This window comes from Procambarus clarkii, chromosome 50, assembly GCF_040958095.1.
Source record: "Procambarus clarkii isolate CNS0578487 chromosome 50, FALCON_Pclarkii_2.0, whole genome shotgun sequence".
Lineage (NCBI taxonomy): Eukaryota > Metazoa > Arthropoda > Malacostraca > Decapoda > Cambaridae > Procambarus > Procambarus clarkii.
Window position 1 is genome coordinate 1,894,547 of NC_091199.1, and position 144,179 is coordinate 2,038,725.

Below are 144,179 nucleotides of genomic sequence, written 5' to 3' on the forward strand. Positions count from 1 at the left end.
CTTAACTATATAACCAACATCGTGTTATATTAGAGCACATAGCAGCACATAATGTAACAAGTTATACGAATCGTTACATTCAGACTGGATTAAAAATGTATACACAAGTGTAACTCGAACTTACATTTTTTGGATAAATTATATAGCATTTAGTTTACAGAAGGAAATGCGAAACAGTAATTACAACAGAGCAGAAAAAATAACAACTGTAGTAAGAGAAAAATTACTGTTTACAATTTACTGACATTAAGCGATACATTCTGAAATATATGACTCATGGCAGTTAACATAGTTTATTGCTATTTGGTTTACATACAAAACTAAAAGATAACTAAAATAAATTAAGTATATCAAAAAGTTAATGAAATATGCACATCCTTAACATTATACTTCGACATATTCTGGGTCTACCCCTGGGTAAAAAATCTCTCGGATCACAATACTAATGAAAAATGGACCTGATTTTAATTGGGGTAAAAAATGCTTGTCAAGCCATATCTATCTATCTATCTATCTATCTATCTATCTATCTATCTCTATCTCTATCTCTATCTCTATCTCTATCTCTATCTCTATCTCTCTCTCTCTCTCTCTCTCTCTCTCTCTCTCTCTCTCTCTCTCTCTCTCTGACAATAATGTATAAATAATACCAAATTTGACGCTGGGAATATCCCTGCTTCATATTTGGGCAAGGTTTGGGTGGCCAGTGATAAGGGAATGCCCGAGACAATAGCTTGTGAGTGTGTTGAAGGTGTGACTCACTTCACACAAAGGGATATCATTGGTTTACAAATTATTTCTTCAAGTGAAGATGTGGACTTAATGCGAGGCAGGAGAGTGTGATGAGTGCGAGGATTAATAGCTAAGACACGTCTTCAACATTTCCTCCATGCACAGTTTAGACTTACTGAAGACTCAATATACATAAATATCAATATATGTAAGCATCAATATACATAAGCATCAATATACATAAGCATCAGTACATACTAAAAAATAAAACTATTTACAGGCAAGTCGTGCAGAGTGACATCACAGAAATACTTTGAATTACTCTAAAATGAGGAGATTACAGGAAATTTACATCAGTCTATTGACATCCAGTCATCAATAGTTCTTTAAAATAATGCAATTGTTAATGATAAGTTTGGTTTGGAAATTCAAGTGAAATTGTTCTTAGATCCCAATGCAAAGTTCTACCAACAATTAGCGAAATACTTTGGGATTTAAGTCTTAGCAACTTATATGTCAAGCCAGAGGTCTCTGCCAATGAATCAATGAACAAGGTTTTGAAAAAAAAGGTATAACGGATCTGCTCATCATAAATTGGTCAGTAAAATGTTGCAGACTGACTCGTGATGAAGCACACCTTAGAGACTGACTCGTAATGAAGCACACCTTAGAGACTGACTCGTGATGAAGCACACCTTAGAGACTGACTCGTGATGAAACACACCTTAGAGACTGACTCGTGATGAAGCACACCTTAGAGACTGACTCGTGATGAAACACACCTAAGAGACTGATTCGTGATGAAGCACACCTTAGATACTGACTCGTGATGAAGCACACCTTAGAGACTGACTCGTGATGAAGCACACCTTAGAGACTGACTCGTGATGAAACACACCTTAGAGACTGACTCGTGATGAAGCACACCTTAGAGACTGACTCGTGATGAAACACACCTTAGAGACTGACTCGTGATGAAGCACACCTTAGAGACTGATTCGTGATGAAGCACACCTTAGATACTGACTCGTGATGAAGCACACCTTAGAGACTGACTCGTGATGAAGCACACCTTAGAGACTGATTCGTGATGAAGCACACCTTAGATACTGACTCGTGATGAAGCACACCTAAGAGACTGACTCGTGATGAAGCACACCTAAGAGACTGACTCGTGATGAAGCACACCTTAGAGACTGACTCGTGATGAAACACACCTTAGAGACTGACTCGTGATGAAGCACACCTAAGAGACTGACTCGTGATGAAGCACACCTTAGAGACTGACTTGTGATGAAGTACACCTAAGAGACTGACTCGTGATGAAACACACCTAAGAGACTGACTCGTGATGAAGCACACCTAAGAGACTGACTCGTGATGAAGCACACCTTAGAGACTGACTCGTAATGAAGCACACCTTAGAGACTGACTCGTGATGAAACACACCTAAGAGACTGACTCGTAATGAAGCACACCTTAGAGACTGACTCGTGATGAAGCACACCTAAGAGACTGACTCGTGATGATGCACACCTTAGAGACTGACTCGTGATGAAGCACACCTAAAATCTTTCAATGACGAGACATTTCGGGCAGTATGCCAGCTTCACTGTAAATTATGTCATGTGGGATTCCGTCCTCTGCCACTGGAGGGCGTGGACGTCGGGCTCTGGCTGCCAGTAGCTGTTTGTCGCTGCCTGGTGGTGGTTGCTCGTTGGTGTGGGGCGCCAGCTGACTGGGGCGGAGGTCAGCAATATTTTTTTATTTTTTTATTTTTATTTTTACATGCGAACATGCGAATAAATACAATACAATAAATATAATAAAATAAGAACCAATAACAAACAATCAGACAACAAAAAAAATACAAAAGCACAAAGCAAATTAACACAAAGTAACACAAATACACTAAATACCGGCCTGAAGGGCCGACAACAAAATCACAACAATGAACATAAACACAGGAAAAAGAAACAACAATACTGGACAGAAGGGTAACGGAAATACAATAAATACAACAAAACAACAGTCATGAAAAACACAACACCGGCCTGAAGGGCGCACAATAGGTACAATACATTGCAAATAAACCACAGGTCACAGCAAGCACACAGACTACTCAAATTGTTCATACTTATCTGGCCACTCCGCCGCCGGGAACTGAACACAATACGCCTCCCACAGCAACATGATGTCATTTGGAACAGGCACAGTATTAACAGTACGAGGATCAGGCATCAACTCGGGCACACCCACAACAAAACACCGAGCCCGCTGTACCCAGATGGAAGAAGGGCACCACGGAACAGGATGCACGCGGTCAATAATGTCAAACTGCAGAGGATGCTGCGCACCATGCGCCACTCCGGAGGCCAAGATGAGAGGGAGGGGCTCCTTCCCACGAGGCCGGGCAATGGGCAGCGCACTGGGAGCCTCCTCGGCCGCCTCACAGCGCTCCGCGTCAACCACCGGACGTTGTTCCTGCCGGGACCCCCACGCTTGGCATCCTTCTTCAGTACCAGCTTGATGCCTCGGCGCGCACCAGAACTCTCACCATCCACGTCAGTAGGAGCGACCACCCCCCACTGCGGAGAACCTTCTGCAGGAGAAAGAACAGGAGGTAAATCATAGGTACAAACATCGTCAACAGCAGACACATGGACGTCAGCCACCACCAGCGTCGTAGAGCGCGAAGCACCCGGAGGCGCCACATCATCTCCCGAAGCTCCACCTGCGTCGGAGTCCTCCGCATCAGCCCAAGCAGTAGAAGAACGCCTGGACCGCTTGGGCACTGGCCGCACATTCTCACAGCCGGAGGCGGACCCAGAACCACTGGCCTCACGAACCGGGCGAACCGACGCCCGTCGCAGAACGGCAGCAGCCTCTACCACAGGGGGAACCGGACCACACACAGCAGGAGGCACCGCAGCCACCCCAGTACCCAGCACAGGAGGAACCCAAGGGGAGGACGCAGGGCCAGGGTCCACAGCCGAAGACGAGGAAGTCGACGGCGACGCTCCACAGGAATCACCAGGAAGGTCCATGGGAACGGCAGGGCCAGAGACATGGTCAGGAGGAATATCCGACGGCACCGCAACACCCGGAGGAGGGTCTGCGACAACTGGGGGAACGTCGGGTGACACTGGGGGAGCCGCAGCAGCGAACGGGACGCTCACCTCTTCACCCCCGGAGTCCTCCTCCAGAGGGAGCGGCGGGAAATCCTCCTCACGGAACAAGTTCACAGGAGCGACCGGATCAGCAGTACACCCGGCAGCCTGATGCCCCAACAAGCCACACCGGAAGCAAGTATGGGGTTGCCGGGCATAAAACACACACACGTAGTACCCCTACAGCCGGACAGAGCACGGTATGTCCGACCTCAGTCGCATCCCGAGGGTCCGAATGTTGGTCTTCACACCCGAATACGTGCCAGACGACAGTGAGTTCATCCGCACACTGACGACGGAGCCGTACCTCTGGAAGAATCGCCGGAGGAGAGTCTCAGGAAACTCCATGGGGGCGCCATGAACACTGACATACGTCACAGCACCACTACGGTCTGAAATGGTCACAGACCCGGTGCCGTCCTGTAGCTGCAAAGTACGTCCCTCGTACCTCCGTAAGAAAGCACGGTACACCGCCTCACCCACAAACTTGACAACAACACGGTGAGCAGTTACCAGCTCAATGCCATATACGTCCCCAACCGGGACACGAAGCATGGCACTCAATACCACGTCCACCAGCGGGTATCCAGCACGGCCAGTAAACTCCAATCCGATGGAGTTTACCCTCACGACAGGGGGAAGATCGCCGCCCATCGTAAAAGCGCCACGTCCACACCACCAGGAACAGCAGGGAGGGTAGAGACACCCACACCCCCTGCCGGCAAAAACGGCAAACACCTCAAACTACCGGAGTGAGCAGGCGACACGTCCTCACTGCACGGTAGCTCTGGAGCAACCTTGATGAAGCACACCTAAAATCTTTAAATGACGAGACATTTCGGGCAGTATGCCAGCTTCACTATAAATTATGTCATGTGGGATTCCGTCCTCTGCCACTGGAGGGCGTGGACGTCGGGCTCTGGCTGCCAGTAGCTGTTTGTCGCTGCCTGGTGGTGGTTGCTCGTTGGTGTGGGGCACCAGCTGACTGGGGCGGAGGTCAGCAATATGGCGGCGGCTGGTGGTGGCCGCATCCGCCGTGTGAATACTGCTCGTCTGGAGTTCTCTGCGGCGGTGGATATGGAACTTGTGGCGGCTGCACTTCTGGATGCCCTGAACTGGATGTTAAGGATCTCATCGGTCTCGAGAAATTTTCTCCCACTCAAGTGGCGGTGACGTTTGCCACGTCACTTGGATACTAGCAGTTTGTGGGGCGTTGGAACGAGCGGACGACTCTCCTTCCTCATTCGGCTGTTTCAGTGACTGTCTGTGATCCGTGGGGTCCGCTGAGCTATGTGAGCGTGCACGGGGTACCGGTTACGTTTCCTGAGGCGGAGCTTTCCTCTGTGTTTGCGAGGTATGGTTCGGTGATGCGTCATCGATACAACTTGTTTAGTGCCGGGCGGCTGCGGGGCCTCCGTCTGGGTACTCGCACGCTGCATATGCGCCTCACGGAGTCCATCCCCTCTAAGGTTATGTGCTGTGGTCTTCCACTCCGTGTTTTCTATCCAGGGCAGGCCAGCACGTGCTTCTGCTGCGGGGAGGAGGGCCATGACGCTGCCCAGTGTGAGGTTCCTCGCAATGAGACTGCTTCTGTGCTCAGTGTGGGGGATTTTCCCCCCCTGCATGAGAATGGTATCTCCCTGGACGGTCCTCGGCATGGGGGTGTGCCTGGTGGTGCACCTGCGATTGTTGTATCTGGTGGTTCGTCTGTGCCTGTGGTGTCTCCTGTACCAGCTGTGGTGAAGGACTTGGCTGCACCTGCTTCCCGTCTTCTACTTCCGGTAGATGTGGTTTGCCCATTTGGTCGCCAGGTGGTGGGCGTCTCTGCCCTCCCAGTGTTGTTGCCTGCCTGGCTGCGTGCTGACGTGGCGGTTCTGCCATGGGGGGCCTTCAACCTCCTCCTGTTCTGCGTCAGAATTCCGTGGGACTGGAGTTCTCTTGTAAGGCTGATTATCCAGCCGTTGAGCTAGTGATGTGTGACATGCTTCGTGTCCCGGTGGAGGCTGTTTACGGAGTTGAACTTCTTACGGCCACCGGGTGATTGTCAAGTTCGTGAGGGAGTAGGAGTATCGGGACTTCCTCCATCGGTATGAAGGGCGTTCGTTGCCGTTGCCAGATGGCGCCGGCTCTGTTGCAGTCTGGGACCTCAGTGGTGCCCTGACTTATGTCAGTGTGCACGGTGCGCCCCTGGAGTTCCCTGAAGACCTTCTCCGGCGCTTCTTCGGGAGGTATGGTGCTGTCATCAGTGTGCGGGTGAACACGCTTTCCTTGGGGAAGTATGCTGGGAAGCGGACGAACATCCGTACCTTAGGTATGCGCCTCCGGTCGGATATCCCATCTTCAGTCCGGCTGCTGGGTTACTACGTTCGGGTGTATTATGCCCGGCAGCCCCGTACCTGTTTCCGATGTGGCCAGTTAGGGCACCAGGCTGCCGGGTGCTCTGAGGCCCCTGCTGCACCTGTCAACTTGTTTCGGGAAGAGGATTTCCCGCCGCTCCCTCAGGGCGTGGATTCCGGAGATGAGGAGGGGCAGGTCCCGTTCGCTGCTGACGCGGCCCCCCTGTGTCACCCGACATGCCCCCGGTGGTTGCTGTCCCTCCTCCGGGTGTTGCAGTGGCTCCTGTCGCTGGTCAATTCGCTGTGCCAGTTGTTCCCGAGGGTCTTCTGGATGGTCTCTGCGAGTCGTCTTCGTCTTCCTAGTCTCCTGCTGCAGCGCCTGGCCTGCGCCCTCGCCAGGTGTTCCGGCTGTGCTGGGTGTTGGGGGGCTGCGGAGTGTCCTGTTGTATGCGGCCCGGTTCCCCCTGTGGTTGAAGCTGCTGCCGTCCTGCGACGGACGTCGGTTCGCCCGGTTTGTGAGGCCCGTGGTTCTGGGTCCGCCTCTGGATGTGAGGATGTGCAGCCAGTGCCCAAGCGTTCCAGGCGTTCTTCTACTGTTTGGGCTGATGTGGAGGACTTCGACGCAGGTGGAGCTTCGGTCGATGATGTGGCGGTTCCGGGTGCTTTGCGCTCTACGTCGCTGGTGGTTGCTGACGTCCATGTGTCTGCTGTTGACGATGGTTGTGTGTATGATTTACCTCCTGTTCTTTCTCCTGCAGAAGGTTCTCTGCAGTGGGAGGTGGTCGCTCCTCCAGACGTGGGTGGTGAGGGTTCTGGTGTGAGTCAAGGCCTCAAGCTGGTGCTGAAGAAGGATGCCAAGTGTGGGGGGTCCTTGCAGGTACAACGTCCGGTGGTTGATGCGGAGCCCTATGAGGCAGCCGAGGAGGCTCCCAGTGGGCTGCCCATTGCCCAGCCTCGTGGAAAGGTGCCTCTCCCTCTCGTCTTGACCTCCGGCGTGGCGTATGATGATAAGAATTCTTTGCAGTTTGATATTGTTGACCGCGTGCATCCTGTTCCGTGGTGCCCTTTGTGGGATATTTGGGGCTTGAATCTGATTATTTAAATATTAATGTAGTAAATTAAATTACGAAGGACCACCCGCTTTTATAGTAAAGAGGGAAACTGAGAATTTCTGATCATTAGATAATTCCTAGATGAACCAGTAACTATGGACAAAATACTAGAGAATATGATCATAGAAATAATTAATGGGCTGTATTATTAAATGAATCAAACCCTCAAACACCTACATTGGGGGGTTATTACTGGAGGTAAGTACGTCCAGGAATTAGTGTGGTTCGTTCACTAATTCAAGTAATAATAATCTAATCCTATGAAAATTATATTGAAACTGATATCATTAACATAAATGAGAACATAGATTATGAGTATAGTAATGAGAGTTACAGTAAACCACATATTAATCCTGAGGGATTCTGCACATAAGAAATTGCAATAGAATCATGAAAGATATTAAAGTCTTAGCTTAATGACGATTCCTTTAGACCAGCCATGGAAGTTCCTCTTATTCTCTGGAATCAGTCGGCTGATGAATGGGACGGATTAACATGGGAGAAGGCGGCATGGAGAGTTCCTCTCTCGTGCTGCAAGACAAATATTTACAGTAGCAACTAATTTAACTACTGAATCTATATATTCAAGAAATTGAGAGTTACAGGTGACAAAATTTAATCACCTGTTATTAGATGTTATCGTGCATCATAACGGACAATCACCCAGCTACCAATAAACTCTTTACCCGATGCATCACATAAAGGAATATACTTAGCTGTGGGCACTGTATAATTATTAAGATTGCCGTGCTTCGCGTCACCAGGCTCCGGCAAGGCCTATCCTGGACCGTGGCGCGCTTCACTGGCCGGTCACGTGTAGTCCAGAACCAGGTTAAAAGGTTCCTTAAATGACACCAGCACCAGTAGAAGATATTATCTGCAAGGTTATTCACGCCTCACAGTGGCGACTTTCATCTGAGGATGGATAACGTCTGCCCTTGTGGCTGAGCAATGGCATCTCCTTGTGAGTACGGTATGCACAGGTCTGCCTCTGAGCGGCTCTGCACGTGTACTGGGGTGGCCTTCCTCTACCCACGCCATGTCCGCGTTCATAAAACAAATTATTGTCACGAACATTAATATTTCTCGCATTTACGCTTGAAACGTTGAAGACTGGACGTGTTTATTATTTAGAGGAGGAAAATATTTTTATTTACCAATTTAAGAATAGTTAATATATAAGGGAGAGGAATTAATGTCTCCCCATGGCATTCATTGGTGACGTTAACGTTATTACGAGATAGACGCTATGACTCCAACGCTCTATTCGGCTTTTAGTTGGAAGTCAATTCATCTGCAATTAGTTATCATACAGAATGCCTTAGGTATAGAGAATCGAATTTAATTCTCACATACATTGGATATAATGTGTTTACTGTAAGGAAATCTGACGCAATACTGGCGTCAGGTGACGTGAGAATTCTAGCCTACTGCACAGATGAATTTATTAGTACATGAGAATTCTACGTGTTGTTAATTTTACTTACTACAATAATTAGTATAGTTAGTAATAAGTAATGAGAATACAACAGTGTTGTATTCGGTGTTGGAAATATCCAACATAACTCCGGGGGGAGGATTCTAGGGTCGTAGTGTACTGTGTTGTACTGACCTATCCCGAAGTGATATTAAGATTAGTACATTAGTATGTTAATATGTTAGTATGTTAGTCCACACATAACGAACGTCCCGGATTCATCAAGGACTTACGAGAACTTGAGTCTTGCTATTTACATGTCAAATGAAACATGTTGCTTGTAGCCTACACAATATTTATAGAATTCAACTTTCCCAATTTAAACTAACAGAATCTACGGTGATGCGATATCCTGGGTCATAGTGACGGGTAATGTTTCATTACGTGATATCACATCGTAGTTTCATCATAGTTATCTCAGTGGGAAGTGAAGGAAATTACTCTTCTTCAGAGTTGTAATAGGCTTGCAAATTCCGCCTACATTGTTGAGCTGCAGCTCTAGTGGGGCGGTTGCTTGGAGGAACAAATTCATTGTCCTCTGAAATTACTGGGGAAACTGGATCTGGCTGATATTCTTGTTCAGTCAGTTCAAGGGGAACCAGCTTCTCTAAAGTTTTTAGAGTAGTGTTGCCTCTGCATAAGACTTTAACCACTCTTAGGACACCTTGTCGATCTGGATGAATGGTGATAATTTTACCTATAGGCCACTCGGACCTTGGTCCATCACTGTCGACTAGCACTAGGTCTCCTGGCTTTAATTGCACCTTATTGTAAGGACTCGAAGCTCCGTAGTGGTACTCTCGTAGAGCTGTGAGGTACTCTCGAGTCCACACCTCATTCCACCTGTTAATAACTCTAGAAAGATGCTGGTAGCTTTCCACCAAGTCTCCTCTGGTCACATGGGACGGGTCTACAGGGTCCTCTTCGGCTAAAGGGATGAGAGGGCTCAGTAGACCTCCATGGATCAAGTGAGAGGGGCTCAGTGGTTCTCTCTGGGTGTAATCATCAGACAGGTAGGTGATTGGGCGGTTATTGACTCGTGCCTCGATTTCCACAATAATAGTTTGGAGTTCTGAGTAACTGACCTTTTGTCGGTGTAAAGTTTTCCTTAGACACTTCTTGACTGTGCCTACCATTCGCTCATAGAACCCACCTTGCCAAGGGGCTCTTGGTGCTATGAATTTCCAGTGACATTGTCTTCTTTGTAAGACTGACTACTTCAGGGTAGTTCCAGACTTCTCGCAAACAACTTTCTCCTGCCACAAAATTAGATCCGTTGTCTGATATCATTAATCTAGGACATGATCGGCGGGCAGCAAATCTGTGGAAAGCTTGAATGAAAGCTTCAGCACTCATGTCTGGGGTGACCTCTAAATGCACGCCTCTGGTTGTAGCACATGTAAAGAGACAAATGTACGCCTTCACTGGTATATTATCTGGGTTACCAGTGAGGAGTAGGGCTCCTGTATAATCAACTCCAGTGGTTTCGAAAGGACGAAGATGAACCACTCGCTCTTCTGGGAGTGGGGGAGGTCCTGGGTAAGGACAGACTCTAGCGTCGTATCTCTTACAGATTACACAAGATTTAATAATGGTCTTAACAGTCTGACGACCTTGAGGAAGCCAGTACTTTTGTCTAAGGTCGGTGAGAGTATCTAAAACTCCACCATGCAGTGTACCATATTGATGGTGATGTAAGACAAGAAGTTTAGTTATGATGTGGTGACGAGGTAAAAGAATGGGATTCTTAGTGTCTAAGTCAATCTTTGCATGCAGCAAACGTCCTCCACATCGTAGTATGTTATGAGTGTTAACATCGTACCAGATGCCCAGAGACTTAGTGAGTTTATCCGGAAGATTCTCAAATTCGCTTCCGTAAGTCTCTTCCTGTGCACGCTTGATCCAATAGTGGACAGGATTGGGAAATTTATGTCGAATTCCTACTTTAGCAAGGAAATCAAACACGTGCGCAGTCACTTGTAACAATTTGCTTAAGTTAGAATAATGATGAGGATCAATGGCTAATATTCGCTGAGGCTCTGGTTCCTTCATGGGAGTGGTGATATTGGTCACTATGACTTGTGGCTTTTGTTTGGGCCACTGACCACCAACAAGCCATGAAGGTCCAATGAACCACAGCGAAGACTTGACAAGCTGTTTTAATGTCAATCCTCTTGATAAATAATCTGCAGGATTGTCCTTAGTAGGGACATGTCTAAACTTATATCCTGCGGATAAATCATGAATCTCCCTGACGCGATTACTAACGTAAGGAGTTTTGTTGTTATTGTTTCTTACCCATTGCAAGACTGCCTCGTTGTCTGACCAACCTACAATCTCACCAAAGTGGATATTACTGAGTGTCTTTGTCAGGCAATGAGCCAATCTTACTCCCACTAGTAATGCACTCAACTCCATCTGAGGTAAGGATCTCTTCTTGATGGGAGCAACTCTTGCCTTTGATGTGAGTAACATTGATTGCGCACTGTTAACTAAATAGGCTACTGCGCCATATGCTTTGCCAGAGGCATCGCAGAAAACGTGTAAATGGGTGGGTAAGTTTGGTCCTGAAGCATTACAAGGAAATTTCAAAACGCCTAACTGGTTAAAATCCGTCGAGAGTATTTGCCATTTAGCTTGTAACTCACTTGGTAACGGATCATCCCATCCCATATGTTTCTGCCAGCACTCCTGCATTAGAAGTTTGCCCCTTATTAATATAGGACTAAGCAAGCCTAAAGGGTCAAATGGTTGACTGACAAACGAGAGCAATGTTCTCATGGTAAGGGTTGAATTATCAGTTTGTACTGACTTGATGTTCATCTCGTCAGTACTGGTGTTCCATTCCACGCCTAGAACCTTTGATTGACTGGGTACCTGATAATCTGGAAATTCTTTCTCGATTAACTGGTTAAGCAGTTTATTATTTGAGGCCCACGACTGTAGTGGCATATTGGCTCCTAACAGTTCACGGTTAGCCTCATGGTAGATTTCTACCAGATCAGCTTGATCATTAGTTGTCCCCTGGAAATTGTCGACGTACAAGTTGTCACTAATGGTTGCTTTATAAGGGCTGTTTGATTTCCTCAAATGCGTGTCTAATGTTGCTTGGAGAAGAAACGGTGAGGACGTAGCTCCAAATAATACTGAGGCAAAACGATAGGTGATTACTTCACTGTTAGGATCTAGTGGATCCTTGAACCAGAGGAATTTGGTGTAGTCACGATCTTCCTCCTGTAATCCTACTCGAAGAAAGGCTTTGCTGATATCAGCTGTATAGGCAAAGATGCCTGTGCGAAATCGTAACAACACATCATGTAGCCTTTGTGTTAGGCTAGGTCCCGTTTGGAGACATTCATTTAAAGACACACTGCTCGGCTTTACTTTAGCACTGCAGTTAAAGACAATACGAATAGGTGTTGTCAATGAGTCTTTCACCACAGCATGGTGAGGTAAATAATGACCTGTTTTTCGGTCATCGTGTTCAATAATTTCAATGAACTTATTGTTAAGTTGTTGTTGGATAAGTTGGTGATACATGGTTAGTTTGTCTGGCTGCTTCTGCAGTCGTGTTAATTGAGACTGCAATTGTGAGGCTGCCATAAAATAATTCACTGGAAGTTGTGGATGATCCAACTTCCATGGGAGTCTTACCCAGTATTGTTTATTTGAGTAGACAACTGTATCCAGATATTGCTGGTAAGTCCACATATCATCAGGGCTTGGTTGTTCAGGGATGATGCCTAACGTGTCTAAATCCCACAAACGATGTATTGGTGGGTCAGACTCAATGGCCTCGGCTATTTCCCTGAAGCGTAGGGGTGACTGTTCCAAGCCTAGTCACGCCACAATTACATTATTGGATTGTTGGTTTGTGGACGCTGGACCTTGTCTGAAAAGCACGGGTCCTGTGAGCAATTTGCCCCCCGCGGACGAATTCATACCATGTTGTCTAGTGCATCCAGTTATAAACTTGTAATAATGATCCGCGCCTATTAGTATTCCAATATCTGTGAGGCAGTCAGAATTTATTTTATAATCTGCTAGCCTCATGCGGTTTCGCTTAAGGTGTCTCGCAGTGCGAGCTAATCCTGTGACCTGCAGGTCCGTAGGAATCTTATCCACTACCACCGCAAGGATTGGGCTAGTAGAGGATCCTAATCTAACTAGTAATTTAACTACCTTGTAGTCACGAGGTCCACTATTTGACAGGAAACCAGAAATGTTCAACCTCACACTTTTGGTAGGTTTTAAATTTAACTCATCTACCAACTGTTGTGTAATGAAAGTTTTCTGTGAACCTTGGTCAAAGAGACCCCTAGTGTTAATTCTAGATCTTCGGTTTTCTAGTTTAAGTTGAGCTGTAGGCAAAGTAGTATTATTACCTGACTCAGTAGCAAGTACATTTACTTCGTGATGTACTTTACAATATTGCACTGCAGTAGAATTAGTAGAATTCTCTCCAGTGGTCATGGTTGGTGTAGAAGATTTTCTTCATAAGGCGTAGTGGTGCACACCTTGGTTGCATCTGTTGCAGGGACGGAGCGGCACTACACATTTCTTGGGATCATGAGAGCCCATGCACCTGGTGCACTTGCGTATTTCCTGCAACCTTTTAATCCTAGCATTATAAGTAGGATAAACAGAGCATTGGTATGCGGTATGCCCTTGATTACAGAGCAGACACCTTCTCTCTTTGTTTGACTTGTTCTCTTTAGTAGACAAGTCATTGGTTATCTCAGAAGGAGACACCGAATATGTACCTACATTTCCACTTCTTTTCCCAGTGGATAGAGTAGTTTTTGATGTAAATTTATTAGACTTATTTAAAGTCTGTTTAGGTTTGACTGAAGTGTCAACTTGAGTTGAGTTACGATGAGAGTTGGTAGAGGAGTTTGTAACTTTCTCCCCATCTTGATTGGCTCTTTGTCTTTCGACTAAGGTATGTAGACCTTCTGTGATTTCTTTCAGAGTCAAAAAGGTCGTATTGTATATAGTACACAACTTATCTAAAGTTTCTCTTGGCAATTTTCGCTTAACAACTACTTTAGTCATCCATTCGGCTGACTGTATTTGGACTTTAAGGCTTAAGGCCTTGAGTAAAGACTCTAACTCTAGTCTGAAATTTTGGAGAGATTCTGCGGAACTATTAGCAGATTGTAAATCTAGCAATTTTTGAACTAAGACAGTAATAGTTCTCTCCGTGTTATCGTAGTTGGTTTTGAGCAATTGAACAGCTGATGTGTAACCATCACTGGTCAGTGTTATATTGGAGATTACTTTCAAGGCTTCATTTCTTAACAGGCCTTGTAAATAAGTGAATTTTGTGGTTTGAGGAATGTTAGCTTTAGAGTCTACTGCATCTACAAATTTACTCCAGAAATCATCCCAACTTTCGTTCTCATCACCAGAGAATGTGGGTATGTTGATTTGAGGTAATTTAACCTCAGGATCTGTACGTACAGTAGAAGTTACGGTCAGCTTGTTTTTAGCAATATTCTTCTTATAGGGTAGAAGCTTAACTCGGATATCTTCTTCATACTGAGCTAACTCATCTATAACCTCATCAAGTTCACTACTTTCTATAGAGGTTGATTGCAGTTCTGTCAAATACAAATTCATGTGTTGCTTAATATGAGCAAATTTACTTTCAGCAACTTGTAATAAATCTTCTAATTCAAAGTAATCAACCGTTGACTGTTGTGACAGATTTTGACATTTATTAATCTGTCGGGTCAAATGACCTTTCAGACCGACAAGGGTCCTTTTCATTTTGGTAGCCGTATCCATCTTGTTGGGTAAAGGCTGATTGGTCAGTAAATACTTATTACTGAGGTAACTGGGATATTGACTCATTCAGTGGAGTGCAATATCAATGAGGATAGCCTAATATACTTTAATAGACTATGGGTTTACCTACCTAACACGAAATAGCTAGATATTTTGTGCACTGTCTGAACTTCACCATTAGTTCTCGTCCGGTTAGCTCATCTATATCACCATCAGAGTTAATGGGGATTATCCAGCAATACACAAAATAGATACCCAAAATAATGCATACAAGAGAAATATTCTGGAGATGCTCTAATCAGAGTTATCTCAAAAATTAATCCCACCCTGTATAGGGTCAGCACAAATAATATAATACATACAACACTGACTAGTTTAGATCTAGTCGTAATAATTCCTAACTAAGAACTATAAAATTATTTAGTCTGGGCTTGTACCAAATTCAGCACAATCTCAGCCTAAATTCTACCTAATAACATGGGTAAAGATTATTGTGGTGCAATAAAGTGAATATAGTTGTGCTGTATTTTTGGGGTTTTTTGTTTTATAAGAGTGCACTTGTACACACAGGTGAAAACATATAAAGGTTATGAGCTGATGCTCCTGGTGACCTAAAGATTCATACTTCTGTATGAGGTGTAGGTCTAAGTGTTGTGGGTAATTGGTTATGACACACTAAAGCTATGTATAAGGTACCTGTTAGTGTGATCCAGACTAACTGATGTGTTACCCTGTTAGTTGACACAATTAATTAAATAGTTAGTCTAGCTTCTATCACACAAGGATTAGTTATTAATGATTAATATTTTAATTATAAATTTAATGCCTATCCGGTTCGATAAGGACCATAATGTGGGATATTTGGGGCTTGAATCTGATTATTTAAATATTAATGTAGTAAATTAAATTACGAAGGACCACCCGCTTTTATAGTAAAGAGGGAAACTGAGAATTTCTGATCATTTATTTTTTTTTTTTTTTTTTTTTTTTTTTGAGATATATACAAGAGTTGTTACATTCTTGTACAGCCACTAGTACGCGTAGCGTTTCGGGCAGGTCCCTGGAATACGATTCCCGCCGCGAAGAATCGTTTTTTCATCCAAGTACACATTTTACTGTTGCGTTAAACAGAGGCTACAGTTAAGGAATTGCGCCCAGTAAATCCTCCCCGGCCAGGATACGAACCCATGGCATAGCGCTCGCGGAACGCCAGGCGAGTGTCTTACCACTACACCACGGAGACATTAGATAATTCCTAGATGAACCAGTAACTATGGACAAAATACTAGAGAATATGATCATAGAAATAATTAATGGGCTGTATTATTAAATGAATCAAACCCTCAAACACCTACATTGGGGGGTTATTACTGGAGGTAAGTACATCCAGGAATTAGTGTGGTTCGTTCACTAATTCAAGTAATAATAATCTAATCCTATGAAAATTATATTGAAACTGATATCATTAACATAAATGAGAACATAGATTATGAGTATAGTAATGAGAGTTACAGTAAACCACATATTAATCCTGAGGGATTCTGCACATAAGAAATTGCAATAGAATCATGAAAGATATTAAAGTCTTAGCTTAATGACGATTCCTTTAGACCAGCCATGGAAGTTCCTCTTATTCTCTGGACTCGGTCGGCTGATGAATGGGACGGATTAACATGGGAGAAGGCGGCATGGAGAGTTCCTCTCTCGTGCTGCAAGACAAATATTTACAGTAGCAACTAATTTAACTACTGAATCTATATATTCAAGAAATTGAGAGTTACAGGTGACAAAATTTAATCACCTGTTATTAGATGTTATCGTGCGTCATAACGGACAATCACCCAGCTACCAATAAACTCTTTACCCGATGCATCACATAAAGGAATATACTTAGCTGTGGGCACTGTATAAGTATAAAGATTGCCGTGCTTCGCGTCACCAGGCTCCGGCAAGGCCTATCCTGGACCGTGGCGCGCTTCACTGGCCGGTCACGTGTAGTCCAGAACCAGGTTAAAAGGTTCCTTAAATGACACCAGCACCAGTAGAAGATATTATCTGCAAGGTTATTCACGCCTCACAGTGGCGACTTTCATCTGAGGATGGATAACGTCTGCCCTTGTGGCTGAGCAATGGCGTCTCCTTGTGAGTACGGTATGCACAGGTCTGCCTCTGAGCGGCTCTGCACGTGTACTGGGGTGGCCTTCCTCTACCCACGCCGCGTCCGCGTTCATAAAACAAATTATTGTCACGAACATTAATATTTCTCGCATTTACGCTTGAAACGTTGAAGACTGGACGGGTTTATTATTTAGAGGAGGAAAATATTTTTATTTACCAATTTAAGAATAGTAAATATATAAGGGAGAGGAATTAATGTCTCCCCATGGCATTCATTGGTGACGTTAACGTTATTACGAGATAGACGCTATGACTCCAACGCTCTATTCGGCTTTTAGTTGGAAGTCAATTCATCTGCAATTAGTTATCATACAGAATGCCTTAGGTATAGAGAATCGAATTTAATTCTCACATACATTGGATATAATGTGTTAACTGTAAGGAAATCTGACGCAATACTGGCGTCAGGTGACGTGAGAATTCTAGCCTACTGCACAGATGAATTTATTAGTACATGAGAATTCTACGTGTTGTTAATTTTACTTACTACAATAATTAGTATAGTTAGTAATAAGTAATGAGAATACAACAGTGTTGTATTCGGTGTTGGAAATATCCAACACCCTTCTTCCATCTGGGTTCAGCGGGCTCGGTGTTTTATTGTGGGTGTGCCGTAGTTGATGCCTGATCCTCGTACGGTGCATAATGAGCCTGTTCCGGAGGACATCATGTTACTTTGGGAGGCGTATTGTGTTCGATTCCTGGCGGCAGAGTGGCCGGATAAGTATGAGAAATTTGAGTAGTCTGTGTGCTTGCTGTGTGTTTGGTGTGTGCTTGGCCCTGTGGTTTGTTTGCAATGTGTTGTACCTATTGTGCGCCCTTCAGGCCGGTGTTATGTTTGTTCTCATGACCGTTGTTTTGTTGTCTTTCTTGTATTTCCGGTATTGTTGTTTCTTTTTCCTGTGTTTCAATATGTTTCTGCTCATTATTGTTTTTTTGTTGTCGGCCTTTCAGGCCGGTATTTAGTGTCTTTGTATAAATTTGTATTCATTTGTTTTGTGCTGAAGTGTCTTGTTATGTTTCTTGATATACTTTCTGTTGTTTTATTCTCGGTCCTTCAGGCCAGTGTATGTATGTTGTTGTGTTTGTACCTGTTTTGTTTTCGGGTGTGCGTGTTTTGTTTGTTTATTTTTATTGTTTATTTTGGCCTCGCCCTTTATTTGTTATGGGGCGGATGGCTTGGTGTGTGTGTGTTTTTATTTCTGTATTGTTTTTGTGCTGTACGTTTGACTTGGTGTTTTCATATTGCTTTACCTGTTGTACGTGTTTGTTCCTTATGTTTTGTTTGGGATGTATTGTGTTTGTCATGTTATGTTTCCTGTTATGCTTCTTGATGTATGTTTTGTTTTATGAAGGTTTTGTTTTGTGATGTTACTGTGATGGCTAGTTTGCCATTGTCTTATGTTTTGTACCTTGATGTATGCTGTATTTTTCTATGCATTTATCGTGTTTGTGTTTGTTGTGCTATGCTGTCGGCCCTTCTGGCCGGTGGTCTATTGTTTTATTTTGTTCTGTCCTGTATTTTGTATTGTTTTTTATTGTATTTAAATTTCATGTTTTGCATGTAAAAAAAAAAAAAAAAAAAAATCCGGTGGATGTGGAGGTGCATCCTGTTCCTGGTGCTTCGATGGTGGATGGGTATGGTGATGGGAGTGTCGTATCGGTGCCTCCCACTGTGGGCGGTGCGTTCGCTGAGGGTGATGGAAGCGTCGTCGATGGTGCCAGCATTCCTGTTGCCTGCATTGCGCATCCGCTTTCTGCTCCCCCTAAGGGTGTGATCCATGAGGGGGTGTTATCCTCCCCTGCTCCTCGCCGGAAGCGCGATGCGGGGGGGGGGGGGCGCGCGCAGTGGAGAGCCCCCTGGCAAAAGGGTTGAGGCTTCGCAGAGTTGTGCCTTGCGTGGTCCCCCCCCCCCTCCTCCTCCTAATTCTCCTGTGTCTGATGTGGATTCCGGAGGTGATGCAATGCCGGATGGCAGCAAGATTTCCTCGTCGATGGTGGACGTCGGTGATACCTGGTCAGTGGCGGCGGGGTCTCGGCGTGCTTTGCTGGGTGATGCCGGCACTGTCCGCTTCCTGAGGGATCAGAGGCCCGGCGTTCTGGTGGATTCCTCGGTGGTGGGACGGCGGCAGGTTGAGCCTCTGGATGCTGACGACGCCTCTGCAGTGGGTGGCACTGTGCCCCCTGGTGAGCCTGGAGGGGCTGGGGGTATTTGATGGGTTCGATGGCGCCTGCTATTGTTTGTGCATCTTTGAATGTTCGTGGTCTGAATGCTCTGGCGGTCCAATTGGGCCTTGTGGATGTGCTTAGGGAGCAGCGTGTGGATGTGGCTCTGATCCAGGAGCACAATGTTCGGGATGTGTCTGTTTTCCAAGGGTTGTGTGCTGAGTATCATGTTGTGTTGAACCCGCCGAGGACGTCCTTTGGAGGGACGCTGATGTTGTTTTCGCGGAGGGCGTCTATTTCCGTGCTTCACACGGAAATGGATGATGAGGGGCGGGTCTTGTTTGTTCGGGCTGAGTATTTAGGAGGTTGTGATTCCGTTCTTGACGGTGTACGCCCCTTCTGGGGTGGCGCATCTTCAAGACCGGGAGCTGTTTTTTCGGGAGGGGCTTCTGCCATACCTGCGGCATGATACGCGGGATTTTATCTTTGGGGGGGATTTTAATTGTGTGTGCGGGATTGCTCTAGTGCTCACCCTCGAAATGTTTCGGCCACTTTAATTGAGGTTTTGCGTGCGTGCGGGTTTCGTGATGCGGCTGTTTTATGTGGTGGCTCGTTGGAATATACCTTCGCTGCACGTGGGGCGAGTTCTAGGTTGGATAGGTTCTATGTTTCCGGTGGGGAGTGTTCGGTTTTTTATTTTTGCACGGTCCAGGTGGCCTTCTCGGATCATTGTTTGGTGGTTGTCCGGGTTGGTGTCTGGAGTCAGGTGCGGGTGGGGCCTGGGTGGTGGAAACTAAATTGTCGGTTATTGCGTTGTCCACGTATTTGTGCGCAGTTTCTGAGTGTAAGGAGCGTATTTGTGATTTGCGTGCGGTGTTGGCTGACTGTGATCGCGTGCGTGCTCGTGTGGCTGAGCGTGTGGATGGAGAGAGGCTCTCTCCCTTTCTTTTAGGGAGGGAGAAGGCTGCTCGGGGTTCCATTCTTCTCAAGGGCCTTTGGCAGCCTGATGGGTCTGTGCTTTCTAGCACGGAGGGTGTTCTGATTTTCGTGTGGCAGGAGCTGGAGGCTCTCTGTGGGGAGGTGCGTGGGAATAGTGTGCTCGCAGGTTCCTTTTTGGACAGGTGCTTCCCCGGTTTGTCACAAGAAGAGTGTGCCCGGTTGGTGCAGGATGTTTCCACGGTGGAGCTCCTGGAGGTGGTTCGGTCGTTTCGTCCAGGAAGAGTGCTGGATGCGGATGACCTGCCCGTTGAGTTCTACCTTACGTTTTGGGATGTGTTGGGGAGGTGCTTTTGGAAGTGGTGCAGGCGTGTTTGCGTTTGGGTGCTCTGCCTGATTCCTTTTGTGACGGGATCGTGCGGCTGCTCCTAAAGCCGGGCGATTTGCTATTGTTTTCAAATTGGAGGCCTATTACGCTCTTGAATGTGGACTATAAAATTGTGTCTAAGGTTTTAGTGCGTCGCTGTCGCGGTGTCGTTGCGTCGGTGGTCTCTATGGAGCAGTTTTGTGGTGTGCCTGGCCGTGCCCTAATGCATTGCGATGCTTTATTTCGTGACGTGCTTCTCTATGCGTCCGAGTATCGGCTTTCGGTGGCTATGATCAGCTTGGACTGGTCAAAGGCCTTCGATTGGGTGTCTTTGGAGTTTGTTTTTTGTGCTATGGAGCGGCTTGGGTTTCCATCGGTGTTTGTGGGTTGGGTCCGTTTGTTGTATGTCCGGAGTCGCAGTCGCATTTGTGTCAATGGATTTTTTAGTTCCTTTTTTCCTATTTGCCGTTCCGTTCGTCAGGGGTGTCCCATGTCAATGATTTTGTATGTGATTTTTCAGAAACCTCTCTTTCGGGCGGTGAAAGCGTGTTCCTTGATTGTGCCTCCTTGTCTGCCGTCCAGTCTTCGGCTACCCATTTGCGGGTATGCTGACGACACCGTTCTGTTTGTAGCTTCGGAGGGTTCTGTTGGAGCTGTCCAGGACGTTCTTCTGCGGTTTGAGTCCGCCACGGGGGCCGTTCTTAATCAGGCGAAGTCGGGGTTGATGGGGGATCGGTGTGTGGGTCTCCCGCCTGGTGTGGGATAGGTCGTGGTTTCAGGTGGTCTCCTCGATTCGGTTTCTGGGGATTACTTGGTTTGCCTCCTATGACCGCTCCTTGGAGTGGAATTGGGGTGCTGTCTCTCGATCGGTTGGCCTCTTGTCGCATCGGCCTTTGACGATTTATCAGCGGGGACTGCTTGTTGCGTGTAAGGTCTTGTCGCGTGTCTGGTTTGTGGCTTGGTGTTTCCCGTTGGATCGTCGGAAGGCCTTGGATTTGGAGTGTATGGTGTACAGATATGTATGGTGTGGGTGTTATCAACCGGTGCGCCATTCGACGTTGGTGTTACGGGTGAGAGAGAGGGGTGTTGGCATTCCTGACGTCTTCACGAAGGCCAAGGCCCTCTTCTGGGTCTCGTTGCGTCAGGGGCTGGTTCTCGGTGGAGGGTTGAATTCGCTGGGTGTTTTTTTCTGCTCGCTTTACTTCAGTTATTTGGTTGATTTGGGGGTTTGTCGGGAGGTGGCCTTTTTTACCCCCCCTGTTTATTCTTGAGCCGTGGGGATTCTTCGGGAGCTCTGCCGCCATCCTGGGTTTCTGTCATTCTCGTGCAAGGCTGTGTATGGGGTGTTGTTGCCCCGGGTGCGGCCTCGAGTGGAGGGCTTATTTCCGTGTTGGGATTGGGGTGGTATCTGATCGTGTTTGGGGGAACGGTTCTTGGCGCCTCAGCAGCGTGAATTGCTGTTTCGGTTTCTGCACTTGTCGCTGGCGACGAATGAGCAGTTGTGTATGCTTAGCTTGTATGATTCTGAGACGTGTGTTCATTGTGGTTTAAGTGAATCGCAGGTGCATGTATTTTATTTTTGTGTCCGGTTGCAGGGGTTGGTGGACTGGTTTCGGGATGTCCTGGACGTGTTTTGTGGTCCGGGTTGTCGGGGTGATGTTTTGCGGTTTTTGTTTTTGTATTTCCCGGGTTATTCGCGGTGGGTGCGTTATGCGTTATGTGTTTTGGTTGCAGATTATGTGTTTTGTGTGTGGGTTGGGAGGAGGGAGGGTTTTGGGGTTACCCGAATTTTAGGCTTTTTGTGGGGGCGCATGCGGTTTACCTGGTGGTGGTTGCAGCGCTCTTTTCCGGAAGAGTTTGGTCGGTGGTTCACGGTTGCCTATGTTCGTGGGGTTGCCTTTGGGTCGGTGGGTGCCTTGGTGGGCAGGTGATGTTCTCGTCTTGGGTGGGGTTTGAGTGATGGTGTGGGTTTGGAGGGGTTGGGTGGTCTCGGGGTTTGCTTTGCGCTCCCTTCCCGGTTCTTTGGGCCTCCTTGGCGGGGGATGCGTGTGATTGTGTGTCCCCCCCCCCCTTGTGATGCTGCTGCTCCTGTGTGTGTGTGATGTTGCTGCTCCTGTGTGTGTGTGGTGTGTTTCAGTGCCTCCGGGTGCCGGTTGTGTCCGTATGCGTGTGGGTGTGCAGGTTTGAGGGAGGTTTTGGCTCCTGGGCCTGGGTTTTCTGCTGTACTGTTTTCTACTGTTCTATTTGTGGCCGTGTTTCGCTTTGGCCTGTGACCCATTCTTTTGCGTGCTTGGGTGCTGTGTGGTGTGGGTGGGTATGTGTGTGTTTGTCTTGTTGTTTAGGGTGTGTTTTGTGTGTGTGTACATAATTTCTTCTCATTTTGTGTATGTCGTATACCTTGGTAGCGAGTGTATGGTCCTATGCTCCTTTGTTCCTCTGTGTGTGTGTGGTAGGTGTGGTTTTGTGCACGTGGTTCTATATCCACGTCTGTGTCTGTTTTATGTATTTGGTTCCAGGTGTGTTTTATGTTATTTATATACTTTATGGGTTTCTTTATTTTTCATGTATTTTTCTTTGCTGTGTTCTGTGTTGCTATGTAGATATGTACTGTTTAGCCTATTGTTTCCATGTACTTTTTTGCTCTTATTTCCATGTACTGTTTAGCCTATTGATTCATTGCAGTTTTCTTTACTCACCGCTTGTGTTTGTTTTGCGGTTACTGTCACTGTGTTTAGTGTACAGAATTTTTGTTTCTGTGTACTGTTCTTGCTTTGATATACTTGATATGTACAGGTTTTCGTTGTTTTGTGCGTTCATGTATTTGTTTATTTATATAAATAAAAAAAAACTTAGAGACTGACTCGTGATGAAGCACACCTAAAATCTTTAAATGACGAGACATTTCGGGCAGTATGGTAGCTTCACTACAAATTATGTCCTGCACTACACATTGAAATACTGCTGAACCAATCATTCAGTCAAATTCTTGACTTTTTCTTGGCTTACTTTAATGGTGTGAGGCACGAGTGAGTCAACCAAGTGAGTCACAAAGTGAGTCAACTCTCAGATGATATACACGCAATCGTCAGATCTTTGTGTGAACGGCTGTGTGCTGACAGACTGGATGACCGACGCCTTCATGAATCTACTCGAGAAATATCCTTGGTACAGCACACAACCATCCTTCAGACTGCTAACTGGCAGAAGCGTTTGGCCTTAATGACCTTGGTCATCAGCACACGGCCAAATAGCAGTTATGGGCTATTCATACCCGTGCCACCTCTAGGGTGTCTTAATCTTCATCAATTAATCTTCTTAGTGTTTAAGGGACAATGATAAGGCCTGTTCTAAACCTAACCTGTCTAAACATAACCTATCTAAACCTAACCTAACCACACATAACCTAACCTAAACCTAGCCTTGATCTATTGACGGGCGGTGAGTGAAGGCGGATCAATGACGAAGCTTTCTAGTATTAAGGAAGTCTACAGGTTTTCACGGTAGAAGGTCAATAGAAAAGGACTGTAGACGAGTCAACACTGCACCACGACATTCTTTCAGAGATTGAAATGTGTCGGCCTTTTGAAGCTTAGAAAATGGAGCTGTATATGCCCTCTGTTACCTGACATACTATTGCTTTGTCAAGACTATCAGCACAACCAGCAGGTTTATAACAGGTCGCATTTTGACGCGTACTTTACTTAAGGCTAAACACGTGTTTACTAGAGAATGGTATACCGACTCATGAAATTGACATAATTTCCTGAGTTTTGTTCGTGAGTCCTCTGGCTGGATAGGGTAGGGCACTTTAGTACGACAGTTTTTTGGAAACGCTCGCGAGAACAAGCTGCATCGCTATTTTGTTACATATTTTGTTCTCTGTGCAGAGCCATATGAATTGTTGTTGTTGTTTTAGATTCAGCTACTCGGAACAAAAAGTTCCAATCAGCACGGGCTATGGTGAGCCCGTAACATGTGAACTTTTTGGTCTTCTTTAACTTCAAGAGAAAGGTGAGGAGGATAATCCTACCTGTCACCTCTCTTATACTTGTACGAACATTTTACAAAACGGTTCAAAGACTGCTAAAATCTCTTGTGAAGAAACGAAACTGGGTGAGGAAGGGGATGAGTAGTCGCAGAAACGCGTCTTGGCAATTTCCTAGAACCGAACGATTTTAGCCATCATTCCTTATGATGGCTAAACAATTACATCCAATGTTTCATCAAGTTTATGCAATATTCTCAAACACGAGTAGTGAAGGGTAGGGAAGGGCCTGAACAAGCTAGAGTACCGAGGAGCTTAAGATCGCCCTACATCAACGAGGCTTGGAGGCCCCAAAAGACCTAGATATCTTCACAGATATCTAGGTCTTTTGTCTAAATATCTAGAGAGGTTTGTCTCTCTGAGACTGCGAGACAAACCTCAACATGTGGACATGGATGCCAGTGACGAGATAACCAAGGGAGCTGCTACGGATGTGGATAGTAGTAGTAGGCATCCATCAGTCTCAGGAGACTATGGAGTTACACTCTGGTTGTAGGTCTGGAGTGGTCTCTCCAGGACACAAAGCCAGGGTAGGTTGATACAGGACGAGGGGAGGTTGATAAGGGTTGAAAGGACTGCCCAGTTAGTCCAGGACTGCCCCTCCCCTCATCCTCCTTCCTTCCGGCCCCGTGACGATGCCGACGCCAACTGTTGAGTGCACCCGACCCCAGTACTTTTAGAAGGGGAGGTGTGACGATGTCTATGTCATCCGTTGAGCACACCCAAACCTCAATTATTTTAGAAGGAGGGGGGGGGCCTGACGATGTCCACACCATCTGTTGAGAGCATCCGACCTCATTTCCTGTTCCCTGGTGGATGGCTGTGATCTTATTGACCCCTGTGGATAGTGGGCAACATTTCCAACTGGACACACGAGGTCCCGAACCAGGCAGACTTCATGAACAGCAGGGCAGCATAACTACAGCCGTCTAGGTTAACGGGGATTTATTGGGAAGCCAATAGACTTAGCACTCACCCTAAGGTAAGAGAGTTATCATAACCAATAACAGTGCATGCTGCGCTATACTTATCTAAGTTTTACCATTAGATGCTGAGATATATTTTATTCGGTAGGTCAATGAAGGCAGCATCATCCCTGTCCTGTCTACTCATACAGTAGACAGTCTACTCATACAGTAGACAGTCTACTCATACAGTAGACAGTCTACTCATACAGTAGACAGTCTACTCATACAGTAGACAGTCTACTCATGCAGTTGACAGTCTACTCATGCAGTAGACAGTCTACTCATACAGTAGACAGTCTACTCATGCAGTAGACAGTCTACTCATGCAGTAGACAGCCTACTCATACAGTAGACAGTCTACTCATGCAGTAGCCAGTCTACTTATGCAGTAGAGAGTCTACTCATACACTAGACAGTCTACTCATGCAGTAGACAGCCTACTCATACAGTAGACAGTCTACTAATACAGTAGACAGTCTACTTATACAGTAGACAGTCTACTCATACAGTAGACAGTCTACTCATACAGTAGACAGTCTACTCATACATTAGATACCAGTGTTTTCGTCTCTCTCCCTCCGCACTCTATGCATCAGTGACCCTCAGATTCTTGATTCTGAAATTTCTTGTATTAACAAATCTTTCTCTCGCCTTGGACTCCCCATACATCTTATCAACTGTGCCTATTCTCAAGCTAAACGTAATTTCTTTCATCCCAAACCTGTTTCCAACACTACTACCACTATGTTTTGCTTTCCTTTAGTTTCTGAACTCAAAACTCTCACTAATACCCTTCATCCCCTTGACATAAAGCTCGCCTTCCGACAAACTAACACTTCGTAATAATCTGGTTCACACTGCTCCTCCTGCTGCTAATGCTGCTGGTGTCTACTCTATTTCCTGTTCGTCTTGTCCTTACCAATACTTTGACGAAACTGGCCGTACACATAATGACAGACTTAAGGAACAAAAATGAAGTGTTAAATCTACAGACACAAACAATGCTCTCTTTTGTCATGTTAGGGATGTGGGGAATTGACTTGTGAGATTTATATGTTGCAATTTATATTAATGAATTCTTATTTATATTAATTTATAGGGTAATTTATGCATTGATTTTTTATGCTAATTTATTTCGACAGTGGACTGTGTTACTAAATTCCCACAAATCGCTTCCTTACACATTCTCGGGGGGGAGGGGGGGGGGGTGTTATATGTATAGTCAATCAATCAAAATTATTGATTAGTAAACATTCACTACAGTATTAGACTACATATATTGTTAACTAAAATTAAATAAAGGCTATCTGTATTACAGTGGGCCTGGTCCACCATTTATGGTCATGGATGAGGGACATTTGGGGCTTGACTCTATTTATTTAAATGTAAATGTAATGAAATTCTACTACGAAGGACCACCCGCTTTTAGAGTAAAGAGGGAAACTAATAGAACATGATCATTAGAAAATTCCTAGATGAACCAGTAACTATGGATAAATACTAGAGAATATGATCACTTATATAAATTAATGGGCTGTATAATTTAACTGAATCAAAGCCTCAAACACCTACATTGGGGGGTTATTACTGGAACTTCATATATGTCCAGGAACTAGTGTGGTTCGTGCACCAGTCCATTATGCAATAATCTAATCCTATGACCAATTATAGAATCATTATATTTATCACCAATAAGAACATAGATTATAAAATGAGAAGTTAATAATTATAATAAACACATGTCAATCCAAAGAAACAGTGCTCTGCATGAATAATACTACAGATAATGGAATTTAAGGAATACGGAAAGAGTCTTAGCTTGAAGACGATTTCCAAGAAGTCGGTTACGACTCATCCTCGGAATCTCCTGGACTCATCATGGAACACTGGGAGATGATTAACACGGGAAATGACAGCTCGGAGAATTCTTCACACACGCTGTAAATCAAAGTATATTCAGTAGTAACAGATTAAGCTGCTCGACATCTATGTTCAAGAAAATTAAATTAAATAATGAAGGTAAATAATAACCTGTGGTTTTTTATAGTCGCTCTGCGTAATGACAAGCTACCCAGCTATAACCCCCTCCTAGATGATGCATCAAATGGGAATAAAGGTACTTAGCTAATAGGGCACTGTGTAAGTTAAGGCTTGTCGAAGTTCGCGTCCTAGGTTCAGGCGTCGTTGTAACGAACACGTGGTGGCGAGCCTAGCCTAGATATTGACGCGCTTCACTGGCCGGTCACGTTGGGCTACACGGAACAAATTTAACAGGTTCCTGGCTGAATGTCAAATTAAATCTCTTGACAATTCAACACGATGTGTAAAGTGACACTGACACCAGCTAAGTTGTTGTCTGCAAAGGTTCTTCACACCTCACAGTGGCGACTTTCCTCTGGAGCTCTTGGTGGCGTCTACCCTGGTGGCTTGGGTAATGGCGTCTCTCTCTGAGCGCGTCGCCTCGTGTACTCGCGTCTCCTCTGCCCCGCTCCGCGTCCCGCGTTTGATACACAAATTATTTACTACGGATATTATCATTTCTCGCAGTTGTGATTGAAATGCTCGGATAAGGACGGGTTTATTATTCAGAGGAGTTAAATATTATTATTTACCCGTTTTACGATGGTAAACGAGCAATGGAGATGAATTAAAGTCTCTCCAGGGCATTCACGCGTGACGTTAAATTTATTACCAGATAACAGTTATAACTATAAACGCTCTATTTGGCATTAGTTGTGTATCAGTTTATCTGTAAATAATTATCACACAGAACACCGTTGTTTTATAGAGAATCAAATTCAATTCTCAGACACACTGGATATAGTTGTGTTTATTATAATGGAATCTGACGCAATACTGGCGTCTGGTGACGTAAGAATTCTAGCCTTATTGTACAGATGTAATTATTAGTACATGTGAACTCTACGTTTGGTTAATTTTAATCACTACAATGATTAGTAGATTCAGTAATAATTAATGATAATACAACAGTGTTGTATTTAGTGTTGGAAATTTCCAACAATGGATGATCACACCAAATAATCCTCGAGGGTGAGGCAAGTATAACCATATGTTACTGGGGTGCCAGATAGATGTAATTCTGCTTCTTCTTCAATTACACCTGTCAGAGGGCACACCATAATAGTAGTAACCTATATGACAGCTATATCAGGGAAATATATAATTTGTTAGATGAGGTTTATGTAAAAATTACCTCGTTTTGTGCCTCATTTTGTATCCTAACCAGCTTACCCTTAGCTACCTAAAGCATTTCTGGCCAGGAATGAAACAGCTATAATGGGTCTCTGAATTTAACACTTCACTTATTTGTAGACGACGTTTGTGTTGATGACGGGATGTTGTTGGTCCGGTAACACTGTGTCGAAGGGTTGTAATTGTGGAACTTGTTCTGTTCCATGCTAGACCTGTTGTTATAAAATTTACAATGGCGACTCCTGTTGGCTCTTCTCCCACTGACGCATCTCTTGTTCTCCAGATGCATATTATCAAGAAGTGTAAAGAGAACCCATATTTAATCTATTTTAGTACTGATAATTAAGTTGTTATGACCCCATGTAGCCTGAAGAACGAGTCTATCTACTGAGAGTTTTTTTGCTTACGTGACCTAATTGAGAGGTCAGGGGAAAGACATATATATACAATACAATACAATACAGTACAATACAATTTTATTTAGGTAAGGTACATACATACAATAAATATTTACAAGGATTGTTTGACTTATAGGTAGAGCTAGTACATACAATGCCTAAAGCCACTATTACGCAAAGCGTTTCGGGCATGATAAACTTAAATGACAAGCTTAATACTAATTGAGCATAATGAGTAGAATGAAAACAAGAAATGAAAACATAGATGAAAAAGCAGCACAAATACAATTATGTCGACAAACAGCGCTCTTTAAATAAAAAAAACAGACATTGGTTGACAATAGAAGGGTAAGGTAGGTTACTGGGAATTTATTATGTATAGCTTTGCTTTTAACTTAAACTGGTTGAGAGAGGTACAGTCTTTAACATGGTTGGGAAGGTCATTCCACATTCTGGGCCCCTTGATTTGTAGAGCATTTCTAGTTTGATTAAGTCGTACTCTAGGGATATCAAAACTGTATTTATTTCTGGTGTGATGCTCATGGGTTCTGATACAACCTTCTATGAAGCTTTTGAGATCAGGATTGGCATTATAGTTTAGCGTTTTATATATGTATAATACACATGAGAGAATGTGCAGTGACTTAATGTCTAACATATTCAGAGATTTAAGTAGGGGTACCGAGTGATGTCTGGGGCCAGAATTGGATATTGTCCTAATAGCAGCTTTGTGTTGAGTAATTAGAGGACGTAAGTGATTTTGGGTAGTAGAGCCCCAAGCACAAATACCATAGTTGAGATATGGATAGATAAGGGAGTAATAGAGAGTCACCAGGGCAGGGCGTGGTACATAATATCTGATCTTAGAAAGAATGCCCACAGTTTTTGAAACTTTTTTTGATATGTTTAGAATGTGTCCCTGGAAATTAAGCTTGTGGTCAATGAGAATGCCAAGGAATTTGCCATCTAATTTGTTACAAATTTGGGTATTGTTTATTTTGAGATTTATTTGATTAGAGGATTTATTGCCAAACAGAATATAGAAGGTTTTGTCAATGTTAAGGGTGAGTTTGTTGGCAGTTAGCCACAGATGGACTTTATTTAGCTCAGTATTTACTGTGGCATTTAGGGCAAGGGGATCAGGACTGGAGTAAATGAAGGTTGTGTCGTCAGCAAATAGAATTGGTTTGAGGTGTTGGGAGGCATTTGGAAGGTCATTAATGTAGATGAGAAAGAGGAGAGGGCCAAGTATGCTGCCCTGGGGAACACCAATGTTGATGGGTAGGGTGGGAGAAATTGTATTATTCACAGAAACATATTGGAGCCTGTCAGTAAGGTAGGATTTGAGGTATTGTAGGGAGTGTCCTCTGACTCCATAATGATGTAATTTAAGAAGAAGGTTTTGGTGGTTGACAGTGTCAAAAGCTTTACGCAGGTCCACAAACAACCCAACAGGGAACTCATTTTTATCAAGAGCTGTATGAATCGAGTTAAGCATACTAATAAGTGCATCGTTAGTGCTTTTTTTTGGGTCTGAAGCCATATTGGCAAGGGCTAAGTATATTGAGTTTGGCTAGATATGAGTAAAGCTGCTTATAGATTAGTTTTTCAAAAATTGTTGACAAGTTTGGCAGGATAGATATAGGTCTGTAGTTGTTAACATCTGTGAGATTACCACATTTGTGGACAGGCGTTACTCTCGCTTTTTTTAGAATATCTGGGAAGGTTTGGAGTTCAAGTGACTTGTTGAAGAGCAAAGCAATAGCAGGGGCTAAAGATCTGGAGGCTTTTTTGTAAATTAAAGTTGGTATCTCCTCAAGGGCACCAGACTTGGTTTTAAGGGAAAGGATTATCTCATTGACGTCAGTGGAATTAATAGGCTTTAGGTACAGAGACTGTGGATAGTTACCTGAAAGATAGTCATTAATGTCTGTACTGGAAGATGGAATATCATTTGCAAGGGATGAACCAATGGAAGAGAAGAACCTATTGAACTCAATAGCAGAATCAGAGGCTGAAAGCTGACCATCGTTATTAGACAGGAGAGTCGGTTTGTTATTTAAAGACTTCTTTGATCCCAATATTTGAGAAATTGTTCTCCAAGTTTGTTTAATGTTGCTCTTTATTTGGGTAAATTTATCTTCGTAGTATTTAGTTTTGGTTCATCTAATTATCTTAGACAGCAATAATGAGTAATTCTTTGAGAATTCTTTGGAGACAATTCCTAACCTATACTTCTTCTCAAGGTCATGTTTTTTATTAATAGATTTAAGTATTCCCTTTGTAAGCCAGGGATTGTTAAGCCTTTTGGTTGTGACTTGTTTTGTAAGCATAGGACAGTGGGTATTATAAAGGCTAAGAGTTTTTTGAAGAAAAGATTGCACTGCTAGGTTGATGTCCACTATGTTACCTAACTCGGACTCCCAGTTGACATTATCAGCAGCAGTTATAAAATTGTCTATAGCAGTTTCATTGTGTAGTCTAAAACGTATCACTCTTGACTCAAGAGGTGGTTTGCTAATGTTAGTTAAGAGAAATGTGGGGTAATGATCTGTAGTGCTATCGGTGATTATACCTGAAGTAAGCGGAGAGGTTATGTTTGTCCAGATGTGATCGAGCGTCGTGGCAGTGCTATCAGTGATTCTAGTAGGTCTAGTGATTAAAGGTATGAGGAAGCAGGAATTCATACAGTTGAGGAAGCTAACAGCAGTGGGGTGTTCAGGCTCGCAGAGGTCAATATTAAAGTCCCCTGCGATAATTAGGTGGTTTTTGTTCAGTCTGTTATCAAGTATTAGATTTCTAAGGTTTGAGTTGAATTCGGACACATCAGTGTTAGGAATTCTATAAACTGCACCCACAGTCAGGACAGACTCGGCACCCTTGACTCTGAAGCTGGCGAAGATATACTCCCCATAGCAGTCTCTGGTTCTAATTTCTTTTAAGCATGTTAGTTCTTGGTGGTAGTAAAGAGCAGTGCCACCACCTCTCTGAAGTTGACGACAGTTGTGAATTGCTGAGTAGTTAGGCATGTTAAAGAGCTGAGTAGTATCCTCTTTCAACCATGTTTCAGTAAGTATAATAAAAGAGAATTTGTTGTCAATAGCTTCAATCAAGGCACTAACATCATCGAAGTGTTTACCTAGGGATCTAACGTTCAAATTGATTACAGAGATATTGTGATTATGAGTTAATACATTGTTTACATCATGTGCTGCAAAATATCTGCAATTTAGATCATTAAAGTGATAATTGTCATAGATAGTGGATAAGAGGTTAAGTTCAGGGTCTATACTTGTCTGCATAAAAAAAGCTGATTGCAGGAAAAACAAGGGAAGAAAGGTAAATAACAAGGTAGAAATAAGCTATAAAATAGGGAAAAAGATGTACACAATACAGAACAAAGCAAACTCAAAAGGGGCTTACAGGGGTACAATGGAGTAAGGGAGTATGGCTAGGCTAGGCAACCTAGGTAATAAATGAGATTAACGAAAAAACATGGACTATACAAAACACAAGATATAGAAATACAAAACAAAAATATAAACAAGACTAAGCAATACAAAAACAAATTGAGCAAAAATGAAAAATGAGGTAGATTGCTTACAAGTACTCTCAGGTACACTGTAAGTAACAATTTGCAATTTGAGATGCAGGCAAAGCCAGGGGTACAATTATTATATATTAAATATATTATAAACGTCAGTGAATAATTTTAAAATATGAGCAGAGGAAGAGCATGTAAATAAACAACGTGAAATGAGATGTCGATACTTTGGTGACATGACCTTACTTGAGTTACAGAAGTCGTGAGAGAGGGTTGTGTTTGTTGAGATCCTGGTAGAGGAGAAACTCCTAACTAGGTGTGTGAGATTATTTAAATTTCCTACTGATGTTAACTTAATGTAACTACCTTGTTAGGGAGGCAAACCTCAAAGAGAAAGAACTGTTTATTGGCAAATTTTTACTTTAAGCCTGAGACCATAGGAAAAAGCAGAAGCAAACAGCCTGGCTTCCATCACTAGAGTGAAATCCTGTCCACTTGAGCCGCTGGCTTCTTCTAGTTGATAAAAACCAATTAAGGGTAACCGACGGATTCTCACTTCATAAATTTCTATTCAAGTGTGGAGCTATGAATCGAACTCGAGCTCCAGGGCAGACTCAATTTAAACATAAGCATGAAAGGCGTTGCAGAACATGATAAGTGGGTTAATATTATTGGCGGGATAGATCAGATGACCGTTTCAAGGAACAACAACAGTTTATTCAATAAAATCTAGAACTACTACAACAACAACGAGTTTACGTTACTTTACTGTCTTCCAATAGCACGATAGCAACATCTAATTCAACAGCTTAATGGAACCCCGGACTCCTTTCCGTCGTAGCTCGCTCAATAATGACACTAACTGAACAAAGTGGTGTCCACCAGTGACACAAGCCTGCAATCAATATATCTCACATCCCTCCCGGTGAGCAATATGCTATAATCACAATCTTATTGACTAATACAGCCCTCTCAGCGAGGTACCAAAGTAACTAGGTGGGTAAACCAACACTGATAACCCCCTATCAAAATCTTATATTAACACATATCTCTCAAGACACAAACAACAATAATAAAAGTACACTAATTGAATTTAATAATTACTTTAATAGACTGTCCACAGACAGATTGCAACAATCGTATCTTTCAGGTCTTATGACAAAATTACATTACCGAGTGTTCCAGTACTCTACTTCACAAGGTTACTCTACATTCTGCATAAACAACAACATCAACACTGTGAATTTACCAAGTGACAGGTGCTAATCCTCTTGAATCAGCTGCTAGTGCTTAATCCTTTGCCTGCAAACAGATACAATAAGTCCAACGAATTATGACAGCTCAAAAACTTCACTCATGACAGGTAGTCAACCCTTTACGTTAATTAATCGCTTAATTACCGACAGCTCATTAATTCGTTAACACTACTTTAGTTGCCCTTCCGACAATTCCTCACCACTGCGTGAACTCACTGTGACTGCTGCTAATTACACAAATTAGCAAGGGTGCTCAACTAACTGTCACACGGACAGGTAACTGCATCCACAGATTACGTTACTCACAACGCTGTTCAACAACACAACACTATCCTCATCATGCAGTGATGTCTCCCAGTGAGGTTAATGACTTTAAATTCTCACAGAATCCTTCACAGTTCATCACGCATTACACCTAGGACACTGTCGTAAAGTTTTCACAACACGGTACAACTTTGCTGCCCATGGCAACTTGAAAGTAACACTCTCACAGTAGATTACGTCACTAATAATTCACAGTTGTAACCACACACCACACAGCATTATTAAAAGCATTGACCAGTATATAGTAGTAGGCATCCTTCAGTCGCGGGAGACCATGGAGTTACGCTCTGGTTGCTCTCCAGGGTGCAAAGCCTGAGTAGGTCAGTATGGAGGAAAAGCTGTTACCCATGCAGCAGGTCACCCCTCTCCACGTTGCTGAAATTATCCAATGGGAAGGCAAACGCCAATATACATGGTTCCAGCACCTTCACAGGAGCTGCCAGACCGAGGTCGAAGTCAACAACGAACTGCCTTAGGAGCTCCAACTCTGGATTGGTCCTCGAGTTATACTCCAGAAGCCTTTCCCAAAAGAGGGGTATGGCCACAAGGCCATGCAGATTTAGAATCAGGGTTTTCCTTTCCCTAGATGAGCTGCCTTCCCAGGCTAACGAGTCCCATCTACCCAGAATGGCATCTGGCCAAATTAAATAAATAAATAAATAAATAAATATATATATATATATATTATATATATATATATATATATTATATATATATATATATATATATATATATATAATATATATATATATATATATATATATATATATATATATATATATATATATATATATATATATATATATATTTTATATAGGGAAGGGAGTACCATCTCTAGCTTTGAGTACCACCTCTACCACCTCGAAACTGTGAACTCCAAGAAATCCGGACTCCACCTGCCAAAGATTATTGGGGAATACAAACTTGGATACGCGTATGGAAATGTCAGGACACATAAGCCTGGAAACCCACTTCGGCCAATCATCAGCCAGATACCCACACCCACGTGCAGACTGGCGAAGCGACTCAAAGGCTTGCTGACTCCTTATGTCCCTTGCACCTTCAGCCTGAAGTCTCCAAAGGAATTTGTTGACTTACTGCGGGGAACACGGGCCACAGGGATAAGAGCCTCATTGGACATAGAATCACTGTTTACCAACGTACCTGTGGATGAAACAATTGGGATGATAGCAGACAGAGTGTATCGTGATCCGGCCTGTACTCCTCTTGACATACCAGAAAACATTCTAAGGAAACTACTCCAAGCTTGTACTAAAGAGGCACCCTTCTTGAGCCCGAATGGGCACATGTATAAGCAAGTTGATGGGGTTGCCATGGGTTCTCCCCTGGGTGTCCTGTTTGCGAACTTCTACATAGGTACCATTGAACAAAAGGTCTTAGTCGACATGAACTTGAAACTGGCCATATACTGCAGGTATTTTGACGACATTTTTACACAGGTACCTGATGTCAGACATCTGCAGGAGCTGAAGGAGGCATTTGAGCGGAATTCTGTGTTGCGTTTCACTTACGAGATGGAGAAGGATGGGAAGCTGCCCTTTCTAGATGTAACAGTCATGGAAAGGAGCAGAGGTTTCCACACTGCAGTCTACACTAAGGAAACAAACATAGGAATGTGCCTAGCCTAGATGTTGACGCGCTTCACTGGCCGGTCACGTTGGGCTACACGAAACAAATTTAACAGGTTCCTGGCTGAATGTCAAATTAAATCTCTTGACAATTCAACACGATGTGTAAAGTGTCACTGACACCAGCTAAGTTGTTGTCTGCAAAGGTTCTTCACACCTCACAGTGGCGACTTTCCTCTGGAGCTCTTGGTGGTGTCTACCCTGGTGGCTTGGGTAATGGCGTCTCTCTCTGAGCGCGTCGCCTCGTGTACTCGCGTCTCCTCTGCCCCGCTCCGCGTCCCGCGTTTGATACACAAATTATTTACTACGGATATTATCATTTCTCGCAGTTGTGATTGAAATGCTCGGATAAGGACGGGTTTATTATTCAGAGGAGTTAAATATTATTATTTACCCGTTTTACGATGGTAAACGAGCAATGGAGATGAATTAAAGTCTCTCCAGGGCATTAACGCGTGACGTTAAATTTATTACCAGATAGCAGTTATAACTATAAACACTCTATTTGGCATTAGTTGGGGATCAGTTTATCTGTAAATAATTATCACACAGAACACCGTTGTTTTATAGAGAATCAAATTCAATTCTCAGACACACTGGATATAGTTGTGTTTATTATAATGGAATCTGACGCAATACTGGCGTCTGGTGACGTAAGAATTCTAGCCTTATTGTACAGATGTAATTATTAGTACATGTGAACTCTACGTTTGGTTAATTTTAATCACTACAATGATTAGTAGATTTAGTAATAATTAATGATAATACAACATTGTTGTATTTAGTGTTGGAAATTTCCAACATAACTCCGGGGGGAGAGTTTTAGGGTCGCAGTGTAATGTGGAGTACTGACACACCTATCCCGAAGTTGGTATTAATATTAGTATGCTAGTATGTTAGTACACACATAACGAATGTCCCGTATTTGTCAAGGACATACAAGAAACTTAAGTCTTGCTGATTTCATGTTAAATGGAACATGTTATTATGAATTACCTAAAGTTGATAATTTAGAAAGCTTACAATAAACTCTGAGACTGGTGTCGCTATGCCATGTAATGTGTATGTTACAAAATCTCCAAATCTGCAAACTCTCAGATACTCTAGATAAATAATATTATTTATAGCCAATACAACAATTAAAGATTTAAATCACACAATTCAAACAACAGAATTGACCCAGGACATTCTCATCAACTACGGTGATCCAGGACATGACCCAGGACATTCTCATCAACTACGGTGATGAGAATGTCCTGGGTCATAGTGACTTGTAATGGTTTGTTACTTGACATCACACCACAGTATCATCATAGTTATCTAAATTGGATGTAAAAGGAATTACTCTTGGTCAGAGCTGTAATAGGCTTGCAGTTTCCGCTTATATTGTTGAGCAGCAGCTCTAGTGGGGCGGTGGCTCGGAGGATCAGAATTACTGTCCTCGGAAACTACTGGGGAAGCTAATTCTGGTTGATACTCTCGTTCAGCCAATTCGAGAGGAACCAGCTTCTCTAAAGTTTTTAGAGTAGTGTTGCCTCGGCATAAAACTGTCACTACTCTCAGGACACCTTGATGATCTGGATGAATGGCAACAATTTTGCCTATGGGCCACTCTGACCTTGGTCCATCACTGTCGACTAGTACTAGGTCCCCTGGTTTAAGCTGTACTTTATTGTAAGGACTCGAAGCTCCGTAGTGGTACTCTCGTAGAGCAGTGAGGTACTCTCGAGTCAACACCTCATTCCACCTGTTAATAACCCTTGAAAGATGCTGGTAGCTTTCCACCAAGTCACCTCTGGTCACATGTGACGGGTCTACGGGGTCCTCTTCGGCTAAAGGGATGAGAGGGCTCAGTAGACCTCGAATGTATCAAGTGTGAGGGACTCAGAGGCTCTCTCTGGGAGAAATCATCAGACAGGTATGTTAATGGGCGGTTATTGACTCGCGCCTCGATTTCCACAACAATAGTTTGGAGTTCGGAGTAACTGACCTTTTGTCTGTGTAAGGTTTTTCTTAAACACTTCTTGACTGTGCCTATCATTCGCTCATAGAACCCACCTTGCCAAGGGGCTCTTGGTGCTATAAATTTCCAGTGACATTGTCGTCTCTGCAGGACTGACTGTACTTCTGGGTGATTCCAGACTTCTCGTAGACAAGCTTCTCCTGCCACAAAATTGGAACCATTGTCCGATATCATTAATTTGGGACAGGATCTGCGAGCAGCAAATCTGCGGAAGGCCTGGAGGAAGGCTTCAGCACTCATATCTGAAGTCACTTCTAAATGTACGCCTCTGGTTGTAGCACACGTAAAGAGACAAATGTATGCTTTCACTGGTATCTTGTCTGGGTTGCCAGTGAGAAGTAAGGCTCCTGTGTAATCAACACCAGTGGTTTCAAAAGGACGAAGATGAACCACTCTTTCTTCAGGGAGTGGTGGAGGTCCTGGGTAAGGACATACTCTAGCATCGTATCTTTTACAGATTACACAGAATTTAATTATTGACTTAACTGTCTGACGACCTTGAGGCAGCCAGTACTTTTGTCTAAGGTCGGTGAGAGTATCTAACACTCCACCATGTAAAGTACCATATTGATGGTGATGCAAAACAAGAAGTTTAGTGATGATGTGGTGACGAGGTAGAAGAATTGGATTCTTCGTGTCCAGATCAATTTTTGCATGAAGCAAACGTCCTCCACATCTTAGTATATTATGAGTGTTGGCATCATACCAGATACCTAGAGACTTAGTTAATTTATCTGGAAGATTTTCATATTCGCTTCCATATGTCTCTTGTTGTGCACGTTTGATCCAGTAGAGGATAGGATTGGGAAACTTATGCCGAATTCCTACCTTAGCAAGAAAGTCAAACACATGTGCAGTCACTCTTAATAACTTACTTAAGTTAGAATAATTGTGAGGATCAATGGCTAAGATTCGTTGAGGTTCTGGTTCTTTCATGGGAGTGGTGATATTGGTCACTATGACTTGTGGCTTTTGTTTGGGCCACTGACCACCAACAAGCCATGAAGGTCCATTGAACCACAGCGAAGACTTCATAAGTTGTTTTATCGTTAACCCTCGAGATAAATAATCTGCAGGATTGTCCTTAGTAGGAACATGTCTGAATTTATATCCAGCAGATAACTCATGAATTTCGCTAACACGATCACTGACGTAGGGAGTCTTGTTGTTGTTGTTTCTTACCCATTGTAAGACTGCCTCGTTGTCTGACCACACGACAATCTCACCAAAGTGGATATTATTGAGTGTCTTTGTCAGGCAATGAGCCAATCTTACTCCCACCAGCAATGCAGTCAACTCCATTTGAGGTAAAGATCTCTTCTTAATGGGAGCAACTCTTGCTTTAGATGTGAGCAAAATTGATTGTGCACTATTAACTAAGTAGGCTACTGCGCCGTATGCTTTGCCAGAGGCATCGCAGAAAACGTGCAAATTGGTGGGTAAGTTTGGTCCTGAAGCATTACGAGGAAATTTCAAAACACCTAACTGATTAAAATCCGTTGAGAGTATCTGCCATTTAGCTTGTAACTCACTTGGTAACGGATCATCCCATCCCATATGTTTCTGCCAGCACTCCTGCATTAGGAGTTTGCCCCTTATTAATATAGGACTAAGTAAGCCTAAAGGGTCAAATGGTTGACTGACAAACGAGAGCAGTGTTCTCATGGTAAGGGTTGAGTTATCAGTTTGTACTGACTTGACATTCATCTCGTCAGTACTGGTGTTCCATTCCACGCCTAGAACCTTTAATTGATTGGGTACCTGATAACCTGGAAATTCTTTCTCGATTACCTGGTTTAGTAATTCATTATTTGAGGCCCATGACTGTAGTGGCATATTGCCTCCCAATAGCTCACGGTTAGCCTCATGGTAGATTTCTACGAAATTAGTTTGATCATTAGTTGTTCCCTGGAAATTGTCGACATACAAGTTGTCGCTAATGTCTGCCTTATAAGGGCTATTTGATTTCCTCAAATGTGTGTCTAATGTTGCTTGCAAAAGAAACGGTGAGGACGTAGCTCCGAATAATACTGAGGCAAATCGATATGTGATGATATCACTGTTAGGATCCAGTGGGTCCTTAATCCAGAGAAATTTTGTGTAGTTACGATCTTCCTCCTGCAAACCTACTCAGAGGAAGGCTTTGCTGATATCAGCAGTATAGGCGAAAATACCAGTGCAAAATCGTAACATCACATCATGTAGCCTTTGGGTTAGGCTAGGTCCCGTTTGGAGACATTCATATAAAAGACACACTGCTTGGCTTTACTTTAGCACTACAGTTAAAGACAATACGAATAGGTGTTGTCAATGAGTCTTTCACCACAGCGTGATGAGGTAAATAATGACCTAATTTTCGGTCATCGTTATCAACAACTTCAATAAATTTACTGTTAAGTTGTTGTTGGATGAGTTGATGATACATGTTCAGTTTGTCTGGCTGCTTCTGTAGTCGTGCTAATTGAGACTGCAATTGTGAGGCTGCCATTAAATATTTAACTGGAAGTTGTGGATGATTCAACTTCCATGGGAGTCTTACCCAGTATTGTTTATTTTCATAGACAACTGTATCCAGATATTGCTGGTAAGTCCACATATCATCAGGGCTTGGTTGTTCAGGGATAATACCTAAAGTGTCTAAATCCCACAAACGATATACAGGTGGATCAGACTCAATATCTTCAGATATCTCTCTGAAACGTAGGGGTGACTGTTCCAAGCCTAGTCACGCCACTATTATGTTACTAGACTGTTGGTTTGTTGACGCTGGATTTTGTCGGAAAAGCACCGGTCCAGTAAGCAATTTGCCTCCAGCAGATGACAACAAATTCATTCCGTGTTGTCTGGTGCATCCAGTTATAAATTTGTAATAATGATCCGCGCCTATAAGTATTCCAACATCAGTGAGGCAGTCAGAATTTATTTTATAATCTGCTTGCCTCATGCGGTTTCGTTTAAGATGTTTCGCAGTGCGAGCTAACCCTGTGACCTGTAGGTCTGTAGGAAGTTTATCTACTACTACCGCTTGTATTGGACTAGTGGAAGATCCGAGTCTCACTAATACCTTAACTACTTGGTATTCACGAGGTCCACTATTCGTCAAGAAACCAGAAATATTTAACCTCACACTTTTGGCAGGTTTTAAATTTAACTTATCTACTAACTGTTGTGTAATGAAGGTTTTCTGTGATCCTTGATCAAAAAGACCTCTAGTGTTAACTCTAGATCTCCGGTTTATTAGTCTAAGTTGAGCTGTAGGCAGAGTGGTATTATTGCCTGACTCAGTAGCAAGTACATTTATTTCTTGATGCACTTTGCAATATTGCACTGTGGTAGAATTCGTGGAATTCTCCCCAGTGGTCATGGTTGGTGTAGAAGATTTTCTACATAAGGCGTAGTGATGTACACCTTGGTTGCATCTGTTGCAGGAACGTAGTTGCACTACACATTTTTTGGGATCATGAGAGCCCATGCACTTGGTGCACTTGTGTATTTCTTGCAACCTTTTAATCCTAGTATTATAAGTAGGATAAACAGAGCATTGGTAGGTGGCATGTCCTTGATTACAAAACAGACACCTTCTCTGGTTAATTGACTAGGTCTCTTTAGTAGACAAGCCATTGGTTATCTCAGAAGGAGACACCGAATAAGTACCTACATTTCCACTTCTTTTCCCAGTGGATGGAGTAGTCTTGGGTTTATATTTATTAGACTTATTCAAAGTCTGTTTAGGTTTGTCAACTTGAGCTAAGTTACGATGGGAGTTAGTAGAGGAGTTTGAAACTTTCTCCCCATCTTGGTTGGCTCTTTGTCTTTCGACTAAGGTATGCAGACCTTCTGTGATCTCTTTCAAAGTCAAAAAGGTCTTATTGTACATAGTACACAACTTATCTAAAGTTTCTCCTGGCAACTTTCGCCTAACAACTACTTTAGTCATCCATTCAGCTGACTGAATCTGGACTTTAAGGCTTAAGGCCTTGAGTAAAGACTCTAACTCTAGTCTGAAATTTTGGAGAGAATCTGCCGAATTATTAGCAGAGGATAAATCTAGCAATTTTTGAACTAAGACAGTAATAGTTCTCTCCGTGTTATCGTAGTTGGTTTTGAGCAATTGAACAGCTAATGTGTAACCATCACTGGTCAGTGTGATATTAGAGATTACTTTCAAGGCTTCATTTCGTAACAAGCCTTGTAAATAAGTGAATTTGGTGGTTTGAGGAACGTTAGCTTTAGAGTCTACTGCATCTACGAATTTACTCCAAAAATCGTCCCAACTTTCTGTATCTAATCCTGAAAATGTAGGTAAGTCTAAAGTAGGTAAACGAACCTCTGGTAGTTGGTTACTGAATTGAGACCCGGTGTTACTGGTATTGGATTTAGATTGTTTTGCTAGTTTAGATAGCATGTAAAGTTTATCTTGAGTCTCATCTTCATACTGGGAGATATCGTCTACAATTTGACTTACTTCATCAGGATCAGTCTCTGTGGTATTCAGTAGAGTAAGATAAGACTGACTTGTAGACTTAACTTGATCAAATTTCAGATCAGCTACTCTTACTGATGTCTCTAAGTGATAAGAGTCAATGGGAGTATCTTTAGATAAGCCCTCAGCCTTGTTAATTAGTCTGGTCAAATGACCTTTAAGGCCAATATAGGTTCTCCTTAATTGTTCAGGAGTAGCCATGTTGGGCTTGGGTCCAAACTTCATGGAATTAGTATATGTATTACTAATGAAGCTTGGGTACTTGCTCATTAGTAGACAAGTAACATTAAATGTAGCCTAATTTATGGTGGCTAATTTATACTCTACCTCACTTGAGGTTAAATGTACCTACCTAACAACAAGTAGCTAGATATTTTGTACACTGTCTGAACTTCACCATTAGTTCTCGTCCGGTTAGCTCTTCTATATCACCATCAGAGGTAATGGGGATCATCCAGCAATACACAAAATAGATACATACAAATAATGAGTACAAGAGAAATATTATGGAGACACTCCAATCAGAGTTATCTCAAAGTTTAATCCCACCCTGGATAGGGTCAGCACAAATAGTATAATACATACACTACTGACTAGCTTAAGTCTAGTCGTGATAATTCCTAAGAACTATAAATTTCTTTAGTCTGGGCTTGTACCAAATTCAGCACAATCTCAGCCTAAATTCTACCTAATAAGATTGGTAAAGATTATTGTAAGGTGAATATAATTGTGCTGTATTTTTGAGTTTTTTGTTTTTATTAGGGTGCACTTGCACACACAAGTGAAAACATATAAAGGTTATGAGCTGATGCTCCTGGTGACCTAAAGATTCTTACTTCAGTATGAAGTGTAGGCCTAAGTGTTGTGGGCAATTAACTGTGTCCCACTAGTGCTACCTTGTACATGAGGTGAAAGTAGCAATGAATTGGTGTGACTTAGACTAACTTATGTGTTACACTGTTGGCAGACACAATTAATTAAATGGTTAGTCTAGATTACATCACACAAGGATAAGTTATTAATAATTAGTATTTATAATTATAATTTATGTTTATCTGGTTCGATAAGGACCATAATGTGGGACATTTGGGGCTTGACTCTATTTATTTAAATGTTAATGTAATGAAATTCTATTACGAAGGACCACCCGCTTTTAGAGTAAAGAGGGAAACTAATAAAACATGATCATTAGAAAATTCCTAGATGAACCAGTAACTATGGATAAATACTAGAGAAAATGATCACTTATATATATTAATGGGCTGTATAATTTAACTGAATCAAAGCCTCAAGCACCTACATTTGGGGGTTATTACTGGAACTTCATATATGTCCAGGAACTTGTGTGGTTCGTGCACCAGTCCATTATGCAATAATGTAATCCTATGACCAATTATAGAATCATTATATTTATCACCAATAAGAACATAGATTATAACATGAGAAGTTGATAATTATAATAAACACATGTCAATCCAAAGAAACAGTGCTCTGCATGAATAATACTACAGATAATGGAATTTAAGGAATACGGAAAGAGTCTTAGCTTGAAGACGATTTCCAAGAAGTCGGTTACGACTCATCCTCGGAATCTCCTGGACTCATCATGGAACACTGGGAGATGATTAACACGGGAAATGACAGCTCGGAGAATTCTTCACACACGCTGTAAATCAAAGTATATTCAGTAGCAACAGATTAAGCTGCTAGACATCTATGTTCAAGAAAATTAAATTAAATAATGAAGGTAAATAATAACCTGTGGTTTTTTATAGTCGCTCTGCGTAACGACAAGCTACCCAGCTATAACCCCCTCCTAGATGATGCATCAAATGGGAATAAAGGTACTTAGCTAATAGGGCACTGTGTAAGTTAAGGCTTGCCGAAGTTCGCGTCCTAGGTTCAGGCGTCGTTGTAACGAACACGTGGTGGCGAGCCTAGCCTAGATGTTGACGCCCTTCACTGGCCGATCACGTTGGGCTACACGGAACAAATTTAACAGGTTCCTGGCTGAATGTCAACTTAAATCTCTTGACAATTCAACACGATGTGTAAAGTGACACTGACACCAGCTAAGTTTTTGTCTGCAAAGGTTCTTCACACCTCACAGTGGCGACTTTCCTCTGGAGCTCTTGGTGGCGTCTACCCTGGTGGCTTGGGTAATGGCGTCTCTCTCTGAGCGCGTCGCCTCGTGTACTCGCGTCTCCTCTGCCCCGCTCCGCGTCCCGCGTTTGATACACAAATTATTTACTACGGATATTATCATTTCTCACAGTTGTGATTGAAATGCTCGGATAAGGACGGGTTTATTATTCAGAGGAGTTAAATATTATTATTTACCCGTTTTACGATGGTAAACGAGCAATGGAGATGAATTAAAGTTTCTCCAGGGCATTCACGCGTGACGTTAAATTTATTACCAGATAACAGTTATAACTATAAACGCTCTATTTGGCATTAGTTGGGTATCAGTTTATCTGTAAATAATTATCACACAGAACACCGTTGTTTTATAGAGAATCAAATTCAATTCTTAGACACACTGGATATAGTTTTGTTTATTATAATGGAATCTGACGCAATACTGGCGTCTGGTGACGTAAGAATTCTAGCCTTATTGTACAGATGTAATTATTAGTACATGTGAACTCTACGTTTGGTTAATTTTATTCACTACAATGATTAGTAGATTTAGTAATAATTAATGATAATACAACAGTGTTGTATTTAGTGTTGGAAATTTCCAACAATGGATGATCACACCAAATAATCCTCGAGGGTGAGGCAAGTATAACCATATGTTACTGGGGTGCCAGATAGATGTAATTCTGCTTCTTCTTCAATTACACCTGTCAGAGGGCACACCATAATAGTAGTAATCTATATGACAGCTATATCAGGGAAATATATAATTTGTTAGATGAGGTTTATGTAAAAATTACCTCGTTTTGTGCCTCATTTTGTATCCTAACCAGCTTACCCTTAGCTACCTAAAGCATTTCTGGCCAGGAATGAAACAGCTATAATGGGTCTCTGAATTTAACACTTCACTTATTTGTAGACGACGTTTGTGTTGATGACGGGATGTTGTTGGTCCGGTAACACTGTGTCGAAGGGTTGTAATTGTGGAACTTGTTCTGTTCTATGCGAGACCTGTTGTTATAAAATTTACAATGGCGACTCCTGTTGGCTCTTCTCCCACTGACGCATCTCTTGTTCTCCAGATGCATATTATCAAGAAGTGTAAAGAGAACCCATATTTAATCTATTTTAGTACTGATAATTAAGTTGTTATGACCCCATGTAGCCTGACGAACGAGTCTATCTACTGAGTTTTTTTGCTTACGTGACCTAATTGAGAGGCCAGGGGAAAGACATATATATATTAAATATATTATAAACGTCAGTGAATAATTTTAAAATATGAGCAGAGGAAGAGCATGTAAATAAACAACGTGAAATGAGATGTCGATACTTTGGTGACATGACCTTACTTGAGTCACAGAAGTCGTGAGAGAGGGTTGTGTTTGTTGAGATCCTGGTAGAGGAGAAACCCCTAACTGGGTGTGTGAGATTATTTAAATTTCCTACTGATGTTACCTTAATGTAACTACCTTGTTAGGGAGGCAAACCTCAAACAGAAAGAACTGTTTATTTGCAAATTTTTACTTTAAGCCTGAGACCATAGGAAAAAGCAGAAGCAAACAGCCAGGCTTCCATCACTAGGGTGAAATCCTGTCCACTTGAGCCGCTGGCTTCTTCTAGTTAATAAAAACTAATTAAGGGTAACCGACGGATTCTCACTTCATAAATTTCTATTCAAGTGTGGAGCTATAAATCGAACTCGAGCTCCAGGGCAGACTCAATTTAAACATAAGCATGAAAGGCGTTGCAGAACATGATTAGTGGGTCAATATTATTGGCGGGATAGATCAAATGACCGTTTCAAGGAACAACAACAGTTTATTCAATAAAATCTAGAACTACTACAACAACAACGAGTTTACGTTACTTTACTGTCTTCCAATAGCAACATCTAATTCAACAGCTTAATGGAACCCCGGACTCCTTTCCGTCGTAGCTCGCTCAATAATGACACTAACTGAACAAAGTGGTGTCCACCAATGACACAAGCCTGCAATCAATATATCTCACATCCCTCCCGGTGAGCAATATGCTATAATCACAATCTTATTGACTAATACAGCCCTCTCAGCGAGGTACCAAAGTAACTAGGTGGGTAAACCAACACTGATAACCCCCTATCAAAATCTTATATTAACACATATCTCTCAAGACACAAACAACAATAATAAAAGTACACTAATTGAATTTAATAATTATTTTAATAGACTGTCCACAGACAGATTGCAACAATCGTATCTTTCAGGTCTTATGACAAAATTACATTAACGAGTGTTCTATTACTCTACTTCACAAGGTTACTCTACATTCTGCATAAATAACAACATCAACACTGTGAATTCACCAAGTGACAGGTGCTAATCCTCTTGAATCAGCTGCTAGTGCTTAATCCTTAGCCCGCAAACAGATACAATAAGTCCAACGAATTATGACAGCTCAAAAACTTCACTCATGACAGGTAGTCAACCCTTTACGTTAATTAATCGCTTAATTACCGACAGCTCATTAATTCGTTAACACTACTTTAGTTGCCCTTCAGACAATTCCTCACCACTGCGTGAACTCACTGTGACTGCTGCTAATTACACAAATTAGCAAGGGTGCTCAACTAACTGTCACACAGACAGGTAACTGCATCCACAGATTACGTTACTCACAACGCTGTTCAACAACACAACACTATCCTCATCATGCAGTGATGTCTCCCAGTGAGGTTAATGACTTTAAATTCTCACAGAATCCTTCACAGTTCATCACGCATTACACCTAGGACACTGTCGTAAAGTTTTCAATACACGGTACAACTTTGCTGCCCATGGCAACTTGAAAGTAACACTCTCACAGTAGATTACGTCACTAATAATTCACAGTTGTAACCACACACCACACAGCATTATTAAAAGCATTGACCAGTATATAGTAGTAGGCATCCTTCAGTCGCGGGAGACCATGGAGTTACGCTCTGGTTGCTCTCCAGGGTGCAAAGCCTGAGTAGGTCAGTATGGAGGAAAAGCTGTTACCCATGCAGCAGGTCACCCCTCTCCACGTTGCTGAAATTATCCAATGGGAAGGCAAACACCAATATACATGGTTCCAGCACCTTCACAGGAGCTGCCAGAACGAGGTCGAAGTCAACAACGAACTGCCTTAGGAGCTCCAACTCTGGATTTGGTCCTCGAGTTTTACTCCAGAAGCCTTTCCCAAAAGAGGGGTATGGCCACAAGGCCAAACAGATTTAGAATCAGGGTTTTCCTTCCCCTAGATGAGCTGCCTTCCCAGGCTAACGAGTCCCATCTACCCGGAATGACATCTGGCCAAATTAAATAAATAAATATATATATATATATATATATATATATATATATATATATATATATATATATATATATATATATATATATATATATATATATATATACATATATATATATATATATATATAAATATATATATATATATATATATATATATATATATATATATATATATATATATATATGCGAACAAGCCTGAATGGTCCCCAGGACTATATGCGAATGAAAACTCGCACCCTGTCGGGGAAGTGGCTCAAATAGCCTTGGCTATCAGTTCCTTTTGACGGCCGTGATGGTCAAGTGGATTAAGGCGCCCTGTAGTTACCAGTTGCGTTGCTCCTGGGAGTATGGGTTCGAGTCACTTCTGGGGTGTGAGTTTTCATTTTCATATATATATATATATATATATATATATATATATATATATATATATATATATATATATATATATATTTTATATAGGGAAGGGAGTACCATCTCTAGCTGTGAGTACCACCTCTACCACCTCGAAACTGTGAACGCCAAGAAATCCGGACTCCACCTGCCAAAGATTATTGGGGAATACAAACTTGGATACGCGTATGGAAATGTCAGGACACATAAGCCTGGAAACCCACTTCGTCCAATCATCAGCCAGATACCCACACCCACGTACAGACTGGCGAAGCGACTCAAAGGCTTGCTGACTCCTTATGTCCCTTGCACCTTCAGCCTGAAGTCTCCAAAGGAATTTGTTGACTTACTGCGGGGAACACAGGCCACAGGGATAAGAGCCTCATTGGACATAGAATCACTGTTTACCAACGTACCTGTGGATGAAACAATTGGGATGATAGCAGACAGAGTGTATCGTGATCCGGCCTGTACTCCTCTTGACATACCAGAAAACATTCTAAGGAAACTACTCCAAGCTTGTTCTAAAGAGGCACCCTTCTTGAGCCCGAATGGGCACATGTATAAGCAAGTAGATGGGGTCGCCATGGGTTCTCCCCTAGGTGTCCTGTTTGCGAACTTCTACATAGGTACCATTGAACAAAAGGTCTTAGTCGACATGAACTTGAAACCGGCCATATACTGCAGGTATGTTGACGACATTTTTACACAGGTACCTGATGTCAGACATCTGCAGGAGCTGAAGGAGGCATTTGAGCGGAATTCTGTGTTGCGTTTCACTTACAAGATGGAGAAGGATGGAAAGCTGCCCTTTCTAGATGTAACAGTCATGGAAAGGAGCAGAGGTTTCCACACTGCAGTCTACACTAAGGAAACAAACATAGGAATGTTCCTCAATGCCAACAGTGACTGCCCAGACAGGTACAAGAGGAGTGTCGTTAATGCTTATGTCGACCGTGCTCTCAGCCACAGCTCAGGATGGAAGCAATTCGATGAAGAACTCTGTAGGGTAAGGCAGGTCCTAGTCAACAACGGCTTCTCCAATGGTTTCGTTGAAGACATTATAAGAAGGAAGGTGAAACGCCATGCAACCTCTGAAGAGACTAACACAACACCTGTTCCCCCTATTAGACTATTTTACAGGAACTTCTTTTCCACAGCTCATAAAACGGAGGAAAGGGTCCTGAAAGATATTATTCATAGGAACGTTATATCTACAGACAAAAATCGGAAAATACAATTGACAATTTACTACAAAAATTAAAAAAAACGGCCAACCTACTCATGAAAAACTCCCTCAGACACCAAACAGAACGCCCTGAAGGAAACCAACATTGGAGACTCGCTGCCAGTGTCATATCTAGCTGGCCGCACACGAATTTGTTCCCGGAAAAACTCACGATTCTGAGCACCCATCAACTCAATTCATCGCGGTTTTGTGAGGAAGAATACATCAGTACTCCAAGACCCAGGCAATATCTTGTTTTGAAGGAAACAATTCCGATTTCGTCTACAATTGACGGAGAAACAACGTTGTTGATTACCTGCTGTCCAGCTGACTGGTATTCTGCGCAACCCAGTACGCAGCCGACCCAAACTCTCGTACCGCATTTTTTTTTTTTTGAGGACCGTATCACTGACCAGGTCACTTAGAGTCCTACCCTGAAGGGCGAGGTGATATCCCGTGGACATTCTCGTGAGCATTGCACCTTAGAAGGTGTATTGAGCCTGAGAGGGAAAGGTAGACCAAACAGCTCATTTAGGTGTTAGCTATCCCTGATTCCACCTGGGGAATCATTCTACGACCTCCGTTGGAGGGGAATGAATTTCTCCAGGCCTAGGAGTGTCTCAGGCATTAGGTAGGGCAGTGATTCGGTCCTCACTACTTGGAGAGAGTCATGGGGAAGGCTAAGAGAAAGAGGAAATGGAGGCAGCTTTAAGACGAGGAGGGACGGCAGACCGATGTGCAGCAGGCACCGAAGAAAACTGCTATCAAGGCTTCACCACTTGCTTCTACCAGTAAGACAGCGGATATAATGGACCTAGAGAGGACAGCATCAGCCTCACACCAGCCAGTGTCAGACAATGTACCTCTCTCCACAGCCCAGCCACAGGACAACAGTATGAGACAGGAGAGGACACCACCAGTCTCACACCAAACATCGCCAGACTCTGCACATCTTCCAAAATTCAAGATAATGCAGACAGACCACTTTTCTTCAGCATATGGAGTAGTAACGGCAATGGAAAAAGAACAACAAGAGCTCAAACTTTCCATTACAGTCAACCTGAAAGGAGAAATAATAATGACACCACAAGACCAACAGACTGCAAATTACTTAGAAAAAGTAAGAGTCCTGCAAGGGAAACCTGTATTCTTGGAAAAGCTGGACCCTTCAAAAAGACGCACACGAGTCGTGCTTTTGGGACACCCAATCGACTTTCCTCTGGATCCAGTACTAGAACACAAGCAAATTCTGAATGCGGAACGATGCCGCACAAAAGTAGACAAGGCAGCGACACGTCAGGTTCTGGTGACCGTCATGGGGACATGTGCCAGAAACATTCAGTCCTGGAAATTGGGGAACATACCGCCAGAGACCATACGTCCCGGAACCCCTGCGTTGCTTCAGGTGTCAGAAATACGGTCACCATCAATCACGCTTCACCAGACAGGAGAGATGCGGAGTGTGCAGCCTGAGACATCCAACCAAAGACTGTATAGCCAAGCACAAGCCAAACCAGACCACAACGGCCAAATGTCCGAATTATGGAGGCAAACATCATGCCTGGAGCACAACCTGCTCTGCACGGAAAGAAAAAGTGCAGACAGGTCAGGCCAGGATAAACACACAGACCAGCACTACATACACCAACACCAACGTCTGGAACACTCGTGCACAGCCACAACAGACACACACTCTCACAGAGCAAAATTTCCCGAATCTATTAATTTTAAATTAGAAAAGACACAAAAGTGCTGCAGAAATACAGCAAATGCAAAAGAGCAAAAAACAATTACTTTCGGAATCAACACAACAGATGTACAGTTGTACCGAAGTCCAGCTGAAAAAACATCGAGAAGATCATAACAGAGGCCATTATCAATTGCCTACAGATGACGCAGAACGCCTCACAGCAACACTCAAGAAATTTCTTGTGTGATAATGGACAAGATCGTGCAGCAGACCACAGTTACACAAGAAACAGACAGTCTGAGACAAGACGGAGCACAAGAGGACAAACAACGCAACATGGACATACAGACTACCAACAACAGTCGGGTAGTCAAGACACCAAAACATCAACATTTACAAAAGCAACTGCAAGAAGCAGTGACCACCCAAGATCAACAGAATCTTACAACACAAGAGACAGACAACAACAGCCAATGCAATCTGATATGCAACAACACCAACAAAGACGTATTGAACAGCAGAGATGCACAGGCTCCAACAACACAAGAAACAGCCACGAGCAATCAATGCAGTCCGACATGCAGCAATACCAACAACGAAGTGATGGACCACAGTTATGCACAGATTCCAACAATGCCGGGGATGACCACGAGCAAACAATGCATTCCGATTTGCAGCAACACGACTTGCGAGGTGGAGAATATAGAGGTCGATTCCGAAGAGGAGTTCTACTAGAACAGGCAACACCAACCGAAACCGTCGTCTGGCCATTACGAATACTGCAGTGGAACATACAAGGTCTTGGAAATAAAAACCACCCACTTCAAGAGGCTGCAATCAGCACGAAAGCAGATATAATCGTTTCGGAAGAAACTCTTTTCCCAGCCCCGAAATCCTTCAGATTAGGTGGATATCAGCACTATGTTATACCGTATGAGCAGGGAAGACAAAGAGGGTTAATGACCCTAGTCAGGAACACCATACCCAGCAAGAAAATAGACCCAGTTTCATGTGGGGATGGAGTAGAGGTATTAGCAGTAACAGTGAATATGGCTAATATTGAGCTCTTCATATACAACGTCTACAAGCCCCCTAGACGTAAACTAGAAGCAGAGGCAGTGAAGGCCTTGGCCACGCAGGAAAATGTAATTATTGCTGGGGATTTTAATGCTCATCATCAAGAGTTAGGTGCGACTGGGCCAGCCAATGCAGATGGGCGCCATTTAGCTGCAGCTCTGCGAGAAGTACCCGAAATTACACTTCTCAACACTTGGGAACCCACTCACTTTCTTGGAGGTTCCCTTAATCTTACATTAATCTCAACAGCACTCAAGCATCAGGCGAAGTGGGAAGTAGACCCGGTGATCACCAGTGACCACTATGCTACTGTCACAACACGAAACATAGAACGTCCTCCTACACCACCTGCACAACCAAGGTGGAATTTAAGAAAGGCTAATTGGAATATATACCATGAGGAACTTGAAAAATGTTATGCAACACACACGCCACCTGAGTATTTGAACATACACGAGACCAATCTGCAGGAAGCCATTGCAGCTGCTGCAAACAAAGCTATTCCAATCATTATCACAGGAAACACAAAACGAAAGAACTATTGGTTCTATAGTAATGAAGTTAAAGAACAGAACCACAGAGTCAACATCTTCAGAAAACTTCTAAAGAGAAGCCCCACACCAGAAGGAAGAACTCTGCTAAGAGCGGTGATATCTGAAGCAAGACGAGTTTCTAGAGAAGTAAAGGAGGCAAGATGGTTTGAGTGGTGTCAAACTCTAAATGAACATAGAAGTCTTGACAAGATATGGGGTCAGATTAAAACTATATCAGGTCGACCAGCCCGACCGCAGGCATGTATTCACAACCTGTCCTCTTAAAAAGAACGTCAACAGTTGCCGTTTGACTCTACGGCTGTTTTTGGACGTTATTTTGTCTTAAACAACGTCTATTTTCGCTTCCATGGACTATCTCTTGTTATACAATGAAATACCACACTCTTATTATTCTATAACTCACTGACTATGGAAGCTATGGAAGACAAACAAAACGCTGATGAAATTTACACAGATTTCGCAAAAGCTTTTGATAAATGTGACCATGGCGTTATTGCACATAAAATGCGTTCAAAAGGAATTACCGGAAAAATAGGCAGATGGATCTACAATTTCCTGACCAACAGAACCCAATGTGTAATAGTCAACAAAATAAAATCCAGCCCATCAACCGTGAAGAGCTCAGTTCCCCAGGGTACTGTGCTTGCTCCAGTACTTTTTCTCATCCTCATATCGGACATAGACAAGAACACAACCTATAGCACTGTATCATCCTTTGCAGATGACACTAGGATAATCATGAGAGTAGGCAACATAGAGGACACGGCAAACCTCCAGTCAGATGTAGATCAGGTCTTTCTATGGGCTACAGAAAATAATATGGTGTTTAACGAAGATAAGTTCCAGCTCATGCGCTATGGAAAAAATGAAAATATAAAAACGGAAACCACGTACAAAACTCAGGCAAATCATAACATAGAACGTAAAGGCAATGTAAAGGATCTGGGTGTACTCATGTCGGAAGACCTTACCTTTAAAGAACACAATAAAGTAGCCGTCACAACTGCAAGAAAAATGACAGGTTGGATAACAAGAACTTTTCACACTAGATATGCTATACCGATGATGACACTTTTCAAAACGCTTGTGCTCTCTAGAGTGGAGTACTGCTGCACAATGACAGCCCCTTTCAAAGCTGGAGAAATTGCTGACCTGGAGAGCGTGCAGAGATCCTTTACTGCTAGAATCCACTCAGTAAAACACCTAAACTATTGGGACTGACTAAAGAGCCTAAATCTGTACTCCCTTGAGCGCAGGCGGGAAAGATACATAATAATTTACACGTGGAAAATATTAGAGGGGCTGGTCCCAAACCTGCACACAGAAATAACATCCCATGAGACCAGAAGACATGGCAGGATGTGCAGAATACCCCCGTTAAAAAGCGGAGGTGCATCAGGTACTCTGAGAGAGAATTCTATCAACATCAGAGGCCCGAGACTGTTCAACTCACTTCCGCTACACATACGGGGCATAACTGGCAATCCCCTCACAGTGTTCAAGAGAGAACTGGATAAGCACCTCCAAAGGATACCTGATCAACTAGGCTGTGACTCATATGTCAGGCTGCGAGCAGCCGCGTCCAACAGCCTGGTTGATCAGTCCAGCAACCAGGAGGCCTGGTCGACGACCGGGCCGCGGGGACGCTAAGCCCCGGAAGCACCTCAAGGTAACCTCAAGGTAAGGTAAGGTGACTATGCTCTGATATATGTTCTTCAAGTAAAAATACATATATTTTTGCCTTAATTAGGCCATAATCCAGAAAATTCCAGCCCATCGACCTTTATATTTAGGAAAACATCTAATAAATTTGGAAATGAATTTTTCGTTCACCGACAGTTTCCTGTTACTATTTAGTCTTTTATGCTTTAATGTCGCTGGTCATTGTGACTTTCCCAGGATTTATATATGTTTTGTAGTAGCATTTAGTCACACTACAGTAATTTAACTAATGGGAAACCTTTATAGTCGTCGTAAATTAGTAATAATCATTTATCAAATAATAAATTAGCAAACATGTACAACTTCTTATGTTACGACTTTTCGGGTAGCCCGTTCTGTTTGTTTACAACCCCAATGTTTCAAAAAACACAATACTTTTAATATATAAGTGACTAAGTATGCTCTAATACATGGTCCTCAATGAAAATTATGTTTTTTTTTGTTAATTTGTCCATAATGAATAAGATTCGTTACTGTTGATCTGTATATTAAGAAAAATATCTAAGAAATTTGGTATTGAATTTTCGTTCAAATAAAGTTTCCAGTTACTATTTCCTAGTTATCCTTAAATATAGGTGGTCATTATTTTACTGTTATGTATATAGAAATTTAGCATTATGCATTTATAATACAGAACAATTTGGTCGTTCCACTGCCTCATAATTATATAAAATACATTGTGACAAATACTTGATAATTAAAATCAGAGTTTTTTGACAACTATAAAAAATCCTGTTGAAATCATGCCGTTTTGAGTTGTCATACGCTTCTTAGTAAATAATATTGTGTAATGTTTGGCACAATTTATCACTGTATTTACAAACTGTTTAGGTATTAATGTATTCATTTTTTTTTAATGTGTAATATGTTACTTAATCCTAAACTTCTTTTGCAACATTTATATCAGTTATAAATAATTGTCGCGAAACGGCGTATGAAAAAATAAATTTCCCCAAATGAAATTAGTGTATCGGCGATCGAGCGGCCATATTTAAAAGTGTATACTCTTGTCACTGTTCTGACATTAGTTTTCGATGTACGTATTTCATTTTTGTACCAATGTGTTCGCAATAGAACGTTCTAGAAGAACATAAGTATAAAATGTCACATAAGGATGTGTTCGACCGGCAACATATATAAAAACTACGTCGATTATACTCGTCGTGTCAATAATACAATTGTTTTACCACGCTGATTCAATGCCATACTGTTTTCTCAAATATGCTCTTCGGCTGTTAGAGAAAACGTAAATTTCATGGCGAACATTTGTAAACTATCCCCAAGTAGATCGGATCGAAATTGGAATTTATACAAATATTTATTCTCGTGTTGCCCGCCAGTGTCACCCTTGAGTAACCAGAAACGGATATAAAAACTAGGCTATTTCATCCTAATCCTTGCACAAGCCCTCCAGAATTTCTTTATTGAAGATCAGCAAAAAATTATTGCGCAGCTCATTTTAAGAATGGGTTACAGTTTAAGAATGAGATTTCCTTGTTCTAAAGGAATGAAAATGACACTGCCTTAATCTCAGTCGATTAAGGCAGTGTCTGGGATGCTCCCGGTGCCCGTGCCTGGTGCTCGTGCACCAGGCACGGGCGATAGTGTACGTTTAATTGTTCTTTTAGTGTAAATAACGGAATAAAATATAAGACATAGTCTGCAGATCTTTTTCCAGATGTCTTCAGTTGTATCCAGACCACGGTTGTGTGCGGTCGCTAGGTTGGCGCTCTTGGCGTCCGCTGATTGGTGGGAGGTGGAGGAGTGCCCCACACTCTTCGTTTTTGCACGTGGTGATACAGGATATTGTGCATTTGTTCTCGATTATTGACAGCGTCGAAGAAATGGCTGAGGCGGTATGCCTAAGTGGTAGTGAGGAGGACAGACAAGATGATAATCGACCGTTTGAATTAGTAGTGAACAAAAAGAAACGGAGAAATAATAACAGACAGTGAGAGTGACGATGAGATTGCAAAGAGACCAAAGAATGAGACCCTACTCAGCAAGACTCAAGACAAGCAAGACAAGACAAGAAGGAAGAGGCTGTTGTTCCCTACAACATGCCAATTGAATTTCCACCAAAAGCTAGAGTGGACGGTACGTCTGGCTAAACAATGTTTGGAATACGAACCACTTTTCAAGGAGGGTCTTCACCGGACCTACATAACAGTTGGGACTGAACAGGCCGTGGAACGCCTCACGACAGTTGGTTTTGAGAATGTTGTGATGGTTCCTCCAGAAGAAGGTATGTTGCACACAAAGATCATAGTTTTCAAGTTTCCAACTTATTTGGATCCTGACTGTCTTCTTCTTAACCCTCAAACCGCGCATATCATATATAAATGATATCAGTGACAAAACCGAAACTGCGCACATCATTTATATATGATTTCGTGTCTAGCGCTATAATTTAAACTCCCCGCCTGGGATAGGGGCAGCTATAGTACCTGTTTCATATGAAAACTCGACGCTGCATACAAAAAGCAAATCCCAAATTGTTTTTCTTATAATATTGCTAAAATGCATTCCCTGATCATGGGGAAAATTAAAAATAAAATTATGTAGCTTACTTTGGCTGTGGTGGAGAGAGGATATCTCACGATGACATCATCGTTTAACCCTCAAACCGCGCATATCATATATAAATGATATCAGTGACAAAACCGAAACCGCGCACATCATTTATATATGATTTTGTGTCTAGCGCTATAATTTAAACTCCCCGCCTGGGATAGGGGCAGCTATAGTACAGCCACGACCGATAGTTGCCAGATGCCACCTAGAAAAAAAATCCAGGCCAACATTCTTGGGTGTTACAGCGTCAGTATTGAGCAAGCCACCAAGGCTGGCGCACGCAGCACGAGCTCACAGCACCGCTGTTCAGCTTGTGACCACAGCATCGCCTACAAATACCATAATATATATAATACTGCTATTATTTAGCAGTGATAGTATTACTGAAGCCCCCTGACTGTGATAAAACTGACCAGGATTCTGATAATAACGGGATTGTGGTGATATTTAGCGCTGTGCTCCATGGAGGGAGGAGTAAGGTTGTGGGAGGGAGGGTTGTGGCGTCATCTTCTGACTGTGTGTGGCCACTATTTATTGACTGCACTCACCATACCAGCTTAGTGGTTCGATATGGTGAACACAAATGTAGATACTTATATATAACGTGTGTATAGTGTTAGATAACAGCGAGAGGAGTAGGTTGGGAGCCGCCATTTTGGTGAGGGAAGAGCGTCGTCTGCACGTCTTGGCATGGTGTTTACTGATGGCCACTATGGTCTTTGGGCACCATACCAGCTTATTTGTACAGGTATAGTGAATAAAACAGGTAGATACTTATATATAATATGTGTATATAGCGTAATAACACCACAAACAATATTGTTGGAGGACAAATCTGGCGTCTGGCCTTGAGGGCGGCCGCCGATCAGCTGACTGTGTGAGTAGCTATGTCTTTGTGGCCTTTACTCACCATACAAGCTTAGATGTACAGTTATGGTGAACAAAACATGTAAATACGTATATATAACGTCTGTGTAAAGTGAATAAATACAGAAAGAGTATTGTGGGGGGTGAATGAGGGTGAGTGAGGTGGTGTTGAGGGAGTGAGTGGCTCGCTGGTGTGTGGCGGTCACTCCTCGTTGCTTTTTGACTCACAAGACCAACTTAGTAGTTCGTTATGGTGTACAAAACATGCAAATACCTATATATAACCTGTGTATATAGCGTAACAACAGCAAAACTATTTGTTTATTGTTTTATGAACATAATAATTGAATCACTAATATGCACACCATAATTTTGAGTACAGCGATGGTTCACACATTTTATAATATAAATATACCACAATTCACTGTATGGAATAATATTACTGCAAAAAAACTAAGAAAAAATCAATCAGAGACATTGAAATAATTAGGTAATAATATATTTGTGGCAACTGCCGTCTGACAGCTCGGGCGGAGTAGACCTCATCTGGCGAAGGCTCTGCCAACGCCCCTTTTTTGCCACACTTCCCTGCCCTATTGCGGCTAAAATATGCCACCTACGATTTTTTTGTTATTTTTTCCGTGATCAGGGAACAAAAATGAACACTTCTATAAGACGAAAGAATTGTTTGGATTTTTTTTTTTGTTGCGCCTGTGGGTGTGAATTCCATTTGGGCCCCTAGCGGTTTGAGGGTTAACAATGATAATGTTGTCTGGGCAAAGAGGAACAGTGTTCGTGGTGACAAACGAAGCCAGGTTGTTGCCTTGGTAAAGGGTGAGGCGCCAGAGAAAATTTTTGTGCAAGGACTAGGCTATAGGAACGTTGCAAAATACGTTGAGGAGCCCATACTGTGCATGAAGTGTTCACGTTGGGGACATATGGCATGGAAATGCCAGTTTGACCCCAGGTGTCGGTATTGTGGGAAAAATCACGACTCGCGAGAGTGTAGAGTCAAGATTGAAAGAAGTGAAAAAATCATCCCATTTTGTTGCAACTGTCGAGGCAGCCACAATGCTGGTTCCTCTCTATGCCCCATGAAGCCTCATCTGAAAGAGACTAGAACGGGTCCTACAAGCAGGATAGATGTATCCTCGCAGCAAGGAAAAATTGTGCATGAGGAACATGGAGGAAACAGTTGGAAGCCAACGGCAGCCCCTATGATCAATGTGTGGGAAAAAGGGACGGAGAAAGTAAAGGCGAGCTTTGGGAAAGTACATCATGCAGTGGAAAAACTGAAACCTTGTGACGACAAGGTTCAGGACAATATGGTCACCTCTGAGGTTGGTAATCAAATTTTGGAGTATCTAAAAAAACTAGATAAGAGGATTGAGGCATTGGAAAAATTGGCTATGGAAGGTGGACAGGGTGAAGATGGTGGTGAAACAGGACGTGTAATTGAAAGTAAAACGAGACGTGAAATGGAAAGTGAAACGTGCGTAGAAGAAAGTAATGATGTGCATGAGGTAACGATGATAGAGGATAGTCAGGAGAATACACTTTCTAGTAGTGTTAGCGGTGTTCAACCTCCTGTTGTGACAAATGGTGAAAGAACGGTTAAAGTAAAACGGGTTACAGAAATAACAAAGAAAATAGATATGAAAAATATTACCTTCGATGTTAGTAGTAGTTGTGAAGGTGAGGAGAAAGAAAAAATGTTACGGTGTTGGAAGGAAGTTTCTAAGGTACTCTTGTATCTCATGGAATGTGACGGACAGGGCAAAGGTAGTTTTATTATTAATCATGGATGAAAGTAAATTGAGAATATTATCTTGGAACATTAATGGATTAAAAACTAGAGCGGTGGATGTACACAATTATACTCTTAGAGAGGATATTGACATAGTAGCACTCCAGGAAACTGGGGATAAGGATGGTAGCATACTGAGGCTAAATGGCTATAGAGGCTTTCACTTATATGCTGATGGAGGAACTAGGGGGATCTCATGTTATGTCAAAAGTACCATACCTGCCGAGATAACTGGAATCCCTCAGAGATATAGAGGTATTGAAAGTATTAGCTTGCGGATACAATTAAAGGACCGAGAGTTAAATTTCATTAATCTATACATCTCTGATAGCTCCCTTGATTTACGATATTTGCCAGATTCCTTCTTTTCTGAAGATACACTTGTGGTAGGGGATTTTAATGCCAGACATCCAGCTTCAGGATCAAGGGGTAAAGCAAATAGGAATGGTTGCAGATGGTACCAGTTTTTGCAGGAACATGAAGATGTTCAACTGCTGGGCGAGCCCTCTCCTACTCATTTGAGGGGAGGGAGATTAGATTATGCTTGTTTAATAAATGCTGAGGGCATAGAGGGGAATTGTCTTACTGTGGATGAAATGCTAAGTGATCATTTTGCATTACAAATACAGCTTAAACTAGATAAAAAGCATGCCTGCCTTCAGAGGAAAAGGTTAAAGTTTAATGAGGGAGAATTAAGGGGTCTTGTTGGCCATATTAAGTCTTGGTATGATACTTATAAGCCGGTTTCGGCAGAAGCATTTTATGAAGATTTAATTAAGGAGGTAGATGTATTTAATGCAACATTGAACCGGAAACCATCTAGTATAAAAAGGCATCCCCCCAGAAAAGAAAATTATACACATGACAAGATGCTTAAGGGGTGGACATTAACAATGAGGAGAGCTCACAGGGATTGGAATAGGAATGGTAGGACTGAGGAAGGGAAGAATGCTTTACTGGCAGTTGCTAGGCTGTGTGGGGAGAAGAGAAAGGAAATTAGGAGCAAGTATTGGCAGGAATTTGCAGAGAAAGTTGGGAGTAACAGAAACTTGAAGGAAATCTGGCAAGACGTAAATAAAATAAGGGGTAAAAAGGACAATTTTGTTGCACATCCAGACCCGCAAGGAATTGCAAATGGGCTCGTAAATAAATGGGCGGAAGCTGCCAAACTTAGTTCATTACCCGCTGTAACGAGAGAGTCATTAGATTCTTGGAAAGATCTAAGAAAGGATTTTATACTTATAGCAGGTAACAGTGGTGATGTCACTTGCACAGGTATTACCAGAGAAGAACTAATAACGGTGATTAAAGTTGGGAAATCTACTGCACCTGGGGAGGATGGAGTAACTTATGAAATACTTAATGAACTTGCCACTATGACGAAAAGCCCACTTTTAGACCTCTTTAATATTAGTTATAAAGAGGGCAGTATTCCCAGTAAATGGAAAAAAAGCTATGATCATCCCTATCCCTAAAGCCAATGGAGAGTATAGACCTGTGTCTTTAACCTCGTGTTTTTGTAAAATGATGGAGAGGATCATTTTAAATAGACTTTTATATATAATAGGTGATCAGCTGTCTAGTAATTTGTTCGGGTTCCTCAAAGGAAAAAGTACCTCTGATTGTATTATTAAATGTCTAGCAAATGAAAATGATTATTATAGAATTTTCATTGATTTACAAGGAGCTTTTGATAAAGCCAACAAAGAGGTTATTTTATATGAATTAGCTGGTCTTGGTGTTAAAGGGAAATTATTGCGCTGGATAGGAGATTATCTTTACGAAAGGAAGGCTCAGGTGTGGTATCAAGGTTGTATGTCAGGTGTGAGGTCTTTTGAACTCGGCACACCTCAGGGAGGAGTGTTGAGTCCCACCCTGTTTAATGTACTAATGAATAAGATAGCATCTGAGAGATACTCAAATGGGGTAACTCCGATCATATATGCCGATGATATTTTGTTTCAGGGCAAAAATATTTCAAAGGTTCAAACAGTGTTGGACAATTTCGGAAACCTGTGTCACCATATGGGATTGGTGGTTAATGAAAACAAAACTTAGTTTGAATGTAGAAGTCGGAGCCCCATTGTTTTGAAAATAAACGATAAAAATATAGAGAGAGTTAATATATATAAATATTTAGGCATATATGTTGGATATACCCATGAGAGTTTGGAAGCTGAGATGAACAGATTGTTGGGTCAATGTCGAAAGAGATTACAACCTCTGAAGGCTTTGGCATGCTGAGGAAAGGGAGTGGGAGTCCCTGTGCTACGAATGTTATACTTGAGTACTGTAAGATCTCTTATTGATTATGCTGCACCTGTCAATTCTTGTTTTGGTAAAGGTAGGATGGGCAAGTTGGAGAAGGTACAAAATGAAGCAATGAGAATTATCTTAGGATGCCCAAGAAATGCTATGATTGAAATAATGAGGATGGAGTTGAATCTGCAGAGTATTGGGGATAGAATTTCAGAGATAAATGTAGCCTCTGCCATTAGATTAATGAGAGGTGGGGGAGCTAATGAATTAATCCTCTCGGTTCAAAAGGTGGGAAGTAGTGAACAGTGTATGATGAAGAAGAGAGTATATATGAATAAATTATGTTATAATGTTATAAAGTATGATGTTATTACAGAGTGTATTGCTGTGCCCAAGAGAAAATTTACACCACCATGGGAGGATTGTAATGTAGATGTAGTAATTACTCCCTTGCATAAGAAAAAAAGTATGTATGAAATAGGAGAGCTGAGGGCAACATATGATTGTATAATTAGAAAACTGCCTACGGAAAACACTCTACATGTATATTGTGATGGGTCAGTAGCTAGGGATGGGAAGGCAGGATGTGGAGTCTTGATCAGGGAGTACACTGACATCGGCACTGTAGATACTGTTATTGGACGCCGCTTAACTGACAATGTCTCTTCAACGCAGGCTGAACTCCAAGGAGTATTAGCAGGATTACAGGAAGTAGTCAAATGTGGTAAAAATGCTTACTTCTTTATTGACAGCAGAGGAGCGTTAGAGTCTTTAAATAGCAGACGCCCAGTATATCAGAATATTGTGATAGAGTGTAGAGAGAATGTTAAGAGACTAGAAAAAACTGGGTATAAAGTAAGATTCATGTGGATCCCTTCACATGTGGGGATACTGTTGAATGAGGTAGTTGATGACATAGCGAAGAGAGCCACTGAAAAAACTCTTGTTGATGTTGTATGTCAGTTAACCTTGAAACAAATAAAAACAAGACTCAAGGTGATTCAGGAGGGTGAAGAAATGATAAAGAGAATGGCAATGGTGGACAGTAGTAACACACTTAAGAATTATTCAATAATAAATACAAATTCGTCCTTCACTTATGGTAAAGGAAAGTCTACTTGGAAGGATTCAATTTACATGAGATTACGATTAGGATATAAATATATCTGGCAATACGGTGTTGATATCAGTGAAAAAGATAAGGAATGTAAATTATGTAGTATGCCGTACGCCCACACCTTAGAACATTATGTATTAGTGTCACCTAATTGAAAAATATAGAAATAAGGAAATAAATAGTGTACCGCTTCAAATTGTTTGGATGTGTGATAATGGTATAATAGACAGTATACTTAGGAGCTACAAGAATTTTGCCCCAAGAATGTAACAATTATATGCTGTATGCAATGTTAAATGGGATTCTTGTACTGTTATATGTCTATTTTTACTCACTGAATTTGTGCGCCACTTGAGGGACTTGAAGTAGAGGGGGGTAGAAATAGCCTAAGCTACTCTATTTCTTTGAGATGTATTTATTGCTTATCTCAATAAACATACTTGAACTTGAATCCAGATGTCTTTTATTTTTTTTCGTAAAGAAAACTAAGATATTGCGAATTTTGCTTAACAAGTACATTAATTATTAACTTTTTGTCGTTATTATTGTTATAATTAAAAGAATTACACCTTGTTTTTTGCTTATGTACAAAACATAGTCTAATAACCACAGTTCGTTGCCCCTAAATCAACACAACATAACCAGTTTACTCATGTCATCGCCTCTAAATCAACAAAAACAACCAGTGTATTATTGTAAATAATTATATCTTAGGATTTTTTAGCAATGGAAAGACATTTTTAAGACTGGTTTTCGGTTAGATTAACCTTCGTATGCTGTATACAAACTGAACAACCGGGCTTCACAACAAAAATATGGCCACATGAGTTGGATTATTCCGGTAATATTGAACTACTGTTCATTGTTATTAGTTTAACAATACTGTTAGGGAATGTCATAAGAGTTAGGGAATGTCATAAGAGTAGTCACAGGGCAACAAAAGATACCCAGCTTCTGGGTACGGGATCTTTGCCCGAAACGCTATGCGTGCTAGTGGCTTTACAATAATAATAATAATTTATTTAGGAAAAATATATACATAGATGCAGAGTTACAGTACAAACATTCTGTTTGATTTATAGATAAAGGTAGTACATACAATACCTAAAGCCACTAGTACGCATAGCGTTTCGGGCAAGATTGTAAAATCTTCATTATTCCCATTTTCTCTCTTAACACCCAGTGTACCTTCTCATATATTAATAAATAAATAACCAGGTTTTTTTATGCGGCTGTGCTGAAAGCCTGACGTAAAATAAATCATTGTTTCGGAGAACAGGAAGCTACAAATTAGGCTTATATTGAGGTTCCCCCCTCCCCCCTTTCCCCCCAATTACGGGTCTGTCTAATTACCACAAGCTACCACAAGCTACACAAGCTTCACAAAGCTTCCTGGCACTACGTTAGTAATGAATAAATATGATATGTTAGGCTGACCTAACCTAACCTAACCTAATCAAACCTAACCAAATCTAACCTAACCAAATCTAACCTAACCAAATCTAACCTAACCAAATCTAACCTAACCAAATCTAACCTAACTTAACTTAACCAAACCAAACCAAACCTAACCTAACCTAACCTAACCTAACCTAACCTAACCTAACCTAACCTAACCGATGCTTGGATCGTCGACTTGATTTGGTGTCACCATTTCTTTATTTTCGTCTAATTTCTTTATAAAAAGATACTTTTTCAGATTAAAATTATGTTTTTTCGTGTTGTACATTCAGTACCAACATTATAATGAGTAAATATATCTTATTTATTCATTACTAACATATTGCCAGGAAGCTATGTGAAGCTTGTGTAGCTTGTGGTAGCTTGTAATTAGACAGACCGCCAATTACTGGTGGAGTAAATCACCCTAGCCTACTTCTTCCTAGCATAACCTAGCCAACACTAGCCAAGCCTACTCTACCCTTGCCTAGCCTAGCAAACAGCCCTTGAACCCCCTACTGTTAAGACTCTGCTCTCTGATTGTACCTATGACACCTAATTTTAATTTCCTTCTGTATCTTTAGCTCCAGTATGTTGTTATATTATGCTGTGCAAATTTGGGACCTGGCCCTCTAGTATCTTACATATATGTATTATTTGATACCATTCTTGTCTCCTGTCCAGAGAGTACATTTTGAGAGCTTTGAGACGGTCTCAATTATTTAGATGTTTTATCATTTATATGTTTGCTGTTTATGGTCTCTTTATTTCCTCTAATTCAGAGATTTCTCCTGTTCAGAAAGGGGGAGTCAGTACCGAGCAATACTCAAGATGGGACAGCACCAGTTATTTGAATAGTATTAGCATTACTGTGGGTGGGGTCTTTGAATTTTAACATTCTCATAAACCATCCCATTATTTTTCTGGCCGCCACTATATTTCCTCGGTTATGTTCACAAAGTGTGAGGTCGTCAGACGTCGTAATTATCAGATCTCTTGCATGTTTATTCCTTCTTAGAGTAGGTCTGATTGTGTCCTGTGTTTCTTGTTTCATTTAATTTCCTCGTTTCTACCATACTTCAGCACCTGTAACTTATCACTGTTATTTCTGTTTTTTCAATGTATCCTACAGTGCCAATTTACTTGTGTCTTCTGTATCATCTGTAAAGTTTCATTGTTCAAATGTGTTATAAAATACATGCACCACCATCTTAGTGGTGCATATATGCATTCTACCTTGCATTTATATGCAAGGTAGAAAAATATGCATGAAAAAATATATATGAAAAATATGCATTTTTGTTTTTTTTATAATTAATCTAAACTGATGCTATTGTATATCTGTTAATAATTTATTTTTGTTTTTTTTAGGTAAAATTTAAATCAGACAACATTATCAATTGCAACATTACAACATTGTCAACAATTCTATCTGAGAGAACATTACAGCAATGGCTTCCAGTAATTCAAGTAAGTTACATTATAATTGTGATTTGTTTATAATATATACTTTAAATTTTATTTTTGTATGTTATTAATTTTATTTGGGTGTAAGTTCATATTATCATTAGATATCGAGTGTAAAATCTTAATTTTGTTTTGTCAATTTTGTCTGTTAGAATTGCATATCTATTTCAAACTTTATTAATACCACAAAATGTTAGTTAAGTTGAATATTAATTAATTATTATTGGAAGATCAAAAAACTTAGTCAAATAAGTATTTGAGTCCCAATTCAATTACTTGCAGTTCACAAATTGCAATTTTGATTTACATTGAAAATTCCAGATTATTCTTCTCTTATTTAAACATATTAAATTTGGTTTACTTGTGTAATTAATAAAATCTGGTACTGTACAGGTTCTCAATAATACAATCACAATTCTCTGCTCAGTCTTCTGTAGCACTGTACTGCTTTGTGGTCTTTCATTATGCTGCTACGGTGTTTTTTGTACCACTGTATTACATTTTAAACATTTTGCTCTTTTTTATGATTGCCCAGATTATCTTTATTTACAGGCCAGAAGAAACCTTTCCAGCGGTGTTGTCCCATCTGCAGTAATGTCATTAGTGTTCGTCGACATTTCTGCAACTGTGGACACAGCTTTATAGATGAAAAGCGTAAGGGTGATGTAGAGCGGGAGGAGAAATATAAGGAAATGGGTCGAAGAGCTGCTAAGCATCAAAACCTTTGCAGATCATTTAAAGCCATGAAAAAATCTGTAAGTATTTCATGCATTCTGTTATTTCTTCAATTAGAATTGTATCATATTGTATTAATATCCATTCTGTTAGGTTTTAAATTTTCCCACAAATAAACAGATTTTAAGCCATTTGATAATTAATTAGTATTAACATTTTCAATTTTGGTGGATACTGTACTTATTGATGTTAATAATAAAGTAATGTGCATTATATAAGTATTTTTGTGTTATTTTATATTTTTTTAATTTCCATTAGTTATGTAATTATACTTTAATGATATAACTATCAGTAGGTCTCTTAAACTAGGTAAGAAAAGTACATCTTAAGCTACTTCGGTACTTCTGCGCTTTTGCAGATGTACCCAATGCTGTATGAGGGAGGGATGCTGTCTGTTTCAGGTGCTTATGGTTATCCCATCTTATATTCTGTAATCATAAAGTTAATCTCTTTTTTTTTATAATTGAAGCCATATCTCTTGAACACTGTTCAAATTAACACTAAAAATATTTTAGTTATATTTGTAACTATTTTGTTGTATTGCAGGTCTCCAAACTACAAGGTGGTGGTTATCAAGTTGCTGTCATCTATTTTAAGGTCGGCAATAGAAATACCACAAAGGGCATGCTACCAGGAAGTGGTCTGTCAAGCAAAAATGTTAATAATCTCACCGAATTGTTTTATCTTGGTAATTATTATTATTATTATTTTGCATAAGCTAACAATGAAAATCATAAAACCTGCATGTTCCTTTGTGTTGGCAATAATGAAAAGCATTTACATAGTACAGTAGTTTAGTTCATATATTATGCATCCCATATCCATGTTGTTAGCGGTAGTGGAAATGGTTGCAGAGGCACATAATTAATTGGCTCCGGGACTGAATCAAGCAATTCATTTTAGCTAAGCAAGTTTCAATCTTGATGACCTAATTACATAATTCCATGCACATCACCACATTGACAAGGGGCTCGAGACCGACCATGAGTACAGTTTTTAAATTAAGCAACTGACATGTGTGGAGAGCTAGTGTCACAATTGATATGTTTATCGTGCACACTACCTCCATCCAGTGGACAGCGGTGGATAGGTTACAATCACTTAGTTACTACATACAGTTAGCAAACTGGTGATATTTGACCAAGATTTCTGGCAGCAGATCATTTTGAATGAAATATTTCCTCATATCTTGAACATTTGTTATAGAATTATCCGAATTCACATATCTTTTTTCACTCCATCACATAGTGGAGGAGGGTGTGCAAATAATTTTGACACACTTTACTTTGCATCAGGTCTATATCATCAGATAATGAGACTTCCTTTACATATGGGTACCAAAATTCCCATAATGACATAGTTCCTCATTGCTGCCAAATTTCACATTTCAGTGTTTCTTTCAATTAAAGTTTTTTGGAGGACATATTTTGTAATAATGATACCATATTAAATTTACGCATGTTTCTTAATTTTCAGCATACATGAAGGACACTGGATCAAGTGTCAACAAGATACCAACAAATAATATAGGTGCCCAAGAAGATATCAACATCAGTGAGGCAAAAGAAAAGAATGGGGAGCAAGAGCTTAAGTTAAAGAAAATGAAGAAAAAACGAAGACTCTCTGAAGATTCAACTATTAAAGGTAATCAAAACTCATTCTTCGTTTTTTAAATTCAAAGCAAAACTTGTATATATTTTAGACAAGTTTTTAGGTTCCACAATTACATTACTGATTTGTTGTATAAAGTAGATGTATTTTATACAGCTGATGAGTCACAATAATGTTGCTGAAGAATGTTGTCCTAACCACACACAAAAAGATGAAAATACAAAGACGTTTCGGTCCGTTCTGGACCACTATTAATTCAATTGTTAGTTGTATTATACTTGACTGCTGATATAGTTTATTTCATGTATTCCAGTTCACAGTAATATTAAAATTAACATCAGGGCCTGACGGCTCAGTGGACAGTGCTCTGTGTTTGTAATCCTAAGGGTCAAGGTTCTATTTTTATTAGATGCTGAAACAAATGGGCAGTTTCTTTTGCCCTGATGCACCTATTCACCTAACAGTAAATAGGTACTTGGGAGTTAGACAGCTGATATGGGCTGCTTACTGGGAATGTGAGTGTTAAAATTAGGATTAAGGACTTGCCCAAAAAGCTATGCATGCTAGTGTCTGTTCAAGAATGTAAGAAATCTTTTATATATATATATAGCTGGAAGAAGGGGGACCCATAGCCTCGGAGGAAACCACGCATAACGCATTAGAGGGAATGTTTAGATCCCCTCCAATACAGTTTCTGTGTGCTTTTCTCCTACCACCCCCTTCCTTGAATATTTTTTTTTTTTTTTTTTTTTATCTATATATATATATATATATATATATATATATATATATATATATATATATATATATATATATATATATATTTACATACACATATATATATGTCGTACCTAGTAGCCAGAACTCACTTCTTGCCCTACTATGCAATCCCCGATTTGGCTAATAGGCCGATTGATTTACTTTATTTTCAATAAATTGTTTCCAATTAGTTTATTTGAATTATTATTATTGTATTATATTAGTAACATAAATTATTGACTTAGTTGTGTGAGTATAGGTTACGTTTAGATAGGTTAGGTTCGGTCATATATCTACGTTAGTTTTAACTCAAATTTAAAAAAATTAACTTATAAATAATGAAATGGAATGATTCATCATTTCATAAGAAAAAAATGAGAAAAATACATAAATTCAGGAAAACTTGGCTTATTAGGCAAATCGGGCCTTGCATAGTAGGCCGAGTATGACGTTCTGGCTACTAGGTACAACATATATATATATATATATATATATATATATATATATATATATATATATATATGTCGTACCTAGTAGCCAGAACTCACTTCTCAGCCTACTATTCAAGGCCCGATTTGCCTAATAAGCCAAGTTTTCCTGAATTAATATATTTACTATAATTTTTTTCTTATGAAATGATAAAGCAACCCTTTTCTCTATGTATGAGGTCAATTTTTTTTTATTGGAGTTAAAATTAACGTAGATATATGAACGAACCTAACCAACCCTACCTAACCTAACCTAACCTATATTTATATGTAAGGTTAGGTTAGGTAGCCAAAAAAAGCTAGGTTAGGTTAGGTTAGGTAGGTTAGGTAGACGAAAAAACATTAATTCATGAAAACTTGGCTTATTAGGCAAATCGGGCCTTGAATAGTAGGCTGAAAAGTGCGTTCTGGCTATTAGGTACGACATATATATATATATATATATATATATATATATATATATATATATATATATATATATATATATGTCGTACCTAGTAGCCAGAACGCACTTCTCAGCCTACTATGCAAGGCCCAATTTGCTTAATAAGCCAAGTTTTCATGAATTAATTGTTTTTCGACTACCTAACCTAACCTAACTTTTTCGGCTACCTAACCTAACCTAACATATAAAGATAGGTTAGGTTAGGTTAGGTAGGGTTGGTTAGGTTCGGTCATATATCTACGTTAATTTTAACTCCAATAAAAAAAAATTGACCTCATACATAATGAAATGGGTAGCTCGATCATTTCATTAGAAAAAAATTAGTGAAAATATATTAATTCAGGAAAACTTGGCTTATTAGGCAAATCAGGCCTTGCATAGTAGGCTGAGAAGTGCGTTCTGGCTACTAGGTACGACATATATATATATATATATATATATATATATATATATATATATATATATATATATATATATATATATATATATTATTAAATATGACCGAAAAAGTAAGATTAATAATTCTAACACGAATTTTCTCAATCTTTCGTACATTACGCTTCACTGTTGGAGGTAAATCAAAAATTAATTCTCCAAAATTCATTTTTTTATTTCTAGTCTGACGCGACACGGGCGCGTTTCGTAAAACTTATTACATTTTCAAAGACTTTAGTTCACAAATACACAACTGAATAGAACTTACGTATCTCCGAGTTTATATCTACATTTGAGTGAGGTGGGAGGGGTGATGTGGCATTAACACAAGACAGAACAAGAGGGGATATTAATAGGGTATTAAAAGTATCAACACAAGACAGAACACAAACAATGGGTATTGAATAGAAGTGTTTGTAGAAAGCCTATTGGTCCATATTTCTTGATGCTTCTATATTGGAGCGGAGTCTTGAGGTGGGTAGAATATAGTTGTGCAATAATTGGCTGTTGATTGCTGGTGTTGACTTCTTGATGTGTAGTGCCTCGCAAACGTCAAGCCGCCTGCTATCGCTGTATCTATCGATGATTTCTGTGTTGTTTACTAGGATTTCTCTGGCGATGGTTTGGTTGTGGGAAGAGATTATATGTTCCTTAATGGAGCCCTGTTGCTTATGCATCGTTAAACGCCTAGAAAGAGATGTTGTTGTCTTGCCTATATACTGGGTTTTTTGGAGCTTACAGTCCCCAAGTGGGCATTTGAAGGCATAGACGACGTTAGTCTCTTTTAAAGCGTTCTGTTTTGTGTCTGGAGAGTTTCTCATGAGTAGGCTGGCCGTTTTTCTGGTTTTATAGTAAATCGTCAGTTGTATCCTCTGATTTTTGTCTGTAGGGATAACGTTTCTATTAACAATATCTTTCAGGACCCTTTCCTCCGTTTTATGAGCTGTGGAAAAGAAGTTCCTGTAAAATAGTCTAATAGGGGGTATAGGTGTTGTGTTAGTTGTCTCTTCAGAGGTTGCATGGCTTTTCACTTTCCTTCTTATGATGTCTTCGACGAAACCATTGGAGAAGCCGTTATTGACTAGGACCTGCCTTACCCTACAGAGTTCTTCATCGACTTGCTTCCATTCTGAGCTGTGGCTGAGAGCACGGTCGACATATGCGTTAACAACACTCCTCTTGTACCTGTCGGGGCAGTCGCTGTTGGCATTTAGGCACATTCCTATGTTTGTTTCCTTAGTGTAGACTGCAGTGTGGAAACCTCCACCCTTTTCCATGACTGTTACATCTAGAAAGGGCAGCTTCCCATCCTTTTCCATCTCGTAAGTGAAACGCAGCACGGAACTCTGCTCAAATGCCTCCTTCAGCTCCTGCAGATGTCTGACATCAGGTACCTGTGTAAAAATGTCGTCAACATACCTGCAGTATATGGCCGGTTTCAAGTTCATGTCGACTAAGACTTTTTGCTCGATGGTACCCATATAGAAGTTTGCAAACAGGACACCTAGGGGAGAACCCATGGCGACCCCATCTACTTGCTTATACATGTGCCCATCCGGGCTCAAGAAGGGTGCCTCTTTAGTACAAGCTTGGAGTAGTTTCCTCAGAATATTTTCTGGTATGTCAAGAGGAGTACAGGCTGGAAAGAAATAAAACGGAGGAAAGGGTCCTGAAAGATATTGTTAATAGAAACGTTATCCCTACAGACAAAAATCAGAGGATACAACTGACGATTTACTATAAAACCAGAAAAACGGCCAGCCTACTCATGAGAAACTCTCCAGACACAAAACAGAACGCTTTAAAAGAGACTAACGTCGTCTATGCCTTCAAATGCCCACTTGGGGACTGTAAGCTCCAAAAAACCCAGTATATAGGCAAGACAACATCTCTTTCTAGGCGTTTAACGATGCATAAGCAACAGGGCTCCATTAAGGAACATATAATCTCTTCCCACAACCAAACCATCGCCAGAGAAATCCTAGTAAACAACACAGAAATCATCGATAGATACAGCGATAGCAGGCGGCTTGACGTTTGCGAGGCACTACACATCAAGAAGTCAACACCAGCAATCAACAGCCAATTATTGCACAACTATATTCTACCCACCTCAAGACTCCGCTCCAATATAGAAGCATCAAGAAATATGGACCAATAGGCTTTCTACAAACACTTCTATTCAATACCCATTGTTTGTGTTCTGTCTTGTGTTGATACTTTTAATACCCTATTAATATCCCCTCTTGTTCTGTCTTGTGTTAATGCCACATCACCCCTCCCACCTCACTCAAATGTAGATATAAACTCGGAGATACGTAAGTTCTATTCAGTTGTGTATTTGTGAACTAAAGTCTTTGAAAATGTAATAAGTTTTACGAAACGCGCCCGTGTCGCGTCAGACTAGAAATAAAAAAATGAATTTTGGAGAATTAATTTTTGATTTACCTCCAACAGTGAAGCGTAATGTACGAAAGATTGAGAAAATTCGTGTTAGAATTATTAATCTTACTTTTTCGGTCATATTTAATAATATATGTCTACAGGAAAGACTGCTACCAAAATATACTAATATATATATATATATATATATATATATATATATATATATATATATATATATATATATATATATATGTCGTACCTAGTAGCCAGAACGCACTTCTCAGCCTACTATGCAAGGCCCAATTTGCCTAATAAGCCAAGTTTTCATGAATTAATTGTTTTTCGACTACCTAACCTACCTAACCTAACCTAACCTAACTTTTTCGACTACCTAACCAAACCTAACCTATAAACATAGGTTAGGTTAGGTTAGGTAGGGTTGGTTAGGTTCGGTCATATATCTAGGTTACTTTTAACTCCAATAAAAAAAAATTGACCTCATACATAATGAAATGGGTATCTTTATCATTTCATAAGAAAAAAATTAGAGAAAATATATTAATTCAGGAAAATTTGGCTTATTAGGCAAATTTGGCCTTGCATAGTAGGCCAAAAAGTACGTTCTGGCTACTTTGTACGACATATATATATATATATATATATATATATATATATATATATATATATATATATATATATATATATATATATATATATATCCCACCGCCACCCCCGGCGGTGGGGTGGTTCAAATAGCCTCGGCTATCACCTCATTTTGTCCGGTCGTGTTGGTCAAGTGGATTAAGGCGTCTTGTACATACCAGTTGCGTTGCTTCTGGGAGTATGGGTTCGAGTCACTTCTGGGGTGTGAGTTTTCAGTTGCATATTGTCCTGGGGACCATTCAGGCTTGTTCGCAATTGTGTTCCTCACGTGTGCCCCAAAGAATGAGGTGATTTGGTAAAATGCTATGCCCAAGATTACTATCCAAGTGCCGCCGGTGGGGTGGTTCAAATAGCCTCGGCTATCACCTCATTTTGTCCGGTCGTGTTGGTCAAGTGGATTAAGGCGTCTTGTACATACCAGTTGCGTTGCTTCTGGGAGTATGGGTTCGAGTCACTTCTGGGGTGTGAGTTTTCAGTTGCATATTGTCCTGGGGACCATTCAGGCTTGTTCGCATTTGTGTTCCTCACGTGTGCCCCAAAGAATGAGGTGATTTGGTAAAATGCTATGCCCAAGATTACTATCCGAGTGCCGGCGGTGGGGTGGTTCAAATAGCCTCGGCTATCACCTCATTTTGTCCGGTCGTGTTGGTCAAGTGGATTAAGGCGTCTTGTACATACCAGTTGCGTTGCTTCTGGGAGTATGGGTTCGAGTCACTTCTGGGGTGTGAGTTTTCAGTTGCATATTGTCCTGGGGACCATTCAGGCTTGTTCGCAATTGTGTTCCTCACGTGTGCCCCAAAGAATGAGGTGATTTGGTAAAATGCTATGCCCAAGATTACTATCCGAGTGCCGGCGGTGGGGTGGTTCAAATAGCCTCGGCTATCACCTCATTTTGTCCGGTCGTGTTGGTCAAGTGGATTAAGGCGTCTTGTACATACCAGTTGCGTTGCTTCTGGGAGTATGGGTTCGAGTCACTTCTGGGGTGTGAGTTTTCAGTTGCATATTGTCCTGGGGACCATTCAGGCTTGTTCGCATTTGTGTTCCTCACGTGTGCCCCAAAGAATGAGGTGATTTGGTAAAATGCTATGCCCAAGATTACTATCCGAGTGCCGGCGGTGGGGTGGTTCAAATAGCCTCGGCTATCACCTCATTTTGTCCGGTCGTGTTGGTCAAGTGGATTAAGGCGTCTTGTACATACCAGTTGCGTTGCTTCTGGGAGTATGGGTTCGAGTCACTTCTGGGGTGTGAGTTTTCAGTTGCATATTGTCCTGGGGACCATTCAGGCTTGTTCGCATTTGTGTTCCTCACGTGTGCCCCAAAGAATGAGGTGATTTGGTAAAATGCTATGCCCAAGATTACTATCCGAGTGCCGGCGGTGGGGTGGTTCAAATAGCCTCGGCTATCACCTCATTTTGTCCGGTCGTGTTGGTCAAGTGGATTAAGGCGTCTTGTACATACCAGTTGCGTTGCTTCTGGGAGTATGGGTTCGAGTCACTTCTGGGGTGTGAGTTTTCAGTTGCATATTGTCCTGGGGACCATTCAGGCTTGTTCGCAATTGTGTTCCTCACGTGTGCCCCAAAGAATGAGGTGATTTGGTAAAATGCTATGCCCAAGATTACTATCCGAGTGCCGGCGGTGGGGTGGTTCAAATAGCCTCGGCTATCACCTCATTTTGTCCGGTCGTGTTGGTCAAGTGGATTAAGGCGTCTTGTACATACCAGTTGCGTTGCTTCTGGGAGTATGGGTTCGAGTCACTTCTGGGGTGTGAGTTTTCAGTTGCATATTGTCCTGGGGACCATTCAGGCTTGTTCGCATTTGTGTTCCTCACGTGTGCCCCAAAGAATGAGGTGATTTGGTAAAATGCTATGCCCAAGATTACTATCCGAGTGCCGGCGGTGGGGTGGTTCAAATAGCCTCGGCTATCACCTCATTTTGTCCGGTCGTGTTGGTCAAGTGGATTAAGGCGTCTTGTACATACCAGTTGCGTTGCTTCTGGGAGTATGGGTTCGAGTCACTTCTGGGGTGTGAGTTTTCAGTTGCATATTGTCCTGGGGACCATTGAGGCTTGTTCGCATATATATATATATATATATATATATATATATATATATATATATATATATATATATATATATATATATATATATATATATATATATATATATATAAAAAAAATCCAACCTGAAGTTCATGCCTTCTTTACCCAACAAAGTCTCATCCGTTTATCAAAGAATTTTTAAATTTATTTTCATATATTGATTTATTGGGATTCTATTACATGGCCAGGAAGAATTTCAGATCCGGATTAACATTAAGAAATATTTGTTTGTACATTTATATAGAACAATTTCTTTAGTATTTTACCATCCATGTATTTAAAAGCAATTATGAAGTTAGAAAGTGTAGCATAGGCTCCTCGCACAACATTCTTTATGTGGTCCTCCGGTGATACTTTTCTATCTAGAACCATCCCTAGATCTCTTTTTTTTTTATCAGAATTTTTTAAGGATTTCTCACATAATTTATAGGTTGTGTGGGGTCTATGTTCTCCTATTCCACATTCCATAACATGACATTTATTCACATTAAATTCCATTTGCCAAGTGGTGCTCCATACACTTATTTTGTCCAGGTCATCTTGAAGGGCATGCCAATCAACAACCTCTTTATGTGGAACTCTATCAAAAGCGTTTTTTAGGTCCAGATAGATGCAGTCAACCCAACCATCTCTTTCCTGTAAAATCTCTGTTGCTCGATCATAGAAACTGAGTAAATTCGATACACCGGATCTTCTAGATCAAAAACCATACTGTCTGTCTGATATTATATCATTTCTCCCCCAGTGTTCTACCCATTTAGTTTTTGTTATTTTTTCCAATATTTTGACTATTACACTTGTCAATGATACAGGTCTATAATTGAGTGGGTCTTCTCTGCTGTCACTTTTGTAGATTTGAAGTATTGTGTTTGTGTGTGTAGCATGTGCATTAATTCAAGTAGAGTGGCTGTGTGTTATCTGTAGCTGCAGCTGTAGAGAAACACAATTTTTGTTTAATGAGGATATATATTTTATTCAGGTTTTCCTTATTTTCAGTTCATATTCAGGAAAATCAAAATAGGAAGATCAGGGAAGCGAAAGACAAGAATGTAGAGCAAGAGGATAAGTCCTTGAAAAAAATGAAGAAACACCGACTTTCTCAAGATACAACTGTGACAGGTAATCAAAACTCATTCTTCGATTTCTAAGCAAAACTTGTACTCACCTAGTTGTGTTTGCAGGGGTTGAGGATTGGCTCTATGGTCCCGTGTCTCAACTGTCAATCAACTGGTGTATATATTCTTGGGCCATTCCTCCAGTTTGTCCAGTTTTAGTTATAAATTTTAAAGATTTAAAAATTGTAAAGTAATATAAACTTAATGGTAATTTAAGTAATGAAAACTTATGGGAACTTAAAGTAAAAATGAACTAGAATAATTAATAACAATGGATGACCAATAAAAGTCAAAAAGCAATTATGAAATCTATAAAATGAATAGCTTACTTACTATAATATAATAAGTACACTATAGTTTAATATTAAAGTTACACTAAAACACTAAAACAAAATGTGGTAGATTAAATTGAGATACACTCAGGTACACTGGATGATAAAGTTTATACTAGAGGACACAGGCAAAGCCAGTGTACTATGGAACAAGGAAGTAAAAAAAAGAAAAAAAAGACAATAATAAAGAAGACCCATTTTTTTTTTTAAGTTAAAACCTTTTGGAAGGAAAGGCACAGCTAAAGTACACAGTGGTAGTTAAATGAGGTTATAATTTGAACTCTGGTTATTCAGCAGCTATCCCACAGTCATTCAGGAGAATTGAGGTGAGCTTCAGTTGTTATAAAATCGGGTTTTCCAGTGTCAGTCCCCCTAGCTATAATTGTATTGTCTCCCACAAAACAATGTTTAATTACAGGGGAATTTTTCCAGAAACCCCGCAGTTTAAATAAGAGATTTTGTCTGAACCTGGTCAGACATTTATTCACATAAACATTTGATTTACTAGAGACTGCAGATTTGAAAAGGTCTGACTTGCGGAAGCAGCTATCTAGTTTAACTCAAATTCTCCTGTTATTTATACCCTCCTCTTGATTTGATACCCACTCTATAAGCTGATTTGATGTCACTAGTTTTGATTGAATATTTTGATCATATCTTGGATATTTTGATCTTTGGGGAATATATTTCAATATTTGAATCATACCTTGGATCATTTGGTCTTGGGAGAAGTTTGTGAATGAATGAATGGAGGTTTTGGGGAGGCTTCAAGTGTGCTTTTTGGACCTGGCGAGTCTTTGGTTCCTGTCCCATCTCAAGAATATCTGATCATATATTCAAAGCTCTTTTTGTTATTTGGCAGTCTACCAGCTGTCAACTATTTGTTGTGATGTGTTTTGTTAATATATATTTTGTTTAGAATACACTGTATGGAAACCAGGGATACAAATATTGTATAGCTACAAATATAAAAAAAAAAAAATATAAAGTACTTGTTATATATTCTCAAATAATTATTATATAAGTGTGCAATGAATTGATGCGTGCTGTATTTGCAGAGCATCAAATCATGTAGATGGTAGGGCAAGTACCTTGAGGTGCTTCTGGGGCTTAGCGTCCCCGCGGCTCGGTCGTCGACCAGGCCTCCTGGTTGCTGGACTGATCAATCAGGCTGTTGGATGCGGCTGCGAGCAGCCTGATGTATGAGTCACAGCCTGGTTGATCAGGTATCCTTTGGAGGTGCTCATCCAGTTCTCTTGAACACTCTGAGGGGTTTGCCAGTTATGCCCCTTATGTGTAGCGGAAGCGTGTTGAACAGTCTCAGGCCTTTGATGTTGATAGAGTTCTCTCTCAGAGTACCTGTTGCACTTCTGCTTTTCAATGGGGGTATTCTGCACATCCTGCCATGTCTTCTGGTCTCATGTGATGTTATTTCTGTGTGCAGGTTTGGGACCAGCCCCTCTAATATTTTCCACGTGTAAATTATTATGTATCTCTCCCGCCTGCGCTCAAGGGAGTACAGATTTAGGCTCTTTAGTCGGTCCCAATAGTTTAGATGTTTTACTTTTTTTACTGAGTAATAATTTTTACTGATGGTTTACTGAGTGGATTCTAGCAGTAAAGGTTCTCTGCATGCTCTTCAGGTCAGCATTTTCTCCAGCTTTGAAAGGGGCTGTCATTGTGCAGCAGTACTCCACTCTAGAGAGCACAAGCATTTTGAAAAGTATCATCATCGGTATAGGATCTCTAGTGTGAAAAGTTCTTGTTATCCAACCTGTCATTTTTCTTGCAGTTGTGACGGCTACTTTATTATGTTCTTTAAAGGTAAAGTCTTCAGACATGAGTACACCCAGATCATTGACATTGCCTTTTCGTTCTATGTTATAATTTGCCCGAGTTTTTTACGTGGTTTCCGTTTTTATATTTTCATTTTGTCCATAGCGCATGAGCTGGAACTAATCTTCGTTAAACACCATATTATTTTCTGTAGCCCATAGAAAGACCTGATCTACATCTGATTGGAGGTTTTCTGTGTCCTCTATGTTGCCTACTCTCATGAAGATCCTAGTGTCATCTGCAAAGGATGATACAGTGCTATAGGTTGTGTTCTTGTCTATGTCCGATATGAGGATGAAAAAAAGTACTGGAGCAAACACAGTACCCTGGGGGACTGAGCTCTTCACGGTTGATGGGCTGGATTTTATTTTGTTGACTATTACACATTGTGTTCTGTTAGTCAGGAAATTGTAGATCCATCTACCTATTTTTCCGGTAATTCCTTTTGAACGCATTTTATGTGCAATAACACCATGGTCATTTATCAAAAGCTTTTACGAAATCTTTGTAAATTACATCAGCATTTTGTTTGTCTTCCATAGCATCTAATGCCATATCATAGTGGTCCAGCAACTGCGACAGGCAAGAGCGCCCTGTTCTGAAACCATGTTGTCCGGGGTTATGCAGATGCTGTGATTCCATGTATTTTGTGATCTTACTTCTTAGCACTATCTCAAAATTTTTTATGATGTGCGATGTTAGTGCTATCGGTCTAATTTTTTGCCTCTGCCTTATTTCCTCCTTTATAAAGTGGTGCTATCTCTGCTGGTTTTAGTATATCAGGGATAACGCCAGTATCTAGGCTTTGTCTCCACATAATGTGGATGGCCTGTGATAGTGTTTTTTTACAGTTCTTGATGAATATGGAGTTCCAAGAATCCGGGCCTGGTGCAGAGTGCATAGGCATACTGTTTATGGCTTCTTCAAAATCCAGTGGGGATAGGGTGACGTCTGATATATGATTTGATGTTGGTATCATATCCATGAAAAACTCATTTTGGTTAGAAATCTTTAGTGCGTTTAATGGCTCGCAGAAAACAGTCGTATTGCTTCCTCAGTAGCTCGCTCATTTCTTTGTTGTCATCGGTGAAAGTTCCATCTCCCTTTCGCAGGGGCCCGATACTAGATGTGGTTTTTGATCTTGATTTTGCATAGGAGAAAAAATATTTCGGATTCCTCTCTATTTCACTGATGGCCTTTTGCTCTCTTTGCCTCTCCTGGGTTTTGTATGATTCTTGTAGCTTGAGTTCAATATTTTCTATTTCTCTACATAACCTTCTTCGCCGTTCTTGAGATAGGGTGCGACTCTCAAGTTGTTCCGCGATTCGCTTTCTTTGCCTATATAGGGAACGACGTTCTCGTTCCAATCTGCATCTCTTCCTCTTTTTTCATAGGGGTATGCGGTTTAAACATATTTTTAGTGCTACTGAGCTTATTTTTTCCAGGCACTAGTTCAGATATGCATTTTCTAGCTGTTCTTCCCAGTTTATTTCTGTGCAGTCCTTGTTTATTTGCTCCCAGTTTATCTGTTTATTATTGAAGTTGAATTTGACCGAGTTGGTGGTAGAGTCTGGTCATTTTTAGCCATTCTTCTCCTCCTCCTCTTGCTAAAAAATTATCCCGGTCGATGGAGTAGTGGGTGTTTTCATAGTGGCAGCGTTGCTACCACGTGTCGCACTCTTAATTTGTTTTGTTCACTTGTTAGATTGCATTACTTGCATTTTCCCACTAGTTATCTTACAGTAGAGGTAATTACACTTAGGTAATTACCTAAGTGTAGTTACAGGATGAGAGCTACGCTCGTGGTGTCCCGTCTTCCCAGCACTCTTTGTCATATAACGCTTTGAAACAACTGACGGTCTTGGCCTCCACCACCTTCTCCCCTAACTTGTTCCAACCGTCTACCACTCTGTTTGCGAAAGTGAATTTTCTTATATTTCTCGGCATCTGTGTTTAGCTAGTTTGTATCTATGACCTCTTGTTCTTAACGTTCCAGGTCTCAAGAAATCTTCCATATCGATTTTATCAATTCTTGTTACTATTTTGTATGTAGTGATCATATCACCTCTTTTTCTTCTGTCTTCTAGTTTTGGCATATTTAATGCCTCTAACCTCTCCTCGTAGCTCTTGCCCTTTAGTTCTGGGAGCCACTTAGTAGCATGTCTTTGCACCTTTTCCAGTTTGTTGATGTGCTTCTTAAGATATGGGCACCACACAACTGCTGCATATTCTAGCTTTGGCCTAACAAAGGTCGTGAACAATTTCTTTAGTATATCGCCATCCATGTATTTAAAAGCAATTCTGAAGTTAGAAAGCGTGGCATAGGCTCCTCGCACAATATTCTTTATGTGGTCCTCAGGTGATAGTTTTCTATCTAGAACCACCCCTAGATCTCTTTCTTTATCAGAATTCTTTAAAGATTTCTCACATAAAATATAGGTTGTGTGGGGTCTATGTTCTCCTATTCCACATTCCATAACATGGCATTTATTAACATTAAATTCCATTTGCCAAGTGGCGCTCAATGTACTTATTTTGTCCAGGTCTTCTTGAAGGGCATGACAATCATCTAAGTTTCTTATCCTTCCTATTATCTTAGCATCATCAGCAAACATGTTCATATAATTCTGTATACCAACTGGTAGATCATTTATGTAGACAATAAACATCACTGGTGCAAGAACTGAACCCTGTGGTACTCCACTTGTGACATTTCTCCAGTCCGATACATTGCCTCTGATCACAGCCCTCATTTTTCTATCAGTCAGAAAATTTTTCATCCATGTTAGAAGCGTGCCTGTCACTCCTCCAATATTTTCCAGTTTCCAGAACAACCTCTTATGTGGAACTCTGTCTAGTGTCTGTGTCTAGTTTGGTGTCTAGAGGTGTCTAGTTTCTGTGTCTGGGCACTAGTTACCTGAGTACATTACACCTGCTTGATGGGGTTCTGGGAGTTCTTCTACTTCCCAAGCCCGGCCCAAGGCCAGACTTGACTTGTGAGTGTTTTGTCCACCAGGCTGTTGCTTGGAGCGGCCCGCAGGGCCACATACCCACCACAGCTCGGCTGATCTGGAACTTCTCTTAGAAAACAGTCCAGTTTTCTCTTGAAGATGTCCACGGTTGTTCCGGCAATATTTCTTATAGTCGCTGGGAGGACGTTGAACAACCGCGGACCTCTGATGTTTATACAGTGCTCTGATTGTGCCTATGGCACCTCTACACTATTTGGAAGAATACACACACAGTGGGTACTGGGGTGGGCCTACCTCCAAATGACCCCTTGGTAAAAGTAAACCAATTTTAACTCAAATAATCTATGCTAGGATTCTTGGAAACCATTGTGGCACCACAATTGCCCTTCTTGGTCTCTGTCTACCGATTGTTGTAATGCCTGGTGGCCTCTGTCTACAGACTACTATGGTTCCAAATTTCTGTGATTTTGGTGTTTTGTTTTTTGCAAGAAATATATATTTATTATATATGATATGTTTTCCACATTTTCAGCACATCAGTGTCTACTTACTGCTGAAGCAAATACCTTCATCAGGGTTCCCAAAGATCATATCTTAGAAGGGTCGAAGACGTCCATTATTTTGAAGCCATCAAATAGAAAAGAAGAAAGAAATAATTTGAAGATAGTCAAGAAGGAAGATGAAGCTGTTGGAAAAGGGTAAGTCATGATGGTTCAGAAGAAAATAACGCACAATTTGTCTGATAGCAGATAATAAACTATTTTTTGATAATGTAATTGAGTCAGAGGTGACTCCCATCAATCTTACTTCCTTTACAGAACAATATAATTTCTATGAAAAAATTCCTAAGTATTTATGTAACATATATGATATATTTTTTTAATAAAATCAATAAACTTGTGTTTAAAGTCAGTAGTCCATATATTAATTTATCAATCCATCCTTGTGCAGTATGTGCAGTACCAAAGCCTGGGTGTGGTACTGCACATGTATGCTTCTCTCAGAAGTTCCTGATGCACCTCTGCTTTTCAACGGGGGTATTCTGCACATCCTGTCATACCTTCTTGTTTCATGTGATGTTATTTACGTGTGCAGGTTATTTCTGTGTGATGGTTGTAATTTCAGATTTTTGTTGATTAATTTGGAGTAGGGGTAATTAAGGGTGGTGGGTCCCCAAGCACAGTTATATATATATATATATATATATATATATATATATATATATATATATATATATATATATATATATATATATATATATATATTAGTATACTTTGGTAGCAGTCTTTCCTTTAGACATATTATTAAATATGACTGGAAAAGAAAGAATAATAATTCTAACACGAATTTTCTCAATATTTCTTATGTTTCTTTTCACTGTTGATGGTAACTGAAAAATCAATTCTCCAAAATTCATTTTTATTTCTAGTCTGACGCGATACTTGAACGCGTTTTGTAATAACTTATTACATTTTCAAAGAATTTTAGTTTACACACACACAACTATAACCTGCAAACACTAAACAGAATTCTTACTTATGCTATGATTTAAACAGCTTTCAATTTATACCTGCATATCACCTCACCCAAAATGACGAGGTCGTGCGATGACGATGACGACGAGGTCGTGCGATGTGTGGGAGGAGGAAAGGAAGGCTGGTAGAGCAATTTGGGAGGCTGTGCGGACACTAAGGCCGCTGAGTCTTACAGGAAGGGTTGCTTGCTCCCACTGAGAGTCGTCCAATGGCAGGTTCAGGACTTTCACCAGCATGGACCTCAGAAGGGTGTCATACACATTTAACTTAGGGCTGCTGTAGGATGGAGAACATCTCAGAAAGTAGGTCAACTTAGGGAGAGACAGGCATCTTGTGAGGAGAAAGAAAGCATCATGGGCATCAGTCTTGTCAATCCTGTCCAGCATTCTCTTTTGATCAGTGATTTTTGCATCCAGGACCTCCTCGATTGCTCGTTGGCCAATGGGGGCACCCAAGAGAGTGCAGTCCGGTGGCTCGACAACGAGAATTTCTGGAAGAACATTTTGTATTTGCCCAGTGATGTCTGGGTTGCGGGAGATTATTTCACATTTGGACGCATTGAGAATGAGGCCTAAGGCTGCTTCCTGCTCCTTGATTTTCCTTATATCCTCCAAAATGGTTTCCGGGGTTCCAGCGAGAGTGCCATCATCCAGGTACCAGATGTTTAGCTCGCTTGTCAGCCTATCAGTGACCTCTTTGATAGCTAAATAGAAAAGGAGGGGGGCTAAGGGGTCACCTTGTTGGACACCTTCACAGGAGTTTATTTCATGCTCCTATCTATCTATCTATCTATCTATCTCTATATATATATATATATATATATATATATATATATATATATATATATATATATATATATATATATATATATATATATATATATATATATATAATATATACAACTTTAGAACACTTTCCCACCAGGAGACTCGAACCCTAGCCAGCACAGAAGCCTTCCAGCAACTGGCATAACAGGTACGCCTTAACCCGCTCCACCACCCGCTCAGACCCTTAAAAGATATGGTAATTTCGGAGTATTTAAATACCCCAAAGATCAACACCTCCCAAGAGCACCAGAGCAAGTGAGGGGTCATTTATACGTTAATTTCATCAAGGGTCAAGGTTATCATTGACCATTGGTGATGCCTGTGCATGGGTCACTAGGGTAACGAAAAACACACGACTCATAGACCGTGCGTCAATGTCTCACTGGGGTAACGAAAAATGCACGACACGTAGACAGTGCGCGGGAAAAAAAAAAACGCACGGTCTATGTGTCGTTTCCCACTACTCTGGTGCTCTTGGGAGGTGCTCTTGGTATCACCAAGGTTAATTTCATCAAGGTTAATTTCATCAAGGGTTAATTTCATCAATTTTTTAAGGGTCTGAGCGGGTGGTGGAGCGGGTTAAGGCGTACCTGTTATGCCAGTTGCTGGAAGGCTTCTGTGCTGGCTAGGGTTCGAGTCTCCTGGTGGGAAAGTGTTCTAAAGTTGTATACTTAACTCTCGTGTTTAGGAGAGTTGTGCCTTAGGCATATATATATGCCTTAGGCATATATATATATATATATATATATATATATATATATATATTATTTATATATGTCGTACCTAGTAGCCAGAACGCACTTCTCAGCCTACCATGCAAGGCCCGATTTGCCTAATAAGCCAAGTTTTCATGAATTAATTGTTTTTCGACAACCTAACCTACCTAACCTAACCTAACCTAACATTTTCGGCTACCTAACCTAACCTATAAAGATAGGTTAGGTTAGGTAGGGTTGGTTAGGTTCGGTCATATATCTGCGTTAATTTTAACTCCAATAAAAAAAATTTACCTCATACATAATGAAATGGGTAGCTTTATCATTTCATAAGAAAAAAATTAGAGAAAATATATTAATTCAGGAAAACTTGGCTTATTAGGCAAATCGGGCCTTGCATAGTAGGCTGAGAAGTGCATTCTGGCTACTAGGTACGACATATATATATATATATATATATATATATATATATATATATATATATAATATATATATATATATATATATATACATGCGAACAAGCCTGAATGGTCCCCAGGACAATATGCAACTGAAAACTCACACCCCAGAAGTGACTCGAACCCATACTCCCAGGAGCAAACGCAACTGGTATGTACAAGACGCCTTAATCCACTTGACCATCACGACCGGACAAAATGAGGTGATAGCCGAGGCTATTTGAACCACCCCACCGCCGGCACTCGGATAGTAATCTTGGGCATAGCATTTTACCAAATCACCTCATTCTTTGGGGCACACGTGAGGAACACAAATGCGAACAAGCCTGAATGGTCCCCAGGACAATATGCAACTGAAAACTCACACCCCAGAAGTGACTCGAACCCATACTCCCAGGAGCAAACGCAACTGGTATGTACAAGACGCCTTAATCCACTTGACCATCACGACCGGACAAAATGAGGTGATAGCCGAGGCTATTTGAACCACCCCACCGCCAGCACTCGGATAGTAATCTTGGGCATAGCATTTTACCAAATCACCTCATTCTTTGGGGCACACGTGAGTATGCACACTGGGAGTATGGGTTCGAGTCACTTCTGGGGTGTGAGTTTTCAGTTGCATATTGTCCTGGGGACCATTCAGGCTTGTTCGCATTTGTGTTCCTCACGTGTGCCCCAAAGAATGAGGTGATTTGGTAAAATGCTATGCCCAAGATTACTATCCGAGTGCCGGCGGTGGGGTGGTTCAAATAGCCTCGGCTATCACCTCATTTTGTCCGGTCGTGATGGTCAAGTGGATTAAGGCATCTTGTACATACCAGTTGCGTTTGCTCCTGGGAGTATGGGTTCGAGTCACTTCTGGGGTGTGAGTTTTCAGTTGCATTTTGTCCTGGGGACCATTCAGGCTTGTTCGCATTTGTGTTCCTCACGTGTGCCCCAAAGAATGAGGTGATTTGGTAAAATGCTATGACCCAAGATTACTATCCGAGTGCCGGCGGTGGGGTGGTTCAAATAGCCTCGGCTATCACCTCATTTTGTCCGGTCGTGATGGTCAAGTGGATTAAGGCGTCTTGTACATACCAGTTGCGTTTGCTCCTGGGAGTATGGGTTCGAGTCACTTCTGGGGTGTGAGTTTTCAGTTGCATATTGTCCTGGGGACCATTCAGGCTTGTTCGCATTTGTGTTCCTCACGTGTGCCCCAAAGAATGAGGTGATTTGGTAAAATGCTATGCCCAAGATTACTATCCGAGTGCCGGCGGTGGGGTGGTTCAAATAACCTCGGCTATCACCTCATTTTGTCCGGTCGTGATGGTCAAGTGGATTAAGGCGTCTTGTACATACCAGTTGCGTTTGCTCCTGGGAGTATGGGTTCGAGTCACTTCTGGGGTGTGAGTTTTCAGTTGCATATTGTCCTGGGGACCATTCAGGCTTGTTCGCATTTGTGTTCCTCACGTGTGCCCCAAAGAATGAGGTGATTTGGTAAAATGCTATGCCCAAGATTACTATCCGAGTGCCGGCGGTGGGGTGGTTCAAATAGCCTCGGCTATCACCTCATTTTGTCCGGTCGTGATGGTCAAGTGGATTAAGGCGTCTTGTACATACCAGTTGCGTTTGCTCCTGGGAGTATGGGTTCGAGTCACTTCTGGGGTGTGAGTTTTCAGTTGCATATTGTCCTGGGGACCATTCAGGCTTGTTCGCATTTGTGTTCCTCACGTGTGCCCCAAAGAATGAGGTGATTTGGTAAAATGCTATGCCCAAGATTACTATCCGAGTGCCGGCGGTGGGGTGGTTCAAATAGCCTCGGCTATCACCTCATTTTGTCCGGTCGTGATGGTCAAGTGGATTAAGGCGTCTTGTACATACCAGTTGCGTTTGCTCCTGGGAGTATGGGTTCGAGTCACTTCTGGGGTGTGAGTTTTCAGTTGCATATTGTCCTGGGGACCATTCAGGCTTGTTCGCATTTGTGTTCCTCATGTGTGCCCCAAAGAATGAGGTGATTTGGTAAAATGCTATGCCCAAGATTACTATCCGAGTGCCGGCGGTGGGGTGGTTCAAATAGCCTCGGCTATCACCTCATTTTGTCCGGTCGTGATGGTCAAGTGGATTAAGGCGTCTTGTACATACCAGTTGCCTTTGCTCCTGGGAGTATGGGTTCGAGTCACTTCTGGGGTGTGAGTTTTCAGTTGCATATTGTCCTGGGGACCATTCAGGCTTGTTCGCATTTGTGTTCCTCACGTGTGCCCCAAAGAATGAGGTGATTTGGTAAAATGCTATGCCCAAGATTACTATCCGAGTGCCGGCGGTGGGGTAGTTCAAATAGCCTTGGCTATCACCTCATTTTGTCCGGTCGTGATGGTCAAGTGGATTAAGGCGTCTTGTACATACCAGTTGCGTTTGCTCCTGGGAGTATGGGTTCGAGTCACTTCTGGGGTGTGAGTTTTCAGTTATATATATACATATATATATATATATATATATATATATATATATATATATATATATATATATATATATATAATATATATATACACATGGTTACATGCTTTGTACAAGGCTGCTCATCACAGGTTCTAGAGTTCCTCCAGCTCCTCAGATGGCAGGCTGGAGCCATGGATGCAGTGAGCATTTCCTCTCTGGATCGCCACACTAAGGCGCTGAAAGTGGAGCAATGGGTCAAAATAGTGGTGATCAAGATCTCTAGATTAAGAGCCCAATACTGTCACCATGGTGACACTGTTGGGCAGCGCCACTCATCCTGTGACTGGACACACCAATACTGTCCATCCCAATACTGTCACTATGAATAAAGTGACAGTATTGGGCAGTGCCACTCATCATGTGAGTGGACACACCACCATAGGAGCTTGCCAATAGGAAGCAAACCCTTCATCTTTCATCCTGTCACTTGTACCCAGACACACCTGGGACTTTCTTAACTGTCTCAAGTGAACAGCTTTGCAAACAAAAAAATTAACATTCGTCAACCTTTAAAATTGTACGTTATCTTGCGGGTGCAAAGGGGGAAATATTTTAAGAACAGTATGTATATGTGACAACCACATTTGTCCTGATAATTTTTTTCAAGCTGGAGTTTAAATGTTCTTGAGAATTTTAGCATTTACGATTTCGTTGGGTAGGCGGTTTCAATGGGGTTCTTAACCCTATGTATTCAAAAGCATCTGTTGTTACTCCTACATTGTGGCTTGCTGAGCTTGAAACCTTTGCTCTTTGTTCGTGTTACATCTGACCTTTTGAAGAAATTGAATGAATCAATATCCTCCAAATTGTTCAGTATTTTAAAGGTTTCACTCTATTACTCTCGCATTTGCATATCTCTAAGCATATAGATTAGATTTAGATTTAGATTAGATTTTCAATTCAGGTAAAGGTACATACATTGCAGATGAGTTACAAAGGGAAAGACAAGGGCTAGCGTTCACTAGCTCTATTGGAATAGAAACATTTGCAAGACAAGTGTGGGCAAAAATTCAGATAGCTAAGGGGACAGAGCCCGGCCTGCGGCTCACAAAGACCCCCAGGGTAAGGCTGAAGAACTAATACACAAGTTGAGTGATGCAGCATCATCCTCCTCCCTCCCTGCATAAGTAAGCAGGGAACAGCTCCTCCGACAAAATGACAGAAGGATTAGGATAACAAGAGCACAATCTAGTGATGACGAGTATGAGGAACCAATCACAGCCCAGGAAGTAAAGGGGGCTATGAAAAGGATAAAATTACAGCACCTGGTGAGGATGGCGTCACCTACGACATACTCAATGCACTGGTGAAGTGTCTGGGAACCCAATACTCCACCTGTTTAACAAGTCATTCCTAAGTGGAGTGTTGCCCACACAATGGAAACATGCAATAATTGTTCCCATACCGAAACCCAATGTCCCTGGCAATTACAGACCTATCAGTCTCATGGCATGCACTTGCAACATGTTCGAAAGGATCATCCGAAACCGACTATTGCACAAAATACGCAGGTTAGGGGATGTGGGTCAATGGATTTGTTAAAGGACGGAGCACAGCAAATTGTATAGTTAATTATCTGCCTAATGACACAGCTAAGTACTCCCAATAAACTCTCTCCTTGGGGCAAATATTTTAAATTTAAAATTCAATACCTAAAGCCACTAATACGCTTAGCGTTTCGGCCAAATATATACGAAGTAAAACCCAAACAAAAACCCATTACAGCAGAGTAGGACCCATAAAAGATGAGACTAACAAAAGCAGCCCATCCTCGACTCTAGTCCATTACATTCAGCGGTCGACCCCACAGACGCATTCATAAATTTTAACATGCTGTTCATTCAAAACGGGAATTTTCTCATGTATAAATTAATATTATAATATATTGGCATTTTGTGTATATATAGGCATAGGATAGGTTAGGTCAGGTGTTTAGGTTCTGTTGGCGTTTATTTGTATTTGTAGTACGTGGGTGAAGCATTGATAGTGTTGTGATTTGAACAAACTTCGTCAGTGAAGCACTTGTTCCGGATATGTTCGAACGTCAGCAGTTGAGTCGTGTGTAAACCGCTTTTCATTCATAAACAGGGGGTTTGGCGGGTGCATGGAATCACTTTTGGATCTTTGTTTGGAGGACGGGCTGAACAATGTTAATTTTAAGTTGCACGATAAAAGGGCAGCAAACACACTGATCGAATACTTTACATCACTGTTCACACTAGAAAGCTTGAATGACATCCCATCACCCACACAAATGTTTGTCGGAGGTAAAGAGAATGAATTAAGGGAAATACCAGTTACACGCTACACAATCAGGTAGAGCATTGACAAACTAAAAGACTCAAAAGCCCAAAGTGTGAATGTATTTCAGTCCCAAGTCGTAAAGGAACTGAACTGGCAAATTCACTATGTTTGTCAGTGAAACTCCTTTTCAGAAAATCCCTGGACCATGGAATAGTTGAAGGTGATAATGAGACCTTACTAAGTGATCTAAATGAACTTCAAAAATGGTCAGATGACTGACAAATGCTTTTTAATGTCGATAAATGCTAGCCCTTACATGTGGGCCACAACAATCCACTTCAGAACTACCAAATTGACAGCACTACCTCACAACAGATAGATGAAGGAAAGGGCGTTTGAGTCAGAATGCATCATTTCGCCTTCTCGCCATGCCCTGTGGCTGGGGGGATTGGTGCCCTGAAGCTACATCAACACCCTATACCCCCCCGAAGTGGCAAGGGGAGTTAGGGGACAATAATATTGCTCAACAAGTGGAAGAGGTAATTAAAAAAAATCATACCAGAGCTTCATCTCTCGTATCAGGAATGGATGAGGGCCACTAGGGTAACAACACTGCAGACCAGGCATGACAGGGCGGATCTCATAGAAACCCATAAAATACTAAATTTGGAGGATGTCAATCCGGACAGATTTTTCAAAAGGTCAGACGTAACACGAACGAGGAGCAACGGGTTCAAGCTCAAGAAACCACAATGTAGGACAGAAAACCAAAGATGCTTTCACCCATTGGGTTGTAAACCTGTGGAATCGCCTACCCGCACATGGCATAACTCTGCTTGGTATTAAAATGCTGTAGCGAGTAATCCTTATACTCCCTCCATTATCTCATTATCTTAATAGCATAACTAATTAGCACTAATTACAGAAGCTACAATCCTTTCCCCAATTACAGGTAATACTCTTCTCAGCTTGTTGGAGGGAGCTGAGGTGTAATCGCCATATAAGCAAGCGATATGAGGAATGGAGAACAGTACAATTTCCCCATTCAACAATGTAGCACTCGGCGTGTACAGTTCTAATCGACCCAAGACGCTACAGCTTCGACACAGAGCAGACAGCAGACTACGACCGCATCGAGCCGCCACGCTCTCGCTCCCCGAGTTCAGACACTCAAAATTTGCCATTTGCCATTATCTTAATTTTATTGTACATGTGCTTGGGGTTCTACTACCCAAAATCATGCATGTCCCCTAATTATGCCATACAAATCTGCTATTAGAACTTTTACCTGAATATCTTTACCTGAATATTTACCTGAATATTTACCTGAATTTATCCTCAGTCTCCGTGTTGTAGTGGTAAGACACTCGCCTGGCGTTCCGCGAGCGCTATGTCATGGGTTCGTATCCTGGCCGGGGAGGATTTACTGGGCGCAATTCCTTAACTGTAGCCTCTGTTTACCGCAACAGTAAAATGTGTACTTGGATGAAAAAACGATTCTTCGCGGCAGGGGATCGTATTCCAGGGACCTGCCCGAAACGCTACGCGTACTAGTGGCTGTACAAGAATGTAACAACTCTTGTATATATCTCAAAAAAAAAAAAAAAAAAAAATAAACATTTTATATTCTTTATGTAAAGTAGTACTGTTAATTTAGTACTTGTGACGTGGATTGTTATGGCCCATATACAAGATCTTGCATTTAATTATAATTTACATTATAATTTGATGATGTGGTTTGTAATATTTTCATCTATGTTATTGGTATATATGACAAAACCTCATGTAAATCAGGTAGGTAGGTAGGTGTGTGGCAGTCCGTCTAATTACCCAAAGCTTCTTAGTACAGTATACGTAAGTAATGAAACACTACGATATATTTACTCACTATATTGTTGGTGCTGAATGTAGAACATCATGAAAAAAAAACTTATTTTTACTCTAAACTAACATAATTTTATAGCAAAATTGGAATCATCTAATTACCCAAAGCCACAACATTCTCTCTTTAGCGCATTTATTATGCACCCTATACCCATTTTGTGAGCCGAAGTGGAAAGAGATACAGAGGCTTATTTATTGTCATGTTCCTGCATGCCAATGTGAGAAGGAATCCACAACATTTTTATATTTACCCTCTTGCTAAGTATTCTTATATATCTATGTCTAGCTTCCAAGACAAGCACGTTATTACATGATTGCAAACTGTTTATTGCTCGTAGTGAAGAAAGGGAGTCAGAAATAATTAAGCTGTCTACTTGGGTGTTGTCAATAATTTCGAGAGCTACCAGGCTTAGAATGTAGACTTCCTGTGTTGAACTGCGAGTTAAGTTTCGTATAATTTCGTTATAAAATATGATTATTTCAGAGTAAAAATGTGTATTTCCATGTTCTACATTCAGTACCAACATTATAGTGATTAAATATATCATATTTCTTCATTACTTACGTATTGCTAGGAAGCATCATCTCAAATTAAGTAGTTTCCTGAACCTACTGGGCCGTCATATCTACACTTGAAACTTTGTACGGAGTCTGCCTCCACAAAATCACTTCCTGATGCATTCCATTTGTCAACTACTGATACTAAAAAAGTTTTCTGTATCTCATTTGGGCACTCATTTTTCATGTTTACCTTTTTTTGTGTGTGTGTGTTTTTTGAAGGAAAGCAAAGAAATTGCACATAACTACAACTACAATTTATTTAATAAGCATTTCTAAACTAAACAAAACTTTGAGGGTAATTAATAAAAATAAAAACTATTTTGAAAACAAATCTTTCTTGAGCAACATAGGGATGCAAAATTAACATGACGATGATTTGGACAAAGAACATTTGCCAACCCAGGGGTAGAGAATACTTGTTATTTTCTCTTTGCTTTGCTACTTAAAGCTACTCAAATCAAAGGGAAGAGTGTTTCTTCCATTTCTTCGTTGTCAGTCTGACTCAATACTGACTACACTGTTGTCACTGTCGGTCTCGGAATCCTCGGAATCTTGACTGTCTGTTTGAAATTTGTTGTATTCTACTTCCCTGTCTTCAGAAAACAGGTTAGTTGCCTCAAATAGTTTAATTTGATACAATTTTTTCATATTTGCAAGAGGGCCGTAAGTCCACTGGTTACATGCTGGAATGATGACTTCTTTATTGAGTATTTACCCTGTTCCTGTAAAACAAACACACATTATTATTTCAGGTATTTTTTAAATTAAATGTTTGTTTTCCTAACAAGTGTTTCATTTAAACTTTAACCAGTAAAAGTGATAATGAAAATATATTACAATTTGTGTCTACAAAATGCTTTTACTAATTTTACTTAGCTTAGACACAAACAACAATGATTAAGCTACCTGTTAAAATAATTACCAAGTAGCTATAATGCAATAACATTTATTTTAGTGGAGTAATTAAGTTAATATTGATACCTGATACTAACTTCAATTATCCAAGAGGGTGGAGCACTTTTGTTTTGTACATCATCTAGTCTTTGTGTTATCCCAAGCTTTTTTCTGTAGAAATCCAAGTAACTTTTCATTTCCAGTTGAATGACATTTTGTTCTTCCATAGTCCTGTTGTACATATGCAGCTTTTCTGCAGCATTTCTCTTTTCTTGAAGAGTAACTTAAAATATTCAAAAATAAAATATAAAGTTAATTATTTAATAAGGAAAATGAACAAATCTGTCATTGTAGGATGCATGTATTATGCAACAACAATGCAATCATATGTAATCATTTTTAAGGTATCTTGTTAATATTATTATCTTAAAAATATAAATTAGGCATGGACTTTCATTTGTCCATTACCAAAATGAGTAAGTTTGAGTTAACATGTTAGTAGCTAACAATATTTATCCTCATTGACAAGGCCAATATGCACAGAAATATAACCAAATATACTTACCCTTATCAGTTGGTTGAGGAGTGTCATTATACCATGGAAAGTTGCCCTCTTTAGCAATGTCCACACTAAGTTTTTCTGTATTGTCTTCATTGTAGACTGCTTTCAGTTCCCTCAACTTTTTCTTGTCTGCTTCAATCTTTGCACGGTATCGTGATCTTATTTTGCTTGAAACTGAAAGAAACACTTTGTTACTAGTAAATAAGATTATAGTTGATAAATTTGTTTTGTATATACTTAGTAGTGATTACCTACACAAAAGTAGCAGAACACACTACATAAATATTTGCCAAGCACTTTTTTTTTAACAAGCTTAGGTATACACAGCAATGTGCTGCTATCCTATTATGTATGAAAGACCACAGTGTAGATCAAAAACCTCACAGGACAGCCAGTCATACATGGAATCTGGAGAGAATATGAAATGTAAGGCTGATCTATTAGCCTCCACTAACAAAATCGGGGTACAGCACAAGAATATCTTCCAATATTCCTGAGTGTATGAAGTAATAACAAAACTCAAAGTACATCATACCATTTGTTCTGAAGTCATTGATAACAGGGCAATCACATATATAGTGATAGACAGTATGTCCTAGCTTTTGTTCACATAGTTTACAAATGGAATGATTTCCATTGGCAGATACATTACCTGCAGGCACCTGCCATAGATATTGATATCTCAACTTAATGTTGACAATTACCTATAATTACATAGGACAACACCTAAGTGAGATGGTATCCATACAAATCTACCTGAGAAATAAATGACATTAGATGTGTTGAGATAAAAAAAAAGTCATTGTTTTCTTGAAGTATTTTACAAACACTAAAAGATTTCTGTTTGTTTTATCAGTCCCTAACTTATACATAAGCTTTAACATACCTGCTACACTGGATATGTGGGATTTCTTGGTTCTAATTGAGTCACATACTAACTCTATCCCCTTTTGAACATCATTTTGAGAAACGGATCTGTTGAGAATAGAGGATACTGTTTACTATAATGTTTAATAAATTCAAACATGTAAAGACCCTGATTAATTAAAAAAAAATTAACTTAAATTTTTAGGCAATGGTCACAATGGCATTTTATGATGGCTGACAATTACTGTACAAGAACTAAACAATTAAAATAATAAAGAAATGTTTTGGCAATTTTATGATTTATGGTATTGCATTGATTTTACAGTACAAAAACCATGTTAAAATATATAAGAGTATTTCAAAACAGTGTTTCTTACTATATATTTTACAAGCAAACCTTTTATTTAAACTCTGGGCTAAGTTGGTTAACTCTGCAATCCAGATGAGAAGTTGTTTTTCATCAAGAGATAAGTCAGCTAACTCCTTTCTTATTAACTCTGCAGCTTCTTTTGCCTATCAACAGGATGAAAAACTGCCCTGTTAGTATAATAAATGTTCAATTTTTATTTAATATTTGATATTACAAAAAAAAAAACAATCCTTACGAGCCTAACTGCTGATGAAGGCTGTTTAATGGCAGTAAATGTTATTTTTATTTTTATTTTTGAATGTTTTTTTTTCCTGTGCACTTATATTAGTGATTCATGATCATTGTTGCATATATTCAATGAATAAAGCAAATTACTTGCCTTACAAAATCTTGAAGCTAGAACACGAGCTAAAGAGTCATGTTTACGTTGGTTCCAAAAAAATGAAGATTCACTAAGTTCTTCTTCACGCACTGAAAAAAGGGACAAAAAATAACTCCCTTCAATGAATACGTAAAATGAAAATAATTTACTTTTATGCAGGCGATGAGTCACAATAACGTGGCTAAAGTATGTAGACCAGACCACTCACTAGAAGGTGTAGGGACGACGACGTTTCGGTCCATCCTGGACCATTATCAAGTCAATTGTAATGAGGAAGTAGAGACAGGCAATAAATAGGCTAGAGAGAGCTGAGGAGCAAAGTAAGGTGTATTTTAGGGGATAGTAATAATAATAGGGGCTGCAGAGGGCCTATTGCGAGGCAGCTCCTATTATAACCACCAAATGAGAAGGAGATAGGAATAAGACGATAGCAAGGGAGCGTAAGAGAAGACAATGAACAGAAAAAAGGGAGAAGAGAGAAAGAAAAGGAAAGAGAAAGAAAATATAGATAAATGGAAGGGGTAGGCTTATGTTAGGTCACGTTTGTTAGAAAGATTACAGCATTTGAGTATATACTGTGAAAGGGAAGAGTCCACAGCAACAAAGCCAGGACTCAAGTTCATGTTAGGTACATTGTGTATTAGAGCCGATTCAACAAGACGGCGTCTGTGGAGAGTAGAGGCAGGAAAGATTATTTTGGAGGAAGACCAATCTATGGGATCATTAGAATCCCTCACATGGCAGAAGGGAGCATTGTTAGTGTCTGCAGACTTGACACTTCTCTTGTGTGCTTTAAATCTGCCATTCAGTGTACAGCCAGTTTCGCCAAAGTATTGTACAAGATGAACAGGAAATAGAGTAGACACCAGCAGCAGGAGGAGCATTTTTTTTTTTTGTTTTTTTTGAGGAGCACTGTGAACTAGATTGCTACGAAGTGTGTTAGTTTGTTGGTGTGTTAGTTAGTTCTTATTCCTATCTCCTTCTCATTCAGTGGTTATAATAGCAGCTGCCTCGTATGGGCCAATAGGCCATCTGCAGCTCTTATTATTATTACTATCCCCTAAAATACACCTTACTTTGCTCCTCAGCTCTCTCTAGCCTATTTATTGCCTGTCTCTACTTCCTCATCACAATTGACTTGAGAATGGTCCAGGACTGTCGGAAAATCCGACACCATTTAATAATCATACAGATAATAGCTGTATTGTATAAACAAGTTACCCATAGAAAACGTAACTTGTAGTGGAATTACCGTCTATAGAAAACGGGATATCATCACCACATACTATTATAATTCACCAGCTATTCTGCTGGGAATTGTTCTTAAATACATTAGTCTTTGGACTTTACCATCATAAAAACATCTTATATAAATTAACTTAATTATCAATATTAAAGTAGAGTAAATGTGACCCTTCTATCACGTTCTGAAATCTGGACAATGTAAGCCAGGCGTCAGAGTGGGGAAGGAGGGCAGCCATTGTTGTGTCACCTCCGAGACGTGTGGAGCAAATTTAGCTCCTATCATATCTGGACAATGTCGGCCAGTAACGTCAATAGTATGGAGTGTTAAACAGCCATTGTTTATAATGAGACCAGAGGCTCACACGGGAGCAAATTCGGCTCCTGTTAATTTTACTTGGACGTAGTGTTATGGAAACCAAAGGTACCATCTCCAACACGATGTCTACAATTCAAGTTAAGTGTTCTTTCCGAAACCCGTTTATCATTCATTTATGGCCATTAATGTCAGGATATAGGGTGTCCCGGTTAGATCACGTGGAAGCCTCAAACTAAAGGTAATTAAGCCAGGTCTTCATGTTCCATGTACAGTTTTCTCTGAAATACTTGTCATATATAGGTTTCTGGCTTCACAGCTAGCGCACTTTTGACAGGTCAAGACGAGGATGCAAGATTTGTGCACCAGTTACTGGGTGATATGGAAGCTACCTCAAAGAGGATAATTTGGTGTCTACACCCTAGTTATACCTGGTGGACTAACCTGCTGTACTATAAGATAAGGAACCTTTTCAATGTATGTAGTTAATACTGTAGTTTGATTGGCTGCATATATATAAACTAATAAACCCCCCCTAATGTGTAGAGGATCGATTTGTGAGATTATGAGATTATTGCAGAAATACAGTCCACTTATCATTATACAAATTGCTATCGAAGTATATAAATTAACGTAAATATAAATTCTATATATATATTCATATAAATTAAATAAATATAAATCTCACAGGTCGGTTCCCACATTATTTGGTCCTTCGAACCGGATGACGGATTATTTGGTCCTTTGAACCCACATTTGGTCATCTTAGTACCGGATGAACCAGTTAACCAGTGGATTCATTAAATATACTAGTGCAGTGTTATTTAAACAAAGCCAGTCAAGACGGCAGCGTAGCCTCGAGGGAGCTCAGGAGCCTCCCTCAGTTCAGTTCAGCTTCGTCAGCGGTTTCATGCACACCCACAGATTTGGTGGAGTGTTATTCTGTGAAATGACAGCGCTAATATAGAAGCCAGCCAAATTAGTGACTGTGTCTTCGCGTGATTGTTCACGGATTTCGTGGTGTTACATTTCGCGAGAGATTATCTACGAATTTTGTGGACTTTATTTCGCGAGGTCACTAATAATACTTAATACTTCTTGATAATATTAGAAGTTTCATAGAGGCTAATTAAGAGGCTATTATCAATAATTGTGTATATTATTTCTCCAAAATAGAGAATCATTTAATATATACTGCACTAGTGTTCTCAATATAATATTTACTAATTGCCAACCCACAACAGGGTAGGATATGACTAGTTGAACTATTATCGTTCATCCTAGTCCCATTATTACCATAGTCAGTTGTACTATATTAAACAACTTAACACCATTAATGAATGGTCCAGACCCTATTTTGGGTGTAATTTTTATCAACTCGAGTTGAGTTGTGTATATAATAATTTACTTATGATCATTACACCTTTGAGTGATTAATTAGTGTCAATTCCATCCTAGGGTGATATAGAAGAGCTAACCTAAAGGTACTTCCAGTGACACTGGTTTATCACTCAAATCATTAGTGTGTATGATTGTATATATATAATGTGTATTAATTTTAAGTGCTAACCTCTAGTAGAGGTAGGATTACAGCCTAGCGAGTGCATAATTTACCCATGGCTACCATCAGTGCTTGTTCAGTATTATGAGCAGCCCAAGTACAAGTCCCACAAGGCTTCACCAACTAGCCAGTATGGATAATGCAGGGAGAATGAAAAGAACCCTTGCAGGTCTTAAAGGCCACTTAACAAGACAGATCAAGAAATGTGAAGATTTGTCACAACAATCTCAAGTTGATTATGCTGACCTGGAAAGCTATTATCAAGCAGCTGCAGGTAAATTTGAGCAAATCAAATGCCAAATGGCTGTCCTTGTGGGGACAGACTACTACCATCAATTCATTGGTAGCCCTACTAAATATCAGGGCATAACCATGTTAAACTCTGCAGGAGGTAAATTACTCTCAGGCCCAGTATCAAGCCTGAGGAGACCTATGCCTGCAGATAAACAATACCAGTAGAAACCTAAATTTGTCAGCTGATTATATTTCTCCAGTAGCATTATACTAAGGAGATTACAGCTGACTATAGTAACAGAGGTTGATGTTAGTATCATCATTTAAAGCTGGAGATGAGTTCATGAGGCCTCAGTGGCAAATCAGTGAACAGTAGCCTAAAACAGCTACAAGTCACTGCGACCAATGTCACTGAACCCACTGCAGTCTCAGAACCATACTTTACTTTAATGATGAGCTATTCAATCTTCTGAAACAATTAACTAAATTAAACCCCAATAAATCTGATGACTGATTTGATACATTTATTATTTAATCAAGATGTATTCCATGGGCCTCAGTGTTTATATATCAGTGACCAGTTACCTGAAGAAACTTCAAGTTATATCTAATGTCACTGATCTCACTGCAGTCCCTGAATCATACTTGACTGTAGTACTTGATCACATCCAGTCTTCTGGGTTAAATAATATGTAATAAGGCTTGAATATTAGCCTTTCAAGAGTTAACAGGGAAATGAAATCGCATTAGACTTCTAACCCCTGCAACTCTAGTACGGGACATCCGTCCTGTACGAACAGACTCACAAACGTGTGATTACTAACTACTAACATCAAATTAATCTAATAATTCGAAGGAGGAGTATCGGTGTTCGTCTGTTCTAATTAGGACTTCGACCCGTGAGCAGCCCCTGGGGAATTATGTCGGAAAATCCGACACCATTTAATAATCATACAGATAATAGCTGTATTGTATAAACAAGTTACCCATAGAAAACGTAACTTGTAGTGGAATTACCGTCTATAGAAAACGGGATATCATCACCACATACTATTATAATTCACCAGCTATTCTGCTGGGAATTGTTCTTAAATACATTAGTCTTTGGACTTTACCATCATAAAAACATCTTATATAAATTAACTTAATTATCAATATTAAAGTAGAGTAAATGTGACCCTTCTATCACGTTCTGAAATCTGGACAATGTAAGCCAGGCGTCAGAGTGGGGAAGGAGGGCAGCCATTGTTGTGTCACCTCCGAGACGTGTGGAGCAAATTTAGCTCCTATCATATCTGGACAATGTCGGCCAGTAACGTCAATAGTATGGAGTGTTAAACAGCCATTGTTGTGTCACCTCCGAGACGTGTGGAGCAAATTTAGCTCCTATCATATCTGGACAATGTCGGCCAGTAACGTCAATAGTATGGAGTGTTAAACAGCCATTGTTTATAATGAGACCAGAGGCTCACACGGGAGCAAATTCGGCTCCTGTTAATTTTACTTGGACGTAGTGTTATGGAAACCAAAGGTACCATCTCCAACACGATGTCTACAATTCAAGTTAAGTGTTCTTTCCGAAACCCGTTTATCATTCATTTATGGCCATTAATGTCAGGATATAGGGTGGCCCGGTTAGATCACGTGGAAGCCTCAAACTAAAGGTAATTAAGCCAGGTCTTCATGTTCCATGTACAGTTTTCTCTGAAATACTTGTCATATATAGGTTTCTGGCTTCACAGCTAGCGCACTTTTGACAGGTCAAGACGAGGATGCAAGATTTGTGCACCAGTTACTGGGTGATATGGAAGCTACCTCAAAGAGGATAATTTGGTGTCTACACCCTAGTTATACCTGGTGGACTAACCTGCTGTACTATAAGATAAGGAACCTTTTCAATGTATGTAGTTAATACTGTAGTTTGATTGGCTGCATATATATAAACTAATAAACCCCCCCTAATGTGTAGAGGATCGATTTGTGAGATTATGAGATTATTGCAGAAATACAGTCCACTTATCATTATACAAATTGCTATCGAAGTATATAAATTAACGTAAATATAAATTCTATATATATATTCATATAAATTAAATAAATATAAATCTCACAGGTCGGTTCCCACAAGGACGGACTGAAACGTCGTCATCCCTTCACCTTCTAGTGTGTGATCTGGTCAACATTCACTTTTATACTATCTATAATTTACTTGCTATATTAATCAAATCCAATTCATATACACAAAGTTGTAGGGTGACACCAGGTGTTGCTAGTTACTGAAGCCATCTTCATTACACATAATAAATATCACTAACAAGTTTTAATAGATTATACCTTCCTCATTGTAACAATGCACTATAAACTAACCGGCTTTTAACATGTTTGTGGTGGTACTGTTGTACCGCGACATATAGCTGAAAATTTGCTCGGTTTCTTCACCTGTGGTCAAACCACTTCCGTGCTGCCAGCGTCCTCCATACAAGACCTATAATTAAGATGTAACACACTGTAAAATAATTACAAGGAAAGAATATTAGTCGATTGCTCAAAAATTTAATTCTGACTAAATACTTTATTCTGATTAATAGCTTTTTAACCCTAAAATAACGTTACATTTATACCCGTTACTTTGACAAATGATAATTATTTACCTGGCAATACCATGCATGTGCTTTTGCATGCAAAACACCTAGGAACGGCTTTGTCTCCAGTAGGGTGAATTTTTTATTTTTTTCTTGAATTTTCAGGGCCCATGGCCAGTACTGTACTGGCATATGATGTCCTGGCAGATGTACTTGGTACTTTTGAAGTCATTTATATGGAGATAGTGTGCATAGCCAAAAACCTCACCACGAGTCATATTGCACATTTTGAGAATTACATCATGCCGGCATGATGCAAGGCTTATGCCAGTCTGGTCCAGGGATTTGTGTGTATACGATTCGTTTCGCGCCGCTTTCCACAACGAGACACCACAATTTTGGCTGTTCTGCAAATCCAATATAAATGATATATATTATATATTTATATATATATATATATATATATATATATATATATATATTTATATATATATATATATATATATATATATATATATATATATATATATATATATATATATATATATATATATATATATATATATATATATATATATATATATATATATATATATATATATATATATATATATATATATATATATATATATATATATATATATAGGTGTTAACAGCAGCATATGTATTGATTCCTACCCATGAATACATGAACAAAATTAGCGACATCCTAAGTGACGACTCCAAATTTCAACGAATCACGAGGAACCCCATGGAAGACCTTAAGCGGAAAGTAAACAAAACAATTACAGCAATTAACGCAAAGAAAGGTAGTGTGCATTTCAACAAACTTCAAGGCGACTATGGCTTAGGATATGCCTACGGCAATGTTAAGACGCATAAACCAGGTAACCCACTAAGCCCTATAATCAGCCAAATACCAACCCCAACTTATCACCTGGCAAAGAAACTCAATGAACTCCTAACTCCATACACTCCAAGTAAGTTTAGTCTACAATCATCAGCAGATTTCCTAGAATTGATCAAATCTACCCAGCCCGATGGAATCATCGCTTCCCTGGACGTTGAATCCCTATTTACCAACGTCCCAGTCGACACAACCATAGGAATGATACTGGACAGAGTATACAGAGACGAGAGCACCCCCAAATTAGACATACCTGAGCCACACTTGAAAAGTCTTCTCGAAGCATGTACAAAGGAAGCCCCTTTCATCAGTCCACAAGGAGACATGTATTTACAAATAGACGGAGTAGCAATGGGCTCCCCCTTAGGAGTTTTATTTGCTAATTTTTATATGGGAACCATCGAAGATAGGGTCTTCAGTAGCAGACAAAAACCAACTGTATACTGCCGTTATGTAGATGACATATTCGTAATAGTAAAAGACTCAGATGAACTAATTGACCTAAAAAGACACCTAGAGAGAGAGTCAGTACTCCGATTTACACATGAAAATAGTGAAAATAACAGTCTGCCATTCTTGGATGTACTAATAACAAAAACAGGAACCTCTTTAAGCACCAACGTATATACCAAGCCCACCAACATAGGATTATGCCTGAACGGTAGAAGTGAGTGCCCCCAAAGATACAAAGCCAGTGTTCTCAATGCTTATATTCGTCGAGCGCTTACCCACTGCTCTGAATGGAGCAACGTGAGTAGAGAGTTTGAAAGAGTAACTCAGGTATTGGTGAACAACGGATATAGCAACGCGGAAATAAACGCTGCTATAAGAAGACACTTGGACCGTTGGTACAATTCAGAACCTAGAACAGAAACCACAACACCCCCAATAAAATTATATTACAAATCAACCATGCACAGTGAACATATAAAAGAGGAAAGAATAATGAAAGAAATAATCCGTAAAGGAGTAAAAAGCACTACTGCTAACCAAAACATAAACCTGATAATATTCTACAAAACCAAGAAGACTTCCGAACTCCTTATCAAAAACAGCCCGAAGCCGACGGAGAACCCTCTACAGCAGTCAAACGTTGTATACATGTACACTTGCCCCCACGAAGGATGTAACCTTCAATGTAAGTACATAGGTATGACGTCGACCAAGCTGACGAGGCGTTTGACATGCCATCTTCCATCTGGTGCCCCTAGGAATCACATGAGACAAGCCCATGACATTACTCTAACAAGAGAAATGTTGAACAAGAATACTTGCATAATAGACAAAACCCAAGATTCAAGAAGATTACAAATTCTTGAGGCAATTCACATAAGAATAGAGCGACCTACCATGAACACCCAAATCACGGAACTATTTACTCTACCCACCATGAGAGTAAGGACAAGACAAGAACATATCGATGCCAACACAGAAGACAATGTCCAACATAACAGGCCAATTACACTGGATTAATCTTTGTGTTTAGATAGGATATGTCTAGTATGGGCCAATAAGCCTTCTGCAGCCTCTATGTTTCACCTCACATTTATCCCTTATGTATCCCCCCATGTTTTTCACCTTCATTGTATTATCACCTGACCTAATGCGGGTATAAAATCAACTTGTATTGTAAGATCTGTTCACTTGAGAATGAACCATGGAGGTTCGAAACGTCGTGCAAATTATACAAATAAGTGTAATACACTCTATAGTAAATCACTTCTTTTCTTCACCTTAAAAGTACGAAAATGAGTTTTGGAGAACTCCTATTTCAATTAAGCCCTGATGCTAAGAAAATAGTTAGAGGGATAGAAGCCCTAAACCAGAAAATAATAAATACAGAATATGCGGTCATATTCAATGAAACATGTTTGAAAGAAAACCTGCTGCCAGTATACACCAATATAAACCCACATGACCCAGCAGTCCGCAATACAGAGTTTACCTATAGGTATAGGCAAGAGCTCATTCGGCATCAACTAAACAAGAAGAAGGAAGCCCTCCAAACCTTTATAGAGCAGGCGGAGCATCTGTTAAACAAATGGACCCAGTACGACATCCCTATCCAACTCAAGCAAACTATCAACAGTGAACTATTTAACCTGAAACAACAACATAAAATTCTTGTAGAAACAAAGACACTCCGTAAGTTAACATCCCTAAACGGTGGAAAGCTAAAAATCCCTCGTCCTAAAGATGGCTACTTTAACCTGACTCCTTATGATCTTACCCAGGACCAACGAGACCTCTTAAATCTTGGTCTAAATTGTCAATTCTTATCTAAACCAAAGATGCATCAAAAACGCCTGGAAATCGAAATGCTTCTGGACGATATCCATAAGCTAGAAGACAACAAAAAAGTTATCACCACTGACACACTTCAAGCTGAACTACTTGCAGAAGCAGGGAAAAAACGAGGAACATATTCATCTACAATCTTAACCCCACGGCTCAAAGAAGCAGCGAAACAACTAAAAAATCTGAAAGACGTAACAATAAGAAAAGCCGACAAAACAGCAGCATATGTATTGATTCCTACCCATGAATACATGAACAAAATTAGCGACATCCTAAGTGACGACTCCAAATTTCAACGAATCACGAGGAACCCCGTAGAAGACCTTAAGCGGAAAGTAAACAAAACAATTACAGCAATCAACGCAAAGAAAGGTAGTGTGCATTTCAATAAACTTCAAGGCGACTATGGCTTAGGATATGCCTACGGCAATGTTAAGACGCATAAACCAGGTAACCCACTACGCCCTATAATCAGCCAAATACCAACCCCAACTTATCACCTGGCAAAGAAACTCAATGAACTCCTAACTCCATACACTCCAAGTAAGTTTAGTCTACAATCATCAGCAGATTTCCTAGAATTGATCAAATCTACCCAGCCCGATGGAATCATCGCTTCCCTGGACGTCGAATCCCTATTTACCAACGTCCCAGTCAACACAACCATAGGAATGATACTGGACAGAGTATACAGAGACGAGAGCACCCCCAAATTAGACAAACCTGAGCCACACTTGAAAAGTCTTCTCGAAGCATGTACAAAGGAAGCCCCTTTCATCAGTTCACAAGGAGACATGTATTTACAAATAGACGGAGTAGCAATGGGCTCCCCCTTAGGAGTTTTATTTGCTAATTTTTATATGGGAACCATCGAAGATAGGGTCTTCAGTAGCAGACAAAAATCAACTGTATACTGCCGTTATGTAGATGACATATTCGTAATAGTAAAAGACTCAGATGAACTAATTGACCTAAAAAGACACCTAGAGAGAGAGTCAGTACTCCGATTTACACATGAAAATAGTGAAAATAACAGTCTGCCATTCTTGGATGTACTAATAACAAAAACAGGAACCTCTTTAAGCACCAACGTATATACCAAGCCCACCAACATAGGATTATGCCTGAACGGTAGAAGTGAGTGCCCCCAAAGATACAAAGCCAGTGTTCTCAATGCTTATATTCGTCGAGCGCTTACCCACTGCTCTGAATGGAGCAACGTGAGTAGAGAGTTTGAAAGAGTAACTCAGGTATTGGTGAACAACGGATATAGCAACGCGGAAATAAACGCTGCTATAAGAAGACACTTGGACCGTTGGTACAATTCAGAACCTAGAACAGAAACCACAACACCCCCAATAAAATTATATTACAAATCAACCATGCACAGTGAACATATAAAAGAGGAAAGAATAATGAAAGAAATAATCCGTAAAGGAGTAAAAAGCACTACTGCTAACCAAAACATAAACCTGATAATATTCTACAAAACCAAGAAGACTTCCGAACTCCTTATCAAAAACAGCCCGAAGCCGACGGAGAACCCTCTACAGCAGTCAAACGTTGTATACATGTACACTTGCCCCCACGAAGGATGTAACCTTCAATGTAAGTACGTAGGTATGACGTCGACCAAGCTGACGAGGCGTTTGACATGCCATCTTCAATCTGGTGCCCCTAGGAATCACATGAGACAAGCCCATGACATTACTCTAACAAGAGAAATGTTGAACAAGAATACTTGCATAATAGACAAAACCCAAGATTCAAGAAGATTACAAATTCTTGAGGCAATTCACATAAGAATAGAGCGACCTACCATGAACACCCAAATCACGGAACTATTTACTCTACCCACCATGAGAGTAAGGACAAGACAAGAACATATCGATGCCAACACAGAAGACAATGTCCAACATAACAGGCCAATTACACTGGATTAATCTTTGTGTTTAGATAGGAGATGCCTCGTATGGGCCAATAAGCCTTCTGCAGCCTCTATGTTTCACCTCACATTTATCCCTTATGTATCCCCCCATGTTTTTCACCTTCATTGTATTATCACCTGACCTAATGCGGGTATAAAATCAACTAGTATTGTAAGATCTGTTCACTTGAGAATGAACCATGGAGGTTCGAAACGTCGTGCAAATTATACAAATAAGTGTAATACACTCTATAGTAAATCACTTCTTTTCTTCACCTTAAAAGTACGAAAATGAGTTTTGGAGAACTCCTATTTCAATTAAGCCCTGATGCTAAGAAAATAGTTAGAGGGATAGAAGCCCTAAACCAGAAAATAATAAATACAGAATATGCGGTCATATTCAATGAAACATATATATATATATATATATATATATATATATATATACATGTACACTTATATATATATATATATATATACACTTATATATATATATATATATATGTACACTTATATATATATATATATATATATATATATATATATATATATATATATATATATATATATATATATATATATATTTATATATATATATATATATAACAATGGAAGGGACTACCACCTCTAGCTGGAAGAAGGGGGACCCATAGCCTCGGAGGAAACCACGCATAACACATTAGAGGGAATGTTTAGATCCCCTCCAATACAGTTTCTGTGTGCTTTTCTCCTACCACCCCCTTCCTTTTTTATTTTTTTGTGCTTTATTATGCATTTGATGGTTACAAGATATACATGGGTTGATACAAAAATAATAATGCAAAAAGGTGCTTAAAGGTTATGGATCTCTTGAAAAACACAACAATGGGAAACATTGATGAATGTCACAGACGGGTTCGATCATTGTTGCAAGTCAAACACTTCTTCGAATTCCTCTGAAGTTGGACTAGTGCCCAAGACGCAACAGGCATTTCCCCTCTGAATCGCAACACTGAGGCGCTGGAACAAGAAATTTTTGCTCTCTGGTCTTTTGTAGCACTGATCAATTTGACCCCCAATTCCTTCAGGAACTTCAATATATATATATATATATATATATATATATATATATATATATATATATATATATATATATATATATTATATAAATACAGTATATATATAATATATAATAAATAATGAAAAGAACCTAACCTGATGGGTTATATAAAAGTGATATTGACCAACAGAAATATAGCATCTTACTCAATATGGCTTCAGACCCCCAAAAATCACCATTTATATGGTGCATGTAGCTCTTGACAAACGTTGAGTACTCTATGTTTTACTTATTGACTTGCCTGTGGGTTAAAAAAACCTAACTACTTGTTATAATATATATATTAACTCTGTAAACTGTAAGACATCATGACTGTCTTTTCCTAATGGTGTAGTGGGTTAAGACACTCGCCTGGCGTTTCGCGAGCGCTTTGTCCTGGGTTTGTATCCTGGCCCTGGAAGATTTACTGGGCATCAACCCTTAACTATGGCCCCCCCTCCCCTATTTACCCAACAGTAAAATGGGTACCTGGTTGTTAATGGATTTGGTGGGGTCATATTCTGGGGAACATAGGATTAACGACTCGCTTGAAACACTATGCGTGCTAGTGGCTGTACAAGAATGTAAAATGTCTTGTATATATAAATATAAAATCTATATTCAGTTTACAAAGTCTGTACACATAGTATTTACCTTTGTTTTTAAGCTCTCTATATGGTTAAGGTGATTAGTCACATCATTGTCAGCAGCAAAGACACTCTCTGAATAATATGATTCCCTCAATCCTCTGAAAGAAACAAAATGACAGTATTTACATAATTTACATTGATTTGTTTTCAATTTTGATGATTGTGTAAATATATATTACTTAATGTTGTAATACATGAATAACGCTATTATGTATTGCATGTAAGAATTTTTCAGATATTGATATATTTACATAACGAATAATGTATTGTGATATATAAGTTGCCCTAATAGAAATGTATTAATTGTTGAAAAATAAAAATTTATCTTACAAAAGGAAAATTATTTAAGAACTGTACCTTCCAACTTTTTCATATCGGAATAACTTTTTGTTGCCATCAATATGTATGGCAAATGGGTTAGTATGACAAGCAGGGCACATGGTCTTATTGTAGCTTTGGACATTTGCAAGTTCATACTGCATAAATCTCCACTCCTGGAATGTTCTTTTAGCAGCTTCAAAGTTGATGCAACCATCCTGAAATATATACTGAATATAGAATTTGCATGGATTAGCCCCATATATTGGGGGAGTGGGTAGCACAAGTTATAGTGCAAGATTGAACAACTACGTTCCCAGCCTAGTACTGGGAACCTGGTTCCCAGCCTAATACTGGGAACCTTGTTCCCAGCGTAGTGCTGGGAACCTAGTTCCCAGCACTTGGCCCAGATGTGGCTAAGCCATGCAAGTTGCATGAGTTAGCCATATATATTGGGGAAGTGGGTAGCACAAGTAACAGTGCAAGTTTGAAGAACTACGTAGGAAACTATAAGGATGAAATTAATGCTTTTTAGTTTTACTTTTGAATAATGTTTTGAACAGCTGGACAGCTTTTAATTCAATAAAGAGTTTACCAATTAGGAGCAATAACCAATTACTTTATTTGCATAGAGAGTTTGCACAGATTTAGTTTGACTCGGGGGATATCAGAGAGATATTGATTTCTGGTGTGGTGATTATGGGATCCTTTACATCTATCAAGGAAGAGTTTCAGATCAGGATGTGCATTTAGGAACAAGGTTTTGTACATGTAAGTGGCACAAGAGAATGTGTGGAGTGGGTTAATATTTTTATGTATTATTATATATACAGTTTAATGTATACAGGTACTTACATTACAGATATAAAATTAATAAATACTTACTCTTCCATTATGAGAGCCAAGCGCTTGGAGCGCTATTAAAAAGGATTTTATTGATAAACCTGGACTGTTCCTTTGAAGGAAATGCCAGTTGTTCAGGAGTTTGGTGCTGAAGAATGTGTTACTTTTCCTGGCTGATGAGCAGAAGTATCCACCATCGTACAACATCTTAGCATCTGCAGGAAGGCCTTATCCACACTCTTGACACTCAAATATAGGCAGATAAAGGTCATACCTGCCTAGAAAGCTTAGTTTTAGTATATATTCCTAAAATAAAGCAGCTTATTTTGCATCTTTTGTAAAACTCATCTCCATCACTGAATGGATATGTTTGTGTCTCAAAGATTGAAGTCCACATGCTTGGGTATGGGTATCGTCACCAGAACTTCAGTGATGCTACTATATTCAGTGATGCAAATACTCATAGACTTATGTGTTCAAACTTAATATTAAATAAAATATACCTGAGAGCATTATGAAAGTACACATGATGTCAGAACTCTTTATGTTAAGGTTACAGTCTTTACAGTTACAGGAAATTTTTGGCACAGGAACTGGCACAACAGGTTCTGAATAAGAAAATAATAATAAACTTAGCAAAGATTGCATATTTAAATAATATTCAGTAAGTCAAATGCCATAAAAATTGAATTGCTTATTGAGTAAAAAATTTATTTATTTTTTTTCTTTCAATATTTTTGTACTTATATTGTAAAGGCTTGGTAAAAAGAAAATTTTTCATATGTAAAGAATTTTTTGGTTTACATACGCCAGTCAGTAAATGTCCCATTAAGGTCAACAGTCACAGTTGGTGGCAATGCTTCATAATATTCACTGGCCCAGGAAAACCTATCATGGAATGGGTTTAAAAAATGTTTTTTCATATCACAGTGGTAGCAGAATAGGCGATGACAATCTTCACATTTGATGCTGGCTTCAATCATACATTTGAAGCATTTTGTGTCTGTCAAATGAAAATATTTGAAAACATATGTTCAAAAATATCACATCTTTGTCAAAAAATACTTCTGTACAGTTTCAGATAATGCAGAATTAGGAAAAAAATATGGTCTATAAGTATACATAAACATTTTTCATTAGTGATAAAATGCTTCAGGTATATTTAAAACGAAGTATCCACTCTCTATTCAAAAAATATAACTAAAAAAATGCATATATAATAAGTTGTAATGTAAACTGATATGCTGATGTAAATAGACAATATGCTTATAAGTATTGTGTATGTACCTTCAACTGGAACAGCGTGCCTACACACCTCCCACTCAAATAGAACTGACCGACTTTCTTCCCAAGAAATTTCAGCCTTCATTCTTCTTTGCTGCCATTGAGAAATCTTCACTTGCGATTCTTGGATTTTTTTTATTTCTGCAGCAAGTTCGGCAGCGGCTGAAATTATTATACTTTAATTATAATCTTACACTGATTTTTAGACTATCTTCTTTAGCTATTTTAAATTTCACTCAAACTATAAGTCAATATTTTGACCAAAAAAATATTTTTATATATAAATTTAAATAATTATATATATATATACAGTATTTATAATTTATAATAATATTCTTACAAATGTGTTTATAATATTACCCCTTTATCCATTTATCTACAACCATATTTATTCATCTATCTATACACCCTTGACAGGACATTTGCATCAGGAATGACTATGAAAATGGCCTAAGGGTCTTTATAAGGCATTTAACTTAAGCCTACTATGATCCACCCTACATACATCAAGGACCCAAGTCCTTTCCCCTGCAATTTCAGAGAGGATAGCCATATATTATATATATATATATATATATATATATATATATATATATATATATATATATATATATATATATATATATATATATATATATATATATATATATATGTACATATATATGGACATTTTTTTTTAAATAATAACAAATGTGACATACCATCAAAGTTTTCAGGTAACACTTCAAAAGCAGCAGCACCGGGAGACTCTGCAATTACAGAATTGCCATTGCCAGGCAATAAATTAAGGTATATATATATATATATATATATATATATATATATATATATATATATATATATATATATATATATATATATATATATATATATATATATATATGCGAACAAGCCTGAATGGTCCCCAGGACAATATGCAACTGAAAACTCACACCCCAGAAGTGACTCGAACCCATACTCCCAGAAGCAACGCAACTGGTATGTACAAGACGCCTTAATCCACTTGACCATCACGACCGGACATAATGAGGTGATAGCCGAGGCTATTTGAACCACCCCACCGCCGGCACTCGGATAGTAATCTTGGGCATAGCATTTTACCAAATCACCTCATTCTTTGGGGCACACGTGAGGAACACAAATGCGAACAAGCCTGAATGGTCCCCAGGACAATATGCAACTGAAAACTCACACCCCAGAAGTGACTCGAACCCATACTCCCAGAAGCAACGCAACTGGTATGTACAAGACGCCTTAATCCACTTGACCATCACGACCGGACATAATGAGGTGATAGCCGAGGCTATTTGAACCACCCCACCGCCGGCACTCGGATAGTAATCTTGGGCATAGCATTTTACCAAATCACCTCATTCTTTGGGGCACACGTGAGGAACACAAATGCGAACAAGCCTGAATGGTCCCCAGGACAATATGCAACTGAAAACTCACACCCCAGAAGTGACTCGAACCCATACTCCCTGAAGCAACGCAACTGGTATGTACAAGACGCCTTAATCCACTTGACCATCACGACCGGACATAATGAGGTGATACCCAAGCCTATTTGAACCACCCCACCGCCGGCACTTGGATAGTAATCTTGGGCATAGCATTTTACCAAATCACCTCATTCTTTGGGGCACACGTGAGGAACACAAATGCGAACAAGCCTGAATGGTCCCCAGGACAATATGCAACTGAAAACTCACACCCCAGAAGTGACTCGAACCCATACTCCCAGAAGCAACACAACTGGTATGTACAAGACGCCTTAATCCACTTGACCATCACGACCGGACATAATGAGGTGATAGCCGAGGCTATTTGAACCACCCCACCGCCGGCACTCGGATAGTAATCTTGGGCATAGCATTTTACCAAATCACCTCATTCTTTGGGGCACACGTGAGGAACACAAATGCGAACAAGCCTGAATGGTCCCCAGGACAATATGCAACTGAAAACTCACACCCCAGTAGTGACTCGAACCCATACTCCCAGAAGCAACGCAACTGGTATGTACAAGACGCCTTAATCCACTTGACCATCACGACCGGACATAATGAGTTGATAGCCGAGGCTATTTGAACCACCCCACCGCCGGCACTCGGATAGTAATCTTGGGCATAGCATTTTACCAAATCACCTCATTCTTTCGGGCACACGTGAGGAACACAAATGCGAACAAGCCTGAATGGTCCCCAGGACAATATGCAACTTAAAACTCACACCCCAGAAGTGACTCGAACCCATACTCCCAGAAGCAACGCAACTGGTATGTACAAGACGCCTTAATCCACTTGACCATCACGACCGGACATAATGAGGTGATAGCCGAGGCTATTTGAACCACCTCACCGCCGGCACTCGGATAGTAATCTTGGGCATAGCATTTTACCAAATCACCTCATTCTTTGGGGCACACGTGAGGAACACAAATGCGAACAAGCCTGAATGGTCCCCAGGACAATATGCAACTGAAAACTCACACCCCAGAAGTGACTCGAACCCATACTCCCAGAAGCAACGCAACTGGTATGTACAAGACGCCTTAATCCACTTGACCATCACGACCGGACATAATGAGGTGATAGCCGAGGCTATTTGAACCACCCCACCGCCGGCACTCGGATAGTAATCTTGGGCATAGCATTTTACCAAATCAACTCATTCTTTGGGGCACACGTGAGGAACACAAATGCGAACAAGCCTAAATGGTCCCCAGGACAATATGCAACTGAAAACTCACACCCCAGAAGTGACTCGAACCCATACTCCCAGAAGCAACGCAACTGGTATGTACAAGACGCCTTAATCCACTTGACCATCACGACCGGACATAATGAGGTGATAGCCGAGGCTATTTGAACCACCCCACCGCCGGCACTCGGATAGTAATCTTGGGCATAGCATTTTACCAAATCACCTCATTCTTTGGGGCACACGTGAGGAACACAAATGCGAACAAGCCTGAATGGTCCCCTGGACAATATGCAACTGAAAACTCACACCCCAGAAGTGACTCAAACCCATACTCTCAGAAGCAACGCAACTGGTATGTACAAGACGCCTTAATCCACTTGACCATCACGACCGGACATAATGAGGTGATAGCCGAGGCTATTTGAACCACCCCACCGCCGGCACGCGGATAGTAATCTTGGGCATAGCATTTTACCAAATCACCTCATTCTTTGGGGCACACGTGAGGAACACAAATGCGAACAAGCCTGAATGGTCCCCAGGACAATATGCAACTGAAAACTCACACCCCAGAAGTGACTCGAACCCATACTCCCAGAAGCAACGCAACTGGTATGTACAAGACGCCTTAATCCACTTGACCATCACGACCGGACATAATGAGGTGATAGCCGAGGCTATTTGAACCACCCCACCGCCGGCACTCGGATAGTAATCTTGGGCATAGCATTTTACCAAATCACCTCATTCTTTGGGGCACACCCCATCACGACCCGGTTGTGATGATCAAGTGGATTAAGGCGTCTTGTACATACCAGTTGCGTTGCTTCTGGGAGTATGGGTTCGAGTCACTTCTGGGGTGTGAGTTTTCAGTTGCATATTGTCCTGGGGACCATTCAGGCTTGTTCGCATTTGTGTTCCTCACGTGTGCCCCAAAGAATGAGGTGATTTGGTAAAATGCTATGCCCAAGATTACTATCCGAGTGCCGGCGGTGGGGTGGTTCAAATAGCCTCGGCTATCACCTCATTATGTCCGGTCGTGATGGTCAAGTGGATTAAGGCGTCTTGTACATACCAGTTGCGTTGCTTCTGGGAGTATGGGTTCGAGTCACTTCTGGGGTGTGAGTTTTCAGTTGCATATTGTCCTGGGGACCATTCAGGCTTGTTCGCATTTGTGTTCCTCACGTGTGCCCCAAAGAATGAGGTGATTTGGTAAAATGCTATGCCCAAGATTACTATCCGAGTGCCGGCGGTGGGGTGGTTCAAATAGCCTCGGCTATCACCTCATTATGTCCGGTCGTGATGGTCAAGTGGATTAAGGCGTCTTGTACATACCAGTTGCGTTGCTTCTGGGAGTATGGGTTCGAGTCACTTCTGGGGTGTGAGTTTTCAGTTGCATATTGTCCTGGGGACCATTCAGGCTTGTTCGCATTTGTGTTCCTCACGTGTGCCCCAAAGAATGAGGTGATTTGGTAAAATGCTATGCCCAAGATTACTATCCGAGTGCCGGCGGTGGGGTGGTTCAAATAGCCTCGGCTATCACCTCATTATGTCCGGTCGTGATGGTCAAGTGGATTAAGGCGTCTTGTACATACCAGTTGCGTTGCTTATATATATATATATATATATATATATATATATATATATATATATATATATATATATATATATATATATATATATATATATATATAACTGAAAACTCACACCCCAGAAGTGACTCGAACCCATACTGCCAGGAGCAACGCAACTGGTATGTACAGGGACGCCTTAATCCGCTTGACCATCACGACTGGACAAAAGGAAGTGATAGCCGAAGCTATTTGAACCACTTCCCCGCCTGCACTCGGATGGTAATCTTGGGCATATCATTTTATCAAATCACCTCATTCTTTGGGGCACACGTGAGGAACACAAATGCAAACAAGCCTGAATGGTCTCCAGGACTATATAAAACTGAAAACTCACACCCCAGAAGTGACTCGAACCCATACTGCCAGGAGCAACGCAACTGGTATGTACAGGGACGCCTTAATCCGCTTGACCATCACGACCGGACAAAAGGAAGTGATAGCCGAAGGTATTTGAACCACTTCCCCGCCAGCACTCGGATGGTAATCTTGGGCATAGCGTTTTATCAAATCACCTCATTCTTTGGGCACACGTGAGGCACACAAATGCAAACATGCTTGAATGGTCCCCAGGACTATATACAACTGAAAAATGCTATGCCCAAGATTACCCTCCGAGTGCCGGCGGGGAAGTGGTTCAATTAGCTTCGGCTATCACTTCCTTTTGTCCGGTCGTGATGGTCAAGCGGATTAAGGCGTCCCTGATATTCCCTGATATCCCTGATCCTCCCTAAGGCGTTTCTGATCTCTTGATATTTGCCTGAGCCTGGCTTTCCTGTTGAGCTTTACGTTTGACATCAAAAAGCCTATAGCCACACTTGCAGACATGTTGATTAATGTTCATGATAATATTACATTAGGGACATAATCGCTGTAAAGCGTTTCTCAGGACTGAAAAATAAAGATAATTTGGGTTATGATAAACTGTGCAGGACAGTATAATTACATTATAATGTAGAACTACCTAAGCTCACCAGAAGTCACACACAATATGGGAAGTCATTCATATTTGAATGATCAAATAAATGAGCAAATGATGAATGAATGATTTGAATGAGCAAATCATTCAACACAAAAGACCAAATGGATAGTGAAATCTGGATCCAAAATTATAATTTATATAGATGTGACAGAGTAATAAGGTCAGGTGGAAGAGTAGGTCTGTATATTAAAGAGGAACTGGCATGAACAGTGCTCCTGAACTCAACTAATGAGGTGGTAGAGGTACTTGGAATCAGGGTTGAAAATATAAATTATTATTATTTTATTATTTTATCTAATTATTATTTTAATATACAAACTGCAAGATGCAACAGTTGAGAAATTAACTGAGCAAATCCATATAATAGAGAATATCCTTGATAACTTAACAAGCCCAGTACTAGATATTATCTTCTTTGCAGACTTCAATCTGCCCATTTTAAAATGGAGAATAGTAAAAATAACATTATAGCAGGAAATCAACCTGGAAATAACAAACTACAGGTCAGAGAACTACTGAGATTCTGTGACAAATTCTCGCCCAGTCAGCAGATTACAGAACCAACTAGGAACGAAAACACGCTGGACCTGATATTTACAAACAATGATGAACTAATCAGCGACATTACTGTCTCAAACACTACGTACTCGGACAACATTGAAGTGAAAACTAACATTAATAATGGTAGTAGGCCTAAGAGAAACAACAAGTGAGAAGGGTTATTCAATAAATCCAATTTTAATAATAATAATAAAAGGATAGACTGGGCAAAAATAAATGGGGAACTTACGAACGTTCAATGGGAATGTGTTCTAAGTAATAAACATCATACACAAAGAATAGAAAAACAGACTTCTGAAGCCTATGAAGTCTGTCTGAAACATGTTCCTTTGAGGAAAACCAGAAAAAGGTCCAACGTAGAAAGAAAACGCAGATGATACTACAAAAAAAAGACAAAAAACAACGGAAATGATTAAGCAGACAACTTTTCATACAAAGAAGGAATAATTTAAACAGGGAGATTGTAGAAATAAAACAGAGACTGAAGCATTCATATCAGATTGAAGAGAGGCAACTAGACAAAAAAGCAATTCAAGAAATAAAGGAAAACCCAAAATATTTCTTCATTTATGCTAAATCATAAGAAAATATCAATGCCAATATTGGACCTATTTGTATTAGTGAAGGTTCATACATTGAGGATGACAAATTTCTAATTTGTCATAACACTAATTTTACAATTAGTGAAATCCTAAAAAAGCTGTATGAGGATATGTTTAGCACTCAGATACACAGCATGAAAGTAAAAAATCCGAACAACTTCTTTATGCGTGATATCCAAACCCCTGTAAATATAACCAATATACCTAACCTTGAGGTTACCTTGAGGTGCTTCCGGGGCTTAGCGTCCCCGCGGCCCGGTCGTCGACCAGGCCTCCTGGTTGCCGGACTGATCAACCAGGCTGTTGGACGCGGCTGCTCACAGCCTGACGTACGAGTCACAGCCTGGTTGATCAGGTATCCTTTGGAGGTGCTTATCCAGTTCTCTCTTGAACACTGTGAGGGGTCGGCCAGTTATGCCCCTTATGTGTAGTGGAAGCGTGTTGAACAGTCTCGGACCTCTGATGTTGATAGAGTTCTCTCTCAGAGTACCAGTTGCACCTCTGTTTTTCAACGGGGGTATTCTGCACATCCTGCCATGTCTTCTGGTCTCATGTGATGTTATTTCTGTGTGCAGGTTTGGGACCAGCCCCTCTAATATTTTCCACGTGTAAATTATTATGTACCTCTCCCGCCTGCGCTCAAGGGAGTACAGTTTTAGGCTCTTTAGTCGGTCCCAATAGTTTAGATGTTTTACTGAGTGGATTCTAGCAGTAAAGGATCTCTGCACGCTCTCCAGCTCAGTAATTTCTCCAGCTTTGAAAGGTGCTGTCATTGTACAGCAGTACTCCACTCTAGAGAGCACAAGCGTTTTGAAAATTATCATCATCGGTATAGCATCTCTAGTGTGAAAAGTTCTTGTTATCCAACCTGTCATTTTTCTTGCAGTTGTGACGGCTACTTTATTGTGTTCTTTAAAGGTAAGGTCTTACGACATGAGTACACCCAGATCCTTTACATTGCCTTTTCGTTCTATGTTATGATTTGCCTGAGTTTTGTACGTGGTTTCCGTTTTTATATTTTCATTTTTTCCATAGCGCATGAGCTGGAACTTATCTTCGTTAAACACCATATTATTTTCTGTAGCCCATAGAAAGACCTGATCTACATCTGACTGGAGATTCGCCGTGTCCTCTATTTTGCCTACTCTCATGAAGATCCTAGTGTCATCTGCAAAGGATGATACAGTGCTATAGGTTGTGTTCTTGTCTATGTCCGAAATGAGGATGAGAAAAAGTACTGGAGCAAGCACAGTACCCTGGGGGACTGAGCTCTTCACGGTTGATGGGCTGGATTTTATTTTGTTGACTTACACATTGGGTTCTGTTGGTCAGGAAATTGTAGATCCATCTGCCTATTTTTCCGGTAATTCCTTTTGAACGCATTTTATGTGCAATAACACCATGGTCACATTTATCAAAAGCTTTTGCGAAATCTGTGTAAATTACATCCTCGTTATGTTTGTCTTCCATAGCATCTAATGCCATATCATAGTGGTCCAGCAACTGCGACAGGCAAGAGCGCCCTGTTCTGAAACCATGTTGTCCGGGGTTATGGAGTTGCTGTGATTCCATGTATTTTGTGATTTTACTTCTTAGCACTCTCTCAAAATTTTTTATGATGTGCAATGTTAGCGCTATCGGTCTGTAATTTTTTGCCTCTGCCTTATTTCCTCCTTTATGAAGTGGTGCTATCTCTGCTGTTTTTAGTATATCAGGAATAACGCCAGTATCTAGGCTTTATCTCCACAGAATGTGGAGGGCCTGCGATAGTGTTTTTTTACAGTTCTTTATGAATATGGAGTTCCAAGAATCCACTCGGCCTGGTGCAGAGTGCATAGGCATACTGTTTATGGCTTCTTCAAAATCCAGTGGGGATAGGGTGACGTCTGATATATGATTTGATGTTGGTATCGTATCCATGAAAAATTCATTTGGGTTATCAATCTTTGGTGTGTTTAATGGCTCGCTGAAAACAGAGTCGTACTGCCTCCTCAGTAGCTCGCTCATTTCTTTGTTGTCATCGGTGAAAGTTCCATCTCCCTTTCGCAGGGGCCCGATACTAGATGTGGTTTTTGATCTTGATTTTGCATAGGAGAAAAAATATTTCGGATTCCTCTCTATTTCACTGATGGCCTTTTGCTCTCTTTGCCTCTCCTGGGTTTTGTATGATTCTTGTAGCTTCTGTTCAATTGTTTCTATTTCTCTACCTAACCTTCTTCGCCGTTCTTGAGATAGGGTACGACTCTCAAGTTGTTCCGCGATTCGTTTTCTTCGCCTATATAGGGAACGACGTTCCCGTTCCAATCTGCATCTCTTCCTCTTTTTTCTTAGGGGTATGCGGTTTGAACATATTTCTAGTGCTACTCAGCTTATTTTTTCCAGGCACTGGTTCAGGTTTGCATTTTCTAGCTGTTCTTCCCAGTTTATTTCTGTGACGTCCTGGTTTATTTGCTCCCAGTTTATCTGTTTATTATTGAAGTTGAATTTGCTGAAATCTCCTCCACCGGGAATCTGGACTGGTTTTGAAGGTCTACTCCCCATGGTTGTCATAACTTCAATTAAGTTGTGATCTGAGTAACAGGTATTTGTAATCATTATGTTCCTGATCAATTCATCATTATTAGTGAAAATGAGGTCCAGCGTGTTCTCCTTCCTAGTTGGTTCTACTATTTGCTGGTTTAAGGCAAACCTGTCGCACATCCGTAGCAGGTCATTTGCATGTGCCTGTTCATTTAGGCTACTTCCTGGTATTCTTTCTGATATTACTGTACTAGCCAGGTGCTTCCATTTCAGGTGCCGTAAGTTGAAGTCCCCAAGCAGGATAATGTTCGGAGCTGGATTTGTGAGGTTTTTTAAGCAGTGTTCTATTTTCATTAGTTGGTCTTTAAACTGCTGAGGGTTTGCCTCCGGTGACTTATATACAAGGACAATAACTACATTTAAAATCTGTATTTTGATTATCAGCACTTCCACCATATCATTTGAGGTGTTTAGCAGCTCAGTACAGATGAGTGTGTCTTTGATGTAGAGGCTGACCCCACCCTGAAGCCGGTGTTTCCTATCACATCTGAAAAGATTGTACTCTGAGATCCATATTTCACCATCATGGTAGTCCTTTGTGTGGGTTTCTGTTAGGACTGCAAACACTGCATTTGCCTCATGGAGACCATCTATAAATTGAACTTTGTTGGTTTTGCGTGATTTTATACCCTGGATGTTGGCAAATATAAATGATGTTATCGTGTTAGTGGAAGTGCTGGAAGCCTTACTTGGTGTTAATATCTGAGGCTCTGATAAGGAGGCCACTGTGTTTGCGTCCAGGGTGTGTCGTTTTGGAAGTGATTCGTCCAGTTTTGGTAGTAGGACGGGTGTTGTCTGGTGTAGTACCTGTGTGCTTGTTGGTAATTTGAATTCCAGTCTTGTGGGTATCTCCGTTCCCCTCTGTAATCCTGTAGTGGTTCCATCTGACTGTTCCTCTCTCTTATATTTACTACTCTGTTTCTGCCTTCCTCTAAAAAATTTCCAGTAGTGTCATATTGATCTTCCCGTCTATAACGCTCTGTACCTCTCACAGGGAATTCCGGACACTGAAGATTGTAGCATTTTTTGTCCCTAATTGAAAATTGACATAATTTAGGGTGGAAGTATCTACACCCTGTTCCAAAACGGCATGTACCCCTCTCCAACATGTTCCTGCATTTTCGAGGATGTAGAAAATGGCATTTTGCTCCTAATTTTCCATATTTGCAGATTCCTTTAGCGTAGAATTTGCAAATGTGTTCCGGTTTTGCGTTTTTCAAGGCATTTATATCTGTGACTGTCTTGTCTACCTCTTTATTGGAGCCATCTCCGTTTTTCGTCCCAATTCCTTCATCTATGCACTCTGTTTCACTGTTGCTCTCATCGTTTATATTATCTGGCTCTGCAATATTGCTGTTATTTTGTACAACAATAGTCTCCTCCACACTACTGCTGCGGTTCTCTAAACTATCTGTTCCTGAGTTTTGGTCGTTATCCAATGTTGACTTTTCCCAGTACGCATATATCACTGGTAGCCTGTCTGTGAATGATAATCTCTGTGACTCGGGAATGTTTTTCATCAGTTTAGTTATGTTCTCTAACATTAATCTGTCATCTTTGCAAACCCAGTAAATTCCTTGCCTTTTTATGCATCCTGGAGCTAATTCTGTACAGCCCAGGTGGAATCTTATGTTACAAATGCAGCACGTTACGCCTGCATTTCGTTTTCCCAGTACTCCCGAACACTCGCCACACCTCTCCATTATCTGGTGTATTGTGTTGTATTTGAGAGTCACTGTATGGATCACTTGTTGATGTCAGTCCTTTTAATTCTTTATAAAATTATATGTATATATATTTATATGTTTAATATTTATAATATTATATGTATACCGTATATTAGTAATATTATGTATGTTATTTTGTTCAAACTTTATGGCAGGTACTTAGCGTAGGGTAGCGAGGCTGATCCCCGGTGAATACAGGTGACCTCTTGTTGTCCCAGGTTGATGTCACCAGTTTCCAGTTACCTGATTTATAACCACTGATGCCGCCTCTTGCCACTATTCTATATTTCTAGTATTCTATATTTATAATATTTTATGCACGATTTTCCTTCACTTCCAACTTATATGTTGTTGTGATACCCGTTCCACTTCACTGTTCCACGAATCACCGTTCACTATTTTTTCCTAATGCACGCATTTACACAAAGCCTCGTTCACTGGCTCACACGTGGTCTCCCGTTTATTCTCTATTTAGCACAAAGTTCTATTGTTAATGACTATTTTCAATTTTCCAGCGGGTCACTATGCACTTTGTTATGTCTGTAATCAGTAATCCACTGCAGTAGTCCTAAGAATCCCGGTTAATGACACGATTTTAACGGAGCGCGAACGGTACGTCTTCCCCCTCCCTCGACCTCGACTCGACCCATATCAACACGAGCATGGAACATTTTGAAAGAGAATTTTACAATATGCCCATGCACTCAGCCCCGGGTCCAGACTCATGGAATTTAATATTTATAAAGAAATGCAAAGTGACATTAGCACAGGCACTCAGTATAGTGAGTAGGAAGAGATTGGACACGGGGGAAATACCAGATGCGCTTAAAGCAGCAGACATAGCCCCTCTACACAAGAGAGGGAGCAAAGCACTGGCAAAGTATTATAGACCACTTGCACTAACGTCCCACATAATAAAAGTATTTGAGATATTGATCAGGAGTCAGGTCACTACTTTCATGGAAACAAATGATCTCCACAATCCAGGCGAACATGGATTTACAGCGGGAAGATCATGCCTCTCACAGCTACTTGACCATTACGACAAAATCACTGAGGCATTAGAAGAAAAAGGGAATGCAGATGTGGTATACAGTACGCGGATTTCACAAACGCATTCGACAAATTTGACCATGGAGTGATAGCACACAAAATGAGGTCAATGGGAATAACTGATAAAATAGGACGCTGGATACTCAGTTTTCTGTCAAACAGAACACAAAGAGTAACAGTCAACCATATAAAATCGAGTCCAAGAACAGTTAAAAGCTCTGTACCTCAAGATACAGTCCTTGCATCATTGCTTTCCCTTATTCTCATATCAGATATAGACTCATATACAAGGCACAGCGTTGGATCATCCTTGGCAGATAACACAAAAATCAGCTTAAAAATGACCTCTGCTGAAGATATTGAAAAACTACAAGTAGATACAGTATTAATAAAGTTTACGACTGGGCAGCAGAAAATAACATGATGTTTAACAGCGACAAATTCCAGGTACTCAGATATGGTAAAAATGAGAACCTTAAACATAATACAGGGTACAAGACACAATCAAATTTGTCCATAGTAGGAAAGTAACACGTAAAGGACTTGGGAATAATAATGTCTGACGAACTAAAGTTTAGGGAGCATAACCAAGCAAATATTGTGGCAGCCAGAAAAATGAGAGGATGGATTACGAGAACTTTCAAATCCAAGGATCCCATCACAATGGTTGTACTCTTCAAGTCACTTGTGTTGTCCCGTCTTGAGTACTGCTCAGTACTCACTTTCCCCTGCAGAGCAGGTGAAGATTGCTGAAATAGAGGGAATACAGAGAACATATACAGCATGCATAGACTCGATAAAGCACCTAAATTATTGGGATCGCCTCAAAGCTCTCCAAATGTACTCACTAGAAAGGAGACAAGAGAGATAACAAATAATATACACATGGAAAATACTGGAGGCCCAGGTCCCAAATCTACACAGTAAAATAACAACATACTGAAGTGAACAATATGGAAGAAAATGAAGAATATAACCAGTGAAGAGCAGGGGTGCCATAGACACAATCAGAGAGTACTGAATAAACATCAGAGGTCTGCGGTTTTTCAACATACTCCTAGCGAGCATAAGAAATATTGCCGGAACAACCGTGGACTTCTTCAAGAGAAAACTAGATAGTTTTCTCAAAGGAGTGCCGGACCAACCGGGCTGTGGTGGGTATGTGCGCCTGCAGGCCACTCCAAGCAACAGCCTGGTGGACCCAACTCTCACAAGTCAAGCCTGGCCTACTGCCAGTCTTGCTGAGTAAAAAAACTCCCAGAACCCCATCAAGCAGGTATTGATTGCTCTTTAAATACTTAGTATAAGCAAAGATATTTAATGTCTGGTGAAGGATGGAGGGTAGGCAATCCAAGAGAGGAGGTGCATACTCTAGATGAAAGCAAACTAAGTAATACTTAATAAATATTCTAAATTGGAATTTTAGGTAATAATGTACAATCTTTGGATGACAAAACAACACATCAGAAAACGAAGATGCAATAATCTTTACGTCTGTCTGGGACAATTATCAAATTTTGTAATTAATATTTTTGTGAATCATTTGCTAATTATACTCTTAGCTAAATGGATAATATGTAGCATGAAAGAATGCTTCATACACTTTTCTGTCCTGAAAATTATGATAATTTGGGCTATCATAAAGTATGCAATATGATTAAAATATAGTACCGTGATAAAGGAAACCTAATCCTAATTATAATGAAACTTACTTGGATTTTTGGAATCCATTGTTGCAATGATCTCTCAGATATTCGACTGCATGAGAAACAATATCACCGGTTGAAATTGATGTTGGGGTGCTGTAAAATTTACCCAAAAGGTACAAAACTATTTAAAACCAGGCATAAAATAGAATCAGTTTAGATTAATTATATAAAACTACAAGAACAAGGTAGGATGCATACTTGCACCACCATCCAAAAACTGCTGCAAATGAGAGTTGTGACATGCAAATCTCATAAGCACTTTTTGTTTACATATTAACTTCTTGGCATTTTTTCAGTAATTAAACTGAGATAAAAATAAAATTTATACATGTGAAAATACAAGCAAAATATAACTGAAATTTGAACAATGAAACTTTACAGATGATACAGAAGACACAAGAAAATTGGCACTGTAGGAGACATTGAAAAAACAGAAATAACAGTGATAAGTTACAGGTGCTGAAGTATGGTAGAAACGAGGAAATTAAATGAAACAAGGAACACAGGACACAATCAGACCTACTCTAAGAAGGAATAAACATGCAAGAGATCTGAGAATTACGACGTCTGACGACCTCACACTTTGTGAACATAACCGAGCAAATATAGTGGCGGCCAGAAAAATAATGGGATGGTTTATGAGAATGCTAAAATTCAAAGACCCCACCCACAGTAATGCTAATACTATTCAAATAACTGGTGCTGTCCCATCTTGAGTATTGCTCGGTACTGACTCCCCCTTTCTGAACAGGAGAAATCTCTGAATTAGAGGAAATAAAGAGACCATAAACAGCAAACATATAAATGATAAAACATCTAAATAATTGAGACCGTCTCAAAGCTCTCAAAATGTACTCTCTGGACAGGAGACAAGAATGGTATCAAATAATGCATATATGTAAGATACTAGAGGGCCATGTCCCAAATTTGCACAGCAGAATATAACAACATACTGGAGCTAAAGATACAGAAGGAAATTAATAATAGGTGTCATAGGTACAATCAGAGAGCAGAGTCTTAACAGTAGGGGGTTCAAGGGCTGTTTGCTAGGCTAGGCAAGGGTAGACTAGGCTTGGCTAGTGTTGGCTAGGTTATGCTAGGAAGAAGTAGGCTAGGCTGATTTACTCCACCAGTAATTGGCGGTCTGTCTAATTACAAGCTAACACAAGCTACACAAGCTTCACATAGCTTCCTGGCAATATGTTAGTAATGAATAAATAAGATATATTTACTCATTATAATGTTGGTACTGAATGTACAACACGAAAAAAACATAATTTTAATCTGAAAAAGTATCTTTTTATAAAGAAATTAGACGAAAATAAAGAAATGGTAACACCAAATCAAGTCGACGATCCAAGCATCGGTTAGGTTAGGTTAGGTTTGGTTAAGTTAGGTTAGATTTGGTTAGGTTAGATTTGGTTAGGTTAGATTTGGTTAAGTTAGATTTGGGTAGGTTAGATTTGGTTAGGTTTGATTAGGTTAGGTTAGGTTAGGTCAGCCTAACATATCATATTTATTCACTACTAACGTATTGCCAGGAAGCTATGTGAAGCTTGTGTAGCTTGTGGTAGCTTGTGGTAATTAGACAGACCCGTAATTGGGGGGAAAGGGGGGTGGGGGGAACCTCAATATAAGCCTAATTTGTAGCTTCCTGTTCTCCGGCACAATGATTTATTTTACGTCAGGCTTTCAGCACAGCCGCATAAAAAACCCTTGTTATTTATTTATTAATATACGAGAAGGTACACTGGGGGTTAAGAGAGAAAATAGGAATAATGATGATTTTACAATCTTGCCCGAAACGCTATGCGTACTAGTGGCTTTAGGTATTGTATGTACTACCTTTATCTATAAATCAAACAGAATGTTTGTACTGTAACTCGGCATCTATGTTTATATTTTTCCTAAATAAATTATTATTATTATTGTAAAGCCACTAGCACGCATAGCGTTTCGGGCAAAGATCCTGTACCCAGAAGCTGGGTATCTTTTGTTGCCCTGTGACTACTCTTATGACATTCCCTAACTCTTATGACATTCCCTAACAGTATTGTTAAACTAATAACAATGAACAGTAGTTCAATATTACCGGAATAATCCAACTCATGTGGCCATGTTTTTGTTGTGAAGCCCGGTCGTTCAGTTCGTATACAGCATACGAAGGTTAATCTAACCGAAAACCAGTCTTAAAAATGTCTTACCATTGCTAAGAAATCCTAAGGTATAATTATTTACAATAATACACTGGTTGTTTTTGTTGATTTAGGGGCGATGACATGAGTAAACTGGTTATGTTGTGTTGATTTAGGGGTAACGAACTGTGGTTATTAGACTATGTTTTGTACATAAGCAAAAAAAAAACAAGGTGTAATTCTTTTAATTATAACAATAATAACGACAAAAAGTTAATAATTAATGTACTTGTTAAGCAAAATTTGCAATATCTTAGTTTTCTTTAGGAAAAAAAAATAAAAGACATCGGGAAAAAGATCTGCAGACTATGTCTTATATTTTATTCCGTTATTTACACTAAAAGAACAATTAAACGTACACTATCGCCCGTGCCTGGTGCACTGGCACCAGGCACGGGCACCGGGATCATCCCAGACACTGCCTTAATCGACTGAGATTAAGGCAGTGTCATTTTCATTACTTTAGAACAAGGAAATCTCATTCTTAAACTGTATAATATGAGCTGCGCAATAATTTTTTGCTGATCTTCAATAAAGAAATTCTGGAGGGCTTGTGCAAGGATTAGGATGAGTTAGTCTAGTTTTTATATCCGTTTCTGGTTACTCAAGGGTGACACTGGCAGGCAACACGAGAATAAATATTTGTATAAATTCCAATTTCGATCCGATCTACTTGGGGATAGTTTACAAATGTTCGCCATGAAATTTTCGTTTTCTCTAATAGCCGAAGAGCTTATTTGAGAAAACAGTATGGCATTGAATCAGCGTGGTAAAACAATTGTATTATTGACACGACGAGTATAATCGACGTAGTTTTTATATATGTTGCCGGTCGAACACATCCTTATGTGACGTTTTATACTTATGTTCTTCTAGAACATTCTATTGCGAACACATTGGTACAAAAATGAAATACGTACATCGAAAACTAATGTCAGAACAGTGACAAGAGTATACACTTTTAAATATGGCCGCTCGATCGCCGATACACTAATTTCATTTGGGGAAATTTATTTTTTCATACGCCGTTTCGCGACAATTATTTATAACTGATATAAATGTTGCAAAAGAAGTTTAGGATTAAGTAACATATTACACATTAAAAAAAATGAATACAATAATACCTAAACAGTTTGTAAATACAGTGATAAATTGTGCCAAACATTACACAATATTATTTACTAAGAAGCGTATGACAACTCAAAACGGATGATTTCAACAGGATTTTTTATAGTTGTCAAAAAACTCTGATTTTAATTATCAAGTATTTGTCACAATGTATTTTATATAATTATGAGGCAGTGGAACGACTAAATTGTTCTGTATTATAAATGCATAATGCTAAATTTCTATATACATAACAGTAAAATAATGACCACCTACATTTAAGGATAACTAGAAAATAGTAACTGGAAACTTTATTTGAACGAAAATTTAATACCAAATTTCTTAGATGTTTTTCTTAATATAAAGATCAACAGTAACGAATCTTATTCATTATGGACAAATTAACAAAAAAAACATAATTTTCATTGAGGACCATGTATTAGAGCATGCTAAGTCACTTATATATTAAAAGTGTTGTGTTTTTTGAAACATTGGGGTTGTAAACAAAGAGAACGGCCTACCCGAAAAGTCGTAACATAAGAAGTTGTACATGTTTGCTAATTTATTTTTTGATAAATGATTATTACTAATTTACGACGACTATAAAGGTTTCCCATTAGTTAAATTACTGTAGTGTGACTAAATGCTACTACAAAACATATATAAATCCTGGGAAAGTCACAATGACCAGCGACATTAAAGCATAAAAGACTAAATAGTAACAGGAAACTGTCGGTGAACGAAAAATTCATTTCCAAATTTATTAGATGTTTTCCTAAATATAAAGATCGTTGGGCTGGAATTTTCTGGATTATGGCCTAATTAAGGCAAAAATATATGTATTTTTACTTGAAGAACATATATCAGAGCATAGTCTGTGAGTTATAGAATAATAAGAGTGTGGTATTTCATTGTATAACAAGAGATAGTCCATGGAAGCGAAAATAGACGTAGTTTAAGACAAAATAACGTCCAAAAACAGCCGTAGAGTCAAACGGCAACTGTTGACGTTCTTTTTAAGAGGACAGGTTGGTATTCAACCATTGCAGGAGGCTGAGAGACTTGCTCTCCAATTTGCAGAAAGAACAGCTTCATATCAGCTTCTTGCAATGGTCCGATGGCAGCAAGAACAATTAAAACAAGAGAGGTTGACAGTCATTCATAAGAGCATAGCTATAAATGACGAATGTAACTGTCCCTTCACCAAACAAGGACTAATCAGAGCCAAAAAAGGTGGTAAGGACACTGCAGCAGGTGCTGATAACATTACATACTCAATGATCGCACATGCAGGTCCTGCTGGAGAACAAGGAATATTGGACGTCATCAATGCATCTTGGCAGCAAAGCAAACTACCGACCTCTTGGAAGAAAGCAGACATCATACCGATTCCTAAACCGAAAGATCCTGGCAATTACAGACCCATTTCATTAACATCATGCATTAGTAAAACTGCAGAACGAATGGTTTTAAACAGGCTATTGTGGAAGTCTGGAGACCTGCATAAACACATATTTGGCTTCACTAGAGGAGTAGGTACTGCCAACTGCATAGCAACATTACTAGGAACAGTTAACTCAGGTCCAGCTATAGTGATCTTCCTTGATCTAGAAAAAGCATTCGAACTTGCAAGCCCGCAAGCAATTTTACACACCTTAGTTAAAAAAGGTGTAAAGGGAAATATGCTAGCATGGATTCACGATTACCTACGTTACAGTAGGTAATCAGAGTAAAATTGCAAGGACATGTATCAGACTACCACTTGCATGAAAATGGGACTCCACAAGGAAGAGTCCTCAGTCCTAATCTCTTTAACATCCTTATTGAAAACCTTGTTACCATGACATTTACAGAAGGGGTCAAATTGTTAAGCTATGCTGATGTTATAGCATTAGTCATTACAGGTCCATTACTTACATTAGTCATTACTTCTAACTAAAGCACAAGGTGCATTAGATAAAGTAACATCTGAATGCAGCGTTCTACAGCTAAAAAATTCTGCACAGAAGTCTAAGGCAATGAGACTAGGCGGCAACACTCCAGACAGGCACCTAGATATTAACCTTCAGCGGGTTACATAATATCAAGATATTAACCTTCAGTGGGTTACACAATATCAATATCTCGGAGTGTGGATAGATTTTAAAATGACATTCAACAAGCAAATTCAATATATAAAGGAGAAGGCAAAATCACGACTAAATATAATGAGAGCAATCACGGGGCCCCGTCTAGGAGCGGGACACAAAGTGTTAGGAATGTTTTACATACATGCCGTTCGTTCCCTAGTTGATTATGCAGCACCTGGCTTACTCACTCTTTCTCTTGGTCAGTGGCCAAACGTTGAGGTTATTCAAAACGATGCATTGCGAATCATAACAGGAGCTCCCAGATGAACTAAAATACTGAACCTACGACTAGAAACCAAGCTAACGTCGATTGAAATAAGGGTAAAAGGGATTGCTGCGTGCATGCTGACCAAGATATTGACTAGACCTAGAATCAGTTCACATAAAGATATAATCACTGGAGCACTAACTCTGGACAGAAGAGCCTCCAATAGCCGCAGGTGGACCAATTGTGCGATAAACACCATCAATACATTCGACATAACAGTCACTGAGAAGGGTGTCGACGAAATACATGCAGACTTTGTTATGCAAGCCCCTTGCGAATCTCCTCTCGCAGACCTTAAGATTTTGGTTATTGAAGGAAAAAAGAACCAGACAAATCCTCATCTGCTACGTAATATTGCACAGGTGCATATAGGAGCAAACATGGCATCCGACAGCTTTACTTACTTCACAGATGGATCAGTAGACAAGAAACCGGAGCTGCAGTTAAAGCAGGAAACTTTGTAAATATTTGGAGGCTCTCAAATGGGTGTTCGACTTTACAAACAGAGATACTAGCCATTCAAAAGGCTTTGGAACATGCTCTTGCTGAACACTGACAACATGTTATCATACATACAGATTCGAGAACCGCCATTGAAACATTGCCACAAAAACACATATGTGATAACATACATCTGATCACAAATGTCATATCATTAATGCAAACACTCAAACGACAAGGCCGAGGGGTATTTATCAACTGGGTGCCAAGTCATGTGGGAATAATAGGAAATGACATTGCAGACGAAGCTGTAAAACTTGCAACTAAGAGAAGAAATGTAGACATTTACGTACCACAGAGTCTATCACAGATTAAGAAAGTAATTAGAAACAGAGCAATGCAAAAGATGCACAGTGACCACAACACAGCAGTTGCAACATCAGGATCTGCGGGTTGGTACAAGAATTCAACCAACTACGAACCACTTAGTTTGATGAAAGGGAACAGTAGAGCAAAAGAAGTACACTTACATCGCATCAGGCTTGGATACCCGTGTACATGGGAATAGACTTACAGGTTCCGGAAGATGAGAGGAAATGTCAGCACTGTGGAGAAATGCCCGACAGACCACTGGAACATTATCTAACACAGTGCAGTTACAAACCCATTAAGATTTCAACTTAGCTTCAACAGATCAGAAGAAGTTGTTAAACACATATGGCAAAATATTACTGAAGCGACCATACGAGTCATAAATACTCATACTCCGCCCAAGTAAAACAGAAACAAGCAACACTTAGTGGGCCAGCCAGAGACTTAGGGCCCGTGCAGGAATATCCCTGCAAAAAAAAAAAAACATCATCTATGTCTTCACATGCCCGCTTGGGGACTGTAAGCCCTAAAGAACTTTGAATATAGGAAAGACAACAACGTCTCTTTGTAGGTGATTAATTATGCAAAAACAACAGGGCTCCAACAAGGAGCATATAATCTCTTCTCACAACCAGATCATCACCAGAGAAATCTTAACAAGCAACACAGAAATCAACGATAAATACAGCAATAGCAGGAGGCTCGACATCAGCGAGGCACTACACACCAAAAAGTCAACATTAGCAAACAACAGCCAATTAATGCATAACTACATCCTACCCACTTCAAGACCTCATATGCACCAATAGGCCCTCTGCATGTTGTTGTTGTTAAAGATTTAGCTATTCAGGACGGAGTGTCCATTTAGCACGGGCTATGGTGAGCCCATAATTGAGTTTGGTTATACATGATAACCTTTTTCCTGTGATATTTAGGTCTAAGTTTAAAATGGAGGAGAGGACTTCTCCTTTTTCCTTGCTTATTTGTCGCTTCTGTTTTATTGCACTGGTTTTAATCTTGTTTTATTAACATTATCTTGGTGGCGGATGTAGATGCAGAATGCTCACTAATGAGTCCCATTCCTCAACAGCTTTTCTAATCATTGTAGTCGTGGTGGAATGTGCATCTAATGCAGCTGCTGTCGTTGGATTAATGTTGAGTTTGATGCGCAGGGGTTCAGTAGCTTCACATTCCAGTAAGTAGCGCAATAGTGGCGCCTCTGCCTCAGTTTCACAGATGTGACACTCTTTTACTATTAGGTTCAATACCTCCCAGCAGCACTTGTACCCAAGTCTGAGTCTGTGTATTGCTACTGCAATGTCTCTGGATATCTTTTTGCCAGGCTTGAAAGAGGAGTAACCAGTGGCTTGTTCGTACCATATCGCAGTGGATCTTCCTTCCGCTACTTTGGCTCTGTGGCGACTTTTGATAGTTGAGAATATTTTCTTCTTGATTTGCTCCTTTATCTGTGAGAAACTTGGAGGTATTTGAACCTGTACAACTGGTAGAGCAGTGGCAGTTTTTGCTAGTGAGTCTGCCTTTTCATTACCCTCTATGCCAATGTGATTTGGTATCCAATTTAGGGTGATTGACAGCCCTCGATTATGGGCATCTTTTCCAATATGTTGAATTTCTGTGACGAGTTGTATATTATCTCTGTGCTGAATGGATAACAATGCCTGGAGCGAAGATTTAGAGTCTGTATGAATGATGACATCATGTAAATTACTCTCAATTGTATAGTTTATTGCCTCCTTCAGGGCATATAATTCTGTTTGCAATGTTGAGCACCCACTATTCATGCTCCAGTAAGCTTCATGGTTGGTAATGTAAACTGCTGCCCCAGCATAACCTTTTTCTTCATCAACTGATCCGTCTGTGAAGATGTGAGTCGTTGTGGGTCTAGAGATAGTTTCCATTTGTTGCTCTATTACTTCCTTGAGCCTCTGTGGGTCACATGCTGATTTTTTAATTGGTAATCTTTCAATGAATTTTTTTAGATTCGATTCTTCCCATGGAGGAGGCTGTCGAAAGTGTTGATATGGTCTATCTTCCCCTTTGTTTTTAATGGTCCATTTCATGTCCATTTTCTCTAAAATCTTGACCACATTATCCATCCATGAGCTTGTTCTATACTGTAGGCTTTTCTGAAAGGATCTCTGTATGCTGTCTTTGATTGACAACCTGGCGGTTGTTCCAGTAAGTTTTCCTATTATGGTGGCTATCCTTTGTTTCATCCGGTTTTCTAATGCTGGTAAATTTGTTTCCATTCTAAGGTTCTCTCTACGCGTCCATATAGGTGCTCCCAGCATTGTTCGCAGAGCATCATTTTGAGACACTTCCAGTTTCTCCCATTGGTTATCACGCCCTCTGCAGTTACTTTCATTCTTATATACCCACCTCACCCAAAACGTTTGTGTCACCTCACCCAACACGAATATAAAAACAAGATGTAGGTTAAATATATCATACAGTGTATCAAGTTTAACATAAATGTAGTGTTAAGTGAAAACAAGTCTTTGAGAATGTAAGAAGCCCTTACAAAACGCTTCTAGGCATCAGACCAAAAATAAAAATGAAATTTGGAGAGTTGATATTTCAATTACCCTCAACAGTGATGAAAAACATAGGAAATAATGAGAAAATTCCTGTTAGAATTATTAATCTTACCTTTTTGGTCATATTCAACAATATATATATATATATATATATATATATATATATATATATATATATATATATATATATATATATAAATATATATATATATATATATATATATATATATATATATATATATATATATATATATATATATATATATATACATATATATATATATATTGGTATATATATATATATTTGGTCATATTCAACAATATATATATATATATATATATATATATATATATATATATATATATATATATATATATATATATATATATATATATATATATATATATATATATATATATATATATTGTTGAATATGACCAAAAAGGTAAGATTAATATATATATATATATATATATATATATATATATATATATATATATTATATAAATATATTAATATATATATATATAATATTAAATAATATATATATATTAAATATTCGCATTTGTGTTCCTCACGTGTTGCCCCGAAAATAAGGTGATTTGATAAAATGCTATGCCCAAGATTACCATCCGAGTGCCAGCGGGGAAGTGGGTCAAATAGCCTCGGCTATCACTTCCTTATGTCTGGTCGTGATGGTCAAGCGGATTAAGGCGTCCCTGTACATAACAGTTGTGTTGCTCCTGGCAGTATGGGTTCGAGTCACTTCTGGAGTGTGAGTTTTCAGTTTCATATTGTCCTGGGGACCATTCAGGCTTGTTCGCATTTGTGTTCCTCATGTGTTGCCCCAAAAATGAGGTGATTTGATAAAATGCTATGCCCAAGATTACCATCCGAGTGCCAGCGGAGAAGTGGGTCAAATAGGCTCGGCTATCACTTCCTTTGTCTGGTCGTGATGGTCAAGCGGATTAAGGCGTCCCTGTACATACCAGTTGCGTTGCTCCTGGCAGTATGGGTTTGAGTCACTTCTGGGGTGTGAGTTTTCAGTTATATATATGTATATATATATATATATATATATATATATATATATATATATATATATATATATATATATATACAACTATATTCTTCCCACCTCAAGACTCCGCTCCAATATAGAAGCATCAAGAAATATGGACCAATAGGCTTTCTACAATCACTTTTATTCAATACCCATTGTTTCATGTTCTGGCTTGTGTTGATGAAATTAATACCTTATTAAATACCACCTCACCCCATCCACCTCACTCAAATGTAGATATAAACAAAATCGGAGATGTGTAAGTTCTATTCAGTTGTGTATGTGTTAACTAAAGTCTTTGAAAATTTAATAAGTTTTACGAAACGCGCTCAAGTGTCGCATCAGACTAGAAATAAAAATGAATTTTGGAGAATTGATTTTTGAATTACCTCCAACAATGAAAAGAAATGTACGAAAGATTGAGAAAATTCGTGTTAGAATTATTAATCTTACTTTTTCGGTCATATTTAATAATATATGTCTACAGGAAAGACTGCTACCAAAATATACTAATATATATATATATATATATATATATATATATATATATATATATATATATATATATATCTATATATATATATATATATATATACATATATATATATATATATATATATATATATATATATATATATATATATATATATATATATATATATATATATGCGTTATGCGTGGTTTCCTCCGAGGCTATGGGTCCCCCTTCTTCCAGCTAGAGGTGGTACTCCCTTCCTATATATATATATTGTGACAATAATCTCCTTCAAGAGATTGAGCCTGCTCTTCCCTCCACAAACACGTCGTTGAAATTATATAAAACGACTATGGAAGACATGTCCAACAACAACAACAACACCAGCAAGGCTTGCCAGGGTGAGCAAAGCGTATGCAGCCAGCCACCTGTTCGGACTCAAACCACCAAACTACATGTTGATCGCTACCGGCTCCGCTGATTGGTCGCCGGTCTGGCTGCACCTGCACTCGCCCCCCATACTACTTGATGTCTGGGGTCGCCCCACCCTCATACCTCAGAATGTTCAGTGCTCTCGTTGTCACCACTCCTCCCAGCTAGACGCTAGCGTGTACTGAGAGAAGTGGTGGCTTAAAGCCAATATTCCAGCACCCTCCCATTTACTTTTGTATTGCACTTCTTGTTATTTTGCCTTAACGTAACTTTTCATTGTGTCATCTAATTATTCTTATTATTTTGATTGATTGATTTTATTATAAGAATTTGTTTGTGCATTTTATTCATGTTTTGATTTATTTAACGTAATTAAAATTTCATTGTTAAAGTTTACTTGTGTTTTGTGTGTCTTCTCCTTACCTTACCACAGACGAAGTTCCAGTTTTTTCTATTTTTTTTTTTATAACTATGTGACGAGGCCATACCCCTAGCCTTAAACAGCCGAACACCAACGCGTTACCGTCACAAGTTATATATATATATATATATATATATATATATATATATATATATATATATATATATATATATATATATATATATATATATATATATATATATATATATATATATATATATATATAAATATATATATATAGTTGTGCATTAATTGGCTGTTGATTGCTGGTGTTGACTTCTTAATATGTAGTGCCTCGCAAACATCAATCCGCCTGCTATCGCTGTATCTATCGATGATTTCTGTGTTGTTTAATAGGATTTCTCTGGCAATGGTTTGGTTGTGGAAAGAGAGTTGTGGGTTGTGTGGTTCTCTTCCCACAACCAAACCATCGCCAGAGAAATCCTAGTAAACAACACAGAAATCATCGATAGATACAGCGATAGCAGGCGGCTTGACGTTTGCGAGGCACTACACATTAAGAAGTCAACACCAGCAATCAATAGCCAATTAATGCACAACTATATTCTACCCACCTCAAGACTCCGCTCCAATATAGAAGCATCAAGAAATATATATATATATATATATATATATATATATATATATATATATATATATATATATATATATATATATCTTTGTAACTATATATAACATCTTTGTAACCCATATGTAACTCCTTTTTTGTAACAAAGTTCAAATAAAGTAAATATATATGTGTACACACAAAAGAATGGGGGTGTTAGGAGAGGATAATATTAGTGTTCAGTGAGAAACCGCAAGGTCTCCTCTGAATACTTTTTATTTTCTTCTCAGAGGTTATGGGTACCCACATTGGCACCAGAGGTGGTACCTTCACAAACTTTATATAATATATATATATATATATATATATATATATATATATATATATATATATATATATATATATATATATATATATATATATATATATATATATATATATATATATATATATATATATATATATATATATATATATATATATATATATGACAATGTCAGACCACGGAGGAAAAATGAAACAGGAAATTTCCTTAAGTACTTTCGTATATTAAATACATCTTCAGAAGGTCCTTCTGAAGATGTATTTAATATACGAAAGTACTTAAGGAAATTTCCTGTTTCATTTTTCCTCCGTGGTCTGACATTGTCACATTCTTAATCATGTGTTTATTTTCGTGATATACACACACACATATATATATATATATATATATATATATATATATATATATATATATATATATATATATATATATATATATATATATATATATATATATATATATATATATATATATTATATTGGTAGCAGTCTTTCCTGTAGACATATATTATTAAATATGACCGAAAAAGTAAGATTAATAATTCTAACACGAATTTTCTCTATCTTTCTTATGTTTCTTTTCACTGTTGATGGTAATTCAAAGATTAATTCTCTAAAATTCATTTTTATTTCTACTCTGACGCGACACTTGAGCGCGTTTCGTAAAACTTATTACATTTTCAAAGACTTTAGTTTACAAACACACAACTGAAACTGAATAGAGCTTACATATCTTCGAGGTTTATATATACATTTGGGTGAGGTGAAAAACGAACTTTCAACAATGAGTATTCAATGGGTATTAAATTCCAACACAAGACAGAACACGAAACAATGGGTATTGAATGGGTATTAAATTCAAACACAAGACAGAACACGAAACAATGGGTATTGAATGGAAGTAATTGTAGAAAGCCTATTGTTCCATATTTCTTGATGCTTCTATATTGGAGCGGAGTCTTGAAATGGGTAGAATATAGTTGTGCATTAATTGGCTGTTGATTGCTGGTGTTGACTTCTTGATGTGTAGTGCCTCACAGACGTCTAGCCGCCTGCTATCGCTGTATCTATCGATGATTTCTGTGTTGTTTGCTAAGATTTCTCTGGTGATGGTTTGTTTGTGGGAAGAGATTATATGTTCCTTAATGGAGCCTTGTTGCTTATGCATCGTTAAACGCCTGGAAAGAGATGTTGTTGTCTTGCCTATATACTGTTTTTTTTGGAGCTTACAGTCCCCAAGAGGGCATTTGAAGACATAGACGCCGTTGGTCTCTTTTAGAGCGTTCTGCTTTGTGTCTGGAGAGTTTCTCATGAGTAGGCTGGCCGTTTTTCTGGTTTTATAGTAAATCGTCAGTTGTATCTTCTGATTTTTTTCTGTAGGGATAACGTTTCTACTGACAATATCTTTCAGGACCCTTTCCTAAGTTTTATGGGCTGTGGAAAAGAAGTTCGTGTAAAATAGTCTAATAGGGGGTATAGGTGTTGTGTTAGTTGTCTCTTCAGAGGTTGCATGGCGTTTCACTTTCCTTCTTATGATGTCTTCCACAAACCATTGGAGAAGCCGTTGTTGATTAGGACCTGCCTTACCCTACAGAGTTCTTCGTCGACTTGCTTCCATTCTGAGCTGTGGCTGAGGGCACGGTCGACATAAGCGTTAAAAAAAAAAAAAAAGAGAAAATCTGGAACTTTCGTCTGTGGTAAGGTAATGGGAAGACACACAAAACACAAGTAAATTAACAATGAAATTTTAATTACTTTAGAAAAACAAGACATGAATAAAGTTAAGCACATAAAATATAAAAGACAAGTCAACAAACAAAATAATATGAATAATCACTGGCAAATGAAAAGTTACGTTAAGACAAGTGAGTTACAGTGATAGCAAAATAAATATGAATGGAGCTGGAATAATGGCTTCGAGCTGCCACCTCCCTTAGTACACGAAAGCCAAGGCTTAGTCTACCAGCGAGAGATGTCAACTGCAAGGAGCACTGAGATATGCTGACAATACTGAAGCACTGCAGCCCAGACATCAACTTGTGGGGGAGGGCGTAGGGCAGGTGCGGCGGGACACCAGCCAATCAGCGACAGGCAGGCAAAGGACAAGCAGTTTGCTGATTTACGGTGGGGGTAGCTAGCAGGTGTCACTGTGTGCTGGGTACGTTTTGCTCTCTGGGCAAAACGTTTGGCGATACTTGCTGGACGTATCTTCTATATTATCTTTTGTTTTTACGTACTTTGTAGGGAAGAGCAGGCTCAATCTCTCTTGAAAGAGATTATCGTCACAATATATATACATATATATGTATATATATATACATACATATATATATATATATATATATATATATATATATATATATATATATATATATATATATATATATATATATATATATATATATATATATATATATATATATATATATATATATATATATGTCGTACCTAGTAGCCAGAACGCACTTCTCAGCCTACTATGCAAGGCCCGATTTGCCTAATAAGCCAAGTTTTCATGAAATAATTGTTTTTCGACAACCTAACCTACCTAACATAACCTTAGCTAACTTTTTCGGCTACCTAACCTAACCTAACCTATAAAGATAGGTTAGGTTAGGTTACGTAGTGTTGGTTAGGTTCGGTCATATATCTACGTTAATTTTAACTCCAATAAAAAAAAATTGACCTCATACATAATGAAATGGGTAGCTTTATCATTTCATAAGAAAAAAATTAGAGAAAATATATTAATTCAGGAAAACTTGGCTTATTAGGCAAATCGGGCCTTGCATAATAGGCCGAGTACGGCGTTCTGGCTACTAGGTACAACATATATATATATATATATATATATATATATATATATATATATATATATATATATATATATATACATATGTCGTACCTAGTAGCCAGAACTCACTTCTCAGCCTACTATGCAAGGCCCGATTTGCCTAATAAGCCAAGTTTTCATGAATTAATGTTTTTTCGTCTACCTAACCTACCTAACCTAACCTAACCTAGCTTTTTTTGGCTACCTAACCTAACCTTACCTATATATATAGGTTAGGTTAGGTTAGGTAGGGTTGGTTAGGTTCGGTCATATATCTACGTTAATTTTAACTCCAATAAAAAAAAATTGACCTCATACATAGAGAAAAGGGTAGCTTTATCATTTCATAAGAAAAAAATTATAGGAAATATATTAATTCAGGAAAACTTGGCTTATTAGGCAAATCGGGCCTTGAATAGTAGGCTGAGAAGTGAGTTCTGGCTACTAGGTACGACATATATATATATATATATATATATATATATATATATATATATATATGTTGTACCTAGTAGCCAGAACGTCGTACTCGGCCTGCTATGCAAGGCCCGGTTTGCCTAATAAGCCAAGTTTACCTGAATTATTATATTTTCTCTAATTTTTTTCTTATGAAATGATAAAGCTGCCCATTTCATTATGTATGAGGTCTTTTTTTTATTGGAGTTAAAATTAATGTAGATATATGACCGAACCTAACCAACCCTACCTAACCTATCTTTAGAGGTTAGGTTAGGTTAGGTTAGGTAGGTTAGGAGTAGTATATTCCGTGCCAGATAGGGGCACTTAACAAACAATGGGGGGTACTTATCAGACAATGGAATCAGAGGCGGGGAGCCAGATAGGCCCACTTATCAGACAATGGAATCAGAGGCGGGGTGACAGATAGACCCACCTCAAATTGTAGTCTAAGGTGAGCCCCCACCATATTTCACTTACTCTGTGTATCACCTTTAATTCACTACGTCATTATATAGTACTAATTAAGGATATATATATTCGAACAAGTCTGAATGGCCCCTCCCTTATATAGGAGTATTTAAGGAGTATTAAATTATAAATCCCCCCACCCCCAAAGGTTAAAAAAAACATCAAATAATTTATTAAATGCTTTATTAGGTAAAAACCACAAAATGTATAAGTAATTATGTTAGTTAATAATTGTAGTTTACAGAGTGCTCTTGCCATATTTCATTTACTACAGCTCTACTCCCCCCCCCATCCCTATCCCGCGCCCCCCTCCACCCCCCATCCTCGTCTGAGTAGAATTCTGACGATTCTTCGTCAGTGAAGAGTGGAGGAAGGTCTTGAGCTCCATCCCCTCCCCCCTCTCTTGGTGGGGTGGAGTGAGTTGGGTGGACACCTTTTGGCTGAGTTTCCTCCTCTCTCTCATCGGAAGTGTTCTGGAAAGAGATAGGGGAAATAATTTATAGTGATTAAAGTTTTTTTTTATAATTATATATTTTATTAAAAAAATATTCTATTTTTCTCTAAGAACAACTAGTACATACCTTTCCCCCTTCAGGAGCAACCTTGTGTCTTCTACAGCAGGCATCGTCAATTAGACTACGTAACAGCATCTTGTTTGGGGCAGACCCCCCACGTAGAATTACTACTCTACAAATGTGGACAGGTCCCAAGAACTGTACTGGAGAAAAACATAAGAGGTGAAATAGAGGATATACAAACTTTTTTATTGAGGGAAATAAACATAAAATAAATCTATTAGCAGAAAAAGAGGGTAATACTAACCAGGTCCTTCAAGGACTTCAATCTTCCCCGCAGGTGTTTTTTGAGAGACGCCTTCCATTTCCGAGGAGGAAGAAAGTCTTCTGAGGGGGATGAGTGGGGGAGAGGGGTTTTTATACGAGGCTACACCCCTTGTTAGGTAGGTTGCCTAGCTAACAAAAATATTCTCTACACCACCTATAAGAACCAACTCCTATACCTCTACAAAATGTCCTAACATAATGATGTTTCATAGGAAAATATCGTCTCGCATAAGTGAGGGCACATTTATCGTTTAATTTTAAAGTAATGCTTGAAAATATATTATGAAAGTAATGTACTGTTGAAGGCAACCCCAGGTGGCTTATTCTATGAACAAATATGATGCAATACAGACCACAGGCAAGAGTAAAATCGCTCTGGAGTCTGTAGCGCATTCCAAACACCTTTCTTATTTTGTTAGTTTTAATAAATCCTTGAAAATGATGCCCGTAAGTAACCGGCGATATTGCATAACTATCAAAAAAAACATCCGATGTTTAACTTTATCAACATAAATTCCTACCCAATGTCCCATAGTGATTCTGCTGTGTGATGGTAAAATATTAGTTATGAAAACAATAGGTTTTCTTGAAGGGAGATTTAAATGTTTTATCTCATCAGCATTATAACAACCTAGGTAGAGTGCTCGATCCCCTAGATTATTTTTTAAATTAATATTTATATCATAACAATTCATTATGTTTTTAAGCCCGCACGTCACATAGAACAGTTCTCTGTCCATCGATGGATAGTACCCCAGTCGTTTCCCCAAACAGTAAAACCAGTCTGTTATATGTAACACCACCACCAAATTCAAGCTCCATACGCAAGTTGCCAGATTTCTCCACAGGGAGGGAATCCTTCGTTTGAATGGAGGTTAAGTCAAAGGCAAATATTGATCTTCCCTTATTAAAAGAGTCATAGGCCAGTAGTGAATCACGCTCTAAGCCTAATGTCTTCAAAGTTTCATAATAAAGGCGGGAATAATGGTTATCGAAATCGCCACCAATTCGGTATATTGCATAATTGTTCAAATACATAGCAATACTTTTCAGCTTTGCATTTTCAAAATATAATCCATTACCTTGGTGAAGACCAGCGAAATAATTCATTGGAACGATTATCATGTATATCTTGTGTGGAATTACTTGCGCCCATGGTTGATCAATTAAGAGACTAGTTTGATTCCCTGCTAGGACAAATGTTTTAGAAATGGTTCTATTGAAAGTATAGATTATGGGGTCAGGGGATGCAAACAGTGAGCTGTTTAAGGCCAGGTAAGCACTTGGGTAGGGGAACACCCGCGTCACCCATAACTTAGCATAATCCATATGCAGGCGATACTTAGAGCCATCGTCCGCGCTTGTATTTAGGACCCAGGCATGGGGAGAGAGCTTCAATCTTAGTCACACATCTATATTATGTATATGTATTGGTCTAGGGATGATATATCCAATAGGAGGGGGAAACACATCGACAAACCTTTACTTTTTAAATCACCCATAAATTTTTTATCCTTGGCAGTTGCTCCAGTAAAATAAGTATTTGTAAACTCATTAGTGATTATACCATCGTCATCTCTCCAGTCCTTGCGAAAGCCTCCAATTCTCCCCAAGGAAGACATTTTTGATGGAGGCATGGAGGTAATTAATTTAATAAACGACCAATAATTAAAATTAGTATTTGTTTCAACTACCTGCTCTCCTAAAAACACCTGAACACCTTTAAACATGGTATTTGACAACCCATTCACAAATTCCACATAGTCATCCTCTTCCAATTTTGTGGTATCGTCATCTTTCGTTAAAGATACCTTAAAATCTATAACAATATTAGCTAGATCTAAGAAGGCGCCCTGGGTTCCAGGGATGCAGAATTCTAAGTAATTATCCCGCAATCGTTGATGAATGGGGAGGTTGACAGGAAGAATGTCTATTTGCTGCGTAGAGGCAATTGAACTCTCCACATTACGTGTTCTGTTACTTCTAGGAAATTGGTCAATAATACTAGAGCTATAATATTCTAGTGGTATTTTCACCCCAGCTCCGCTAGGCTCCCCCATGATCCCCTCCGAAAGTTGAAGTATGACTGCTTACGTTAGTGAAAACACGTCATTTGTATACCCAAGACCTCGTTTACATTTTTTTTTTTTTTTTTCGCCTAGAGAGTCTTTTAATTTTACCCCATATTACCAATTTCTTTCCCACACTCTTAAGAGCATCAATACCGTGAGTTCTCAGAGCACTCTTTACACCCCGTTTACCACTGCTTAAATCACCAAGGACATTTTTCCCAAAATCGATGGCGCTAGGTGTTACAGCCTTCATGAAAAATGGTATGGCCCGTCGAGCAATACCAGCCAAGGTCCCAAAGAAACCTCCTCCAGATCTGAGATAAGGTGCTTGGAATGTGAGTATGTCATTCATCGCACCCCCCCCTCTCATCCTGTGTCTCCTAGGGAGAGTAGCGAATATCTCCCTGAACTCCTCCTGGGAGGGTGGGTGGAACGGTTTTCGCATTCTGAGGTCTCTTCCTATAATAACCTAAGTCGAGGGTAAACACTTCTTTATATATATATATATATATATATATATAACTGAAAACTCACACCCCAGAAGTGACTCGAACCCATACTCCCACAACTGGTATGTACAGGGACGCCTTAATCCGCTTGACCATCACGACCGGACATAAGGAAGTGATAGCCGAGGCTATATGAACCACTTCCCCGCCGGCACTCGGATGGTAATCTTGGGCATAGCATTTTATCAAATCACCTCATTCTTTGGGGCACACGTGAGGAACACAAATGCAAACAAGCCTGAATGGTCCCCAGGACTATATACAACTGAAAACTCATTTGCATTTGTGTTCCTCACGTGTGCCCCAAAGAATGAGGTGATTTGATAAAATGCTATGCCCAAGATTACCATCCGAGTGCCGGCGGGGAAGTGGTTC

General features: G+C 39.9%; 3 protein-coding genes and 2 long non-coding RNA genes across 5 annotated transcripts; 2 read left to right on the top strand and 3 right to left on the bottom strand.

The window, feature by feature from the left end:
- Nucleotides 1–13,321: 13,321 nt before the first annotated feature.
- On the bottom strand, nt 13,322–18,578 carry LOC138351560 (uncharacterized). The gene is made up of 3 exons (XM_069303352.1): nt 18,470–18,578; nt 14,203–14,430; nt 13,322–13,965 (listed from the first exon to the last, which is right to left on the bottom strand). Exons 1-3 carry the CDS (start codon nt 18,576–18,578, stop codon nt 13,322–13,324), a joined length of 981 nt encoding a protein of 326 aa, XP_069159453.1.
- A 43,142-nt stretch (nt 18,579–61,720) lies between these two features.
- On the top strand, nt 61,721–66,677 carry LOC123748070 (uncharacterized). Its single transcript, XM_045730271.2, has 3 exons — nt 61,721–63,755; nt 65,726–65,824; nt 66,374–66,677. Exon 1 carries the CDS (start codon nt 61,813–61,815, stop codon nt 63,067–63,069), a length of 1,257 nt encoding a protein of 418 aa, XP_045586227.2. The 5' UTR covers nt 61,721–61,812; the 3' UTR covers nt 63,070–63,755; nt 65,726–65,824; nt 66,374–66,677.
- Nucleotides 66,678–67,119: 442 nt separating this feature from the next.
- On the top strand, nt 67,120–82,567 carry LOC138351504 (uncharacterized). Its single transcript, XM_069303313.1, has 4 exons — nt 67,120–67,244; nt 68,033–68,200; nt 76,437–76,559; nt 82,228–82,567. The coding sequence occupies exons 1-4, from the start codon at nt 67,181–67,183 to the stop codon at nt 82,395–82,397; spliced, it is 525 nt and encodes a 174-aa protein (XP_069159414.1). The 5' UTR covers nt 67,120–67,180; the 3' UTR covers nt 82,398–82,567.
- Nucleotides 82,568–94,704: 12,137 nt separating this feature from the next.
- On the bottom strand, nt 94,705–95,566 carry LOC138351505 (uncharacterized). Its single transcript, XR_011222474.1, has 3 exons — nt 95,474–95,566; nt 95,122–95,237; nt 94,705–94,832 (listed from the first exon to the last, which is right to left on the bottom strand). It is a non-coding gene; the product is annotated as an uncharacterized lncRNA (long non-coding RNA).
- A 5,667-nt stretch (nt 95,567–101,233) lies between these two features.
- On the bottom strand, nt 101,234–108,923 carry LOC123748071 (uncharacterized). Its single transcript, XR_011222475.1, has 3 exons — nt 108,629–108,923; nt 108,276–108,369; nt 101,234–101,314 (listed from the first exon to the last, which is right to left on the bottom strand). It is a non-coding gene; the product is annotated as an uncharacterized lncRNA (long non-coding RNA).
- Nucleotides 108,924–144,179: the final 35,256 nt, after the last annotated feature.

Excerpts from the sequence above, each read along its gene's own strand:
- LOC138351560 (XM_069303352.1), bottom strand. The coding sequence starts at position 18,578 with ATGGATCACACCCTTAGGGGGAGCAGAAAGCGGATGCGCAATGCAGGC. Across the intron at positions 14,431-18,469 it reads CAGCGAACGCACCGCCCACA|AACTGCAATCAACCTCTATA; the intron begins GTGGGAGGCACC and ends TGTATTTGACAG. Across the intron at positions 13,966-14,202 it reads AAGTTGGGATGATTTCTGGA|AATCTCTCCAAAATTTCAGA; the intron begins GTAAATTTGTAG and ends ATAGTTCCGCAG.
- LOC123748070 (XM_045730271.2), top strand. The coding sequence starts at position 61,813 with ATGTTATACTTGAGTACTGTAAGATCTCTTATTGATTATGCTGCACCT.
- LOC138351504 (XM_069303313.1), top strand. The coding sequence starts at position 67,181 with ATGCTACCAGGAAGTGGTCTGTCAAGCAAAAATGTTAATAATCTCACC. Across the intron at positions 67,245-68,032 it reads CACCGAATTGTTTTATCTTG|CATACATGAAGGACACTGGA; the intron begins GTAATTATTATT and ends CTTAATTTTCAG. Across the intron at positions 76,560-82,227 it reads TCAAGATACAACTGTGACAG|CACATCAGTGTCTACTTACT; the intron begins GTAATCAAAACT and ends CCACATTTTCAG.